The sequence below is a fragment of the Eleutherodactylus coqui genome, chromosome 1 (assembly GCF_035609145.1).
Source record: "Eleutherodactylus coqui strain aEleCoq1 chromosome 1, aEleCoq1.hap1, whole genome shotgun sequence".
NCBI classification, from domain to species: domain Eukaryota; kingdom Metazoa; phylum Chordata; class Amphibia; order Anura; family Eleutherodactylidae; genus Eleutherodactylus; species Eleutherodactylus coqui.
Window position 1 is genome coordinate 100,279,514 of NC_089837.1, and position 144,179 is coordinate 100,423,692.

Genomic DNA, 144,179 nt, shown 5'->3' on the forward strand with positions numbered 1-144,179 from the left:
CAGATCCTAAAGAATCTTTTCGCTGCAACAGGAGAAAAATGCATCATCTATCACCCCAAAAAGGGGAGAATTAGCTTTGTGTATCCCTCTCGGATATTATTACCCCTCCTCCTCCTCCTAAAACAGCATGTCATCACGCTGAACTGCCAATTTCTATGTGACCCAAAATGCTCTGTTTGAAAGTTTTTAACATTTTATCAGTTTTTAAAGCTTTAAAAGTTAAACTTAAACCAATTTTTGCGGAGGGCTGCCTCCGGGCTCTGTTACAAATTAACCAATAACGAGCTGTATCTTCAAAAAATGTTTGTGGGTTTCACCTGCCCACGTGGTTGAGCAATTTTTCAGGGGTACACTTGTACTCTTGGTACACCAATTTTTCAGGCCATTGTCAATACTGTTAGCAAACTAATTTTTCCAGGCTTCGCCTATACTCTTGGTAAACAATTTTTTACAGGTGTTCGCCTATACTCTTGGTACACCAATGTTACTGGGGTTCGCCTATACTATTGCTACAGAAATGTTACAGGGGTTCGCCTATACTTTTGCTACAGAAATGTTACTGGGGTCTGCCTATGCTTTGGCTACTGAAATATTACTGGGGTCTGCCTATACCTTTTCTACTGAATAGTTTGAGTGGTTCACCTATACTCTTGCTACAGAAATGTTACAGAAGTTTGCCTATAATTTTGCTACAGAAATGTTACAGAGGTCTGCTTATACTTTGGCTACAGAAATGTTACTGGGGTCCGCCCATACTCCAGCTACAGAAATGTTACTGAGGTCCGCCTATACTCTCGCTACAGAAATTTTACTAGGGTCCACCTTTTATTGTGCTACAGAAATGTTACTGGGGTCTGCCTATACTTTTGCTACAGAAATGTTACAGGGGTTCGCCTATACTTTTGCTACAGAAATGTTACTAGGATCTGCCTATACTTTGGCTACATAAATGTTACTGGTGTCTGCCTATACCTTTTCTACTGAATGGTTTGAGGGGTTCGCCTATACTTTTGCTACAGAAATGTTACTGGGGTCCGCCTATACAGTTTCTACTGAATGGTTTGAGGTGTTCGCCTATACTCTTGCTATAGAACTGATACAGGGGTTCGCCTATACTTTTGCTACAGAAATGTTACTGGGGTCAGTCTATACTCCTTCAACAGAAATGTTACTGGGGTCCGCCTATACTCTTGCTACAGAAATGTTACTAGGGTCTGCCTATACTTTTCCTACAGAAATGTTACTGGGGTCTGCCTATACTTTTGCTACAGAAATGTTACTGGGGTCCGCCTATACTGTTACTACAGAAATATTACTGGGGTCCACCTATACTCTTGCTACAGAAATGTTACTGGGGTCCGCCTATACTTTGGCTACAGAAATGTTACTGGGGTCTGCCTATACCTTTTCTACTGCATGGTTTGTGGGGTTCGCCTATACTTTTGCTACAGAAATGTTACTGGGGTCCGCCTATACTTCTGCTACAGGAATGTTACTGGGGTCCGCCTATACTCTTGCTACAGAAATGTTACAGGGGTTTGCCTATACAGTTTCTACTGAATGTTTTGAGGGGTTCACCTATACTCTTGCTACACAAATGTTACTGGGATCCGCCTATACTTCTCTTACAGAAATGTTACTGAGGTCAGCCTATACTCTTTCTACAGAAATGTTACTGGGATCCGCCTATACTCTTGCTACAGAAATGTTACAGGGGTCTGCCTATGCTGTGGGTGCACAAAGACTTCCCGTCGCGGTGTTTTACCTATCTGGCACAAATACACTGACTGACTAGGGCAGAAATGTGGGCTGAGGCCGAGGTCCTTGGAGGGGTGAAACTCTGCCATATTTGGGCACTCTGATTTCTTCCTGTGTAATACCATCTTTGTGCACCCACAGCATAGGCGAGCCCAAGGAACTCAAAGACTTCCCATTGCGGTGTTGAGCTATCTGACACCTACACAGAATGAATTGTGTGGGGACACATGGATTTCCCATTGCTATGTAACTCAGGGCACCTTGGGTCACACAAGGTGGAGGCTGGGACCGAGCCTGACCCAGGGACCGCTCACGTACTTCCCACACAGAGTATTGTGGGTCCTACCTCGGTCATGGTTTCTCAGCCTTATTATGCCACCTCCTCCTCCTGCTTGAGGTCTGGGGATCAGCGCTGGGCAACATGTATTTTCTCTCGTGTTACCACAGTTATCTGAGACACTGGTTTGGGCCAAACAAAAGGAGCATTACTGCATTAATGAAACGTTCACAACTGCACTAGCATCTGAGTCCGCTTTATGCCCACGATTACTGAGGGTGTGAGCCGAGGTTGAGGTCCTTGGCAGGGTGAAACTGCCTTGTTTGGGTGCTCTGATTTCTTTATGTGTAATACTTTCTTTGGGTTCCAGGGGCTCGTCTATGCTGTGGGTGCACAAAGACTTCCCATTGCGTTGTTTTACCTGTCTGGCACAAATACACTGACTGACTAGTGCAGAAATGTGGGCTGAGGCCGATGCCCTTAGCAAAGTGAAACTCTGCCATGGTTAGGGACTCTGATTTCCTCATGTGTAATACCATGTTTGAGTTTCTTGGGCTCGCCTATGCTGTGGGTGCACAAAGACTTCCCATGGCGGTATTTTACCTGTCTGGCACAAATACACTGACTGACTAGTGCAGAAATGTGGGCCGAGGCCGATGCCCTTAGCAAGGTGAAACTCTGCCATGTTTGGGCACTCCGATTTCCTCATGTGTAATACCATGTTTGAGTTCCTTGGGCTCGCTTATACTGTGGGTGCACAAAGGCTTCCCCATTGCATTGTTCAGCTATCTGACACATACAAAGAATGAATTGGGCAAAAAATGTGGGCTGAGGCCGAGGTCCTTGGAGGGTTGAAACTCTGCCATGTTTGGGAACTCTGATTTCTTCATGTGTAATACTTTTCTTGGGTTCCAGGGGCTCGCCTATGCTGCGGGTGCACAAAGACTTCCCATTGCGTTGTTTTACCTGTCTGGCACAAATACACTGACTGACTAGGGCAGAAATGGGGGCCAAGGCCGAGGTCCTTGGCGGAGTGAAACTCTGCCATGTTTGGGCAGTTATAAATCCATCTAACAGTTGCCTTGTCAATCCCATATTTGGTAATTTTTTCAATAAGTATGGTATGAGATACTTTGTCAAAATGCTTTACTAAAGTCAACATATACTATATTCACTGCATTTCCCTGATCAATCCAGTCGGTGATTCTGTCATAGAAGGTAATTACATTCGTCTGGCATGACTTGTGTGTTACAAACCCATGCTGACTCTGTTTAATTACTCCTCTTTTATCCAAGTACTTGCATACATGCTGTTTAATAATTTGATCAAAAATCTTACTTGGTATAGAAGTCAGGCTCACAGGCCTGTAGTTTCCCGGATCCACCTTCTTCCCTTTTTTGAAGATAGGGACAACATTTGCCCTTTTCCAATCTTCTAGGACCTCTTCTGATCTCTAGGAATTATCAAAGATTATGGCGAGTGGTTCAGTGGTACCTCCACTGTTTCCTTTAATATCCTAGGATGTAATCCATCTGGACCTTGAGGCTTGAATTCATTTAAGTTAGCTAAGTGTTCCTTCACCATCTCTCTGCTTATAGATAGCCTGCATTCCTTTATTCCCCCAATAGCACAGGGGAAGTCAGTTGATGTTCCATCTACTTTCTGAGAGAAAACAGATACAAAATAGGAATTTAAAAGTTCTCAACATCATTCTTAACCAATTTACCATTTTCATCTTGTAAGCATCCAATAGCATCTTTGACTTTTCTTTTGCTTTTGACATACTCCCCAAATCCTTTTTTGTTGCTTTTGGCCTCTATTGCAAGCCTCAATTTATTATTAGCTTTAGTTTTTCTGACTCTTGCCCTACTGTTTCTGCAGAATGCATTACATTCTTCTTTAATTATCCCCCCCCCCCCTTTCCATTTGCTAAACATATTTTCCTTTGTTTTTAACATGTGTGCAAGTTCTGTGTTCATCCATCCTGGTCTGAGTTTTCTCAGGTCTTCCTCCCCTTTTTATCCAAAATTCAAGGGTTGCATGACCACTCCCTTCTAATGTTCTAGCCACTCCTACTTCCTCAATCATTACCTCCCTGTTGGTAAGAATTGGGTCCAAGATAGTAGATCTTATTGTTTTCTCTTCTACCTTTTGGAAGAGAAAGTTGTCGGCAAAAGTGGATAAGAATTTGGTGGATCCATTGCTTTTACCTGAGAAAGATTCCCAACAAATGTCTGAATAGTTAAAATCTTCCATGATCACCATGTCATGCTTTTTTGAAAGCTTGGCCATCTGATGTAGAAAGAGTTCATCAATATCTTCTGATTGTCCAGGTGGCCTATAGTAAATGCCTACAATGGTGTCCTTTCTGTTGTTCTCTCCTTGTATTTTTACCCAGTATCTACAGAACTACCATGCTCTGAAGCTTGATTCTTTGTGGAGATTAATGTTTTCCTAACATACAATGCAAGACCTCCTCCCCTTTATTAGGTCTGTTTCTTATAAATAAGTTGTGCCCTTTAAGCCTTGTATTCCAATCATGTTCATCATGCCACCAAGTTTCCGTGATGCCTGTAACATCATATTTCTCTTCCTGTGTTAGGAGCTCCAATTCTCCTTGTTTGTTTCCCATGCTCTGTGCATTTGTGTAAAAACATTTTAGTCTGTGATCGGTGTCTCTTGCTCCTCTTCTTTCCTTCAGAATTTTTTGTCCTTGTTCTTTCTTTCCACTTCTAATAACAAGGTTCTCAAATGTATTGTCCTGGGTATAAACAGATCATGGGAGAGATCTCTGTATTGTCCCCTGATATATGTATACATAGTTATTAGGTCGCACCACAGCCTTCCTTTTTCTAAACTAAATAATCCCAATTTTGATAACTTCGCTGGGCATTGTAGTCCACCCTTTCCATTTATTATTTTCGTTTTCCTCTTCTGATATGACCTTCATGAGTACCAGTGTCCAAAACTGTACACAATATTCTATGTGTGGTTTGACCAGTGACTTGTAAAGAGGAAGAACAATGTTCTTGTCATGTACCTCTAGACCTCTTTTGATGTAACCAATGATCATATTTTCCTTGACAGCAGTTGCCTGACACTGGTTGCTCCAGTTATGTTTTCAATTAACTAAAATGCCTGGTGGTTTCCCATTTTGTCTATTTTAATCTTTTTAAGGCAGGCCTGCACATTTTCCTGGGTTAGACTGGTGACATTAAAGGGGTTGTCCCGCGGCAGCAAGTGGGTCTATACACTTCTGTATGGCCATATTAATGCACTTTGTAATATACATTGTGCATTAATTATGAGCCATACAGAAGTTATAAAAAGTTTTTTACTTACCTGCTCCGTTGCTGGCGTCCTCGTCTCCATGGTGCCGACTAATTTTCGCCCTCCGATGGCCAAATTAGCCGCGCTTGCGCAGTCCTGGTCTTCTGCTCTCTTCAATGGAGCCGCTCGTGCAGAATGCAGGCTCCCTGTAGCTCCGCCCCGTCACGTGCCGATTCCAGCCAATCAGGAGGCTGGAATCGGCAATGGACCGCACAGAAGAGCTGCGGTCCACGGAGGAAGAGGATTCCGGCGGCCATCTTCACAGGTAAGTAGAGAAGTCACCGGAGCGCGGGGATTAAGCTAAGCGCTCCGGTAAGCTTTCTGTACGTCCCTGCATCGGGGTTGTCTCGCGCCGAACGGGGGGGGGGGGGGGGGTTGAAAAAAAAAAAAAAAACGTTTCGGCGCGGGACAACCCCTTTAAGTTAAAAGTTTACTTTATCACTGCATCTCAATTGACATTTTATTTTCTTCTGTGAATAAACATGAGGTCATGCACACAAGGGAACTAGGATGAGGACACCCTCGACAGACCACCAGTAGAGAGGATTGTCTGATCGGCCCACAAGCATGAGCAGCTCCAAATCTTTCGTTGTCTGCCATCCAGAGACCGGGGGCACAATTATTACAGGCCCCTGTGTCTTTTGGAAGCATTTCCAGGCTGTTGGCTGAAGGCCTTTTGGTCTCATAGCACGCATTATGTGTACCACCTTTGACACTCCCCCACCATAGCTCCATTTGCAGTGGTATTGTGAATGACGAAACTGGATTGCTATGAAGTGGGACTGGGTTGTCTTCAACGACTAATCCAGGTTTAGTTTGGGAACTGATGACAGCCATGTTCATTTCTGGAGACCTAGAGTTGAGCACCTGAATCCTGCCTGCTGTGGAGCTGATCAATTAGTCAGAGGGAAGAGACAAGGTAGGACTCAAACATGGACAGCAAGCAAACAGACATAGGTCCGAACAGCATGTAGACAGAAGACAAACAAGCAGAGGTCCAAACAATATAAAAACAGGGGACAGGCAGACAGTGGTCCAAACAGCATGAAGTCTGGAGAATAACCGACGCTTATGTAAGGGCAGGACCAGACCAAATATGCATCTATGATGGCTGATTCATCATTAAGGGGATGCACCTCCCTGTCAGCCAATTAGTCTCTACACCATAGGAAATGCAGTGTAGAGAAGAAGGGAATATTAAACATTGAGGAATTTTCAACAGGCAACACCTAAGGACCTTCTGCAGTAACAGGAAAGAGGCACTGCGAGCTCTGAATGACAGGGCACATGCGCTGAAGGCACAGATACATGCATGGTAGCTAATGTCATGATGCCAGCCTATGCTGGTATGCTGCAACAGGTATAGCTTAATAAAATTTACTTTGAATTATCCAACTAGAACTCAGTATCATAACTCTTGTTTTTATCTAATTTTGGCCACAAATAGCTCAATAAACAGGTCAAGATGAGGGGGAAAAGGGGGACAACCCTGTCTGAATCCATGCAATAGGAAAAGCTATCAGTCAACACCCCATTTACTAACTCCTTTGCTTGAGGATTATTATATAATACTATTACCCAGTTAAAAATAAGTCTACAAGGGAAAGTACATTTTTCTTATCACTGCCATAGGAAGGGCCATTCCAAACTAATGCTTTAATGGCATCCAAAGACAGGATGGAACAATGCCCCTTGACATTCCCTTACGCTGCTGTTTATTTCCAAATAGGCTGACCTTCAGCAGCTAAAGAAAATATAACCTTAATCAACTTGAATGCAAGAGCTTTGCTAAAATTTTAACATCCAAGTTCACTAAAGAAATTGGATGGTAAGATTCCAAGTCAGGCCCATTCTTACCAGCCTTGAGAGTCCATATTATAACTGTCTCACCTATAAAAGGGTCTCATTAAAAATCTGTATGAGCAAATGGGTTTTAATAATACAGTTGTCCCAAAAGTCATTATGGGTTCCATATGATTATGTTATTGGAATGAAACATGACAGACACATGAAGCAGATGTCAAATCAAAAATAAGGGCACAGATTTATGAAAACTGTCTAAAAGAAAACTTGTCTTTGAGCTCTATGAGGAATAAAAGCTGAGCTGTGATTGGATGCTGTGGGCAACCAAGACCATTTTTATTTTAGACTGTTTTAAAAATCTCTCCAAAAATCACCAACGTTTCCATCTCGACATTATTGGACTGTGCATCCATGGTGATGAGAGTACACAAAATGACAAAGGTTCAAAGGAAAATGTGGTGTGCTTCGTGGCTAGCAAAACTTAACCTCAGCACCATCCTGTGTTTAATGAAAATAACATGCATCGCTAGAATAGACAGTTGAAATATACGGGAAGCCTACAGTAAAAATCATATTCAGGAAGATCATCTGCTAGTGACGAGTTGGATGAAAATACTTGAAGACGTTACAGTCCAAAGGAATTAGTGCTAATTATGTTTGACAATTAGGCCTTCCAAAAATAAACTTTTCACAGTGTTCTGGAAAAAACTACATTTTACTGGTTGTAGACTTCAGTTGTTGCATGCAATCCACCTAGATGTGTCCTTTGGGTGTCTCTGACTGGACATCTAATCTCTATATATGGTGTTTGTTGCACTTTTTTGATATCATATAGAGGCATCCCACCAAACACAACAGCAGCTCTATGTGTATTTTCTATACTTAGGATCTCCCTTAGTGGCTGAGAAGTGGGAGAGTCTAGGATAGACTCAGACCTGGACTCCTCTGGGCTCCTGATCTATGTTCTTCTCCTCTCACTGGTTATTGCTCTATGTGTCTATAGGGATACCCTCATACTGCCTGTATATTCTATAGCCCTCAATTTAAAAAAAAGCTGAACGAAATTACTATTTTTAAGTTTTCTCTATTTCTATGCAGGGCTTTTAGTTAAATTAATATTGGACCCTTCTGCCACAGTGAATTATAGCTTTACATAACAGTCAGATCACTTGTGAACCCCACACTTCCAATTTATTCTCCTTAATTAAAACACCTTTAGCCAATAAAGCTCTTGGCGAAGTCATTAACACAGAAGTTCTCTTACTTTTTCTCCCTATACTATGGATGTTTACTCACTGTGTTCAGTAAAAGACATCAACAGTACAACTGTTTGTATACTATTAGTTTAGTTAGATTGTGTTTGTCTATAACTGTAACTTGGATAACAGTCAAACCCCATTTTGTAGTAATCAACACAGAAATGCAAGTAATGCCAAAGGGTTCACTAAGTTTTTTTTCTTGCAAAGGTATGAAATACATTTGTAGAAATGCTTTTACATTGTCCCATACAACTACTTAAAGAACTGTCCCCAAGTTCATCTCCCAAAGCCCCTGACCTCTTTATGGACTGTTAGTGGCGATAAGCAATATGAGATGATACCAGCCTGAGATGTAATTTACTTCAATATCAGCAACATAGGGAAGTGGTCTGATATGGATCTTGGTTTGAAGTAGATTATTTATTTTAATGGAAAAGAACTGGCTGAATACATGGCTAAAGCTGATCTAGAAGGAGTGTCACTTGCTTAAGTAAGACAGGAAAACCTGTATCACTGACTAGATGCAAAAACTTACAATATAACTTTTATTAGCTGAAACTTAAAATTCCATATGTACTAAACTCTAGATAACATGCTCTTATCTCATGTCATAATAGAAACAAAGGTAACAGTAATCCCTTCTGAGACCCCCATTTAATAGGGCCGAATGCAAATGGCCAGGTCAGATCCCGCAGTGCAATTAGACCCTGTGCCGGGCAGTGACCCCCGTGTACCTGTCCGGATTGGTTTTCTGTGTGCTGCGGATGTACCGGCCAGCGAGCCGGTGCACATGCGCAGTGCAGGGAATGCGCCAGCAATGACGTAGACCCGCGCCGAGTTTTAAACTGACATTTCAGAATCGATGCGGGACGGACAGCTTCTATTTATTGCAATGGAAGCCATCCGTCCAAGCCCCACACGAAAATAGAGCATGCTGCGATTCTTTCTCCGCATGCGTACATTGCAAGTGATTTCCACTTGTGTGCATGGAAGAATCATTTTACATTGCATGCTATGGATGGACATTGCTGCGGAATCCACGGCCGGACGCCTGCTGCGGATTCCGCAGCAAAAATCTGCATGTGTGCATTGCGCCTAACACTGCTCTGCCCTATGGCCCCTTACTTCGTAATAGTACTCCCTTCTGTGGCCCCAGTTTATAATAGTGCCTAAATATGTGGCCTCACTTAGTAATAGTGTCCCCCCAACCAAAATCATCTGAAGAACACGCTTTCTGCAGATTATAAACTGACTCCACCGCTCTCCCTGACTCCAGCATACTCTACTATGAGGGCAAGAGCCAGGGAGTAGGAGGAGTCAGCTTATGGTCTGCAGAGTGCAGGCTGTCCAGTTACAGTCCTGATGGAGAATTTAACAAAAAAACTCTTCTACTAGAGGTGCATGATGGGGGGCCACCTGGTTATGGCTTAATCATTTATTAGCAGCAAATAATAATGCCAGTAAAAAATGATCACCACTAGCCTCTAGATGTAATCACTGGCCAAGCTGGCCGCTCACCAGCCAGGTGGCAAACCTAGTCATATTGTGGTCAGATATAGTATTATTCTTTATGTAATATAAACACATGGCAGCTTATTCCGAAAAGTCATCTGAAATGACAGGTACACACTTTGCAACCCTCTTTTAACATGCACAGTGCTCTGTAACTAAAGGGAGTCTGCAGCAGTTTTGGACATGCTATAGAGGTGTAGGGGGGCAACCAGAAGACCGCTACACCTCTCAATCAGAGCTGTAAAGCATTTCATTGGATAGAGAGGGTAAGCACTTAAAGGGGTTGTCTCGCGAAAGCAAGTGGGGTTAAGCACTTCTGTATGGCCATATTAATGCACTTTGTAATATACATCGTGCATTAAATATGAGCCATACAGAAGTTATTGACTTACCTTCCTTGCGCTGCCGTCCCCGTCTCCATGGCTCCGTCTAACTTCAGCGTCTAATTGCCCGATTAGACGCGCTTGCGCAGAAGGGTCTTCTGCCTTCGGGTCTGTCCGGCAGCAGCGGCGTTCTGGCTCCACCCCCTTCTACGCATCATCACGTAGCTCCGCCCCGTCACCTATGCCGATTCCAGCCAATCAGGAGGCTGGAATCGGCACACGGGGCGGAGCTACGCGATGATGCATAGAAGGGGGCGGAGCCAGAACGCCGCTCGTGCCAGACCGAGCCGAAGGCAGAAGACCCTTCTGCGCAAGCGCGTCTAATCGGACGATTAGACGCTGAAGTTAGACGGAGCCATGGAGACGGGGACGGCAGCGCAAGGAAGGTAAGTCAATAACTTCTGTATGGCTCATATTTAATGCACGATGTATATTACAAAGTGCATTAATATGGCCATACAGAAGTGCTGAACCTCACTTGCTTTCGCGAGACAACCCCTTTAAGAAGGAAGTCGCACCCCCAGAGCACTTGGTGTGGCCTGGGGAACTGATTGACTTTATAGTAATGCAGCTACTAATAAGCTGCACAAAGATGTGATCTAGCCCTCATCTGTCCCTATATAAGCTGTCAGCAGTTCTACTGTACATCTGCAAAACTGCTGACAGACTCCCTTTAATGTCCACTTAAACATTAATTTAAAATAATAGGCATGAAATAGTGATCTACTCTAAACTCTTGATAATAGTTGCTTTTATAAACTATTAATGTAAATTTTCGGTTTTATATAAACAAAGCAAATGACTCAATAATGAGAAATTATAAAAATTGTAAATTGTCTTGGTACATTTCCTCTGTAAATTATTTTTCCCATATTAAATCAGTGATTATTGGAATAATCAATAGAATATACAATGCTATAAGAATTTATAGAATTGCACAGAAAGTCAGTAAATGTGTATCTTAGTGTTTGTGCACTGACTGTTTATATACATCTGGTATAGCAACTGCATGTGTGTACATAATATGCCTTATGCAAAATAAAAATATTTATAGATGATGTTATGAGAATCTACAGCATTGTTATATTGTAATTTTGTGTGTTTATCAAATGTTTTATGTCATTTGGATCATTCAGTCACTTTACCAAAATGTTCTGTATACAACTGGGTTAATTCTCAGCACTCTGGATATCAAAGCGGCACAGTCCAGGAAGGATTTTCCAGCCTTCTGCAGCTGATTCTCTGCTCTCAACCATCAATGCTGGTCTGAGCCCAGCCCCCACTACTGAGTGGCAGCCCCCCTGAGAGGTGCTTGCCGCACCCCCTTTAAATCCAGCACACATAAAAAGGCAGAGCTGATTTAGCTGCCAAATGGCCACATGGTGGAGCCTTGCAGGCACTGTATACTCTCACACAGATGCCTTTAACCCATTAGAGACCAAAACTCTTAAAAAATCCCACATAGAAAAAAAAGTATATTTAGTCAGGCTGGTATTTGTATTGCATTGCATACTCCTGCCAATATATATATATGGCTTTCCCTAGTTTCAGTGCCAGCTGCAGTAATAGCAGCAGTGTCACCTGCAGAAGCAACCATCACTATGGAACAGAACAGGGAAACTTGTCCCCAACTGGCCACCTGCTGGTAGCCGTGTCCCTTGGAATCATTGGAAGTTTGGGCTTTTTCAATAACTTACTGGTACTTGTCCTCTTCTGCCAGTACAAGATCCTGCGTTCACCCATTAATTTGCTCTTGATGAACATTTCTATGAGTGATTTAATGGTCTGCATTCTGGGCACTCCATTCAGCTTTGCAGCAAGTATACAGGGACGTTGGCTTATTGGTGAGGCTGGCTGCATTTGGTATGGATTTGTCAATACACTTTTTGGTGAGTTTTATTTTCTCTTCATCTCTGTAGAATAATTGTGTTGTGCATTGCTGAGCTGTTGATTTTCTTGCATAGTTCAAGCTAGGAGTGCAATGTCATCACTAATTTGAAATAAAATGCCAAAGATAGATTAGCTCACGAAAAGGACACGTTTATTAGATTAAGGATCCATTTTGCTTTTCTTTGGATTAAAGTAACCTTGTTTTATGCTATTCCTAGTATAGCAGTTCTTTGAAACTTGAGCATCCCCAGTCAACGAGTTCATAGTTTCTATAACTTTTCAGTTGCTGCAATACCTTACACGGCCGTAACATACTAAAGCAATCAAGATAAGGATTTAAGGACACATCAAGCAAAATACTAAAATATAAAATAAAACATTAAAAAATGTGTTCTATTAGCTGGTGAACAGATGATTGGGAGTGAAGTTTTTCCAAGTTTTTGTCATTAGAAGTCAGTAGCGGTTTTTGTTTCCATCTAGCTGTTCCATCATGGTAGCAGCTAACCTGCAGTTTTTGTGCACATAGACATGCACTGAAACTAAACACCTTGGTTTCAATCCGATTGTCAATTTTCCGTCGCAGTCCACTATAAAACTGAAGCAAAAGCGTAGACTGCTGCTATTTTGTTTCCTGTTCAAAAAGCAAAACTTAAACAGATTGTATTTGTAACATTTACATTTTTTAACTTTGTTGTCAATGCAAAACGGAAGCAAATGGGAAGTTTGCTTTTTTTTTCATTTCCATCTGTTTTCCACTTAGCTGCTCCCAAAACGGAACAGATAGATGGAAACAAAAAACACTAGTGTGAACTTAGCTTAACTTGTTCTCTAAGGGCTCATGCATACACCAAGAATACTGCATGTGTACACAGCTAGTATGGCATGCGGTGGATCCATAGGCACTCAATGTTCCGCTGTATGCTATCTCGGTGAGTTTCTAGAGGGGAAGACCTGTGTAATACTGCATGCCATGGATTGATGTAAAAGTACAATATGGGCCCCAAACACAGGGGGACAATATGAGTCCTTAACAGGTAATGTGTGCTGATTCATAATATCGCTGTATACATGAGTCCTATTACTAAATATACTGTAGGCACAAGATTTATAAGCATATATAAAGTTTCGAAGTTCTGATTGACACACAAAATAAGGAATAAGCACTTAATATTGTATCTAACAGCTTGAAAAGTACTAGGCTCTTACGTGAAAAAAGGCTAAAAAGCCATCTATAAGTAAATCATAAAACAATATTTCCAGAGGGATGCATAGCACTGCGTGGACGTGTAAGTTTACCAGGACCACAGTATGGAAGCGTGAGAATGTGTCACTTATAATCATAAAGAGTGTGTGAGCAGGCAGCACTAAGAAGTGTGAGATTCAATTAGTTGCTTAGAGACTGCTGGTTAATCTGTAGTTTTACTTAAGTTTCAAAACTTTTCTAACTTATAAGCATCTAGAATCTGTGGGTGAACATCTATGAAATTAAGTAAATAGGTCTGAAATTGTGGGGTTAAAATGGCAAATGTCAGAAAATATAGTAATGTTGATAGAGAGGAGGGATTCCTTGAACGAGAACCCTTATTAAAGTGACCTAAGGATTAAGTAATAGACCAGAATCCTGTGGGATGTTTTCACACTTCTACAGTATATTGTAAGTCATTAATTTCATGGTGCCAATTCTTGTCTGTCTTAATCCTACAGAATAGCGCTGGACTATTACAGCTATTGCTAGGATTAGCTTGCATTCACTCTTGCTAAGGACTTGGAGTCCTTTTTGCCTCATTGATAATATGTGCTCTCGGGTCTCACAGCTTGTCTGTATCAGAACGTATTAAATAAAGTTCTCAGTGAAGCATGCACAGTGCCATCATGCTAGAGGTCAGGTCTTACAGGGTTTCCGAAGGGAGCTCCGCTTTGTTGGGCAACTTTAATCCATATTGTGGAACTTAAAAAGCAAAATAGTTTTGTTAAACGTGATGACTGACACCAGAAATATAGGTAATACCTTCAGTCAGTGCAATAATACTTGCTGCAAATTCCACATTCCAACAGGAACTATTGAGTTCCTACTGCCTCTGGCAACGAGGAGAAGGTAATAATTAACTATATTTCTCCCAGTTTCATGTTATATTCATTGGTTCAGCACAGGATGGTAGAATACATAGTATACATCATCATAAATCATCTTCAATAGCCATGTGCGATTCAAACCCAACTTACAGCTCCCAAAGGAGTTAACAACCAGATTTTGCAGATGCATGGCAAATCTACCTAGTGGTACAGAATATCCCAGGAGTTTAACCTCTGTATAACTAGGCTAAATTGCCAGTAAATCTGCCTATATTGAAACATAGACATCCCTTTCACATCTCATAAAGAGTTTATGCATTTCCGTATATAGCCTTACTCAAAGTTATGAGTAAGGCTATACACCGAAATGCGTAAACTGTTTGGCTCACTGCCATATGGGATTATGTTTCTTTGGATTGGAATAAAGCTCATTTTAACTTTTATTTAAGTCTGGTGCTGGATTTTCTTTAACTTCAGTGTTGTTTGGCAGTTCTTGCAAATCCTAGCACAGGAGTGGAGAAGGAAGCAGTTCGCAAGATATCTTTGTTTCTATATTGGCAGACTTACTATTCTGGAGTATGAAAGAGATGAGTGACAATCCTGTGGGAACTGTAATGGCATCCATGATGGTCATCCAGATGTAAAAAATAAGAATAAGGCTCTGTCCACAACTATGCTGTGGCTTCTGTGCATAGCCAGATCTGTTGTACGATGGATACCAACTTTTCCCACAGACCCCAATGACTCGTCTGAGTTCCATTGTGGTTTCTGTTATTTTGATGGCAGAAATAGTGAATTACTCTGAAGACACCGGAGGGCTTTATGTAAAATGTTGAATTAAAATAATAAATCAAACTTCTGGACAGGATGAGGAAGAAGAGAGGTCTTACATCACTGCATAATTGAAAATCATTTCTAGATGAGTGCCAGCACATACTGCAAGTGCTGAACATTGAGTTTACTTTTTTTAATGAGTTGCTTAGCTTTGGATTTCTAGCCTCACCGTGGAACATAAACTGTTTGCTTTTGCTAGGATATTTCCCACACTGATATAAGACATAAAGGAGAAGTAGTTTTGATAGTGTGTTCTAAAGTGGCTCAAGATAGAGAACTCCTATGCTCCATTTGTAGTGTGACATTGCACTAACCGCTAAGTGATCTAAGTTGAGTAGAACCATGGGAGGGCCACAAAACAAAAACAACAGTTTGATTGTCAGTGAGTTGGAAAAAATTCAAGGATGATACTAACAACCAAAAAAGTTGTATTACCTTTTGTCATGTGGCAAAACTTGGCTGGCACAATAAACTGAAAAATGCCTTTATCTCTGTAAAGAAAAAAACATCATTAGCATACCTAAGATGTTGCTCTAACCTGTGAATACTAATAAATGACCGTTTTTAAAGGGGTCATCTCATGAGATAATGTGGTGATCAGTAATACTCGTTGACAGGGAAATTTGTGCCTGACATAATGGCTTTGTATTTTGGCTCATAGAGGTGGGACAGTTGTCCAATAGGGGCAAATTTATTAGCTATGGGCTTCACAGCGGCTTTGACCATGAAACAGTTCATACGTCCAAAGATCGCAGTATTATAGCTTTACAACAGTGTGCATTAGTAGAAGTGAATGTGGTTGGGTTGCAGCTCGTAAGTTGTGCCAACCATGACCTGACGAAACTTGCTAGTTTCCTTGCGATCATTAGGTAAATGTGCAAACAGCCAAAGAAAAAAAAAAGTTTGGTGCTCCGTCGGCCAGTAGAACAAAAGTTAGTATTCTCAGTAAAAGAATCTAAGCAGTCTTGTAGATATAATAACTTTTAATAGCTAAACAAAACGAAATGGTGATAGGGAAAGCTTCCAAGGTTACTTAGGCATGATTTACCACAATGTCTAGGACATGGCCTGGTTAATTGACATTCCTAAAAACAGAATACCAGAGTGAGTTTGGTAGTAAAATAGTCCTTAAATAGTCCATAGATAAGAGCTTTATAGTCTCGAAAATGATGTAAGTTTACAAAGCTGCTGCCCCCACTATGTATGGCCCAGATCTCTCAGATATTGTAACCTGCCATAGATTAAACATTTCAGAAAATCTACAGTCAGGCCATCAAATATATAAGTGTCTGCTCCAGCCCAACAGACAGGGAAGAACATTTAAATCATCCTAAAAGGACATTTTGGCATTAGAGCTACCATCTTACCTCAATTGGTGATCAAATCACCAGAGCCACCAGGATACCAAGGAATCAACTTCTCCAATACAGAGAAAAAGAAGAAAACAATTCTGTACTTCCAGTAGTGACCTACAATACACAGCTAGACGTACTAAGGAAAGCTGGTGGGAAACTACTTCATACGGTACACAAGGATACCTACACCAGATCCTCCCCTGTTATATTACAGGCAAGCTCCAAATTTGAGGAACTTTATAAACAGGAGTGCATTGACCTCATACACAAAAAAAAGGAACTTATCCTTGCAATGTAAGGAGCTGCAAGACCTGCTCAGATGTATTGGCCACAGATACAGTAGGATACGGATCCCCAATATACTACAGGACTATAAGATCCCAGGGACATTCACATTCTCTACATCCCATGCTGTGTACCTGTACCTTAATATCATAAAGCCATAGAAGACTGTCACCATACCTTGCAGATTATCCACAATGTACCAAAGCCATTTTCCTGATACAATGTGGGTGATGAAATGTTCTAGTCTCGTAGAGCATGAAATTTCCATCTTTAAAACTACCCTATGGTCCAGGACAAACAAAGATGACCAAACCACTTCTCCGACTACCTGATGCACACTTTGCATAGCATACATGGCTAGTCTAGGACATTACATGCTCCTCTGTCTGGCCAGTACTGCTCATGTGGGCAGAACTGGTTAATCAAAGCAGCATATAGTGTTTTATACTAATGATGCATACTAATACACCCTGCGCACCAGGTAGTCAGAAAAGTTGATGCGGCCATCTTTACTGGTCTAGACCCGATGGGTCACTTTAACTTTTCTAAATAGTCCTTGGTTTTTTCAAGTAACATTCAACATTAATGCATATGTACTGTATATTTATCCAGTGTGATACCAAATAAAATGGATTCTTGAATAAAAATAAGTTAGTCACATTTATCACATTTCTCTTTGAGAGACATTATCCAATTAGCGACCTGCCAAGACCTTCTGATCCCCTATTCAGCTCTCACAGTGATCAGGAATCCAACATATTTTTCAGTAAACCTTATTTATAATCGACACTACTACAAGCAAATGAAGGGCTTCGGCAAAGAATGAGGAAAGCCAACATTTACTTTTCATTTTGAAGGTTTCACAACTCGTAAGACCTAAAGTACACAATGAAATTCAATTTTGAGCATTATTACAGCAAATGCATGGAATTTTTCTAAAGCTGGAAACATGGATAAAAGTAATCTAATAAAAAGAAAATGTTTTTGTGTTCCTCTTTATCATAATCAGGGAATTCCAAAAGAAAAGTAGACTCCACGCTCACCGAGTCCGGGAGAGTCAGGCAAGAATTCAAGAATAGATATATTAAAATACCTAACTTTATTGTGATGAGTTTCAGTGGACTGCAGTAGACTCTTTATGATAATGTGGAACATCTGGAAATGTCTGATTGTGGCAAATTGTCATAGTAATAATAGTATACTATTGTCACACTGGGGTACTGCTAGGAGACAAAGGGGTCACAAAAGCTAGGGGGAACCAAAGAGCACCTGCCATATACTGTTATACTGCCGTGACCCAGCTCTGGGTGATGTTCAAGTAGAGGAGGGTCGTTACCCGAGGTAGCCAATAGCCAATTCCTCATTGCAGACTTCCCTGGTGTAATCCTCCCTTCCACTGAGAGACTGCAGTTGTGATTCTTCACAACTGCAGTCTATCAGTGTACTGCCGGCCCGTGTGATTATTTAAGCCGACAGTGGCTAATAGTAAGGGGGGGGGGAGAAGCAGATCACATGGTATAACCAGGTATGTACTGTGTATGTGTATATATATATATATATATATATATATATATATATATATATATATATATATATATATATATATATGCAATGGCCCGAAGTTGTGGTCTGACTGTATGTGACTGACTGTTGTGGATGAGTCCTGTGTGAATGTACCTTTAACTGTGTGAGTGACATGATTGAAAGGCTTTGGTAGTTGAGGGGCGGAGTTGTAGAGAGGAGAGTTGAGAAAATGTAGGTGGTGGACATTCCTGTGCTAACATAGGCATAGAGTAACGGGTCTCCTGCCACTTCAAAAGGAAGTGAAGCAACTTAAGAAGCCGGAGAACCATATAGAAAATTTTAATGAATGCTGATAATGAGTCGGGAGTGCATACCCCACGGAAGGTCTATCAGATAACTGGGACTAAAGACGTCTAGAGTTCGGAGGGAAGAGTGTCTTCTAGAAAGCCTGTGATATTGAAGGTGTGGACTTGTTGGAGAATCCAAGCTGAAAAGTTTTGAGTAAAGTATAACTGTGCACCTCTGGTTGAGTTCCTGAGAAACGTATTATTGGACTGTGGACTCTTTATTTCACGCAATGTGAATAGCGGCCTAAAAGAGGTGCTTGTGTCATGTGACATTCAGATTCTTTAATACTATGTCTATGTACTGTGAGCAACTGGGCTAAGCCAAGCTGGCGCCACTGATGGGAGAGATCGCAGAGCCACCTGTGACATTCCATCTTGTTTCTCTGCGTTCGCCCTTGTCGACTACGGAGAAAACATGCTGGTATAAGTTATACAGTATAATGTATACTACTAGATATATATGTATCTGGTAGCATATGTTATACTGTATAACTTATATCAGCTGTACGTATAATTATATTCAGGAGATACCCAGGTTATACTAGTATGCTCCATATCAGTATATACAGGAATCTCCCTGTTCTGGAATTTGTTTCAAGTGCAAATTAGGCATACCATATTTGTGCCCTCCCATGCGATCATGTGTATATGTTTTTATATAAATACGTCTTTAGATCTGTTCCAATATGCCTGAGGAAAAACTCTGAGTAGGTTGGAAAGCTCCCTATAACATAATGTGTTTTTGTTAGCCATTAAAAGGTATCATATCTACAAATTTACTTGGTTTCTCTTACTGAGACCAATCACTTGGTTTAAGTATAGGTACGTCCGGAGGCATAACTTCAAGCTCCTGGGCCCCAATGCAAAATCTATAACAGGGCCCCCAACCAGAGGCGTAAATTGAAGCTCCTGGGCGCCGATGCAAAACTTGTAACAGGGCCCCCAACTATAATGCTTTACTCATAGTACTGGGTTCCCTATATGGAGAAGAGAGGCCTTATGGGCCTCCTAAGGCTCCTGGGCCCAGGTGCAACCGCAGCCATTGCATCCTCTATAGTTACGCCCCTGCCCCCAATTTATTCGTAGTACTGGGCTCCCTACAATGCATGTCTTTTGCACACGCACTTCTTGCTATGCACATGGCACAAGTATTATGTACATGACACTACTGCATAAAATAAAATTCATTACCGAACCACCATGCTTCTTCTTCCTTCTCTTCCTTCTTCTCAATAAATCTATGTGCTATATAAGAAAGGTGATTATTCTTAAGAGGAATAAAGCCACACAAACACAGAGAAAGCATGCAAACTCCATGCAGATGTAGCCCTTGCTCAGATGTGAACTTAGAATCCCAGCGCTGCAAGGCAATAGTGCTAACCAATGAGCGACCATGCTTCTTCCTCCTTCTCCTCGATAAAACTTTATAAATGAAGCTCATTATTATGATGGAAAAGCAACCCATACAAACACAGGGAGAACATACAAACTCCATGCAGATGCTGCCCTTGGTCACATTTGAACCCAGGACCACAGTACTGCAAGACAACAGTGCTAAGCGTTGAGGCACAGGAGGACCACAACCATGTGGGTTTGGCTGAACTAAACTGCCTAAGGTTGAGGTTCACTCTGAGCCGAACTTTTAGAAGGGTTTGAGTGGTTTGGTCCACTTAACACTAATGTGTTGTACAAATCACTAAATTGTGACCTGTATTTTTGATCTTTGTACATTCATTAATGGCACATTGTCAAGGTGCACTCAGGTGCTGTATATCCTTCTACTGTAGGTTTATTAGTTATTTGTTATCTAACAAGGTGGCGGGTTTACTTAGACAGAAGCTTTGATTAAAGATGCCAGAAACATCAGAAACATGTTTCTCTTTTATCCTTCTACCTTTGGACTTTAAGATGACCAAATAAAGCATGGATTATGTTTACTCCCCCTGATTTTGCTGCATCACGCAATTCGTATAGGTAGAGCATGCAGAAGAGAAAAAATCGTGAATAATACCATATGCAAGTCATATAATGGACAGAAATAGTGCTATTTCTCATGTTCTGAAAAGATAGGTACACTTTAAAGTAAAACCTCACCTTATACATTCAGGAATAAACAATGAATCAGAAGCGGCGCTCCAATGGTGTACAAAGAAATTAGAGGCAAAAACAATATGGAAAGAGAACTCACCGCAACTGAACCGGTCCTATACAGGAAACCGGTCAGTTCATGGGTCCACTGAGGTATTTCAAATAAATTGGGGTAAGATACGTTGGTGGTCCTAAGACATCCCCTGGGGGAGAGCAGCTGCGAGCGACTCCGAAACAGTAATGTCAAGGAGGAGAGAAATGTAAATTTAAAAAAGGCAGAAAAACTCACTTAATGCGCTCCATCCAACTGTATCAACAAGTGGAAATCTTACTTGATGTGGGGTGCCTGGACTCCTGGCACCCCAATATCCAAAGAAGCAGGGAAATTCCAACGATGCAGGGGTATACTTCATAAAACAATTTATTACACACACACAAAGGTAAGTGAGTAGATATCGCAACGCGTTTTGGCTTTTTGTAAGCCTTTTTCAAGCATCTTTATAAGATTTTCACTTGTTGATACAGTTGATACAGTTGGATGGAGCGCATTAAGTGAGTTTTTCTGCCTTTTTTAAATTTACCTTATACATTCAGCTCTTTTGCTCTACACACTGTATTCTATTTGCTTAATCTATAATAACTATCATCTGCCTCCTTTCCCTCTAGGGACAGTCTCTCTGGTATCTCTGGCTGTATTGTCATATGAGCGTTACAGCACCATGCTTGGGAACACAGAAGCAGATGTGACAAACTACAAGAAGGCTTGGCTGGGAATCCTAGTCTCTTGGTCCTACTCACTGTTTTGGACTTTACCTCCACTCTTTGGGTGGAGCAGCTATGGTCTGGAGGGTCCAGGTACTACTTGTTCAGTGAACTGGCACTCACGTGATGCCCTTAACACATCTTACATTGTGTGCCTTTTTGTTTTCTGCCTGGTCTTGCCTTTCTTCATAATCATATACTGCTATGGAAGACTCCTGGTTGCCATCAAACAGGTATGGAAAAGTATGGCATAAAAAGTGTGGTCAACTTGTTGGGCCACCCACTACTACAGTATATAATAAATGCATGTGATAAAATAGTTCTTCTCGTGAAAAGAATGGGACAACCCCATTTCATATATTTTTTAGGGCATATGGACATCACACAGGGCAGTATCCCTGCTCTCCTCATCTTAGTGTAAGCATATATTACATGGCGCCTCATTCTGCCTTCTGAAAGGGAAATTATTGGCTACACAGAGCGATAACAGCTGAACTCAGGAGGTTAAAGAAGCTAGATCAGCAGTAATCAATAGGATGCTGGAGAGCTTTGTTCTAAGAAAGGTCAGCCTAATTGGATAGCCATTTAGCAACATATTAACATATGAACTGAATAATAGAAGGTTATGAAGATGGAAGAGATTTAGCTTTGCATATAAAGAATAATTATCATAGAAAATCTAATAACAACTCATTGGCTACACACTGTACTCGAGATACACAGTGTATACTGCATTCCGACATTCTGCTTCATCAGAAAGTTACGTAGACTTCCTGTTCTGTAGAGAAAACTTTTCAGGAGTTATCTGATCATCACCACGGGTATGATTACAATGAAAGATAATACCTATATATAAAGAACACAAAACTTATCATTAACAATAGGTGATAATTGCAGTTTACCTCCTCCTCTTCCCTGCACAATGAACTCTGCAAAGGTCATAGAGAATGCTCATAACACTCTTCTATAGAAATCAACATGTTCCCTCCAGTCTATTGTGTCTATGGCCCATGAGGTGGCTGTAAAGCATATCTATAAATGCTGTGAACGTCCGCTCAGGCAATATGGCCATCCATCATAATAATGTACAGAAAATAGAATGAAAAAATCTACAATCAGAAAGTAAAATTTGATTAGAAAAAACAAATATGTTTTACTATTTGGTTTTAATTAGTAAAAAATATATAGGTGATACATCCTTTTAAAAGGAAAGAATTATAATTAAAATCTTCAGGTTAAAAAGTACGTGACATGTAGCCTGCGGTCCGGCTCTTGGTTTCACCTCATTCCAGCTTCACAGTCATATGTCGTGGCTGGAAACAATATATAACTGTGAAGAAAAGCTGTGCAAGTAGGGGTTATTGATTAAAAGTGACCCCTTTGCATCTCCTGCACCCCCCTCTTCCTTCCCACATACTACAGGTAGTGAGTGATCTGGATGGATTAAAATTACCCTAGCTCGATAGCAGTTTTTGCATTTGTTGAGTTCCTAGTTGGGGAGCTGTAGACTATTGCTTCTCAGTTGGTCTACTGGAACACAACCCCACAAGTACAAAATTAGTCAGTTGTGTTACTAAGGCTGCCTGTCCACAGGCGTGGGGGTATCCCGCGGTGGATCTCCGTCGCGGCAGCTGCCACCTGGGAGCAGGAGCCTGCAGACGGATTTCCGCGATCAGCGTATCTGGCAGATAGCCTGACCGCGGAGAATCATGGCAATTCGCAGCATCGCTATGATTCTCCGCTCATGGACGGGAAGGGGGGGGGGGGGTGCGCTTTCCATAGCAGCGCTATATAAAGCATGCATTGCATTCCCCATGGCCGGATTATCGCAACGGGGAATGCAATTTGAAAACGCCCATGGAAGGGCAGCCTAAAGCAGAGGTTACTGCAATCAGAGAAAGGTATGTATAGCATATAGAGTTGCAAAGCATAGGCCAGCAGCAATGTGGTGATAACAGGGGCAACATATAGGGTGGTAGCTCACCTCAAACCATGGATACATTAAAGGGTGGTTCTGGACAAACTCCCATTTGCAGGGACCTCTGATATGTTGAACGTGGAGAAAAGAGGTGATGGTCTGACTGGTCTGGACAGCACAACTCCAACAGTGTTCCTTGCCAAACCAAACTTTAATAACATCAATGTTTCCAACACAGCATACAATGACAGTGAGATGAAATGTGCAGCAAAGTTGAGAGATGCATCTTTTTTATCTGGTATGTGGAGACAGAGCTGAACAGCGAGGTCTTCAACACTTTCCTCCTAGCAATTCTTCTTCTAGAATCAGGCCTGGCGTAGCCTAGGAGCAGCAGACAGGACAAACTATCTTTTAGTCTCTCTCTCTCTCTCTCTCTCTCTCTCTCTCTCTCTCAAAAAGCATATAAAACATGACTAGAACTCCCTTTTATCCGCTCCAGAACAGATAGGAAAATCTCCCGCTACAGTTGCAAAAAAAAAAAAAAGCTAATTAAATGTGATCTGATTGTTATAAAAAAAAATCCCAATTATAAACAAACACAATCTAAGTAAACCATTATACTGCGTATCTCTTTTATTAAGAACATTGAGTAACCATCCGGAGTGTAGTGAGTAAAAAGTAGGTGAATGATCGACTTGAGCCATCTGCAGATCCCCCTTAAGCAGCAATCGCCTCCGCCAAATGTATCCTGTGGCTGCAAATCAGCTTTACATACCGTTCCTTCCTGCAAACATGTTTATCCTTTTCAACTATTCTTTATTTAATTTACTTGTGTGATTTGCGTCATTGTCTTGTTGCATTGCTGTCTCTTCAGCTTGGGGCCATTGACAGCTGCCATTACATTTTCCTTTTTAATACATCTTGGAATTCATTGTTCCCTTATCCCCTTTAGTGGCACGCCTGGAAAATCTCCGGGGCTTGCTGCACTTACCATGCAGTTAAAATTGTTATAATGTATTCTTTCATTACAAAAAAAATGTTGCAATGTGATTATTGCATTCCTTCATAAATACTTGAGAGATTAAATTGCATTGTTGACTCATTTAGAAAACTTCCCCTGTGAGACATCACATGGTAATAATAAACCTGCCACTGAAGGGGTTAATGATCACAAGGTATCCAGGCTATGAGGCAGCAAAGCAGCCCCAAACCATGATAAACATAATGGAGCGGATAACAGCTGGGATGAGGTTTTGGTGTCGGTGTGCGGGGTTCTTTTTTCTGCAGACACAGCATTGTGCACTTGTGGCATCAAGTTCTGCTTTTGTCTCATCTATCCATAGAACATTTTACCTGAAGCATTGTGGAACATCCATGTGGTTTCAGGCAATAGTTTCCTATAGAGGCGTTCACATGACACTCTGAATCAGCGCATCTTACAAACGATAAGACATGCGAGTGCAAACTCGCATGTCAGCTCTGAGGTGCGCGCAAAGATAGGACATGTCCTATCTTTGCTGCGTGCTTTTCATAGACTCCTATGGGAGCCTTGAATGCACGCAGCATGCACCTCATATCGTGTGAATGGGCTACTTCACTTAGCTTAAAGTAGCCTGTTCACGTGATCTTTTCAGGAGTATAGCAGCGCTCTTTTCTCGCTGCTTAGCGGCACAAAAACAACGCTTGTCTGAATGAGGCTAAGTGACCTTCGGCCTGCTCTGCCTCCATTCACTGAATGATCACCGCTCCTGTATAAATTCACAGAAGCAATTATCACTAAGACAACTTCTTCGGGCACTTAAGCTTGTACAAACAGACCCTTTCCCTTGAGTTCTTTCTCATCACTTTCAGGATTACCATTGTTTTCTTGGAATGATCTTATCAGAATGTCCAATCCTAGGGAGAGCAGCAACAGTCCTGAATGTCCTTCATTTGTAGACACTGTAATTTGTCGAACTATGAATTGATGTACACCAAGTCTTTAGCAGTACTTTTTTAGTTTCTTCCAGCTTCATGTGTCTCTTTAACAGGCTTTTTGAAATCTTGTTTGCATCGATATATGATTCAAACTCACCAATCTTTCAAAGAACAGATCTGTCAGTAACCAGGGTTTGTGTGTCTTTATTTATTCGGCAAAGCACTTGTGAAAGGAACAGTTCCAATCTCATTTCCTCAATTGAAACACCTTCTGTCAATTAGCTCTTTAAGAAATCATTAACACTGAGGTTCACTTACTTTTTTTCTCCCTGCACTGTGCATGTTTTCTCAATGTACTCACTATTGACATGAATCCAAATGTCTGGATGACCTTCATCAGAAGTGTATTTTCCACCTTTCATTTAATTAATGCCTGTGAGAGTTAAGCTGTAATTTTGTTTGTTTCACTCTATAGTATGAGATTTTTCACATAATATGCCATTCGATGAGTTGAGGAATCTTGGCCATGTTCCCATTGATGATGGTATTCGCTAACAAACACTTTATGGTTTTGTTCAATCTTTCATTTATTTTATTGCTTAAATCTATCATGTCTGTTGACCTTCTTAGTGATCAAGTTTACCCCTGGGTGATTTTTGTTGAAAGTCATTTCTTCTGCCAATATCATGCACTTGGATATGTCTGTGTGGTCTGTCCTTAATTCAATCCATTCCTTCATGTTAGATTGAAGGTTGTTTCACATATTAAAGGGTATTTCTCCTCGAAAGTCTGAAAACTCACCAAGCAGATGCTGAAAAGAACTGTTTCAATCATCATAGGCTGGAAATACAGCTTCTTAAATTATTGTGGGCATAAATTAGTAAAAGGCTCATGGGCCTTGGTGCAAAAGTTTGGCTTGCCGCCTCTCCTCCACAATGATTCTTCATGGCTGCTCGCTGTGATTACGCCAAAACTTTCTGCTGTCTCTTCAATGACCCATTTATGCAGCACTAGCAGCCAAGTGCATTGCTAAGGTCTGAAAAGGCATGCCCCTCCCTCCTCAAAGAAATTATGTAAGAGACAGTGTATCTAGAAGACAATCTCTATAACACGGCAGGCTAAGATACAATATATATTAGTACAAATAGTCATGCATCAGGTAGAAGCAGTGCATCCGTCTTTGTTTCTCCAGGGCTAAAAACTATTATCTTAACACAAAAACAGCCATTGAAAAAACTATTGAATAAACTGTAGCAGCTACTGTTTTTCCTGAAAATAAGCCCCAGTATTATATAAATTTTTGCCCCAAAAGAGGCACTGGGTCTTATTTTCAGGGAATGTCTTATCATACTTACCTAGCAAGCACTGTCCGTGTCACTCCCGTTGGTCTCTGGAGCTCCGGCACGCTTGCTTACAGTCCTCAGACGCCGACAGAAGATCGCTTCCTGGTAATGGGGTTCGTAAGCCCTGCTTCCAGGAAGCAATGACTCTGATTGGTTCTTGAGTGCCACGACTGGGCCAATCAATGCAGCTAGGAAATGTATTGCTAGGTAGTGTATTAATTTTTTTATGTAGTTTAGCTAGGGCTTATTTTCTAGTTAGGGCTAATATTTCAAGCACCCCTGGAAATCAGGGTAGGGCTTATTTTAGGGGTAGGTCTTATTTTCAGGGAAACAGGGTAGTTGTGAACTCATTGACAGTTAATGTATATACATTTGTATACAGTCATATCTCTCAATTGCTAGTGGCAGGTAGCTCCAGCAAGAGATGGAATCATCCAATTACTTAATTGTTTCTACATGCAGCTATCACTAGCGAGGCTCAATTCATATGAACTTGTACAGCTAGCAGTGAATTCATTGGCAGTTACCATATATACATCTATATACAGTTGCTGCTATTACAGTGCTACAGCAAGGAGGGGAATCATTCAATGACTGAAAACTGTCTTATTCTTCTATAATTTGGCATGTATTTAAAGAAATTACTATGGAGAAGAGTACGCAGTATAAAAATATGTCAAATTGAGATGTTGAGTAACAGGTGTTTAACTTTTTATCTGCATCATTTCACTTAGCTACATTGTCATGCAGTGCAAGAAATTGGCCAGTAGATTCTTCTGCATCCTTGCTTCTGTCTCGGCAGGTAATTCTAGGCTGCCTCAGTAAGAGTAGGATCATGGCTCTGTGGAGGTTACAACATCTATTGCAGAGCTAAATGTTCTATTTTTTTCTTCTGTTTGTGATCTTGACCACATGTTTTGGGGGTCATTGTCCTGCTAGTGAATAAAGTTTAGACTGATCTGATGCCTGGTGGTATTGAGTAATAGATGGGGATCTGTACCTTTTAGCACTGTCCCAATCACAGCTGCCACTGTAAAGCCCCATTTACACGGGACAAATGTCGGGCAAACAATGCCCGACACTCGTCCCTGCGTGTACTCACTCCCGTGCTGTTGCACAGGAGCGAGTATCACTGGCTCTCTGACAGGGGGCCAGGGTGGCTGGAGGAGATTTCCCTCCTCACTCTCTCCCACCCCTCTCCATTCACTTAACACAGTGGACATCCCGTACTGAATGGCTGCGGTTTACAGTAAACGATCAGCGTTCAGGATCATCGCTCATCATTTACGCTGCATAAAATCCTGAACGATGAGTGTAAACAGCAGTAGTTCAGTACTGAACGGCGGCTGTGTTAAGTGAATGGAGAGGGGCGGGGGAGCGAGGAGTGAAATCTCCTCCAGCCACCCTGCTGTGAGCCAACAGTACTCACTCCTGTGCAGCAGCACGGGAGCGAATACATGCGGAAGAAGAGTGTCAGGCATCGTTTGTCCAATATTCGTCCTGTGTAAATGGGACTTAAGGAAAGTGCATAGGTTGCTGAATCTTCCCTTAACAAAACCAGTCTCTTGCCAGGGATCTCAGTGAGACAATCACTTTTAGTGTTGTATCTAGTCCCCATATGTTGGCGTTTTTTAAGCAAAATGTCATGATAGGTAGGCAAAAAAACGCATGAGGTTAAAGCCAATTTTACTCATTTTAGGAGAAAAAAATCCTTCCCGACTCCAATCTGGCAATCAGAATAAATCCCTGGATCCAAAACCCTTCTGAAGTGGCACTGTTACTTAGGTACTGTACAGCACTGGCGTAACTATAGGGGATACAGAGGATGCGGTTGCACCCAGGCCCAGGAGTCTTAGGGGGCTCATAAGGCCTCTCCTCTCCATATAGGGAGCCCAGTACTATGAATAAAGCATAATAGTTGGGAACCTGTTACAGGTTTTGCATTGGGGCCCAGAAGCTTCAAATTACACGTCTGCTGTACAGGTTACTTTTTTTGCAGTGCATGGTGATGGAAATATGCTCTAACATTGTTATTTGGGTAACCACTTAATTAGTCAAAGTATGCAAATGGAGGATGGTTCAGCGCCACCTATTGGAAAGAAGCTTCCCTATAAGTAAGTGTCTGACATTCTATCAGGCTTTGCAATTTCAATATGTACTGTGCATGTCTGACGGCGAGCCGTCTGGACCATAAACAACACAGATAAAGAAGAAGCAAGACATCCAGAATCCGACCTGGTCATGTGCAGCTGGCCTAAGACGAACCAAAATTCTGATGTAGCCTATAGCCTTAGGGCTCTTTCACATTGGGTATATTTATGCAGGCTTTGAAGCAGCCTTTCTGTACTCTTGCGGAATGTCTGTGCGTTTCCGCTGCGGGCATTCTGTAAAATTTCCACCGGATTTCTGTCCCGTGGGAACGCAGCCTAAGAGAGAGAGCTACCTTCCAATAAGTAGAGCTGCAGGGGCATTGTGTCACCTCCCATTTGTATATCAAATTTCCCAGAGTATTGCATGGCCCATACGTCTCCCTACTCCTAGTGAATGCTCTCCACAAGATGAATCAGTACCCCTATGGACCTGAGGCTGCATTCAGACGAACGTATATCGGCTTGGTTTTCACGCCGAGCCGATATATGTCGTCCTCATGTGCAGGGGGAGGAGGATGGAAGAGCCAGGAGCAGGAACTGAGCTCGCGCCCCGTCTCTGCCTCCTCTCCACCCCTCTGCACTATTTCCAATGAGGAGAGGTGGAACAGGGGCGGGGCTAATTCCCACAACATAGCCCCGCCCCCGTCCCTCCTCCTTTCATTGCAAATAGTGCAGAGGGGCGGAGAGGAGGCAGAGAGGGGGCGGGAGCTCAGTTCCTGCTCCTGGCTCTTCCATCCTCCCCCCCCCCTGCGCATGAGTACGACGTATATCGGCTCGGCGTAAAAACCGAGCCGATATACGTTCGTGTGAATGCAGCCTTATACAGAGTGGGGCATTGTTAATTAAACAATGTAAGGTAAAGGCTCATTCACATTTGCATTAGGACTTTCTTTCTGTTCCATTTAACACCAGGGACTAATTAGGCTGCTCGGCATCACAACTGTTTGCCAACCATGTACTCATGTTTGCATGCAGATGACATATGTTTTTGCTTTTCTTCAGGTTGATCAAATCCTATGTAGCTACATCTGCTATTGTCTGCCATTATTAACCCCTTAAGGACTGTCCCCTTTTTTTTTTCATTTTACTTTTTCCTCCCCCCTTTTAAAAAAATCATAACTTTTTTATTTATTCATCAATGTCGCTGTCTGAGGGCTTGTTTTTTGCAGGACGAATTGTATTTTTCAATGGTACTATATATTGTACCATATAAGGTACTGAAAAACTTTTAAAAATTCTTAGTGGAGCGAAATGAAAAAAAAAAGGAAATTCCACCAATAGTACTACCTCATACTGCATTCTAAAAGGCATTCTGCTCAGACACCCGGGGGCTTTCAGAAGGCCCCAGCTGCCATAACATCTGCACGGCCCCCGATCTCATTGTGGGGCCCCATACGTGACCCCAGAATACCGGTCGAGGGATTTAAATGCCGCAGTCAGAATTGACCGCGACATTTAACCCCTTAGTGACCAGGCTTTTTTGCTTTTTTCCATTTTTGTTTTTTACTCCCTTTTAAAAAATCGTAGCTCCTTTATTTATCCATCGACGTCGCTGTATGAGGGCTTGGTTTTTGCGGGACGAGTTGTATTTTTCAATGGCACTATTTATTGTACCATATAATGTACTGAAAAACTTTTTAAATATTCTTAGCAAAGAGAAATGGAAAAATAAAACGACATCCCACCATCTTTCGGTGCGTCCTGTTTCTACGACGCACAAACTGCAACAAAAACGACCTGATATTTTTATTCTATGGGTCAGTACGATTACTACGATACCAAACTTATATAGATTTTTTTTTGCTGTAGTACTTGTATTTTTGTTTTTAAGATATTAAATTTTTTTCAATTATTTTCTGCGGTCATTTTGTGCGCGCGATAACTTTTTTATTTTTCCGTCGATGTAGTTGAGCAAGGGCTGATTTTTTGCGGGATATCCTGTAGTTTCCGATAGTATTAATTTGGAATACATACGACTTTTTGATCTCTTTTTATTGCGTTTTTTCTGGGAGACAGGGTAACTAAAAAAATGCATTTCTGGCATTCTTTATTTTTTTTTTCGGACGACATTCACCGTGCAGAAAAAATAATGCACTACTTTGATAGATCGGACTTTTACGGACGCGGCGATATCAAATACATATTTTTATTTTATGATTTAGATTTTTTAATAATAGATATGGCAAAAGGGGGGTGATTTAAACTTTTATAACTTTTTTTTTTTTTTACAATTTAAAAAACTTTATTGATTTTTTTTTTTACTTTACTTTGAAGTCCCCCTGGGGGACTTTAACATGCGATGCTTTGATCGCTCCTGCAGTATGACGTAATGCTAAAGCATTACGTCATACTGCTTTTTTACAGGCAGTCTTTCAAGCCACCCTGTGTGGATGGCTTGATAGGCAGTCTGCTAAGGCAGCCCTGGGGCCATTCATTAGGCCCCCGGCTGCCATGACACCTGCACGGATCCTCCGATCTCACCACGAATTGACAGCGGCATTTAAAGGGTTAATAGCCGCGATCGGCCGAACGGCCGAGCGCGGCTATTGCCCGCGGGTGTCAGCTGTAATAAACAGCTGATGCCCGTGCTGTATGGAGGGAGATAGCGGCGCTACCTCCCTCCATACACGTCCTGCAGCTGCAGGACGTAAAAACACTATGGCCCGGTCGTTAAGGGGTTAAAGGCTTAACAGCTCCGATGAGCCACGCGGTTTATCGGAGCTGTTGCATGCAGGTGTCAGCTCTGGAAAACAACCAACAGCCGCTCTGTATGGAATGAGAGCTCCCTGCAATCTCCCTGCATACACACCCCGAATGTGCAGCATGTAAGCTTACGTCCTGTGTCGTTAAGGGGTTAATGTATATGTTTCTGTCATATGCTGTTCATTTGAAAAGTTCTGCAGTTTACGCTTTTTAGCCAAGGTAATATTTGTTCTAAGTGGGGATAAGAGAGTTTGTCTTTGCCAAACACTTCTGGTGGCGCTTTATCTCAATTAAGAACAAAAAAAAAGAACATGTAGAAATCCAACAGCCAGAACCAGCATGAGAGTAGGTTCCTTGGGGCCTTCCGAATTAATTAATCTGAAGGCCCAGTCTCAGTGTATGCAGGACATGTGCCCATCCAATTTTAAGTAATTTTTCTTGTCATTACATATCTAGGATGTATCTTCAATACAGGTTAATAGGATATCTGCTAATTGGTTCCATAGTCAACCTCAAATGAGACTGTCTTCTGCTAGTCCTTTGGACCTTTATTTTATTAAGGGTGCAATATTGTGTCATAGCTTTGCTCACAGAAAATCCTTCGGTACCCTAAAGGGCCAGTCCAAACCTGGCTTGATATTTCTTTCTCCTGACATCCGCCATTAAGGGAGTTTCAAGACACCCCTATGCAGAATAAACTCACAATTGTAACAGTTTTCTAGTGCTAATTGCTCCAGAAAACTGACTTACATGATTTGCGCCGCATATACTATGTGTTTTAGTCACTTTCACACACTTTTTTTGATGAGTCCAACAAAGGGGAGGTCTTTTGTAGAAAAGCGGTGTGGGCAAAATTACACCAAGAGCTCGCCATGCACCAAAAATGCTCCAAAAATTGCCAACATTTTTGTTGTATACTGCGCCAAGGAAAAGGTCTAAAGTTAGGTGAAACTATATTCAAATTTGACAGATTTATCATTCAGCAGAGCTACTGTCATAAATCTGGTGCATTTTAAGACTGTATTAGTAGGGTGGCCCAAAAACTTCAACTTTCAACTACAAAGCAAGACACCCTCTAATTTTTTTCGTTTTAACAAACCTTTATTTGGGGCAGTTTCAGGTTCTTATGTCTACGACAAGGTTGTGCTCAAAGACCAAGAATTTTCAGACTTTTTATTAGTGATGTAGAAGAAATGCAACTGTTGCTTCAAGTTGTGGAAGCAAATCACAAGGCTGTTTCAAAACAGATGACCAAGAAGTCTGCTGTCCAGTCCTTAAGTGCTGACTGCCAAGTATTTGTGTCGTAATTGTGACTATTTTCATATATTTTAAGGGTATTTTGTAGGAACAGCACAAAAGTGTAGATTGGCAGGACAAATGCTTAATGTTTTAAAGTATAGAGGTTCTAAAGCAAATATTAATGCTGTAGCTTGTGTAACTGGAAATCTTAAGCGCCATTTCTCATGATATACATCAGTTTTGAGCTCCATCTTGCAGTTGGAATTTAAAGCTAAAACTTTACCCTAATATTACTAATAGCAGATGTAACAAATTGGGAAGGTGTCTTACTGTATAGCTGCCACTTTTTTTGCTATATTTTTTGCCACATCTCTATGGGTCACCCTACTGTCTAGTCTAAGTTTGCACTGTTAGACAGTATTAGTAAATAAGCACCACTGTTCTTTTTATGATGCATGGACTGTCCAACGACTTACAAGGCTGACAGCGAGGGAACGGAGACCCAGGTAAGTATGTAAAACACTTCCCCGGACTCCTCGGCCTCTGTTCTACATACTCATAGACTTAGTTGATGGTGCTCATAGGTTATGACCAGAGATGAGCGAGCACCAAAATGCTCGGGTGCTCGTTACTCGGGACGAAATTATCGCGATCCTCGAGGGTTCGTTTCGAGTAACGAACCCCATTGAAGTCAATGGGCGACCCGAGCATTTTTGTATATCGCTGATGCTCGCTAAGGTTTTCATTTGTGAAAATCTGGGCAATTCAAGAAAGTGATGGGAACGACACAGCAACGGATAGGGCAGGCGAGGGGCTACATGTTGGGCTGCATCTCAAGTTCCCAGGTCCCACTATTAAGCCACAATAGCGGCAAGAGTAAGCCCCCCCCCCTCCCAACAACTTTTACTTCTGAAAAGCCCTCATTAGCAATGCATACCTTAGCTAAGCACCACACTACCTCCAACAAAGCACAATCACTGCCTGCATGACACTCCGCTGCCACTTCTCCTGGGTTACATGCTGCCCAACCCCCCCTGCACGACCCAGTGTCCACAGCGCACACCAAAGTGTCCCTGCGCAGCCTTCAGCTGCACTCATGCCACACCACCCTCATGTCTATTTATAAGTGCGTCTGCCATGAGGAGGAACCGCAGGCACACACTGCAGAGGGTTGGCATGGCTAGGCAGCGACCCTCTTTAAAAGGGGCGGGGCGATAGCCCACAATGCTGTACAGAAGCAATGAGAAATCTAATCCTGTGCCACCTCCATCAGGAGCTGCACACGTGGGCATAGCAATGGGGAACCTATGTGCCACACACTATTCATTCTGTCAAGGTGTCTGCATGCCCCAGTCAGACCGCGTTTTTTTATAAATAGTCATAGGCAGGTACAACTCTGCAATGGGAATTCCGTGTGCACCCACAGCATGGGTGGCTCCCTGGAACCCACCGGCTGTACATAAATGTATCCCATTGCAGTGCCCATCACAGCTGATGTAACGTCCGATTAAATGCAGGTGGGCTTCGGCCCACACTGCATGCCCCAGTCAGACTGGGGTTCTTTAGAAGTGGACACATGCAGTTACAACTCCCTGTGGACCCACAGCATGGGTGGGTGCCAGGAAGCCACCGGCGGTACATAAATATATCCTATTGCATTGCCCATCACAGCTGATGTAACGTCAGCTTTAATGCAGGTGGGCAAAAAATTATTTGGATTACACTATAGGCGAGGGCCCCAAAAAATTGGTGTACCAACAGTACTAATGTACCTCAGAAAAATTGCCCATGCCCAACCAAGAGGGCAGGTGAAACCCATTAATCGCTTTGGTTAATGTGGCTTAATTGGTAACTAGGCCTGGAGGCAGCCCAGTTAAAATAAAAATTGGTTCAGGTGAAAGTTTCAACGCTTTAATGAGCATTGAAACGTATAAAAATTGTTTACAAAAATTATATGACTGAGCCTTGTGGGCCTAAGAAAAATTGCCCGTTCAGCGTGATTACGTGAGGTTTCAGGAGGAGGAGCAGGAGGAGGAGGATGAATAGAATACACAGATTGATGAAGCAAAAAGGTCCCCATTTTTGGCTAGAATGCGTGTAACGCGAGGGTCTCGAGAAAGGCATCCTAACATGAAGTCAGCCATGTGTGCCAGGGTACCTGTATGCAACACATGGCTGTCCTCACTAGGAAGATCACTTTCAGGATCCTCCTCCTCCGGCCATACACGCTGAAAGGATGACAGGCAAGCAGCATGGGTACCCTCAGCAGTGGGCCAAGCTGTCTCTTCCCCCTCCTCCTCATGCTCCTCCCCCTCCTCCTCAACGCGCTGAGATATAGACATGAGGGTGCTCTGACTATCCAGCGACATACTGTCTTCCCCCGCCTCCGTTTCCAAGCGCAAAGCGTCTGCCTTTATGCTTTGCAGGGAACTTCTCAAGAGGCATAGCAGAGGAATGGTGACGCTTATGATTGCAGCATCCCCGCTCACCATCTGGGTAGACTCCTCAAAGTTTCCAAGGACCTGGCAGATGGTTGCCAGGCTCACTCTTCTGTAAAGAATTGAGGAGGCTGACTCCCACTACGCTGCCCATGTTGGAGTTGGTATTCCACTATAGCTCTACGCTGCTCATAGAGTCTGACCAACATGTGGAGCGTAGAGTTCCACCGTGTGGGCACGTCGCACTGGCAGATTAAACTGATGTTGCAGGGTCCGCAGGGTGGCAGCGTCCGTCTTGGACTTGCGGAAATGTGCGCTGACCCGGCGAACCTTTCCGAGCAGGTATGACAAGTGTGGGTAGCTTTTCAGAAAGCGCTGAACCACCAAATTAAAGACATGGGCCAGGCATGGCACGTGCGTGAGGCTGCCGAGCTGCAGAGCCGCCACCAGGTTACGGCCGTTGTCACACACGACCATGCCCGGTTGGAGGCTCAGCGGCGCAAGCCAGCGGTCGGTCTGCTCTGTCAGACCCTGCAGCACTTCGTGGGCCGTGTGCCTCTTCTCTCCTAAGCTGAGTAGTTTCAGCACGGCCTGCTGACGCTTGCCCACCGCTGTGCTGCCACGCCGCGCGACACCGACTGCTGGCGAAGTGCTGCTGCTGCTGACACATCTTGATTGCGAGACAGAGGTTGCGTTGGAGGAGGAAGAGGAGGGTGGTTTAGTGGAGGAAGCATACACCGCCGCAGATACCAGCACCGAGCTGGCGCCCGCAATTCTGGGGGTGGGTAGGACGTGAGCGGTCCCAGGCTCTGACTCTGTCCCAGCCTCCACTAAATTCACCCAATGTGCCGTCAGGGAGATATAGTTGCCCTGCCCGCCTGTGCTTGTCCACGTGTCCGTTGTTAAGTGGACCTTGGCAGTAACCGCGTTGGTGAGGGCGCGTACAATGTTGCGGGAGACGTGGTTGTGCAGGGCTGGGACGGCACATCGGGAAAAGTAGTGGAGACTGGGAACCGAGTAGCGTGGCCGCCATCATGCTTTTGAAAGCCTCCGTTTACACAAGCCTATACGGTAGCATCTCCAGGCTGATCAATTTGGCTATGTGCACGTTTAATGCTTGAGCGTGCGGGTGCGTGGCGGCGTACTTGCACTTGCGCTCAAACAGTTGCGCTAGCGACGTCTGGATGCTGCGCTGAGAGACATTGCTGGATGGGGCCAAGGACAGCAGAGGTGAGGGTGTGGGTGCAGGCCGGGAGACGGTCGTGTCTGTGTCCTCAGAGGGGTTGGATCTCAGTGGCAGGTTGGGGCACAGGGGGAGAGGCAGTGGTGCAAACCGGAGGCGGTGAACGGCCTTCGTCCCACCTTGTGGGGTGCTTGGCCATCATATGCCTGCGCATGCTGGTGGTGGTGGCTCCCCAGCTGATCTTGGCGCGACAAAGGTTGCACACGACTGTTCGTCGGTCATCAGGCGTCTCTGTGAAAAACTACCACACCTTAGAGCACCTTGGCCTCTGCAGGGTGGCATGGCGCGAGGGGGCGCTTTGGGAAACAGTTGGTGGATTATTCGGTCTGGCCCTGACTCTACCCCTGGCCACCGCACTGGCTCGGCCTGTGCCCACACCCTGACCTGGGCCTCCGCGTCCTCGCCCGCGTCCACGTCTTCTAGGCCTACCCCAACCCCTCAGCATGCTGTATTACCAGTAGTGCAGAAACAGAACGCTGTAATTAAATGTGCCGCTTATTGGCCTGTGGTTGGAGGCTGACTTCGCTTACGGAACGCACAGCAGAGCCAGGAAAGAATTTTGCGCAAGCCTGCTGTAACACTTAGCTGGCTGCGTATGAATTAGGACAACTACCCCCAGCAGAGACCCTGTACACTGAGGACGGTCACAGGCAGCCCAAATAGATTTTTTTTCCAAAATGTTTTTGGAAAGGCCCACTGCCTATATACACTAAATATGTCTTCTGTCCCTGCCTCACCACTACTGGCCCTGGACAATGTAAAATTACTGCAGACTGTTTCACTGTGGACAGGAATACAGCGGTGATGTAACAGGCAACACAGAGGCAGGAAAGAATTTTGCGCAAGCCTGCTGTAACACTTAGCTGGCTGCGTATGAATTAGGACAACTACCCCCAGCAGAGACCCTGTACACTGAGGACGGTCACAGGCAGCCCAAATAGATTTTTTTTCCCAAATGTTTTTGGAAAGGCCCACTGCCTATATACACTTAATATGTCTTCTGTCCCTGCCTCACCACTACTGGCCCTGGACAATGTAAAATTACTGCAGGATGCAATGCTCTGGACGCAATGCTCTGCACGACCGATATACAAAAAAAAAAAATGTGAAAGCAGCCTCCACACTACTGCACACGGTTAGATGTGGCCCTAAGAAGGACCGTTGGGGTTCTTGAAGCCTAAAATAACTCCTAACGCTCTCCCTATAGCAGCTCCGGCACCAGCAGCACTGTCCCTGATCTCTGTCAGAATGCATCTGTGGCGAGCCGCGGGAGGGGCCGATTTATATACTCGGGTGACACCTGATCTCGGCCGCCACTCACTGCAGGGGGGTGGTATAGGGCTTGAACGTCGCAGGGGGAAGTTGTAATGCCTTCCCTGTCTTTCTATTGGCCAGAAAAGCGCGCTAACGTCTCAGAGATGAAAGTGAAAGTAACTCGAACATCGCGTGGTACTCGTCACGAGTAACGAGCATCTCGAACACGCTAATACTTGAACGAGTATCAAGCTCGGACGAGTACGTTCGCTCATCTCTAGTTATGACAGGTTCTGGACAGAAGCAGTGCACTACAATCTGCTTCTACACATCATCACTGAACGCATTAGGTGGACATTCTGAGTGAAAATCACTGGGGAGTGCCATTATAAGTATACATTTTTCTTCTTTTTCCAATGTTATGATATCCCAGGATTTTTTAAACCAAGATATAGAAGAGAAAAACTAGATAGCAGCAAGACCTAGAAGTATTTTCAAATGATTATAATTAAAAGATTGTTATGTTTTGTGAGCTCTAACAGGGAATTGTAAAAAAAAATTATGCATCAGCCCCTTTAAAGGGGTTGTCCCGAGGCAGCAAGTGGGGTTAAGCACTTCTGTATGGCCATAATAATGCACTTTGTAATATACATTGTGCATTAATTATGAGCCATACAGAAGTTATAAAAAGTTTTATACTTACCTGCTCCGTTGCTAGCGTCCTCGTCTCCATGGTGCCGACTAATTTTCGGCCTCCGATGGCCAAATTAGCCGCGCTTGCGCAGTCCGGGTCTCCTGTAGTCTTCTATGGAGCCGCTCGTGCCAGAGAGCGGCTCCGTGTAGCTCCGCCCCGTCACGTGCCGATTCCAGCCAATCAGGAGGCTGGAATCGGCAGTGGACCGCACAGAAGAGCTGCGGTCCACGAAGACAGAGGATCCCGGCGGCCATCTTCAGCGGTAAGTATTGAAGTCACCGGAGCGCGGGGATTAAGGTAAGCGCTCCGGTAAGCTTCCTTTACTTCCCTGCATCGGGGTTGTCTCGCGCCGAACGGGGGGGGGGGTTGAAAAAAAAAAAAACCCGTTTCGGCGCGGGACATCTCCTTTAAGCTAGACGCAAGCAATTGATGCCCCATGTCCAGCCGCTTTCCAGAAGTGACTCAGGAATACCTATAATTTTAACCATATCAATCCACATGTGTTTGTAATATAGAGAAGGAAAAAAAAGAAGAAAGAAAAAGAAGAAGAAAACATGTTTCCATCTTATTTTCCTTCCTCTTTCTTTTTCTTTCTTCCTTTGTTATCCTCCTTTTTAAAAAAAAATAATTTAAGCAGGTTCAGCCGAGACGAGCTTCCCGAGGTTTGGGTTCGCACTGAACTGAACTTTTAACAAAATTTGATGCAAAACAGGGTTTAAGTCTTTCAGTTCACCCAACACTAGTCAGTAACTCTGCTAACAGTCAACCTCCACTCAGCTCATAAGAAAGACAGAATAGTTTACTGACCTCACAAATGTATGGAGCAGCCTGTAATGATTGAACTGCTTCTTCATGTTCTACGTGTACGTCATAGATAAGGAGCTCATTAAGGAGAAGCATCTTTTCACGTCATCATATCTTCATTCATAAGTTGCAATTCCTAAAACTGTCACATGGTGTCACTTGTGAATAACTGTTTCATATTCGTGTTATGAGACATGACCCTCCGTAATTTTGCCTGGCTTTTCAATTAGATGCCATGTAAATAGCAATTTAATTGGTTATATGTGAAAAGGTTCAAGTGAAAAATAAGGAAATAGACAAGTAATTGTAATCTTTATGTATGGGGTTGATATAATTTTTGGTATCATTAGCAGCAACATTATATTAGAGACATGTATATTATCCTATGCAATAATATAACAGCTTATGTATAATTGTTGTGTAGTAATAGCAATGAAGTAGGCAGCCAATTGTATCTATTACTTGGGTTTTAGGAGTCACACAATTAAAAGGACATCAATACCATAAATGTTGTCAATTAATTATTTTCTTTAATTCACTATAAGCAATATTTATTGTTTGGGGACTACAGGGGCACAAAAAAGGGGACAGTACTACTATGAGGGGTACAACAGATGGCATTACTACTATCTTGCGCAATATAGAAGGAAGGATTGTGTAAAGGTGTAGATAACTTAGGTAGAGTGATAGAAAAGCAAGATCTATGTGTGTTAAATTGTGGTCAGGAGAAGTCGTTATTGCTGTCTGGGCTGGATACAGAAGAAAAGGGGAACTGAACAACTCCAATTAGAGAGGACATCACCTGTGACCACTGAATATAGCAGTACTGTAATCACATACATAGTCTGCAAACACCTATGTAGAGCTGGTATTTACCATTATGTGACCACTGTACGTGCTGCTGCAGACTTACTACTGCATATGCTTTACATACTATAAAGGGGCTTCCCACTGAGACTCTGTTGCCCAAGGACTCATATAAACTTGGAGCCGGCATTGGGGAAGGAAGGAAGGAGGGAAGGAAAGGAAGGACGAAAGGACTAGAGTAGCACTAAACATAATAAATGCCTTGGCCTTTACTAAGAAAACTGTCATGCTGAGCTCTGTATGATAACAGATGAAGGCGGTGCAATAAAAGATAAACAGGCTAACTACGGTATATATTTATGTGTCTCTTTAAGCTGATCCTTGCCTGAGTCTTGTTTAATATCAGTCTTGATTCTGTGATTACATAATCTATTTTGCCCCTGAACTCTCAGAAACTTATCAAAGTAAACATGTGGCAGATGGAGAAAACTACTGCAGGACACCGACTGTAAATCCTGAATACACTATATGATTGCATTAGCATAAGCCAGTATCATATATAGTTAACATTACTTGCAATTGCAGCAAATTACTGATTAATTACTTAATCAGTATTATATAGTTCTTTGGGAACATTAAATTATATCAATTAGTTGAGTCTAATTATTTTTGTTTAGAATTACAGAGAATGACAATATACAAGTAATTGTTCCTGTAATTCTGAACAAGCAGCCCACCAGTTTTACGATAAAATTCTCTCGAAGATGGCAGGAGGTATATTACCTGCAGTTGTTCCTCTCTGCCGGCCCACTAGTTACTTTTCCCAATTTTGGACATCGAAAATGGCCAATGCAATCTTCAGACTATCCGATTCCCACATATATTCCCTGGCCCCTCCAGTCAGAGGACAGGATTTTGTCCAAAACCAGCAGGTTGTTCTAATTATTAAAAGCCATTATGTAATACTATTACATTAATTCAATTTTTGAATAAAATACCGGTCCTTTAGTGAAGTTCCAGTAAGTCAAAAGCTAGCATAAATCTAGGGCTAGTGTGTCATGGCCAAAGTCGTGTAGTTCAAGCCTAAGACCACCATCTGGTTTTCTGTTTTCTAGTTCCTTTTTACTCCATAAAATGTAAAAAGAAGGAAATATTTGCTTTATGATGGTCAGGGCTTAAACAGATGGGCGTAATTTTGTCCCTTTGTGTGGCCGTGAAAATCATGGTGGATGAGGCGTTACTAGTAAGGCTTCTGGTCAATGTCTGCAGAACCCTATTGAGGCAGTATGCCAGACAACATTGTTGGGGAAGGTTGTGTTCTGCTCCAGTGATTCCAGTTTCTCGCCTGTTTTGCGATAGTCGATTCATACGAACAATATATGAAAGACGTTCATTGGTCCTTTGATGTGAGAGGGATAGTGCATCCAGAAATTGGAGGGGACTTTGAAGGAGACTGAAGTTTCTAAATGTACAAACAAATTAATTATTTGTAGTAAGTAAGTTCCTGTTCCTTGGGCACCCCTCGTATATGGGTTACCAGAGGATGGGCCATAAATGTCTGATTAGAGGACCTCTAGGACCCCACTTCTAGAGAATTATTGTAAGCATATCAGGGGTATCCAACATTTAAGTGCTTCCACCATCCAGTTCCCTCCACTCCTTCCTACACTCTACGATATGCAAGATATAGGAGTTTCACACGAGAGTGTGTACCTACAGCAATATAAAAGTTTCCGCTATGTGATAGGCTCATAGAAAGGGTGCCATGATGTGACATTGGTTATCTGTATATCATGCAATTTGTTTTTTGTAGTTCCTGGTATATTGTAGATCCAAATTGTGGAGTTTCAGTGTAAAACTAAAAATGACCTCCAAAGTTATATCCCTTCATCTCCTCTTAACCCCTTAATGACATGGCCTATTTTGGATTTTTGGCGGATTTTCTTCTCCATTTATCAAAAGTCATAATTTTTTATTTTCCCGTCGACGCGGCCAAATAAGGGCTTGTTTTTTGCGTGCCGAAATGTAGTTTTTGATGATGCCATTTTTGGATGCATTGACTATATTGTAAAACTTAATTTTTTTTTTATGATAGCAGAGAGAGAAAACGCATCAATTCTGCCATAGATTTTTTTTAAAATTTAAAGCGTTAATCATGCAGCATGAATAAGACAATCCATTTTTTCTGCGGGTCGGTACGGTTAAAACGATACCAAAATTCTTACATTTTTTTTTAAGTTTTTCCACTTTTCTATAAAAGCTATAAAAACACCTTTTTTGGAAATCTTTTTTTTTTCTAAATCACTGCATTCAAAGTCCTGTAACTTTTTTATTTTTTGATGTACGGAGCTCTATGAGGGCTTATTTTTTGCGAGACGAGCTGTAGTTTTTATTGGTACCATTTTGGGGTACATACAGCTTTTTTGATCACTTTTAGGCCTTAGTCACACGGGCGTTTTTTCCCGCGATTTGCAGATCGCATGACGGATGCGCATCCGCAAATCGCGTGACCAGGGCCGAAAAATCGCCCGAAAAAACTGCTCCTAGCCGCGTTTCAATAGAAACGGGCCGGAGCTGTCCAGCGCATTGAATTCAATGGAGCCGGCAATACAGCCGGCTCCATTGAAAGCAATGGGCTGCGGGCGATCTCACGATGAATTTTCGGGAAGGGCTTAAAAATATAAGCCCTTCCCAGAAATTCATCCAGAAATGTGTAAAAACAAAAAAAAAAATATACTCACCTGGTCCCGGCAGACGGAGTTCAGGGCAGCCGGCCGGCAGTTCTCCTGAACTGCTCTGAGTAGTATTCAGCAGCCGGGGATTTAAAATCCCCGCCTGCTGAATGAGCTTCCTCTGATTGGTCACAGCCTCACCAATCAGAGGCAGCTCTCACTTACCCATTCATGAATTCATAAATGGGTGAGTGAGTGCTGCCTCTGATTGGCTCAGCGCAGGGACCAATCAGGGGCAGCTCTCAGCTGAATGACAGCTGAGAGCTGCCCCTGATTGGTCCCTGCGTTGAGCCAATCAGGGGCAGCTCTCAGCTGAATGACAGCTGAGAGCTGCCACTGATTGGTCCCTGCGCTGAGCCAATCAGGGGCAGCTCTCAGCTGAATGACAGCTGAGAGCTGCCACTGATTGGTCCCTGCGCTGAGCCAATCAGAGGCAGCACTCACTTACCCATTCATGCATTCATGAATGGGTAAGTGAGAGCTGCCTCTGATTGGTGAGGCTGTGACCAATCAGTGGCAGCTCATTCAGCAGGCGGGGATTTTAAATCCCCGGCTGCTGAATACTACTCAGAGCAGTTCAGGAGAACTGCCGGCTGGCTGCGGCTGGACTCCGTCTGCCGGGACCAGGTGAGTATATATATATTTTTTGTTTTTACACATTTCTGGATGAATTTCCGGGAAGGACTTATATTTTTAAGCCCTTCCCGAAAATTCATCGTGCGATCGCCGGCAGCCCATTGCTTTCAATGGAGCCGGCTATATTGCCGGCTCCATTGAATTCAATGGGCAAACATCATTCTTCTCTGCCACAGCTGTTACAGCTGTGGCAGTGGAGAATGATTTGTCTGGTATATGTTCTCAATGGGGTCGGCGCTGCTGCCGCCGGCCCCATTGAGCGCATATAGAGAAGAGAACAGGAATCGCAGATAGGTGCGATCTGCGATTTCTGTTCTATAATTTATCGGACGAGCGCATAAAAAGCACTCATGTGTCCGATACCATTGCAAAGCAATGGTTTTATAAAATAGCCGGACGCATGCGCAAATCGCGCGAAAAAACGCCCGTCTGACTGAGCCCTTATAGCGTTTTAACCCCTTAATGACACGGCCTATTTTGGCGTTGAGGACCAAACGATTTTTGGTATTTTTCCATCTCCATTTTTCAAAAGCCATAACTGTTTTATTTTTCCGTCGACGTGGCCGTATAAGGGCTTGTTTTTTGCGTGGTGAGCTGTAGTTTTTATCGGTGCCACTTTTGGGTACATAGACTATATCGTAAAACTTTTATTATTTTTTTTATGATAACAGGGAGAGAAAACGCATCAATTCGGACATTGATTTTTTTTTTTTTTTTTTTTTTACAGCGTTAATCATGCAGCATACATGACACACTAAATTTTTTCTGCGGGTCGGTACGGTTACAACGATACCAAAATTCTTATTTTTTTTAAGCTTTTTACACTTTTTTGCAATAAAAAGCCATTTTTTTTAAATCTTTTTTTTTCTCTATAGCTGCATTCAAAGTCCTGTAACTTTTTTATTTTTCTATGAAAAGAGCTATATAAGGGCTTATTTTTTGCGAGACGAGCTGTAGTTTTATAGGTGCCATTTTGGGGAATGTACGGCTTTTTTGATCACTTTTATTGCATTTTTTGTGAGGCAAAATGCTAAAAATTAGCATTTTGCCTCTGTTTTTTAGTGTTTTTTTTTACGCTTTTTGTTTTACAAAATAAAAAGCATGCTCAACTATTTGTACACGTCGTTACGGACGTGTCAATACCCAATATGTGGGGTTGTAATTTTTTTTTACCTTTTTTTATGCTAATATTAGAAAAAGCATAAAAAATGTTTTTTTTTACATTTTTTTTTTACATTTTTCTTTTTTTTACATTTTTCTTTTCTTTTTTTTACACTATTTGAGTCCCTCTGAGGGACTTGCAGCACTGTGCCTATGATCGCTGTCATAAGGCATGGCAGGACGCCAGTGTCTGGCATCCTGTTGCCATGGTGACAGGCCGGGCTCTCGCGATGGCATCGCAAGTTCCGGACGGAGACACAGAGGGAGTCCGCTCCCTCTGTGAATTCTTTCCTTGCCGCGATCTACTTAGATCGCGGCAAGGAAGGGGTTAACAGCGGGGGGCGCATCTCCGATGTCCCCCCTCTTTTGCAGCGGGACGCCGGCTGTGACTGACAGCCGGCTCCCACTGCGGGATAGCGCGGGATCATGTGTGATCTCGCACTATTCCCAGGACGTACCGGTACATCCTGGAGCGGGAAGGGGTTAAGTGAGGCAAAATGCTAAAAATTAGCATTTTGCCTCAGTATTTAAGGGGGTTTTTTTACGCTTTTTTCCGTGCACAGTCAAAAGCATGTGCAACGTATTGTATGCATCGTTACAGACGCGACAATACCAAATATGTGGGGTTTTAATTTTTTTTAACTTTTTTTTATGCTAATCTGAGAAAAAGCATAAAAAAGGGATTTTTTAAACTTTTTTTTTTACTTTTTTTAATTCAATTTTTTAATCTTTTTTTTTTTACAACATTTGTGTCCCTCTGGGGGACTTTAACCACAGCCCTGATGATCGCTGTGATAAGGCCTGCCCTGCTATACCTTATCGCTCATACAGCGATCTCAGGCACTGGCAACACAGGACGCCAGTGTCTGGCGTCCTGTTGCCAAGGCGACAGGCCGGGCTCTCGCGATAACATCGCGAGAGATGGATGAAGACTCTTTCCCTGTCGCGATCTACTTAGATCGCGGGCAGGGAAGTGGTTAACAGCGGGGAGCGCATCTCTGATGCCCTCCCCCACCCCCGCTGTTGCAGCGGGACGCCGGCTGTGACTGACAGCCGGCTCCCGCTGCAGGATAGCGCAGGATCATATGTGATCCTGCGCTATCCCCAGGATGTAAATTTACGCCCTGTTGCGGGAAGTGCTCCGCTCCCAGGACGTAAACTTACGCCCTGGAGCAGGAAGGGGTTAACTACTTCTGCTATGCTCATACGTGGTGGATAAAACTTTTTCCTTTCAGCCAATTATGTAGTGCATGGCTTCTCATTCAGCTTCTGAACACAATGTAACCTTTCTCATTCTGCGGAATGATTTGTTCTTGTATCACTCATTTATATGTTAGCAGATCTTACATGCCATTACTTCAGTTCCAGACAGTCTGCAAATGACTGAATCAGTAGTTTTCATCAGAGTAAGATTACGCCTATAGACAGGTAATGAGAAGAACATTTACCCTGGGGCCAGCATCTCCGTTCCTGCTGTTGAGAGGTATCAGAGGTGAAACTGAAGCTCCTGGGGCCCAATGCAAAACTTGTAACAGGGCCCCCAACTATAATGCTTTATTCATAGCACTGGGCTCCCTACATGGAGAAGAGAGGCCTTATGGGCCCCCTAAGGTTCCTGGGCCCGGGTGCAGCCGCATCCCCTGCATCCCGTATTGCTACGCCAATGGCTGTACTTGATGATCTGTCATGTACTACTGAGGCTGTTTTAACCTCTGCGTCAGGATTTCTGTTTTCATGCTTTATTATGGGAGCAGGAAATGGGAGTCCCCTGGCAGAACGGATCCGTCTTATTACAGAATCAAACTGCACTGAACAGACCATATTGACTATAAGCCCACTCTCACACATGCGCTTTTTACTACGATTACCACGGCGTTTTGAATGTTGTGCTAATCGTAGTACAGCGCTCCCATTGATTTCAATGGGGCTTCGCAGACCTGCACTGGAACGCAGCGTTTCTAACACGCACATGATCAGTGTGGCCATTGATCACCGCAGGTTGGCATGATTTTACTGTAGGTCGTCATTCACTTGCAGACATCGCTTGCTACTGAGACTAAGAGTCCTCAGATTTAGAGATACTGAGAAATCAGATTTTGTTTTCCACTATATCTCATCTGCTTATTGGTGCTCAAGATTGCGCTATAAGTTCTTGTTGGGAGAGGTAGACAAAGAGCGGCTTTAGGACTTCTTTAGACAACAGTATTGGCGCGTGTTTTTGAATTGATACAATATACGCAGAGGATAGAACTCACTGATGTCAATGGGTTCGTTCTCAATAATGTGCACACAAAAAATAGAACCTGCTCTCTTTTTCTGTGCATTGCGCAGCAAAGGCCCCCATAGGAGAGTATTGTAGGTGATCAGATACGTGCACAAATGTGCAATATGCTGCGCAATTCCATGACAGGTAGAACACACCTGATCCTCATTATGCTAAATGGCCTTTTAAATCAAGGCAGGGGTGTCTTGGGTGTGCATGGGAATAGGCCCTGTATGCTCAAAAAGTACAGTACTCAAATCTACCTCTTTCACATCGCAAATGGGTTGTGCTGAAGGGTGCGCAATTGTGCATATAGTCGTCTGAATAAGCCCTTACTCATTGTGTAAAACCTTTACACAGGGTGATTACTGCCCGAATTATCACTGGAAACAGCAAATTTGTAGATAACCTTACTGTATACCTGTGGCTGCTGATAGGGCACTGAGAAATAACTCACTTATTGGAGTTTCTTGGTTTTTAGCATGACTTGGTTTTAGAATGACATCAGTGAGTGGCTGTGATTGGCTCATCGAGCGCCAGCTGTGATTGGCTGCTGGCACTTAATCAGCCAATCACAACGCTCACTTTGCTGGAGGCAGGGTATTCACAGCCCCATCACCAGAAGCTGAGATGGCAGACGGGAAGGACTTTGCGGCTTGCCGCAGCGCCGCCGGAGACTATCTGGACACCGCGGACCAGGTGAGTATTGATTTTTTGGGATGTAGGGAGGGGGCATGTTAGCTAGGTCTTATTTTTGGGGGAGGCCTTACATTTCAAGCCTCCCACAAAAACTGGGGTAGGTCTTACTATCAGGGTAGGACCTACTTTCGGGGAAACACAGTACCTGTTTATTGTGAATTGAGACGGACGGACCGAAAAGATCTCCAGCCGCTCCGCCTCCATCAAATAAACAAATATTGCTCTTGTGTAAATCACAATAGCAACAATTGGATGGTAGTCTATGGTGTGGGAGGACAGCTCGGTAGAGTGCGGGTTTTGCGGCAGGCAAAGATGGAAACAAGTTGGTAAAGTCCAAGTGCAGGCGTGGCCTGCGTTTATTTCAGTCCAGAGAAATTAACACAAATTCAGCCTTAGCTTCAGGCAAGAAAATAACAGTCCAGCAATCGGTCAATAGGCAGTCCCTGCCTGACCAGGTCACGCTCAGCAGGTGCACCACACAGCAGGGCTTTTACCTCTAGCAGGTATCACAGGCTGCCAGGGTCCAGCAGCCATCTTAATCCCCCCCTGTGTCCGTGCACACTGCTATCAGCACCTGTGCCGATTGACCTCGCCCACAAACTGGAGTGGAGGAAGTGGAATGGATGGCCCCACTACCAACCTGACATCCATTCCAAAAATCCAGGGCCAAAGACTTTTAAAGGAAAACCTCCAGCAAGTACTTGCTGGAGACTACATTGCACTCCTGGACTTTCATGTCTCAAACAGCGGGACATGAACTTCCTCCTGTCCCACTAGGCATAATAACAGAACCTAGGGGCGATGTAGCGACCATCCACTACCATGCCCCTCAGTACCTCACAATGGGTAGTCCATGGGTAGTTCTGTTTCCAGTGAGGATTCTGGCAATAATTGCCTTGTGTTTCCTTTACCTATACCAAGTGCGAACTTTCAGTCATCTTCCAGCCAAAAACTGGAAGGGATCAACAGAATGCTGGTGACTGACAAGCACTGGGGTAAGTTTATCATCTTTCTACATTTAGTTTTCCTTTAAGAAATGGAAATATACAATCTAAAGAATTATATAGAATTCAAAGGATTATAAAGGTTTTGTGTTATATAGTGTATACTTCCATTATAATTAGTGGCAGGAGTGGGAATTTGCAGTTTCTAAGGGACTTTAAAGATTTTTTTCCTAAAGTCAGTAATAAGACAGCGTATGTTTAGTTTTCTAAGTCCTATCCCTGTGCAACAAGTGTCTGAGTGTTCTCTCCTTGCCATGAACATAATGCTGATGAGCCTCATTCTGTGTACAGATCAGACTGCAGAGTCAGCCCAGCTTGGTGTATTATGAGAGAGGTTTTGTGGTATACTGCTGCTTAGATCAAACACACGTGGAAGAATAGTCACCTTAGATTATGCCGCTGCCATGCCGTGTTAATGCAGCAAGGTCCAATCTGAACATAATTTGTACCACAGAGACTTCAACACGTACCACACATAGGAATTTTCTATGCAATCATTATCATTGTCCAGGTATAATTTTACTATTTTTTCCTAATTATATATTGTTGTCTGTTTGTATTTGATTTGTGTAACATAATTTCAAGCAATAATAGAGAATAATAGCTTTCAGTATGACCGAATACTCTGCAGACTATGCCCCTTTGTAACAGCTAATTAATCCCAAATGCAACATATGTCTATGAGACATGGACATTGAGGAAAGCAGACAGAAACAAAATTGACGCTTTTAAACTGTGGAGTTGGAGAATACTTCTTTGAATCCCCAGGACAGCTAGGGTCACCAGCAAAGCTGTCCTGAACCGTATCAACCCAGAGGGGTCCCTGGTAGGCAAGATCACAAGACAGAGAGTGACTTACTTCGGACACGTGGTGAGGGCGAATTCACTGGAAAGATAGATGCTACTTGGAATGGTCAGTGGTAAGAGGACACAGGGAAGACAAAAGACACATTGGCTGGACACCATCAAGTATGACACAGGAATGGATATCAGGCAATGAAAGTAGCCATAGAGAATAGAAAAATGTGGAGAGGATTGGTCTACAGAGTGTCCAAGAGTCGGAGACGACTGAACGGATAGAATTGAAATTAATAATTGGAGTAATGCACAATGTAGACGGGATGCCAATTATCTAAAGGACTGCATGAGCGCTGACATAACCGCTAAGGTCGTTAGCACTCATTAAGAGCGTTTAGACAGGCAGAGTTCAGTGCTGAATTGCGAGCTTCTCACTGGCTTCTCTCTCAACGCTTCACATTCTAAACCCACCCGTCATTTTGGAGCTTAGTGGGTTTTCTGCTCAAAACAGAAGGATCCTGTGTTTATTCTTCCTGGTATACTCATAGTCTGTTGTAAGGGGGAAATAAAGAAATTAGGACTGGCTCTTATCTTTCCAAGTCTCCATAACAGATGCGTGGTCACTCTCTGGTATGGATGTCCTTGGAGGTAAGGAAAAGGAAATGTCTTCTGCTCAGTGCTTGACATAATAAGATGCTTTAGAAGGCCAAACATAGAAGAACCAATTTAGCATCTGTCTTATTTAACTAACTGTTGTTAGAGAGCAACTAAGCAAGCAAATATATTTGGACCCATTCCCATCATCATAAAGAACGTATATATTATGTTGTAGATTATACATATACACAGGTCAGGAAGGGTATAGTTTCACCTTGTGGAGAGCAGCTAATAGATGTGAGGAAACTTAGAAGGCCATGCATCTCTGGTAGTATAGTGCCTCTAGGGCGCCATCAATTTCCCAGAGGAACATTCATGACTTTGTAAGTCTCACACCTACAAGTGCTCACCATGTGGAGAAACTAGATTTTTCTCAACCCACATTATAGGTGTCTCATCCACTGTACACTGATTAGCGGCAAAAACACTGTAACAGCTCTTTGTATATGGTTATCTTTCCCTACTGGAGACGACTTTGGCTTATATTCCCGGTCATGTTACAAGGCCTGTTAAAAGGTCAGACATTGACTTACAGAAATGCCAACTCCTCATAGGTGCAGCCCTAGAGTCATCGGTCTATCTCCCGTTAGGCATACTTGTACACAGCACTCGTCATGTGGTCAATTCAGGCATAGGTCATCATTAACTGCCAATCAGCTGTTCCCAGGGCTGCTGTAGAGTGTATTGAGCATGGTAACACAGAAGCTCCATGCTCGAGCACCCCAACCCAGCGAACAGCTAATCGGTTGGGCATCTAGGTGGTGGACCCCAATAATCAACTGTTGACCTATCTAACGATAGGTCATCATTAACTTAAAGGTAGACAACCCCTGCATAAAGTTCTAGAAAGTTTCTAACTACTGACTGCTAATTTATTAATCTGCCCCTAGAGAGTGACTTTTCTGCATTCTAAAGAAAATTGTTAACAATAGAAGCCAAACATTTTGTTTTTCCTAAATAATTTAGCCATACAACAAGGCTGATGTTACAAGGAGTATATCTTTATCTTGATTGTAAAAGCATATGGTGACATATTTCCTGTACCCCCAGTGAATATCTTCATTGAGTGATACATAATACATTTTTCAGTTCTGGTGCTCAGCTTATACTGTGTTCAGGATTGAACTGAGAATTCACAGGGAAGCAGGTGCATAGTGTATGTATTATGTCCTGTATATGTTAGAATAAATTTACAGATGAAATGCCTTTTATCTGATTAGTATTCTTATCTTTAACAGTACCGCATAATATGGAGTCAATTAATAAATAAACATCATGATAAACGCATCTACTCTCCACTGCTGTTTTATTGCAGATCTATTGTGGCCAAGGACGGACGATGTTGCTACTATTATGTACTGCATTTGTTATAAGGATGATTAAATCTTCCTGACCTTTCCTGCACAAAGATGACATTGTACATCATCTATTGTTGACAAGCTCTCCCGTGTACGTCTTTATCATTCACTTTCAAATATATTTACATTAAATGTCCAAAGAGCAGAGCCTTATCCATATCCTGAATACAAATTTACCAACTAGCTGCCCATTACTTTTCTGCCCCAGTTCAGTTTCAAGTCATTGAAGTTGACTTAAAGAGGTTTTCACAAAACAGTGATTGAGGACTGGAGTTGGAACAAAATAACAAACTATGCGGTACTCACCAGTTAGATGTGTCCCATGTGTTCCTGTAGCGGTCATATGCCATTCAATATTCGCATAACTGCTATAGCCAATCACAGGTCTCAGTGGTCATGTGCTGTTTATGCCCACGTGACTGCTGAGGCTTATGACGAGCTGGAGTCATCACAGTATAATAATTAGAGATGAGCGAGCACCAAAATGCTCGGGTGCTCGTTACTCGGGACGAAATTATTGCGATGCTCGAGGGTTCGTTTCGAGTAACGAACCCCATTGAAGTCAATGGGCGACCCGAGCATTTTTGTATATTGCCGATGCTCGCTAAGGTTTTCATTTGTGAAAATCTGGGCAATTCAAGAAAGTGATGGGAACGACACAGAAACGGATAGGGCAGGCGAGGGGCTACATGTTGGGCTGCATCTCAAGTTCCCAGGTCCCACTATTAAGCCACAATAGCGGCAAGAGTGGGCCCCCCCCCCCCCCGCACTGTCAGCATAAAGATCGTTCTCCTCTGCCACAGCAGTAACAGCTGTGGCAGAGAAGAACGATGTTAGCCCATTGAATTCAATGGAGCCGGCAATACAGCAGGTTCCACTGAAAGCAATGGGCTGCCGGCGTGCGCGGGATGAATTGTCGGGAAGGGCTTAAATATAGAAGCCCTTTCCTGCAATTCATCCAGAAATGTGTAAAAATAAAAAAAATATACCGTATATACTTACCTTGTCCCGGCAGACGGAGTTCAGCGCGGCCGGCCTACAGTGGGTGTGAAGGGGGTGTGAGTCAGACCTGCCCCCTGATTGGCTCAGCGCTGAGTCTGACTCACACCCCCTTCACACCCACTGCCGGCCGCCGCGGCTGAACTCCGTCTGCCGGGACAAGGTAAGTATATATATATATATATTTTTTTTTATTTTAACACATTTCTGGATGAATTGCAGGGAAGGGCTTATATATTTAAGCCCTTCCCTGCAATTCATCCCGCGCACACCGGCAGTCCATTGCTTTCAGTGGAACCTGCTGTATTGCCGGCTCCATTGAATTCAATGGGCAAACATCGTTCTGTAACAGCTGTGGCAGAGAAGAATGATTTGTCTTCTATATGTTCTCAATGGGGTCGGCGCTGCTGCCGTCGGCCCCATTGAGCGCATATAGAGAAGAGAACAGGAATCGCAGATCGCAGATAGGTGCGATCTGCGATTTCTATGGCCTAAGAAGGACCGTTGGGGTTCTTGAAGCCTAAAATCACTCCTAACGCTCTCCCTATAGCAGCTCCGGCATCAACAGCACTTTCCCTGAACTATGTCAGAATGCATCTGTGGCGAGCCGCGGGCGGGCAGATTTTAATACTCGGGTGACACCTGATCTCGCCAGCCACTCACTGCAGGGGGTGGTATAGGGCTTGAACGTCGCAGGGGGAAGTTGTAATGCCTTCCCTGTCTTTCTATTGGCCAGAAAAGCGCGCTAACGTCTCAGAGATGAAAGTGAAAGTAACTCGAACATCGCGTGGTGCTCGTCTCGAGTAACGAGCAACTTGAACATGCTAATACTCGAATGAGTATCAAGCTCGGACGAGTACGCTCGCGCATCTCTAATAATAATCTTTATTTGTATAGCACCAACTTATTCTGCAGCACTTTCAAAACATAGGGGAACATCAACGATGCAACAGTTACATGTAGTATTCCATTATTAGGAACCTAAAGGGTGGGGGGGGGGGGGGCTGCACCAACGAGCTTACACACAACAAGGAGAAGGTGATGCAGGAGGCACAGGGGTGGGAGATGTACACACTAGGTGAAGTGAAGAATTGTGGGGATAAGATATATATTTCCATCTGTTTACTTCATTTTGGGAGCACATTTGAAAAGCTTTCGTTTTTTTTTTTTTAACGATTTAGGAGACATGCAAATTTAACATTGATTATCAACATTTTGAGGAACACTTTTTTTCCTACACCAAGCCAACATTGCAAAGGCTCATAGGTGTCAGAATAATAGATACACTTACAAATGACCCCATTTTAAAAACTACACCCCTTAATGTATTCACTGAGGGGGGTCAGGAGTATTTTGACACCACAGGTTTTTTTTTGTAGTTAATGCAATTTAGAGGAGAAAAACAAATTCAGATTTCTGCATATATGTCATTTAAAAGGCAGTTTTTTTCTAGAGTACAAATGAAAATGAGGATTTGCACCCCAAAATGGATACCCCCATTTGTCCAGTGTTCAGAAACATACCCATTGTGGCCCTAATATTATGTCCGTATGCACAAAGGGGCCCAAACCAAAAGGAGCAGCCAGTGCCTTTCAAAACAGAGATTTTGCTTGAAGGTGTTTTAGGCCCCATTACCCACTTGTAGAGCCCTTGAGCGGCCAAAACGATATAGAACCCCCACAAATGACCCCATTTTGAAAACTAGACCCCTTAACGAATTCATCTAATCATGTACTGCTTATTTTTACCCCACAGTTTTTGAATGAATCTAAGCAAAGCAGAATGAAAAAATTATGATTTTCATTTTTTTGGCAATTATGTCATTTTAAAAACATTTTTTTTGTACAGCACACATATGAATGAAGACTTGCACCCCAAAATGGATACCCCTGTTTGTCTCGTGTTCAGAAATATACCTAGTGTGGCCCTAATATTATGTCCATAGGCCCAAAATGAAAGGAGCAACCGGAGGCTTTCAGAACAGACATTTTGCTTGAAGGTGATTTAGGCCCCATTGCCGACTTGTAGAGCCCCCACAAGTGACCCCATTTAAAAAACTAGACCCCTTAACGAATTCATCAAAATTATTCAAAAACTGTGGGGTCAAAATAAGCAGTACAACCCTTGATGAGGACCAGGATGACGGGGAGCAGTGCGGTGGACGGGGGTAAGTATTCTCAGCTGCCCCCATGGATCCGATCCATGAGGGCAGCTGAATCTTTAACTTTTTAAAAACTTTTTTGAACTTTTATGCAATCGTTGCAATTCATTGGATAGTGTTGATCGCATTGCCGGGGGGGGACTGACCGCAGCCCGGGATGACAGCTCTATGCTGTAGGCTACTTGCAGGCACTAACAGCATGGAGCTGTCACATCCAGAGCCCACGTGGCATTAATCCCTACAGGACACATGTTTTTACGTTCTCAGGGATTAAGGCCCACTTGGGCATGACGTAAAAACACTATGGGCTGGTCACTAAGGGGTTAAATAATAGAATTCTAGCAGTATTTAGTTTCGTTTAGTGAATGTTTAAAAAATTACTTTATACTCTGTTATCTTTGACATCAAACTATAAATGTATGCAGGAAACTCCTAAGCTCCCTCTAGTGGCAGGGTCAGGCAGTCAGAATCTTATTTTTTATTCCATCTATGTATTTGGCTTGCACAAAATACATCTGTGATATTCACTGTACTAACCTAAAACTTATGTACTGTTGGTACTCTGTACATCATTCCATGTTGTTTTCCATTTGTGGCATAGGTTAGGCATCCTGACAAATAAAGAGTATTAATTAGGTTCTGTAAGTTTGCAGCATTCTATTTTTTTTGACACAGAGAGAGCTCACAGCCATATAATTGATTAATGTTCATGAATCATTCCATGGCTTCCTCCATATATCTTACGGACCATGTGTACTGCCTAAAAAATAATGCAATTTCTGTGTTGTATATTTGCAGCATTGCAGGTTTCTTTTTATTTTTGACATGAGCAGAGAACATTATTTAAAAGTATCTTTGATATATTGTTTTTGTAGTATTTATAGTTATTTGATTTGTGCCATCAACTTGTTAAGGGATGCTGCTTTTGGAAAAGGATTCTCCAAATCAGATAACCCCCTTTAAATTATTATAGATTTTTTCTTAAAGTGACCCCCTGGTCTCAGGATCAAATTCTGCCCCAGGGCAAGAGGGAAAGGGGGTAAATTACTTGCAGATGTTGTTCTCTGCTGCCTCTCCAATTCACTGGTTCCAGGCCCCATTTTCAGCTGTCCAAGATGGTTGCAGCAATTTTTTTTTAACTAGTGCTGATCACATGAGCAACTTTGGCTAATCAGAGAGCAGGTATAGTGTATTGGTAGTCTAGCACTGCAGTGTCCCATAGGGAGACCGTGGACACCTGACATACATGGGGAGCTGGGAGGGTAAAGTGCTGACTTGTCACGGTGGCACTTACTATGCTCTTTCCCGGAAGGACACACGCAGCCAAGGCAAGAGTAGCACTGCAGTACACTTCGGACACCCCTAGTATAGGGAATGCCTGACAAACTGGATAACAGGGGGTAATTGTAATGCTTGATGCCACCGTTCCAACACTCACACCGGTATGACCCTCAGCAGATAAGTAATTCAGCCACAGACAGTACTTTAATAGCACGGGTCTCTGGGAATGGTCAGAGCCTTGCATAAACTTTACTTAAATAAAAGATGAACAATACAAGACAGTTCAAATGTAGATATCACCGTGCAGGCAAATGAATAAACTTCCGAGATCGGTACCTCCACACGGCTCTTACAGACTTAAAAACCCACATGTGTGAACAGAGATTATTGACTTATAGTACCTCCACCCAGCCTTGGAAACACGTGGGTGTGACAGACAAAGGGTGTACCTCTATGCGGTGATCCAGACTTCAGACGGCCGAGTAGAAAAAGACTAAATCAGATAGTACCTCTGCACTGGACCTTGTAGGAAACAAAGTCAAACTTACAGGTGCTCTCTCTCTCTTTCTCTCTACAGGGCTCACTCCATTAGCATCCAATCACATGCAGAACGGGGATCCCACCTTCTCTTCCATGCTTCAGCACACAGGGGCTGAAGGTGCCCTCATGTGCCCGGTCCTCTTGAACCATCAAACTCCTTAAAACATGGACCCCTTCCTGCTCTCAATCACTCACACTTATAAACTCTCTTATACCACATGACATAACAAACTTGATACATTTACATGCAGGCTTTGGATTTTATTAAAGGTTAACCTCTAAAGCGCTGCAGACCGTGCAACACACATACTAGAAATGACAAGACAGGCTTTGCACAGTGCAGCAACATAAGACATACATGTATGACATTTATGGAGGGGACCAGTATGAAGTACTGGGTCACTACAGCACTACCCATGCATTGTGGAGGATTAAGTATCCTAAAGATTGTGTCAGCCATCTAGTGTGTCCAAACACAGGACCCGGAACCGTGGATCAGATGGATGGCAGAAAAGAATGGCAGGCAATATAACCTCTTCCTCCTCCAGTCCTGGGACAGAATTTTGTTTTGAAACCAGACGGTCACTTTAAACCTATTTCCATCCAATAAATCAGAGACGCTCCTCTGCTATTTTCCCTTACATAATGGAGCATAAGGTTAGGTGGGGTACATTGCTACTGTTGCCAAAACAGCCAGAATGTGTTCAGCACAGGGTTATTGTTCTCCTCCATAAAGGAAAGCTTCTCTACACACGTCATTTGCTTTCATGAGATAAACGTCAAACAAATAAAGTATGTTTTGTACACTCAAGTAGCTTTCAGTCTTTTAAATATGCATAGCAAATGGAAAATCTACAATAAAGTCATTTAAAACCACTATATATAAATATTTTTCCAAATGTTTTCAAACACAACTTTTTTTTCCTCTTTTTGTAAAAACTGCCACTTTTCACTTATATAGTGCATACATATTTTGCAATGCTGTACAGAGAATGTCATCATGTATATCAATTCCTGTCCAATTTATATAGTACACATATTCCACAGCACTGTTGTTACAGGGTGCATCTGCAACGTGGGTACATTTCTACATCTGCCTGATCTATGCGGCCATGCTTTTGAGTTCAGCTGTTTGTCTCTTACCTGTCACTGCAGAAGAAGCTTTATGTGTTCTTAGTTGGAAATGCCTTTAGGATTCCTGTCACTGCAAAAGGTCCTTTTGGTGTAATCTGTTGGAATTTCCTTAATGGGGCCTTTCTCTCTAACTTGCTTCTACCTCTCCCATTATGTGTGGAGTGATTGGTCATCAAGAAGGTGTGTTCCCTAGCTAACCAATCAGTCATGATGTAAGTGTATTTAATCTGGCCGCGCCCCCATACCTGGGCACTGGTCATTTTCCTTTGCTCATGTTTGCTGAAATGTATGCTGTGCAGCCCTATCTGTTTGTCTGGATTCAGTTTGGAACTCTGAGTAGTATTAGTGTTTGAATCTAGACTCCATTGATCAAGATGGGTGATATCTGATAGTTGGTGTTTGAGTCTAGACTCTGTTTCCAGCCATGCTTCCTGTTTGTGTTTGTCTGGATCCATTTTAGAACCTTGAATATTGTCTGTGGTTTGAGTCTAGTCTCTGTTTTAGGTAGATGAGTGATGTTTGACAGTTGGTGTTTGAGGGAGGCTAAGCTCGGTGTCCAATCATGGGAATGTTGCCTGGCTATTTGTGTTGGTGTGTAGTCAAAGGTGATGCATTGCTGTTTGTGCTTGGGTGTAGTCAGATGGATGATGTTTGGTTGTTGGTCTCTGGATCTAGACTCTGTTGAATTAGACAGGTGATGTCTGACTGCTGGTGTTTGAGTCTAGTCCCTGTATCCAGCCACAGCAGTATGCTAAACTGCTTGTGTATATGTTTAGATTGCTTACTCCTTTCCTGAAGATGGTCTGGACACCTGATTCTCCTCATCCATATGGTTAAGACATCCCTGAACGTTTACCTTTTTGTTAGCTGTGGTTGCGGACATCTGATTTCCTTTTGACCCCATGATAGCAGAAAACCTGATTCCTTACCCCTCTGTCTGATGCAGTTCCAGACGCCTGGATTCTTTTCCCTCCATCTGATGAGGGGTTAGATGCCTGCATTTAGTTTGGTTGTGACACCCATGATAGCAGAAAACCTGATTCCTTACCCCTCTGTCTGATGCAGTTCCAGACGCCTGGATTCTTTTCCCTCCATCTGATGAGGGGTTAGATGCCTGCATTTAGTTTGGTTGTGACACCCATCCATTGATGTCGGATGCCTCAGTCTTGTTTCATCTTTTCCCTTCCTCAAATGATGGTTCAGATGTTGAAGGTCTGTTGTCCTGTGTTGTGTGTTATCCTACTTGTTGTGTTTGATATGATTGCGGACATCAGTGTGTATGTGCCTTTGGGGCTTCTTCACCTCTATTTTGTTCTGTCCTCTTTTCAACTCTCCATCTAGGGGCAGACTAGGCCCTTAGGTATGAGACACAAGGCCACCCTTATTGTGGCTATTGCCTTGCTTTTAGACAGGGGCTGTCATGCCAAAATAGGTTAGGAATAACATTCTTTTTTCATATTCCTGTGTGGTATTGATGTATGTTGGCGTGGCCCATTTTGGACTTTATTACTTCTTGGTGACATTAGTGCAGGCCAGGTGAATAAGCCCTGCATGAATGTAACAACTTTACAGAGCTTGCCATCACGTATATCAGTCCCAGTCCCATTTATATAGTTCATGCATGATCTGTAGTGCTGTACAGAGATTCTCATCATGCATATCAGCCCCTGTCATTGTTGGGGCTCATAGTCTAAATTATTTATGGAGTATGGGATGAAACACATGGGGAGAACATATAATTGTCCATACAGATGTTTGCCTTGGTCAGATTGAAACCCAGGAATCCAATGCTGCAAGACAGCAGGACTAGCTATATAGCCACTGTGCTGGCCATTCTTTAAAACTGTTGAGCCATTTCATATTTTTACCTATTTCTGGGAACAGTGGATGAAAGCCATCATTGTTACTTTATTAAAGGGCCACTCCGGTGAACTTTAGTTTTCATTCATTTTGGAGCTAGTCCATCAATATATATGAATTCTGACAACATTCAGTTGACTATATGATTGGAATGTAGTGGTTTGTTTTTAATATGTATCAATTTTCTAATAAGAGCTGTGGTTTGCCTTCAACTAAGCAGAAAACATTTTTGAGAAGTATAGACTTTTGCCAGGTGGGCACTATTGGGTATTGACAGGCGCTGCTTGTCTGTTAGGCTCCCTGCAGTCTTGCATTGTGAAATGATTATTATAATAATCCATCATGGGAAACTTGGCTGCACAAATTTCAGTTGGTCTTGTGCTCAGTTTGCCAAAGCATAAGTAGGTCACAGTAATATGCCTGAATAAGGAGAGCTAAGCTAAGTTTTATATATGGAAACTTCAAAACTTGTAAGAAGACTCTGCATCCTGAATTTAATCATGGGTTTTGAAAAAGTTACCTATACCACCGGAATAACAGATGTGTGATTCATGGTAGTAGTAGTAATTGTTAAACTTGCTTTAAATATAGCAATATTTGCTTTTTACCACCTGTTATAGAGTTCGGAAGTGATGGCAAAGATTATAGGGTTGCTCGGTTATTGGACAACCCCTTTTCAATAGGACACCCTGTGTAAAAATAATTAACAGAGATATACTTACTCCTCCACGGACGCTGGGATCCAGCTCTGCAGCCCGCTGCCATCCCGGGGTTTGTTGTGACAGATGCTGTCACAGTAAATCATGTGACTACGGCAGCCAATAAGAGGCTGCAGCGTCACATTCTTGAACTCCTGGCACCACAGCGCTCAGTATGTGAGCGTCAATTCCAGTTCCTCTCATTGGCTGAAGTGGTCACCTGACTTCCTGTGACATCATCTGTTCCAGGAATTAACAGGACTGCTGCACTGGATCCTGGTCACCGCAAAGGGGTAGGTAACATAGTATGTTAGGCTAAATGAAATCAATGTCCATCTAGTTCAGCCTGTCTTAACCTCCCCCTTGTTGGTCCAGAGCAAGGCAAAAAAAAAAAAAACATCAAGCCAATTAGCTCCTATGAAGGAAAAAATATTCCTTCCTGACTCCATAATGGCAGTGAGAGTAATCACCTAATGTCTATGTCCTGTAATATCGTAGCGCTCTAGAAAGACGTCTAGTCTCCTCCTAAACTCCTCTATGGATTTTGCCATCACCACGTCCTCAGGCAGAGAGTTCCACAGTCTCACTGCTCTTACAGTAAAAAACCTCCTCCTATGTTGGTGATGAAACCTGCTTTCTTCTAGACGTAGCGGATGCCATCTTGCTACCATCGCAGTCCTGGGTATAAACAGATCCTGGGAGAGATCCTTGTATTGTCCCCTCATGTATTTATACATAGTTATTTGATCGCCCCTTAGCCGTCTTTCTTCCAGGGTAAATAATCCTAATTTTGATAGCCGCTCTGGGTATTCCAGTATACTTCTGTTTATTATTTTCTCAGAGGCGGTCCTATTGAAAAGAGGTTGTCCAGTAACCGGACAACTCATATAATATTCGCCATCACTTTGGAACTCTATAACAGCTGGTAAAAAGCAAATTCTCCTATGTTTAACCGGATGACCTCTTTAAGGTAAGAATTTTTGGCAGGTAGGGAACTAGCATTAGGCACACAAAGGCACATAGAGTAGTATTAGTTTTAACCATAGAGAAACAGAACTGAATGTCTTAAGGGGAAGTATATGTTTATTAAAATTTTGCAATTTGTCTTCATAAGAAAGTGCATGGAGGACAGATAAAATAGATGGACTTTTAAAACAGTCTGCTTCAATTTTATAAAGCCGCTTGCATAAATCTTCTTATAAGTGAGATGCCTTTCTCCCCTCTGCGGTTCACGATTCTTTCCAATCAAGCTGATGTACTGCACTCAAGGCCAAGCCTATATAGCCCACCAGAAGCATTAGCTCTGATATTCGCACTGTGAAATTCCATTAATGTGTCATTTCAGTAAAAGTCAAGTTTTAAGCTTTTTTTTCTTGGACACAAATACGGCATTCATATATTTCTATAATAGTGCTTTATAAATATAATTCTTATGCCTTCCCAATGCCACACTTGAATATTTGTATTTTCCCGAAGGTAATTTGTTGCTGTGACACAGTTGCAAATCAGAGAGCAGATTGGCTGTTATGTCTCTTCCCTAATGCCTCTTGCTGGCACACAAAGTGTGAAGGCTAGGAATATCATCTGCCTCAATTTTAGAAGGATATTACCATTGCTTTCTTCATATTTAGAATGTAAGTCCCTATGACTATTCATAAATAAGCAATAATTGTGGTAAACAAAAGGGAAAGTTAACATGTGGCAAATAAGTTGCAAAAAGTTAGGTATAGTTCTGTTACGTCGATGCAGGGCTTGTCCTACATAGCCTGTACAGATGTAAATATGGTGTCCTAAATGGACAAATATGTATAGAGACTTGTACAAATATAACAAACTCTGGTAGACAACATGTATACACTTTGTAAAGAACAAAAGGGGATAACACAGTATAGTAAATAAGGAAACATAAATGCAGGGAAACTAGTCCTGAACTCTTAGACATGGGAAATCCTACCTAGTTCTCGCTCTGATGAGGTGGCTCTTTGTCAGGAACCTGTGGCAAGCATGACTATCCCTAGATGACAGCAGAGAACAATGGCAAAGATAACACAATATACAGTTATACCACAGAGTACAGGGAAAATAATGTTATAACACTCCAGCATATAAGTAAAACAGCAGGAAGACTTATCTTAAGAAAGGTTCAGGGCTGAACCAGGTGCCAGTGTGACTAGAAACACCTTCAGACAAAGTATCTTCGGATAGGAATCAGACAAGACTCATACAGGAAGCTGGGTTCAGACAGAACTCAAGAGTCAAACATGACATCTGATTGGGTTCAGACAGGGCACAGACAGGACTCAGACAAAAAACAGAGGTCGATCAGATCAGCATGCATGCTTAAACCAGACTGAATAGAGAGTAAGTGGTGCCCTCAGAGAGGAGGGGCCACAATAAATGTGCACAGACCATTGGTGATTGGCTGTTCTACCCCTCAGTCAACCAATCATCCTAAATACCTGTAGAGAATATTATATTGTCAGGGCCCATCACTAGAATGAGAGAGAGCATATGCCGACAAGCCATGACAAGTTCTGATTGTAGCTATTTCTGTTTCTTTTTTAGAACCTCATATATGTTTCTTCTCCACCCTTGCAATTTACAAAGTTGCTACAGAATTATGTTAGAATTAAACTTTTCTGCTGCAAACATTTGTTTAAAAAAAAGAAAGACCCATCATGTTGTCTAAAGCATCACTTTTGATATTAGATATAGGTAGCTCAAAAAAGCATTCTGATAATTAAATTAAACCGAAGGACTTTTATTTTGATACATTTTACGAACGTTTTAAGGGGTTTGTACAAGCTGAGGTAGGGTTTCATTTTGTTTGCCGTTTCCGACTGAAAACTTTCAGATCTTCCCCTTCCACTATTGTACTTATTTTGTAAACCTGCTTCAGCTGACCTGCTCTTGTTAAGCTCAAGAGTTGGTAAAACATTCACAGCATAGTGTAGGCCTGGACATTGTAGGGTTTGTAGGGATAGGCAGTTAAAGAAAGTTAATTAGAAAAGGAGGGGGAATAGGGCAAGGCAGGTAATGGGTAAATCCTATTGATTAGGTGAATCAGTAGCAGGGGTTAGGGTAGGTACCTTTTTACTGCAAAGATGGAGCAAGCACGTTCCTTCAAGGAATCTTGGATGATGGTATGAGGTTTGTCAGATGACGATTATTAGTTGCAAGAGCTTACAGAGAGGAAGTCATGGATGGTGGTTGGGATCCATCAGAGGTATGGTGGTCCTTTTTCAATTAAGTGCCATGGTCAATGGATGTGTTATTCTCACTGGGATGATCCTGGGAAACATATATTTTAAAATGAACTTGGAAGCAGTACCTTGGACAGATTTGTCATTCCCTGAGATGACATGGCGCAACTGAAGACTCGGGTATTATGGTGCTGCAGGACTAAGGGCCATCAAAAACTTCTTCAGTTTGATAGCAGGTCTTGATTGGTTGCTATGCTATTAGTAATATTCATTATGTTAATGTCATTTTCTTGAGTGATGGAATATTTCTACACAGCACCACTTATTGGAAGGTGGATACTCTATGAGTCAATATCCAAACTTTTAACAGGCCCTTGTAACATGATTCGTGATATCAGAGTACCTATGCATTTGTTTTAGAGGTCTTTCCCCTCATCAGTGTTACAGTAGGATTCTGGTTAGCCGGGTGAAAGACCATCAATGTGTGTCCAGGGGCTAATATTTCTCCTTGTGGAGAGTATCACAAGAAAGAGCACCACAAGGGAGTCTTATAGTCTATTCAATGCCCTCTGGGAATAAAGCTGTGCAAATGAGTAATAGAATAATCTCCCAAAGCACCACCTATTGGAAGGTCAACAACTGTGGATAAAAACTACTGTCTCCTTGGAGTGACGGATTCCCTCTATAACTGCAACAGGCAGTCCAGTATTTTACATTTTCCGCCTGATATTCTAATTAAGTTCCATAGCTCCTCTGAGCCATCCCAAACTCAACCCTTCAAACTGCATTCGATACCACACCGTTTTTTCTTTCCTTCCGATGTAAATTCAAGCCTTCTGCCCAGCGTAATAGCATGACCATGAGTTTGTCCACTTACTTACATTTGCAGCATGAAAGCTGCTTATAACAGGGAGGGGAGAGAATGAAGAGGCCGGACTGCATGTCACGTAATACACTATTGGCCTATGCAGCACATGCATACGGCTGTAGAGGACGTCAGCGAGGGTACACAAGAGGGCTAATATGCAGCGGCTGCGAGATTTCAGCAGAAGACAAAAATTAGCATACTTGTCCATCAAACCAGGAGAGCTGAGAAAATCTGACTCTTTTCATGTAAATTGTATACAGGGAATGAAAACTTTGAAAGAAGATTATAAAAGGTACCAATGAACCTATGATTGTTTTATAGCGCTACTGCATGCGCTCTATTGGCACCATTGCATCATTAGCATAGATAGGTTTATAAAAAACGCACTGACAGGTTCCCGTTAATAAAGAGGCTGTTGTTGCCATTAATTTTCTCACGTCACACAGTATCATGTGATGTATATTTAATACGTGGGGAGGTAAAAAACGTAGGTGGTGGAGTTTGTCGAGCCTAGCACAAGAGTACCCTAGTCAGGTCTAATATCTATGCAGCCTGAGGGCTCCCACCCACTGGCGTTTTTTTCTCCACTGCGCTGCGAGAGTAAGTGAAAAATCTCGCAGAGCAGTGTGAGAAAATCGCTGGGATATCTCTCCGACATCGCCAGTCTGTTCAATGGGGCCAGCGGCAGCAGCGCTAGCCCCATTGAAGAGATATGGAGAATGCCGCGGACTTCTGCCACAACTGTGACAGCTCTCACAGCTGTGACAGAGGATTCCTTCATCCCCACGGGGACCGTGGGGATGAAGGAATCCTCTTTCACAGCTGTGACAGCTGTGGCAGCTGTGGCAGAAGTCCGCGGCATGCTATCCCATTGCTTTCAATGGGATCGGCACTGCTGCCAATACCAATGAAAGCAGTGGTTTCTGACAAGCCCCGCAGAATGATTATCGGAGAAGGGCTTGAAATATAAGATATTGCTATTCATGAATGAATAGCTAAGAGCTATCTGCCATTGGCTGAGCGCTCAGCCAATAGCTAAGCACTAGCTGCTATTGGCTGAGCCCTCAGACAATCCACACAGCCCTTTCAGGAGGCGAGGATTTTTAAATGCCTGTTTGCTGAAAGTGCTGGACAGCAGTGCCAGGGGGCCAGCCGGAGGATGCGTCTGAGCGCCGGAGAGGTGAGTAATTTTTTTATTATTTGTTTAACCACTTTTTGATGATTATTGGCGAAGGGCTTATATTTCAAGCCCTTCTCCGATAATCATTCTGCGGGGCTTGTCAGAAACCACTGCTTTCAATGAGATCGGCAGCAGTGCCGATCTCATGGAAAGCAACGGGATAGCATGCTGCAGACTTCTGCCACAGCTGTGACAGCTGTTGCAGAAGTCCGCGTCATTCTCCATATCTTTTCAATGGGGCTAGCGCTGCTGCCGCTGGCCCCATTGGAAAGACTGGCGATGTTGCAGCGATATCCCAGCGATTTTTGGGTATCTGCCGGCGTTTTTCTCGCACCTCGATGCGAGACTAACTTTAGATTCGCAGTGGAGAAAAAAACGCCAGTGGGTAGGAGCCCTTAGAACTACGTGCTGTTGCCAACAGATTAATCCTAGGGTTCTTGTACTTACAGTGGTCTCTCCTTTCTGTCCTTGAGGCTGCAGTGAGTGCTCACACCCCATACTTAACCCTTTCCAATCCACTGTGTGACGTCTAAAGACATTCTGATTGAAGGCTGTACAGCTCCGATGTCGGAAGATGTCCAGCAGGGTATTCTTACTGTAAATTACCGGCCGCTCTGTTGTCAGGGGCCTCTTCAGCATGTCCCACACTGCAGTACTGGCTCTAGCCAGCAGATGGTGCCATTGTATAATGACAGAAAGAGAAAGCCTCCTAGGAAACCCTGAATTCAAAATTGGATTGCAAAGGGTTAAAAGCAAGTACATTCCCTTAGTGTTCCAATGTCACAGAAGATCTGCTTCCAATGCTAATCCCCCTCTTGTTTTTGGCGCCCCACTGATGACCATTATTCTCCCAGGTCCTTGTGATTTAGCACAACGCCATTCCAGTACAATAAATCAGAACATGTTCTTATAGCTGGTATGCTTCCGTTCAGCCCCAAAGTATTTTGGCTAAATTTTGCTAAAAAGAATGTATCCTGTGGACATGGTGGATGTCTGAATTATCAAACAGGCTCTGATCACATCTACGCTACAGAATCTGTTTTCCTACTCCCTTATGGGAGCAGAAAATGGAATCCCCTTGATGAACAGATCCGTCTCATAACGGAACCAAACTGTGCCAAATGGACTCCATCAATTATAATGGGTTCTATTCAGTTCCTGCAACTGTCCAGCATTTTTACTGGATGAAAAAGTCAATGCACAACTTTTTTTGTCTAGCATTTCATGCTGGATCTGTGTGGGAGGCTTTGAACGCTGTGGATGTGAACGAAGCTTTAGATGCATAAAGGATTCTCTCTGTAATATATCATATAAGTTTCCATACTTCTGTATTTATTTCATTCATTTCATTCTTTTCATTCTTCTTGGGGCTCGTGTGGTGCAAAGTGTTAAGGCAGCTGAATGCAGTCCTAAGCCCTCACTCACAACCTGAAGGTTGCAAGTTCAATCCCTGCATGGTTCAGGTAGCCAGTTCAAGGTTGACTCAGCCTTCCATCCTTCCAAATTACCTGAAAGCGCTGTGGAATAAATTGGTGCTCTACAAACACCAAGCCCCTTCTTCTGATCAGGATTTCCCTGTGTCTCTTACAATCTCTGTTTTTCACATTATATTAGCTTTGCCTTTTGCATTCCACATTTTCTCTTCCTCATTGTTCGGCTTACCACAACATATGCAAGTGCAATAGCCTATGTACTACTAAGTCCACAGGTTGGTGTTAGGATAAGTACATACAGTACATAGACTGTTGTTAGCACAAACCATAAAAGCATGCCTTGACAATAGGCATCCTAAATGGATGACCTTATGATCCTTCAATTGACCCTGGACAGTCTAACCATAAAAGCTATGGGTATAGATGGTGTCACAGGGGACCCCTGTAATCCAATCAAAGAAGATCCCTTTCATGATTTTCTCCTTGTATGTAATGAGCCGGTTTGATTGTGGCATATGGGGGGGTTAAATGATGGGATCTACAGTTTCTTGCTAAAGCAGGACTGAAGTTGTGAATGACAACTGTGTTTCTGCTCTTGAGCACACAGGTACTCTGATACTACCTACATGATTAAAGCACCCTAATAGTATGGTGCAAGTCCTCAGACCACAATGGTAATGGTTGTTAAAGGGGTTGTCAGGGACTTTTATTACTGATGAACAATCCTCAGGATACGTCACCAATAGTTGATCTGTGGGGGGTTATCACTTGGCATCTCCACTGATCAGCTGATCACTGAGCGTGGTCAGTGCAGACAGCGCTGGGGTTGTCTGATATTGGAAAAGCATGGCTCCTTTCTGCCAGAAACAGCAGTACTCTTATCAATGGACTGTGTGATAGTCGCCCTATTATATATATATATATAATTTTTTTTTTTCAATCCTATACAATGACCTACATAGTACATGTACTAAAGTCTTGGCAATATAGTAATAGTCAGAAATGTTTTCTGAAAAGTCAAGAAATGGGCCGGGTGAAATTAATTCTAATAAAAAAGTGTCTGAAATAATTCAGTAGCAAAGATTCACACTTTCCATGTGTTTTTGAGAGATTTATTATACTGTTTTGTGTCCTGCAGATCAGTGGTGTCACAAATGCAACAGCTCGTTCCCGGGAAAATAGAGTCCTTATCATGGTCATCGTGATGGTTATCTGCTTTCTTCTCTGCTGGTTGCCCTATGGAATAATGGCTTTGATTGCTACATTTGGGAGACCCGGACTCATAACCCCTGCTGCTAGTATCATTCCTTCAGTTCTTGCAAAGAGCAGTACGGTGTACAACCCCATCATCTACATCTTCCTCAATAAGCAGGTAGGTAATGCAAATTAACAGAATTTTAACAGTGCTGCATGATATTATTGTGTGGAGTTACTAAAAGGCATAAAATATAACAGGTGAAACAAAAATATTTATGTTTTTGTTCTTGCCTGAAAGGCCATGTATTTATATGCCGACTAAACCTCCTAGTCCTAATGTTCTATTAATTTCCTAATAGCTGGTAGTAGTAGTCAGTTGAAAGTGATGTTTCCCTCCAAGTTAACTACTAATTCATTAAACTGATCATATTTAGGAAGAGAAGCTGTTGACTGAGCTTTTAGCTAATTGTTAATGGAAATAAAATTGTAATTGAACAAAACACTTCAGTACTTTCGGGCTTTCCTTACCCAAAACTTAGATCTATATTACAGTCAAGTGAATGAGAACTATGTTGTATGAATCTGAAGTATGACATTCATAGCCACAAGCCAGAAGATAATCTACACCACAGTACAGACCTATGTGAACACCATGTATCATCATTCTGGGTGCATTGACCTGTAAGCCAATTATAAAGTCCGACCCAAGTGTAAGACATAGCTCTGAAAGTATTAAAAAAATTAGGGGTAACCACAACCAGGCCAAGAGGACCCCAAAAATCTCAGGTTTTCTCAGCTTGAAAATAAACATCATTGGTGGGGCACTTTATAGAATATTACAGTAAATACCGGTTTTCCCCGAAAATAAGCCTCACTCTGACAATAAGTTCTACCCCTATTTTTGGAGGGGAGGGTAGGGGGATATAAGCCCTCCTCTGAAAATAAGCCCTAGCAAATTGATATAAAAAAAAAAAATCAATACTCACCCAGTCTCTTGCGCTGGTCCCCGGGGCTGCGGCAGGCTGCCGTGTCCTCTGCACTGACACAGAGCTTTCCTTCTGGTGATGGGGCTTTGAATACCCCGCCTCCAGCAAGCGAGTGCTGTGATTGGATCGAGCGCCAGCGAATCAGAGCCAGCGCATGATCATTCACAACCATTCAGTGAATGACATCACTGAATGGCTGTGATCGACTCATCGAGCGCCGACTCTGATTGGCTGAGCCACAGCGCTCTTGAGCCAATGACAGCACTCGCTTGCTGGAGGCAGGGTATTCAAAACCCCATCACTAGAAGAAGAGTTCTGTGTGAACGCCGAGGACTCTGCAGCCTGCCGCATCGCCGCCTGAGATTAGCAGCGCCAGGGACCCAGACACTGCGGATCAGGTAGGAATATGCCCCCACCTCCCCCCCTCCCCCCCAAAAAAATAAGACACTGTGCCTCTTTTGGGCAGAAATTTATATAAAATAGTGTCTTATCTTCGGGGAAAACACGGTAGCAACCCCATGACAGAAATGCTATAATTATAGTAAGGTATGTACCTCCTGTAAGGTGTTTGTAAGAATACATGGGCAGCAGTATAAAAATGTTCCTGTTCTTACATTTGCTTATTTTTGGAAAAACTTAGTTCTTAATGCCTTTTAATTAAAACTCATTATTTTGATGAATAAATATTACATATTTTGATGGAAAATATTAGTGATGAGTGATTAGTGAAATAATTGGTTTGTGTTGGTATCGGGCTAATTTCACTAGAATCATTGTGAATTGGAATGGTCGATTCTGACTCCCATTAAAGTCAATGGGAGTAAAAATTGGATACATGCATTTACAATCCAGAAGGTCCCCAATGCAGCCAAATTGGATTGGAATACAGCCTTGCTTCTGGGCGACACTGTACTCTTCCCTGGTGTAGGGGTCAACACATATTGCACTTTGCAGGATAGACATGTAATGAGATAAACCACATAAGGGCTCAGGCACATGAGCGGCGATCCGAGAGTATTCCCGCACGGAAAAACGCCTGCACCACCAGAGAAAGGACATATGGCTGGCAATGGACCTGGTCATGCGAACTTTCATCTGCACGCCGTGTGGGCGTTTTTCCTTGCGGAAATACGCGCGGATTGCCGCTTGTGTAACTGAGCCCTAAGTAGTATTACAGTTTATATATAGTATAAATAAATATATATAAGTATATATACGTTTTTCTCGTGACACATGACACAAAGTTTTTTGTAGTGTGAATTACAGAACAACAAATACATCTGTTCTGTCCACATTTCACAGCATGAATAGTGAATCCAGGAGGACGATTCAATTCGATGGTCGATTATCATGCTGGGTGATAATGAATGTTGCAAGGTGCATACTCATTTAGCTACAAATTTACAGCCTGAGGGTGCATTCCCATGAACGTATATCGGCTCGGTTTTCACGCCGAGCCGATATACGTTGTCCTCGTGTGCAGGGGGGGAGGATGGAAGAGCCAGGAGCAGGAACTGAGCTCCCGCCCCCTCTCTGCCTCCTCTCCGCCCCTCTGCACTATTTGCAATGGAGAGAGGCGGGACATGGGCGGGGCTAATTATCAGAACTTAGCCCTGTCCTGCCTCCTTTCATTGCAAATAGTGCAGAGGGGCGGAGAGGAGGCAGAGAGAGGGCGGGAGCTCAGTTCCTGCTCCTGGCTCTTCCATCCTCCCCCCCTGCACATGAGGACGACGTATATCGGCTCGGCGTGAAAACCGAGCCGATATACGTCCGTGGAAATGCAGCCCACATCAAGAATTCCAACAAATTCTCTGTCAGCACGCAAAAAAGGAAGATATTTCTGTGTAGTCTGACAGATAGAGGGATATTCTACAATATGCGGTTGAAAAAATTATCATGTCCTCCCATTATTGCATGGGTGTGGTTTAACTCTCAACAAGTCAGTATGATTTTTTTCAGCACAAACTTCTTTGCCCCCCTAGACAACATCCATTTTGGGTAATTACGATGTAGTAATCTCCATAACTTTGTGTTCCTCTATTTGGCAAGAGGAACAATTTCGTTTGGCATGTAGCAGTTCTCCCATTAGGACACTTGTAAATACACAAATACTATTACAAGAAGCAGCAGGGCTTTTTGGGCAAAGATATGGCAGCTGGTACTGTGGGTTAGCATGTTGGATCACTTTGCAGAAGGTGTCTGTGTCCACTATCCTGAAGGTCAGCATTTCCATTGCAAGCAGCTGTGCAATGCTTGTCTTCCAGCTCTGTGTTCAAGAATGGTTGGGGTGGCATTTTTTTTTATCTTTACGTTCCCATAGCTGGGGAATATGGGGTAGATGTTAATATTGATGAAAGTGGTAGTGATGATGGCGGCTCAACCTCTGCTCTCTGTTTCCCACTTTTGGCTCTGAAGCCTGTAGCCCGATCGTCAATTGTGGAGGAGAGGCCTGAAGTAGGAATGCTACTGCCCCTACACAAAACTGCCTCTTGGTGCTCAGAAGCTACTGCATGACCAGGGAGAGAGATGGAGGTAGAGGCACTGGAAGAGGGAACAGGATGATGCTGAATCCTTTCTTTTTTAGCCCAGGTGGGCTCTCCAAGGCAGTTGGTGGTGGGAGTTCATGTGACTGTTCATACATGTTGTGTTGAGGTAGTTTACGTTCTTGCCGCATTGTAAACAATTACCGCAGATCTTACAGATGATCACTCTTCTCTTATCACCTGCAATTTCAAAGAATGCCCAGGCTGCATAAGTCCTCTGAGCAGACATAGCTGTGGGCCTAATGTTGGTGCTGCAACTAGTAGTAGCTAATAGTGACGACCTTATATTTGTCTGTGACACCCTACTCACTGCCTTATCATGCTGCTGCCCTGCAATGTCTTCCTCTTTCTTCCCCCCCTGTGAGGTGCTATCATGACTCTCCCTGTCTGTTCATGTTGCATCAAGCACCTCATCATCTTCCACCTCCTCTTCATCGTCCTTCTCCTCCTGAGTGCACTCTACGTTACACTGAGCAGCAGAAGTTGGCACCTCCATTTCACCTCCCCCTGAGTACATATTAACTGTGGAGGGCTGACTTTGCGCACTGACCCACCCACATCTTCCTCTTTGGAGAAAAAATAGTTGGGCATGAGTGGATCCGATGTCTTGGTCTTCTCCCTCTGGTTGTTTGGACTGACCGATTGACATCCATGACACTGGATAATCAAACAGCTCCTCAGACTGATCCATGTGGACTGCTTCAGAGGCTGTGGGGGATTTGGCACAGAGTGAAGTAGAGGGGGGATGCTTATGGCCGACTGGTGCAGACTAACTGCTGTGGGCCTGTGACTGGGACGTAGAGGAGGTGGTACTTGAGCTATGTTATGTCATCCGCTCTATGACCTGTTTTGCATGCTGCAGATGTAACACATGGGCAGGACAACTTCTAAGCAATGGCAGCGGTTTGCCTCCCCTCCTATAGAATGTAGAGCTGTTGAGTTCAGTAAGAGCTGCTTGAGGTGCCAACGTGGTCTGTCCTCCACCCAGACATGTACCCTACCCCATGCTTTCTTCATGTTTCCTTTTTATTTATTGTGTTTTTGTTTTTTTTTTGTCTTCACTTTTTAGTGTAGTTTTATGTAACTTACCCGCTAACTTTGTAGTTTTCAGAAAACCACTGCCAGCTGCATAGGGCTTGTAGATAATTTGCAGTAGCCAAACTGGCAACTTTGAATGATGTCTGAGGCCACTGACACGCACTGTGTGTATTTGCTGTTTCCCTATTTGTTTGTGTTTTGGCTTATGTTAATAAAATCAAATCATCACCAACTAAATAAGCCGCAATCGCTGGGACACGTGATATGTGACAACACAAGGCCACAGAGTATAGCTTGTGTGTTTGTGAGCTGTCCCTGTTTAGCGCATCGTAATTGAGTTCCCTAAACCCCACTGTTAACTGCGTAGGTTCTGCAAAAAATCCGTAATGGCCGGACTGGCAACTTCGAACGACGTCTGAGGCCAAAAAACTAATATTTGCAATATTTCCCAGGCCAAAGTGTATTTTGTCTGTCTGCTTGGCTGATATTTACGTTGACAGCAGCAGAAATATACAGATCAGGTTTAGTATAGGCATATAAACGTGATGCAGTTTCTTTATTTTGTCCCTCGAATAGAGCCCCTTTTAAGTTCTCTACTGGTATACAAACTTTCATACCCAGCAACAATATATCCTCTCTAGAATATCTGTCCCTAACAACATACCACGTGTTATATAAGCATATAAATGTCATGCAGCTTCTCTGTCTTGTACTCAACTGTAAAATGACCGCTGGTTACACTGTTCCTATATTATACATCATATGGAAAAAAGTATTTGGACACTGCATGTTTTTCAGAAAAAATGCTTTATTCTTCCATTTAGTAAGGTGTCGGCCCTCCTTTTGCTTGTATTATAGCGGCAACACGTCGAGGCATAATTCCCATAAGCTCTCTATAAGTCTGGGCAGGAATAGCTGCAAGGCTGTGAGAAGAGATTGTTGTGAAGATGGGCGTGGGTGGCGGTGTCATACCCGTTGCTCCAGTTCATCCCACAAGCGCTCCGTCGGATGAATAAATAGTTATTACAAAATGAGCTGCTTTTTATTTTACCCATGCCCTTCCCAGTATACCATTCGACAAACTCAGTATTTGCATTTTGGCTGATTTTCTGCAGTGTCCAAATACTTTTGTCATATAGTGTATATGGCTAGGTCATGTGATGCAGGTACCCAATGAAACAGCTGCCCATACGCAATATAGAGGAAACAGTTGGTAACATCAGCAAGGCACCTTGGCTGCTGATTGGCTGTAGGCTGACCTATACAGCAGTCAATATGAGAAATTTGATTTCCCTGTGATTTTTACCAAAAACTGTTTTGGACTAACTTAAAAATCGAGATGATTTTATTGTCCGGTCAATCCAGATGAGCTACACTAGTAAACATAATTTATTTTCTAAATTAGCTGTAATAGACTGTTAAGATAGTGAATTGATGCTCTACACTAAGCATCAGTGAGTTGTCTGACTTGGGACTTACCTTGACGGATTTTCTATTTTCCCTTTCTATCAGGAATGATTAGTTTTTTCATTAAATCTGTGTTCCTATTTGAAAGGAACCATATTCCCTTCTGCACTGTGTACTAAACACATTAAAACAACACTGCAGCCCTTCTCAGAATAATAATGTATAAAGTTTGTAGTGTAAATTCAAAGATTTATTCCTTATTTTTGTTATCGGTCCATTTAAAAGATACTTTTCTTTTTAAGCGTGTTACATAAACCTTATAGATAGAATGATTATTCTTAAAAATATCGTATACCACATAAAGAGAACCACCAGCTTGTCTGTTTTAGGCCCCCTGTCCACGAACGTGAATTCGCCGGTGGTAAATCGCCGGTGAATCACGCCATCTGAAGCTTTCCATAGCATTGCTATGGAAAGCGCCGGCCCCCTGTCCACGAGCGGAGAATCATTGTAATTCTCCGCTCGTGGCTGGCAATTCATGGCATGCTGCGAATTGCCGCAATTCTCTGTGGTCAGCCTGTCTGTCAGATAGGCTGACCGACGGAGATTCGTCTGCCGACTCCTGCTCCCGGCGACGACTCCGCCGCAGGATACCGCAACGCCCGTGGATAGGGGGCCTTAGTAAATAATTGAAATGTAACCTTCTTTTGTTATTCTTCCTGGAAATGTATAATTAAATGGAAAGCTAGGTGTAATGTCAAAAAAGACAAGTCCCTCATACTGTGTCAGAATGTGCAGGATACATCCTATTGACAAGGGAAATTGTAATAACTAGTTGACAATTTATTACTACTTTTCCAGGAAGAATAACAGAGGAATGAAAAAATGTAGAGGGGTAAGAAAAGATGCTACAGTTTATCCTATTATTAGTAGAGATGAGCGAGATAAAGCAGTTACTCAAGCGAGCATCGCTCTTCTCGAGTAACTGCTTACTGGTCCGAGCAGGCTCGAGGGGGCGGCGGGCGGTGTGGGGTAGCGGGGGGAGAGAGAGATCTCTCACTCTCCCCCCCGCTACCCCCCGCCGCACACCCCTGCCCTCCCAAGCACGCTCAGACAAGTAAGCAGTTACCCGAGAAGAGCAATGCTCGCTCGAGTAACTGCTTTATCCAAGCGTGCTCGCTCATCTTTAATTATTAGGCTTGGAGGGACCCTGAGAGGTGAATCCCCAGTGAGCCAGGAGTGGGCATCCAGGCCCCATCCACCGCAGGAGAAGTGCGTAGCATAGTACACTCCATGTATAGCTGGTTTCAGACAAGCACATTATGGGCACATTTCTGCATACATACTATGATTGTGTATCCTGAACTGACCATGGGCTTTACTGACCCAAACTCAGAGTATTCAGAAACGACAGGGAGCAAATTCCCAAAAACAGTCAAAATCTGTAGCATTGGTGCGGGTTTTGACTGCAAATACTGTGCAGCGCTCCCCCTTACCTTCTCCAAAGGCTTCCCGCTGTCAGTGCTTCCCTGCGTCCGGTTACCAGTGGCTTGTAATAGTCTCACCTGACCAGGATCAACTGTACAGCGAGCGCTGACAGCAGGACGCCTTCGGAGGGGGCAAGAGGGAGCGCCGCATAGTATGAAATCAGCTGTAGATACATGGCTGATTTCCAGTAAAAATTTGCACCAGTGGTGTGGATTTTGACAGTTTTTTGGATGCGGGATTGTTGTGTAATTTGCTGCTGACATTCCGCACCACTTTTGCCACATGTAAACATAGCCTAAGTCAGTTTGAGGTAGGTTGCCACGTTCAGAGTGGCCACAGTAGTAATAGTGTCCCCCCACAGTGGCCTCAGTAGTAATAGTGGACCCTATATTGGCCCCAGTAGTAACAGTGACCCCCACAGTGGACTCAGTAGTAATAGTATCCCTTATATAGGCCCCAGTAATAATAATGACACCCACAGTGGCTTCATAGAATAGAACCCATTAATATTAATGAGTTTGCTCACATATGCATAGTTTTCCTGTATATTTGGTCACACAAAAAATATTCTATTTTCTTGTGCATTTACGCACCAAAGATCTCCATAGAAGTCAATGGGGGTGCAACAGTGCGCATGCGATATGCTAGAAGATGCATGATATGCTGCGTAATTCCATTGGAAAAAGAACACATATGGAACTAATCAAACTACTTGGCCCTCATATTGGTGTGTTCTTTGATTGTCGCATGCAAATGAACATACCTTGTAGGCACGAAAAGTACAGTAAAATACCCTGATGCATGTGCAAAAAAACATCACTGATTCTGTAAAAACGCTACAGTCGTGTAGAAGTAAATTTGCATATGCTTGTGTGAGGGGCGCCTTACTATATCAAAAAATTTTTTAAAAAAATCACAAATCTGGTATTACCATGTTTGTAATGACCCAGAGAAAAAAGTGCATTATTTAACCTGCATGGTGCATGCCATGAAAAAAACAAATAGAAAAAACATGGCAAAACTGTTACCAAAAAAGAAAAATGTTAGGGGTCTTTCAATGCAATGATAAAAAATTGTGACAGAGTAACTGTACTGACCTGCAGAATTAATTTAACGTATTATTTATACTGCACGGTGAACGCCATTAAAAATGTAAAAAAAAACAGATTTTGTTAATTTTGCCACAAGAGAAAAAATAAATCAAATAAAAAGCAATCAAAATGTTATATGTTCCCAAAAATTGGATAAATGAAGGCTGGAGTTCATCCTGCAAAAAACAAGCTCTTTTATAGCTACATCAATGGAAAAATACAAATGATCTGGCTCTCGGAATGCGGCTAGAAAAGACGAATCTCTAAATAAAAGTGTTGTTAGTGTACAAAAATAGCAAAACATTAACAATAAACTTGATGTGGCCGGCTGACCTGGAGAATAATGTTATCATATTTATTTTGCACACTGAATGCCTTAAAAATGGAATCCAAAAAACTAATTGTGCTGTCTTTTTCCCCCCAATCCTCTAAACAAATGTAATAAATGTTATACAATATGCAAAAAACAAGTCCTCATACAGCTATGTTGGCTTAAAAATTAAAAGGTTATGGCTTTATGCTCCTCTGGAAGTTTATGCAAATAAGAAAGTTGGGAAAAATGCCTCTACAGCGCCATCTATTGGATGGCAGCATTCCTTCATATTATAACAAATCAATGATTGGGAATATAAAACCAAGCCAGAAACCACGCGCAGGCAGACTGTTTTGGGGTGTTTGCCCCTCATCAGTGTGCAGCAGGCTTCTGGCTTAGTCTGTGAGGGGCTTATAACATGGATCAGAAGCAATGTTATGTCTCCTTAAGGAGAGCACCCAAAAAGTGGAGACACCTATGGGGTGAGTGGGTCAGGGGATAGTATAGTCTCTCCCCAAGGAAGGCACCCAGAAGGGGCGTGGGGACACCTAAAAGCAGAAGAGAATTGCCTTATAAGACTCCTTACTTAGCTTTTAGGTGTCCCAACACCCCTCCTTGGGGAGAGATTATACCATCCCCTGATTCACTCACCCCCTAGGTGTCTCCACACACTTTTTGGGTGCTCTCCTTAAGGAGACATGACACCGCTTCTGACCCATATGGATGGAAGGTATGGTCGCCTCTCTTATGTTTGTGACATGTTACTTCTTGTGCTGCAGGTATCAATTGTGTCTCCTTTCAAAGTAAGTGGAGCATGTACTCATGTATCAGACCATTGTATTAATGATGTACAGTATGTCCTGAGCACTCATAGTGTCACAGATGTACAGGTTCTACAACCAGCTTCTTACACAGTTTTATGGCAGTAATATTAGTACTTCCGTAAATTGATATGACAGAATACAGACACGGATCGCTTTAAAATGACAACTTACATGACTTTACACCACGTGAAGCTTTACAAAGAGGTTATCCTGAAGTTCCTTACACCATTACAATTGACTAAGCAATGGAACTACATATCTTGAAAGGATATGTAAACTATTGTAACCATTTTTTTTCCTATTGCTTTTCTTTTGCTTTCATTGGAATACATTTATTACTGATGCTGCTCCAGAATTCTTCCCTTAATTGTGCCTTTTATTTGGTGCAAAATACATTTGTTACTGATTTGCAGCAAAAAGAACAGATTTTACGCATCTCTACTTTTTAAGCGTGTCTAGAAAAGGGGGCAGGGATTTAGTGGAATAAGGTTTTTAAAGAGATTTATAACACATAACTTTTTAAAAAGTCACAACATTTGTCACAATCTCACTTCAATAGCTGATTCCACATCTCTACCTGTAGACATATTTAAAGTAGTTGTCCAAATTAAGGGAAACCCCTGTCACTGGGTCAACCATGCATTAAAATAACAAATTAGCAGTTACTGACCTTTCCTCACTCCCCCATTTGTCCTCTGCCTCTGGCTCCGCTCCTCGCTGTTGTCTACAGGCAGCTGTGACGTCCTGTAAACCCGCTGTAGCAGCCAATAACACAGCTCAGTCATGATCCCTGTCATTGGCTGTTGTAGCTTGTTTGTAGACGGGCATAGCATGCAAAGCATTGTCACAAGGAGACTGGAGCCATCGGTGGAAGATGAATGGGGAGCTGGCAGTGGTGAGTAACTGCTGATTTGTTATTCTAGGGCATAGGAGACCCATTGACAGGGGTTTTCCTTTACTCACACAACACCTTTAAGGATGTGACAGTTTTATTAACATTGTGCAACATTTATTGGATTTTTAAACTACAGAAGGAAAGAAAAGCTGTCAGAAAACCACCATTAAAAATGTTCCTGATGATGAATACTTCCCATTGACTACTGCACACATTAGGGCCTATTTAACTAGACTGGTGTTTCATACGCTGGCCTAAGTAAACAGTGCATCCAGTTAAAAATGACAAATTTATTAAAAGGCATAAGATTCTTAATATGTGTCTCATCTGGCAGTACTTTCATGCACCAAATGAGCTGCAGTAGGTTTTTCTGCCATTTTCTGGTGTAGATTATAGTAGTTAGCCCTAAATAGTCACGGCAGATGCAGAGACAGAAGAAGGGGCTGGCTTAGCTATTAAAATAAGCCAAACAACCAGCCCCCTGAGATGACTTCACGGACAAGGGCCATACTACATAACCTGGTGGCACATGATCAGGTGATGCATTCTTTAGATATGGGTTATTCTTCATTATGGTTCCTCCGCTGTTTCCATCCAAATTGTCAGATGACTCAATATTGATATAACATAGTGAAGCCAAAGACAACAGCAGGGGGGCTAAAAACAAAAGTAGTGTATCATTTATAAATTGCAATTTTTTATATATAATTTTACATTTTACTCTTTTTTTATATATGATTTTATTTGACTGCTGTTCATCTATTAATTTAGAAATATAACTTTCCTTTGCTTCAGAAATAGAACATTACAGATTTTCATTTTCTTAGAAATTGAACTACATTGAGTTTGATTTTAAGCATATCTGAAAGTCATGCCTCCTTCTGAAAGAGTTACAAAGTAATAGAAGGCAGTACAGTATGTATTTCTTGTTCTTATTATACTTGTTCCGGTCGATAAATGTATGAGAGTTTTGTCAAATGTTCACATTCAAGTATAATAGAAGGATTTCCAAGAACATGGCATGTCCATCAGACGGAAACACATAAAACCATTTTTGTATAGATTACAATATGTCTGAAGAGTTATCAAGGACTCATCTATCTAACACAAAGCTCCAAACTTCCTGCATAGACAGAGTTAAAGGGAACCTGTCACTAGAATCTCATTCCTAAAAAATTACTTCACTGGCCAGCAATGGATAAAAAATCAGTCACTTCTACTGCCCTCTCTTTCTTCTAATGAACTCATGTACCTCCCCATTTAGGTATCAAAGTTAAACAGTGCCATACTCAAATCAGCAGAGAAGAGTCATCTGTCCACGAAGAGTCACGCTGATTCATGAGCTGCTGAGATAACCATGGCCTAGACATAGACAGAGGAATGGGCTGGTTTAGCTTTTAAAACGAGCAAAACAACTAGCCCCCTTGAAGGACGTCACAGACATAGAGAAGTGCCCTATCATGTGACCTGGTGTCAAAACCAGGCTGGAACTGAAGGTTCTGATGCCATTGGTTCAGATAAGTATTTTCCCTCCATGGAAAACCATATACTAGTTAGGTCTGCCACAGCAAGAGATGTTGATACTTGGCAGCAGTCTGCTATGGCTCATAGAGTAGTGGATTCTGAGTAGGTAACACCCCCTTATGATATCTACACTGCCTCACAGAGAAAATCCCATGTCATAAAGAAATGCTGAAAATGAGATGAAACTCAACACAGAAATAGAGAATTAGTTCTAAACAATCAGTTTTAATTTCAATGAAGTACATGCCTCCTGTGGCCCAATAAACTAGATGCTCAGTAAGTATTGGGGTCACCATGATGTGACATTGATTCAGTGAGTGCCTGAAGATTGGTTGGGGTATTAATGACCATGTGATGTTGACCATAGTCTATAGTTCTTCTTTATTAGGAGGCTGTGGGAGAACATTCACTCAAAATCCAATTGTATCCCACAGGTTATTATCAATTGGAGAAAATTTGGGGACTTATATTTGCTAAGGAATCACCTGGATATCTTGCAATGCATGCCTACTGATGTTTGCTGTGTGGGGCCATGTGTTATTCTGATGTAAAATTGCATTGGGTATTCCCTGAAGGCTTGGTAGTGCAACAGGCAGCAGCAGCTCTTCTTCATAATGGTGGAAGAATTAGCCCTCTTGTCCCTTCCAGACCCTTACTGAACACCACACAGTGCCATTCATCATGCCAGGTAGCTTTGGAGCGACACCACCGCAAGCGTTCACAAACCTGCCTCAGTTAATCTTCAAGAAACTCTTATCATCAATTTGGAGCATCCAAATCTGTCCACGCTCTACAGAATGTGTGGATTGTGACATTCATCTAAGCGCTCCAGTTTCATTATAACAATGAACATTTCAATCTGCTGATCACGGTCTCCAAATTTGACTCACGATTGTGGCATGTCATTGAGTTTCTGCTGGATTATGATGCCCAGCCCAATCGGTGGTACCTTTAGCAAACATGTGTGTTTGATAAAATGCTTCTCAGTGGCATCTTACAGATATCTTCACTACTTAATCTTTATTCAGACACAGGTAACTTATTTTTGTAAAATTGCATAATACTGTGACAAAACCTCCACGGTGTGCCATTTTTTTTGTGAGGCAGTGTATATGCTCTTAAAGAAAAATGGGATTGTTCTCAGTAAGATAAATCAAGTAATCTTGTAGATATGATACCTTTTAATGGTTCACAAAAATACATGATGTTATAGCGAGCTTTCGGACCTCACAGGGTCCTTCCTCAGGCATAATGGAATAGATCTACAGACATCTATAAGCTGAAAGCCCTCACTGACTCACTCACTGACTCACTCACTGACTGACTCGCCAAAAGTTCTCCAACTTCCCGATGTCGTAGAAACATAAATTTTGGCACAAGCATAGATTATCTCCAAAATAGGAAAAGTAATTGCGTCCCAACTTGATTATTCAATTCTAGCGCAAAAGGATTGGCGTCGAAATTTTACGTACGGAATCTAAATCTCTCACTTCCCAATGTCATAGAAACTTAAAATTTGGCACGGGCATTGATTATGTCATAAATAGGAAAAGCTAATGGGTCCCAACTTGATTATTCAATTCTATGCGCAAAAGAATTAGCGTCCAAATTTTACGTACGGAATCTAAATCTCTCACTTCCCGGTGTCATAGAAACTCGAAATTTGGCAGGAGCATTAATTATGTCATAAATAGGAAAAGCTAATGGGCCCCAACTCGATTATTCAATTCTATGCGCAAAAGAATTAGCGTCCAAATTTTACATACGGAATGTAATTTTCTCACTTTCCGGTGTCAAAGAAACGTGAAATTTGGCACGAGCATTGATTATGTCATAAATAGGAAAAGCTAATGGGTCCCAACTCGATTATTCAATTCTATGCGCAAAAGAATTAGCGTCCAAATTTTACGGACGGAATGTAATTTTCTCACTTTCCGGTGTCATAGAAACTCGAAATTTGGCAGAAGAACTTGACAAAGACTCTTTGAAGCATGGTCGAAACGTTGTTCATGTTTTATGGGCACAATAAAGATACCAATGTGATTTTACTCCCTGGAGTGCTGCTCTTCTCTTCTTCATTAGCTAGTATTTAATAAATACACATGCTCACATAGGAGGGCACGAACATTGTAAACTTAATTTGCCCTAGATATATACCAGAGACAGAGGGTAAGTGGGCAGACATGTTCGGATTAATTGCATTTAGAGACTTCTGAGTGACAAGTCAAAAGTTTTGTCCAGTTGTTTTCCCGCTGCTGAGATCCTGTTGATCCCTGAAATTGGGGTGCTGCCGTGCTCACCTGAGCGCTGTGCTCCTTTCGCTACTTGTCAGCTCCTCGTGGCAGTTGAAGACAAATTCATAGAGGCCCTGCTGAGAGGAGCTGACAGGCAGTGAAGACAGCCGAAACGGCACAGCGCTGCAGCCCACTCATTTCAGCAATCAAGGGGATCTCAGCGGCGGGACACCCACTGATCAAAACTTTTGACATCTCGCTCTAATATGTCAAACAATTTGTAATAAAGTGCATTGCTGATGCATGCTGGTCTGAAAAATGAAGCCACTCTTCTGAAACTAAGTTTTGTTTGTCTTGTAATTATTTCTCACTTGGGAATAACCCAGACCTCTCTGAAAGTTATTTTCTTACAATAAATATCCTACGTTAGCGATGATAAGTGAACGTATCTTTCATCTCCTATCTTTGAAATTGCATTGAAAGCAATGCAATAATAGTTTGAGTGCAAACCTTTCTCTACGCTTTCAAGTCTGACCTCTTTTCTGAAAAATCCAAGTCACCAAAATACAGTGGATTAATAGCAGTCATTAGTCTTACTGGAGCTGCTTTATGGGGTAGTTGGGGTTATAGTGGTAAGATAAACATTATTGTGCTGCGGAGTTATGATGAGCTTTACTGTATAACTTCATCGGAAATCAGGGTGTGCTCAATCTCAGACAATGTTTGAACTGACGGATTCTACATTATGAGATGCAACACATTTCGATGACAGCTAATGTTTTCTTATAGATCCAGAGCTCATGTCCTATTTATTCGAAATTACTCTATTTAATGACAGCAAAGGACAATACAAAGCAAAGCAACTAAATTGCAGCTCATCCTCCCACTTTGTTTGTTATGAAAAGTGTCTGGAGCGCTCAGCAGGGGGGCGCACAGCAAGATTCTATATGTACAGGGCACATGCATTGGAAGAGAGGGATTCTGGCGCCTGCTATTCACTCACCTTTCCCCATACAATCTCACTTGATTATCGCTTGCTACTATTCACAGATGACCTTTAATCAATAGGTCTTATTCGTCACACATACTATTATTCTAATTCAGCCATATTGTATCTCGGTAGGAGAAAGCTGCATTAGTTTTATTAAAAGTAATTTCAGAAATACAATAAGTGAAATGTTTTCTATTGAATGGAGTCTTTTGCACTCGTAAAGCATACATGAACACTTTTTCTCTGGTGCCCTATGTCTGTCATTTATTTTTGTAGAGTTTATATATTATACTGAATGATCACTGCATTAGAAGCACCTACTCAATTATGGGTTGGTGCAACTTCTTCGGCGATCATGGCTTCCAGGCTGCAAGGAACACATTCTACAAGGTGGTGAATATACTCCCTACTCAACTTGACCCATGCCCACTTTAGCAGCTCCATCAGTTTATGAACATTTTGTGGAGCAGATCTCACAGTCCTTTCCAGCACATCCTAAACATTTTCAATGAGGCTATAGTCCGGGGATGGTCGAAGCAGTGTGGAGAATTCATTGTTGTGTTCCTCCAACTGCTCTCCAGTGATCCGAGTTCGATGACACAAAGCATTGTCCTGTTGTGCTACCCGATGTTTGCCTCTAGGATCAACCACATGTGGCCTGCCATTGTGTGATCTTCTGTTGGATGTCCATGGTTCAACCAGGCTTGGCACACTCTTATTACCTTGGTTCAGGAACTGCCTCCACGTGTGAATGTTTCAGAGATCCTGGCACTACTCCTTTGGGCACCAACAGTCTGCCCAAAGTCAAGTCATTCAAGTCAACTCGTTTACCGATAACTGCAAAATCTTGCCTTCTTCTACACAAAGGAGAGGTAAGCACATTATTTGAGAGTACATCGTGATGCGGCCATTACGTGGTACCACGTTACTGATCATAAGATGTCACTCGCAGCTGTGCCTAATGTAGTAATTGTTCAATGTAGAAGTGAGTTATTGTTGTTTTTTCTTCCTTATACATTATTGATCTGCTGTATTAAGTTTGAGATGAAGGATTAAGGCTGGGTTCCCATTTTTTTTTCTCTCCAGCATTGTAGTGAAATGCTAGAAGAAGTCTGGTACCAGAACTGCACTTGTGGTTGTCTATGGGACAATTTAAAGCAAGGCACATCAGTGTTGATGTTGGATGCCTTTCTGCACTGTACAAAAAAGTGTTGCATGCAGCATTTTTCCGCCCAGCTATGGACGCCGGACCGGAGCCTGAAGTACATCAAAATAGCATCAGCTGTGTCTAGCTCTGGTGTGAAAGCACTGGCCAAACACAACCGATGTATGTGAACCCAACTTCACTGTCTTGCTAACATTTAAAGGATTGTTATTTTACATGGAAACTGATAGGGAATGTGCCCGTGTGTAGAATTTAAGGAGAGTTGGACCACGCCAATTTGCCTTAGCCAGGGTATTTCGATGCTCAACTAGGGAAGCAGATTGAATTTTTGCTCCTGTTGAAAGAAAGCCTAGCTATGACTACACAATGGCACCATTTTTAGGTGGCCTCTATCAGCACCTCTTGGTACGGATGTGAACAGAGCCATACTATGAGATCATAACCATTCAGTTCTTCTGCTTCTTTTTTTTTTTGAACATTCAATTTTTTTTTTTAAAGTTTTTCAGATGCTTACAAAATAAAAACTTGTGGATCAGGTCATTGAACCAAAATACAAAATTGCATGAGCTTTCCTCCAGAGCTTCATCCAAAATCAGAAAATGTAATTGAAATCAATCAGTTATGTGATATAATATGTTCATGTGCGATAGAAAATTGGATTCTTCATCATCGTTATTAACAATGATAAACACTCATTATACTTTGATGAGCATATAATAATTCCACATTAATTAGGCGTCCCTTAAACAAGGCAATTATTCACTACAATGTGCACAATTTCATACACATCTGATTTTCTCATTGCAATTATTCCTCAAAGAGACCTTAGGAACAATCAATGATTTTTAGCTAAACTGCATCTTTGCATAAATATATTCAAGTCACTCACTACTTAGCAGGAATGGGCAATAAAAAATGTCTGGTGGTGCACCCTCATATGCATCAGAGGTCTAATGCAACCACAGAGCTGCTCTGGCAATTTGCTTTTTGGCAGCAAAAGCGTGGTAGGATGCTCTGAAAATTGACTGTTTTTTCTTTACTAAAGTAAACTAATTAATACTGTTCTGTGCCTATGTCGTGGCACAGTACATGCTTTCCTGGCCCCCTCCATAATGTCATACATGTATGTCTTATCTAGATGCTCTGTGCAAAACTCTCTTGACATTTTCTTATGTGTATTGCACAGCTGCAGCAAATGAGAGGTTAATGTCTGCAAAGTGTGAGCTGACTGTGTTAATGTATCAATTCATGTCCTGTCATGTGGTATGAGTGAAGCTATAAGGCCTCCTGCACACAGGGCGGAAATTCCGCAGCGGGATTTCCCGCAGAATTTCCGCCCGTGCACGCCTGCATAGGATTGCATTAAAATACTCAATCCTATGCAGACGGCCACAAATTGTCCGCGCGAAATCAGGCACAGAAAACAAATCGCGGCATGCTCTATTTCTGTGCGGGGCTCGCTCCCCGGACGCCAGCTCTGGTCTGCGCATGCTCCGGCTGCCTGGCAGCCGGCACGTGAAAGATCCGGAGCCGCGAGACTAGGTGAGTGCGGCGCTGCTATCTGCAGGGGCTCGGGTCGGGTCCCACTGCGAGAATTCTCGCAGCCAGATCCGACCCGGCCTTCTGCAGGTGGCCTAAGGCCCTCTGTCCATGGGCGTGATTTTGCCAGCGGTAAATCGCCAACAAATCACACCATCTGAAGCTTTTCATAGCATTGGAAAGCGCCGGCCCCGTGTTCACGAGCAGAGAATCATTGCGATTCTCCGCTTGCGGACGGCAATTTGCAGCATGCTGCGAATTACTGTGATTCTCTGCAGTCAGACTATCTGTCAGATAGGCTGACCGCAGAGATTCATCTACTGGCTCCTGCTCCCGGGCGACAGAGATTCGCCGTGGGACTTCGCAACGCCCATGGACAGGGGGCCTAAATGCGAGTGCTTGAAAGTGGGAAAGGAGTTCCATCTTGGCTTCCATCTTGTAGAGCTGCAAGAGAAAGCACAGAGACACATGAGGGCACCTTCAGCCCTTGTGTGTTGAAGATGGAAGAGGAGGAGAGGTTTCCCGGAGTTCTTGTTTCTGTGATGAGGATGGGGTGAACTCCAAGAGAGAGAGCAAGCAACTAACGAGTAAGATTTTCTCAAGGCCCAGTGCAGAGGTACTCTTTCTTTCCTTCAATTGTTCACGCCCAAGCATCCTGAAGTCTTGGACCGCTGGTTGGAGGTACTCGTCTTCAAGTTTGTATATATCCATAACTTCACCTGCACTTGGAATACTGTCTATTTTTGCCATGTATTGTTGGAGTTGTTACCCAGCAAAGTTATTCCAGGCCCTGACTGTTTCCAGGAACCTGAGGTACTCTATTCCTGTCTGTGGCTCATTTATTCTTCGCCGAGGTTCATGCCAGGGAATACCGGAATGGTGGCGTCACCCATGACAACTGCAATCCCTGTTCAACTATCTATTGGACATCCCTATCCAAGGGGTGTCCGGAAGAGGCACAGCACTGTCCTGGCCTTGGCTGCGTGCGTTCCTCCGGGAGGGAGCATGGTAAGTGCCGCCGTGACAAGCCAGCATCTTGCCTTCCCAGCTCCTCAGGGTATGCCATGTGTCCGGGGTCACCCTACGGGACGCTCCCCCAAAAGTTTATGGCATGATCTTTGCCCACTTTCTGTGCATTCTTGGTGATCAGCTGCAATCTCTGATTGTTAGAGGAAACTAGGGTAGGGTGCATTAGGGCTGATCTCTGCTTCCTGGTATAGATGGTGTTAGTGCAAGTGCGTTACCCCAAATAAAGTCCAGAGAGTAAGGAGGGGAAATATTAACACTCAAGTTTACTTTCAACAAAGCGCACTGATACATCATCCTTTAAAGTCATCATATTCACAGTTCCAATACTAGTGGTGGCTGTAATCCCTCTCAGGCTATCTTTTAACTCCGTACTGCACTATTGCGATTTCAAGCCTTTGAATTGCACAATTGTCAGGTGTTTCCCTAAAGAGCCTTGTCATCAATGTAGGCATTCCTGAAGTATCCTATATCCTTCGAGTGGTGATATTAGGTATCAGGATATGTACTTGTTATGTACTCAATAGTAGGCCTCCATATCTTCTTTTCATGCTGAGAGTAAAGCAGGTAGTTTCCTGTTGTGAGATAACTCAACCAGCGATTAAAGACTGACTAAGCTAGGTGTGTACCTTGCTTATCAAAATATTAACGACCAACTGTCTACGAGTGATGAGTGACGTCATCACAGGTCATTCATCCCTGTGCACTGAATGAGGGATTATGGGCGGACTACATCACCCACAAACCCCCAAGGCTTCTGTTGCTATGGATACAGCAGTACTCAGTCTGGCAGTTTGTAGCTGGCCATATACTTAATTAGGGCAAATGGATACCATAGAGGTCAACCACTATGAGCCAAAGCAGAGAGTCAGTACAAAGAACAACTTCAGATCTGGTGGACTCAAAACAACCATGTGTGGTATCTTGAGATGTTCTGGCACCGCAAAATACTTGTTTGTATGTGATAATGGGTATACCATGTACTTAGCTTTTAAAGAGTTACGTTTTGAATGTATTTTTTCCACTGCATTATGTTTTATAGGTGGTGGCTATAAAGCAAAAAAAGGTTAATCAGCTTAGGTTTTAGTCCCACACATTTAGTCAATGAGTGCTAGTTAGGAGAAGCTTAGTTTATACTAGTACCAGTGTTTCTGGTGGCATGATGCGCCACTTAGTAATATAATATAGTGAAAGGGTTGGAGTTGGTCAAAATATTGCCATGCAAATAGTAAGCTAATGCCATTATTTGCAATTTTGCGGAACAGTGCAAACACCTATGAATAAGAAAATGTCAGTAAATGTGGAAAACAGCAATACCGATGCTGCAACATATAATCCTGTGAATATTCCGAAGGGATACTACCATTGTTTCTGGTGGCACGATGCGCCACTTACTAATATACACTATAAAGAATTGGAGTTCGTACAAATATTTCAGTGCAAATAGTAAGCCATTGGCATTATTTACAATTTTCCAGAAAATTGCAAACACCTATGAAGAAGAAAATGTCAGTAAATGTACAAAATAGCAATATTCATACTGCAACATTTAAACCTGTGAAGCTTGTTGCTTTCGCATGAGCTGTATGTGATTTAAGAACTTCAATTACTCGCTAAGGAGACATGTTAGCTTGTTGCTTTCACATATAAGCTGCACGAGCTTTATGAACTCGTGGCTTGTTGCTGTGTCATGTAAGCTGCATTAGCTTCACGGCGGTGTTGAACCCTTTGTGGTGACATGTTTGCAGGACAGCAATGCTTTGTTTCAACACTGGGCAACTATTGATGATTAGATGAAGGCTGGACTGGTGTTGGCAGCATTAGCACTTGAGATGACATGATATCACGTTCAGGAGATGTGAAGATAGTGGGGAAGGACTATGCTTCCATGTTGTTGGTTAATATGCACTGCCACCTATGTATGTGGTCCTTTATTGGTGTCTCCACAAGCGGTGTGCAACAGTCTCATAACCAGCTACGAGTTCCGTGTGGCAGGCACCAGGGCTGCAGCGCTAAATGAAGAGCCAGCAGGATAGGTAAGTATTCACTTGTTCTACATTTTACATGATTTTAAGATGCTAGAATTTTTTATTCTTTTTAGTGTCCCTAAAAAAAATCCCTCTAATAGTATCTGTAGAGTTTTTGATGCTTTGTTTCCTGAGGCTATGCTGCTTTCACAATCACTAATAAATTGCTTCATCAAGAATTCAGGTTCTATTAGTCATTTGCACAAAGTGGTTTACAAATGTTTCTTGGAGTCTCTAAAGTTTGACTTCATCATTACAATAGCCTCTAAAGCTGTTTTCATATGGCGCTTTACTGTATCACCACTGGTTCTGTTCTATATTCTGAGCTCCATGCAGAAAACTGAACCCAAAATGGAACCATAGTAGATAATATATGAGAAAGAGACCCATTTGGTCTCCATCTCACACAGTTTCCATCCCTATCAGTCTTTCACATGGAAAAGCACCATGCTTGGAAGTGATTATGGATGGCACTTTTCTGTCCAGTGTAAAGCACTGATAGAAACCAGGACAAAACCAGTGCTAGGTCCGAAAATTGTCCTGTAAAAAGAGCCTAATTTAAGCAAAAGGCCAAGACTCAACTCTACAGATATGTTCAGACTATACATGTAACATTTAGCATTGGAATTAAGAAACATAATTATTGAATAGATTCAAATTAAAAAAAGACGTGAAAATAATTAAAAGATTGGGAAATCAATTTATATACAGTTCCATGTTTTCAGTAAAACAGTTAAGTGATCAAAATATCAGGGAAGGGAATGGAATCCTAATAGAGATGAGCGAGCATACTCGCTAAGGACAATTGCTCGATCGAGCATTGTCCTTAGCGAGTATCTCCCCACTCGGAAGAAAAGGTTCGGGTGCCGGCACGGGTGACAGGTGAGTTGCAGCCATGAGCAGGGGGGAGCAGGAGAGAGAGATCTCCCCTCCATTCCTCCCTGCTCTCCCCCGCCGGTCCCTGCCCGCTGCCGGCAGCCGAATCTTTGCTCGCTAAGGGCAATGATCGATCGAGCAATTGCCCTTAGCGAGTATGCTCGCTGAGCTCTAAATTCTAATCCTTAATCTCTTCAACTATTTATATTTTTCTACTAGGGATATCCTAAAGGCTGGTTTACATGGGCCGATGATCGCTCAAAGATCGCTCAAACGACAGTTTGAGTGACAGCTTTGAGCGATCACTTTGCATAAAGTATTAAGTAGCTACTCAGCTACTTAAATACCAATTAGGTGTGCAAATGAAGCCTTCACTGAATGCAGTTAATAGCCCAAGGCTATTATCTGCACTCAGATCCTTTGTTCTCTATGGGAAACAATGCTATCAGCACTTCCCGTGGAGAACTACTGATAAGAGTGAACAACAATTTTTAGGTTGGACTGAATTTAACGATCAGCTAGCAGTGCCGGAAAAGCGCACCGATTATCGCTAAAATGATTGCCTATTATTGTTGCTTCATTGTCGATCTGAACCTCTTGGCATTCAGATTTCTTTATAGTGTAAAATATTGTTTTCCTGCTGGAAACTTTGCAGTGTAGCCCGGCGTGTTGCAGGCCAACCTTCAGGGATTGTCATAGTGTTTTATTGGGGCTTCAGTTTAAATGCAAACCACGAAGCAACAGAGAAGACAATTTACCAATAATACTTCATTTTATATTCTTTGCCTCCTATAACCCAATGACTCCTTTCTATTATTCATAAATTCACTGACTGCAGATGAGAGAATTATATATGATCCCAAGAGACAATGAGCAAAATGAACTAGACATTTCAAGATTTCCTAATGAAGTGCAACTGACTGGTGCATACTAAATGCCGGGAGGAGGCCCATTCTCTAAGGCGTAGGATTAATGCACATTGGCAGAGCTACATGCTTCTTCACATAGTCTATAGTCCTGTAGTATGCAGCTGTATGCGCACCATGTGCTGCCAGATCATGCCTATGTAAGGTACTAAGTACAGCTTGCATAATGCAACCGTGTGCATGAGAGGCTTAACTCTTAGACTTGACAAGCAAGCATTGCATTCTTTAACACCTTAAAGGGGTTGTCCCGCGGCAGCAAGTGGGGTTATACACTTCTGTATGGCCATATTAATGCACTTTGTAATGTACATTGTGCATTAATTATGAGCCATACAGAAGTTATAAAAAGTTTTTTACTTACCTGCTCCGTTGCTAGCGTCCTCGTTCCCATGGAGCCGACTAATTTTCGCCCTCCGATGGCCAAATTAGCCGCGCTTGCGCAGTCCGGGTCTTCTGCTCTCTTCAATGGAGCCGCTCGTGCAGAATGCCGGCTCCGTGTAGCTCCGCCCCGTCATGTGCCGATTCCAGCCAATCAGGAGGCTGGAATCGGCAATGGACCGCACAGAAGAGCTGCGGTCCACGGAGGAAGAGGATCCCGGCGGCCATCTTCACCGGTAAGTATAGAAGTCACCGGAGCGCGGGGATTCAGGTAAGCTTTCTTTAGGTCCCTGCATCGGGGTTGTCTCGCGCCGACCGGGGGGGGTTGAAAAAAAAAAAAAAAAACGTTTCGGCGCGGGACAACCCCTTTAAGGACCAGTGTGCATTGGTTCTACAGGACTTGCCCCATTTTAGAGATTTAACCCATGTGGTGGTTTTACTGCCTTATTTTTTTTTTTCAGCTAACAAAATTATTTATTTTAGCTGCGCTTTTTTTTACATGACATATAGAGCTATTGTTTATATCTTTTTTCACTGATGTTTTTCTGTTTTTTGATTGGAGGTAAAAAGCTAAAAAAAATATTTTTTTAAGTTTATAGTTGTTTATTTTTTGAAATAGTATATTTATTCTACAATAAAGTAATAGAATGAGTTCCTCATTTTTTTTCTGGATGTTTTGATATATAATATGTATAGTTTTGGACTACAAGGCACATACGGCGATGGTTTTAGTTGGTCTCAGCGGTGGGTCATTTTCTTTTATATATATATATATATTTTTTTAGTTTAATCTGTAAATTTTTTCTACTGATTTTTGTAACTATTTCTTTTTACCATTTATGTCCCCTACAATGACCTCTGGAGGTCATTCACATTGTATTTTTTTTATTTCATAGGAGCCCCAGTTACAGAAAAAAACATCCTCCTGTAGTGACAATAGTCACTGGTAAAGCTGATCAGAGTCTACTAGAACCATGCGGCTCTTCAGTGACAAAGGGCACCCAGCAGTCATATGAAAGCTGGGTCGCATAATGGAATTAATACTTCTACTTTTACTCATTAATGCATAGCACTCATTAACCGCTATGTAGCTTTGAAAGGAGAAGCAATTAAAAAACACTCCTCCGGGTCCTCTGCTGTGCCTGACAGCTGAGGACCCGACCTGTTCCTGCTTTATTGCAGGAGCAGGAGCTTTAATCCTCTGTGCTTCTGCTATCAGATGGGATGAAAGCCCAGGACCAAGCATCGTATATTTACCGCGCTGGGTCCTTAACGGGGTAAGAAATTGGAAATTTCATTGCCAGAGGATGCCAGAGATTGAAATAAACTACACTTTCCATACAAGGGGTTAAGTGATGTTTAGCAATTACACAAACATACATTTTTTAAAATGTACTTCTTTTGGTCTTGATTTTTTTGTGCAGTTTTATTCTGTAGTAAAAGAACACATTGAAGCATGAAGCCTTTCTTCAACAGTACTGCCAAACACAGAGGATCCAAGCTATGGGATATATATCTAAAGTGCCTACTGGCACTATATGTGATATCCAAATGCCCAATGGCACTATATTTTTTCACTTTGATAATGTTATATGTAACACTGGTTTACTATTCCCTGAGAAGCTCCAGATAGAAACACAAAGAATATTTGGTTTGCTTTGATAGACAATTCCCTTTATGTTCTTTGTTAGGGATCCCTCATTCATCTAGAGTCAGTCCTCGGACAGGATTATCTTTTCAGGGTAGCAACAATTGGGTAAATAGTACAACAGGGTGGGTGCAATAGAGAGAGAGCATTTTTTCTGCAACCATGAATATTTTCATCTGCTGTTTTCTCCTAGCCTATCATCGAGGGAATCAGTAAAATATAACTTTTATTAGGTAAAGATAAAAATAAAAATGTATAAAAGGCGTGGACTCTTATTCCAGTTACACTCCTACTGGACAAGTAGATATTCTAACAGTAGTAAGTCCATATAAGTATATACCAGATGATGCGCTAAGTTCTAACTCCACAACCACAATGACCCAATCTATATTGTTGGTGCATGGGTCGAGATATATATTATGGTTGTGTACAGCTCCACGTGTATAAATGGCCACAAGGGCTAACAAAGCACAATGTAGGTTATATTTTTTGTATTTATACGTTGGAGCCGATAAATGGGTAAAGGCCAGAATAATAAATGTAACCCCCGTCTGGCAGAGTATTAAGGCATATATTAATGTATGCCTTAATACTCTGCCAGACGGGGGTTACATTTATTATTCTGGCCTTTACCCATTTATCGGCTCCAACGTATAAATACAAAAAATATAACCTACATTGTGCTTTTGATAGCCCTTGTGGCCATTTATACACGTGGAGCTGTACACAACCATAATATATATCTCGACCCATGCACCAACAATATAGATTGGGTCATTGTGGTTGTGGAACTTAGCGCATCATCTGGTATATACTTATATGGACTTACTACTGTTAGAATATCTACTTGTCCAGTAGGAGTGTAACTGGAATAAGAGTCCACGCCTTTTATACATTTTTATTTTTATCTTTACCTAATAAAAGTTATATTTTACTGATTCCCTCGGTGATAGGCTTGTTGACACACAGGGTTTTCCTTTCTGTCACGGTGACAAATGCTGTTTTCTCCTATATGCAATTTCTTTGGATGGATGATGATTCTGTGGGCATAATAACCTTGATGCAGTAAAATGAATAGAAATGCAAACTGCCATATAACTACAGTATTATAGCTATTGCTATATGACAGTGGATGTAGATACCAGCATGTGATGGTTCTATGTGACCATTCTATATGTAGTAACATCGTAAGATCATTCGGTTCAATTATTCACATTTTTGCATTCGGTTGGCCATGCTTCTTTTGCGCTATTTTCTGCTTTCTGCTTACCATGAAAGACTGAGCTTTGTGTGGATATAGCCATATCCTATGTTTTGTTGTTCATATAGACAATTTATTTTAATGCATATATATACTAAAAGTTGTATTTTAATTGATACATAGCCCCCACCCAGTTATTGTTCTTAGTTTTGCTTTATGTGTCATTTATGTTTTCTTCTTGCTTTTGCCTAATGCAAATGGTTTTTCTTTGCCAAAGCATCCCTCTCCCTTTATCATTAATGTATGTGTATGACATCTGGAACCAAACATCATCAATCGCACTATTAGGGCTCATGCTCACGGCCATGACGGCTCCGCAAGCAAAATACCGCAGCGGAGTCCGTCATGGTGCCTCCACAAAGACCCCATACTCACCCCTGGATCTGCTGCTTAGCTCCCGCAATGACGTGCCAGCACAGTACAGCTCATGACGTGTCGGCAGTGTCATATGACACAGACGGCGGTGGACGGGGCGCGTATTCACACTATACTTCTGCTGTGCTACAGCAGAAGTATAGTGTGAAAGCCGGCTTCCATTGACTACAGTGGAAGCCATCTGCGCGTATTCCAGCGGAAAATAGGGCATGCTGCAGGTTATCTCACGTCGCGGAATTCCGCGGTGGAATTCCACAGCGTGAGCATTGAACTATTAGGTTCAAAAGAACCTAATAGCTGCTGAAATGCTGTGGATTTCAGTGGGCATTAGCCCTTAGGGTAGTAAATTATCACAGTGACCATAATGAGTCAAAAAAGCACAAGGTGAGAGATTCAGTATTTCTGCCATAGAATGCATTCATTTAGAAGATGGCAAAATGGTTCAAATTGCACCAAAACAGTCAGCATATCCAAAACAAAGTGAAATAAATAGGTGTACATTACCTTAGCTGTACTACAAAGGCAGACAACCCAAAAGATGCCACAGCACTTTGCAAGTGCCAAGAATAATGCCAACATTAAATATATGAATTTTGAATTAAATTACTGCTATATTTACTATACAAATGTGGGATTCTTAATGCTGATTTTAATTGCTTTACAAATGTAGGGTTTTTAGAGATGATTTTAATTAGAGCTGAGTATGGCTGAATCCTACCTGCCCTGAGTTGATTTTGGAGGCCTATAGGCCCATTTAGACACAATGATTATCGCTCAAAATTCCCTCAAAAACCATCTTTTGAGCGATAATCGTTGCATCTAAACACGTGGCCAACGTGCCCTGTTTCTGCACACTGATTTTCTCAGTGGGCGGCGCTGATAGTGTTATTTCAGCTGGTATCTTACTGGCAGTTCTCAGCGGGACACTAGCTGAAAGTTTTAAGAACAATGCAGCTGTTTGCATATACAGAACAGCTGCTTTGTTCTCTGAGCTATCGCGGCGGTGTCCCACTCCGCCTGCATTAACTCTTAAGTAGCTTATTAGCTACTAAGACTTATGCAAAGATGATCGCTCAAAACTGTCACTCAACTGTCACTCAAGAGCATGCCGCGATTTGTTTGCCGTGCGATATTTTACGCGGCCAAATCGTGGCCGTCTGCATTGCGTTATGAAACGCAATCCTATGCAGGCTTCCAGCAGCGGAAATTCCGCGGGAAATCGCGGAATTTCCGCTCGTGTGCAGGTGGCCTAAAGGGGCCTTAAGTATAAAGAGAGGTAAGTCTGCTAGTGTAGCGTACCATTTGAAGAGTTTGCCTTGTTAGGGCAGATGGGCTCTACTTTTTGGCACAACCTGTGACAACAATCTTGTGCATTTTGCTTGCTATATCTTCCCTATAGGGTGTTTTGATATTAAGAATAGATTATTCTTCATTGTACTTTATTCACTGTTTCCCGCTGAATCAGAAGAGGTTTCAGCTGAAATCACAGCTGGTGAGCAGTACTAGATCTGCTGTGATATAACACAGGGAAGTCTCGTAAAAGTATTGTAACAATGTAGCAAATTTTTCCTTGCCTTTTTTAATAGCTTTTGATGGATTCTGTTGTGATAAGATAACTTGTTGCAGCGAGTTACCAGCATTGGGTTAAATTACCATTCATTTTATTTAGATTTATATACTTTTACATCACTCCATGCTTTTTCCAATACCATTTTATTTAACTATTTATTAATCTAGTCCTTTTCTTCAGAGCTTGAAATTGATAGATTTTTAATCTTCTTTAAAATTGAAGTAAGGTACGCTGAGTTTGCTTTTAAGAATATTTGAAAGTCATGTTATCATGTTTCCTTCTGCCAAGGCTACAAAGTAATAGAAGACAAGACATCTGCTATATTCAAAGGTTTATGCTTCCCACAGGCTCAACTACCTACTGCCAAAAACTATGGCCAGCAATACATTATGTTCTTCTTGTTTTTACCATACTTGTTCAGGACTGGGGTCAGAAACGCTCTTTTCTCCTTAGGGAGAGCAACTATATACTATAAATAAGTGAGGAGACTCAAATGGCCATGCACGCTCCTCTGGGTAATATGCAAATAAGGGAGATGGAATAAATCCTCCACAGTGCCACCTACTGAAAGGCAGCATTCCTTCGAGTCAAAGTGGGACTTTTTATACAAGTCTTGCTACAATGACTGGGAATCAAAAGCAAAGCCAGTGGAGGATTTATTCCATCTCCCTTATTTGTTCAGGACTGTAAACGTAGTAGAGTTCTGACAACCCTTTACATCCAAGTTATAACAGAAAGACTTCTAGAAACATAGCATGTCTAGTAGATGGAAACATATAACCATCCTAGTTTTTAAAAGTTTCCTAGTTTATATAAATAAAACTTAAAAGCACTGTGCAGTTGGGAACTATTGATGATCTAATTGCAGAATAGGCCATCAATAGTAGATTGGCCGAGATCCATAATCAGGGACCTCCACCGATCAGCTGCTCTCTGGGCCGCTGTTCTCCTGGACTATGCTGATCTCTGCAGTAAGTGAACATCTCTGTTTCCATTGAAAAGGTCAGCTTTGTATTTTTGGCCAAGTTCCCATTGAAATAAATTGGACCAATCATAAGAATAGACAATCCATACTTTACAACTGGACAACCCTGTTATGAGGGAAATTGACTATTTTACACTATGTTGATTTGCTGATACTGCAGGTCCAATATTTTATACTGGTAGCTTTCTTAACCCTTTGCAATCCAATTTTGGATTCAGGGTTTCCTAGGGAGCTTTCTCTTTCTGCCATTATATAATGGTGCTGTCTGCTGGATAGAGCCAGTACTACGGTATGGGACATGCTGGAGAGGCCCTCAACAACAGAGCGGCCAGTAATATACAGTAAGAATACCCTGCCGGATGTCTTCCGACATCGGAGCTGTACAGCCTTCAATCAGAATGTCTTCAGACGTCAGACAGTGGATTGGAAAGGGTTAATTAATATCTCTTTATAGTGGAGTTTCTTTATCGGGCACAGAGCTCCAAATTCCCTGCATAGATATAGAGTTAAATACTAACATTCTGGTAGCTGTTACTAGATGGGTCATACTGCATACTGTTTTGTTATTAAGCTTAGTGTCCTGTATAGTTGTATGCCCTAAGCACTTACATTTTAGTATTTAACTCTATTACAAGCGATTTGGAGCTCTGTATCAGAAAAGAATATAACATTAATCAGTGCAGAATTTTGCCCCCATCTATATAGTATAAAAAACTTAAAAGGTGGAAAGTGGACATTCACCTCAATTATTATAATTAAAAGTTCTGCTACTCTTAAAGATACTATATAATTCCCTATCTCTTTCAATATGCATCCTTGTTGTCAGTGAATGAGAACACTTGTGGGCATGAAGGCTCTAGTACCCTGTTGTACCGCCTCTAGTTTGGATGCAAGATGTTATATGGGCGGACATGGAGGCTCTAGTACCCTGTTGTACCGCCTCTAGCTTGGATACAAGATGTGATATGGCCAGGCGTGGAGGCTTTAGTACCCTGTTGTACCGCCTCTAGTTTGGATACAAGATGTGATCCGGACAGGCATGGAGGCTCTAGTACCCTGTTTTACCGCCTCTAGCTTGGATACAAGATGTGATATGGCCAGGCGTGGTGACTCTAGTATCCTGTTGTACTGCAACTAGCTTGGATACAAGATGTGATACGGGCAGGCATGGAGGCTCTAGTACCCTGTTGTATTGCCTCTAGCTTGTATACAAAATGTGATACGGGCAGGCCTGGAGGCTCTAGTATCCTGTTGCACCGCCTCTAGCTTGGATGCAAGATGTGATATGGCTGGGCATGGAGGCTCTAGTACCCTGTTGTACCGCCTCTAGCTTGGATACAACAGGTGATACGGGCAGGCAGGAAGGGTCTAGTACCCTGTTGTACCACCTCTAGCTTGGATGCAAGATGTGATATGGGCAGGCATGGAGGCTCTAGTACCCTGTTGTACTGCTTCTAGCTTGGATACAAAATGTGATGCTGATGGGTATGGAGGCTCTAGTACCCTGTTGTACCACCTCTAGCTTGGATACAAGATGTGATACAGTTGGGCATGGAAGTATACAGGTTCTGTTTGGTATTCTGCCACATATTGCTCAACATTTGCTGTTACTGAGCCTCAAGATGTTCCAAACTCTTTGGCTGTCGAAGTTGGTGTCCCAGATAGTCCCATATATTAATCTGGTGATTAGGCAGCCACAGAAGTGTGACAGTGTTGTGGAGTCTTCCTGTGACCCTATTGTGTGTGCAACCAATCATTACCTGCTGGAAAATATACAAGTGATGTATAACTCTAAAGGTCCTCTTGCATGCAAAGATAATCTTTCAAACTGCTGAAAGATTTGAAGATTTTGCGATGTATTTGCATGAAGTGTTAATGGCTTAAATGGCCATTAGCACCTTATCTTCTTCATTTGCATGTAAAAGGACCTCCAGGAGTTGTTCACAGAGCTCCTATTTAAACACATGCCCAGTTGCTCAAACAGTGCCAGGACATTCCATTATTCTCGTGGAGGCTAGTATAAACATGCCGCAGGGAGAACATCCTGCTATTTTTTTTAAACAGGAGCGAAATACAAATGGAATGTATTTGCTCAGTCTTTCAGAGGTGTGAACAATGGATTTTATGTAAGGAGAAATCCAATGTCCAAACAAAAAGTTCATCATCCCATGTTTACATGTAACAATTAGCGCTCCTTTTCGGCCATTTGGACGAATTCTGAGCTATAATTGTAGCGTGTAAAAGGGCCTTTTTTTAACCAGATATACATATCTAATTGTACACAGGAGATATGAGGTCTCTATCTTTGGGCATGCCCTCGCATCGCATCTCCCATTGCTTTCAATGGGGCCCATGGTAGCATCATACGACAGGCTAGGTGCATGCCATGCGATGCATGGTTTCCCCAGAGTGATGTGAGACATTTTTGATACAAAAATGCTGTGCATCTGCGGCGAACTCGCATATTGGCGAGCTTGATATTGGGCAATGACTCATGGCCCGATATCGCACTTGTTCGTGTGAAATTAGCCTAAGGGGCTACCAACAAATTTTCATGTGGTCCAGGAAATAAGTCATGCTTGGAAAGCTTATGCCAAGGGGCTAGATCATGTATGTAAATTCATTTGCAGCTGAATGCAGCACGGTTTAGGTGTGGGTATGAGTACAAATACAGGTGGGGCAGGGAAGGGGGTGAACGTTTCAACCCCGGCTCCTGAAACTTTAGTTACACCCCTGTTTCTAACAGTATGCAGGACAGCAATCCGATCTTGGAGGCTATTCTGCATATGTATGCTACAGTATACAGGACAGCTCTGGAGCTGTCTATAGCTGACTATAATGGGGTCCATACGGTTTCCTCCCAGCTGCTGGGCTAAATACCAAGAGAAAAGGCACGACATCCCGTATTTTGTGCCGGATTTGCGATGTAAACTCTGAACGGAGGTTCCAGTGCAGATGTGAACTTGGCCTTACTCAATATCTTGTACGCACTAATTTTTCTCAATTTTTCCCACATCAGCAAGCTTTTTCACAGTAATCAAATCAACAGTCACATTTAAGAACAATAGTTATGCTGGGAATTAATGCATTTTAGTCCAAATAGGGTGATAGACAGTAACCAACACGCACAGTTATGATGCTTCTCTTTGAAGAAGTAGCATTGGCTAATCCCCAATATAATTATTATTCACTCTTGCATTTTGTTGTTAGCCTTCTTTTCTTCATATGCGGCAGCCTGTATTATATCTGTGTCATAATGTAAGAGGAACTATATTTGAAACAAAAGTCCTACTAGTGTAAAATCAGCCCCAATGAATGAAAATTCAACATAGAATGTAAAAGTTAACTTTCTATACATAATCAGCAAGTGGGGGATGAAGACCACATAGAAAGCTGAATACTACAACATGAAAAATGGAAAAATAGGTAGAAGGCCATATATTACGATGCAAGTACTATAATAAAAACAAACTTTTATGATATATACAATGTATCAGACAGTAAGCTGATTTACATCAAGCACAAAGATACATGGAAGTTCACCCTTACATCTTCATATTCACAGTAGATTTACCGGTAAGCCAAAGGGTGAACGTTACATGAAAACCGGGTCCTACATCTCTGTTAAAGAAATGATATGGTGATCTTTGTAGCAAAATACAGTATATTCTATCAAAGATATGTAGCCGTTGGGACCATCTCTATGATCTCTGCTTCTATTTGATTGTGGTACCTCCAAGCAGCACATTTCAAGTCCAGCTCCATGAGGTCTTTCTCATTTAGATTTTACATTATTACATTCTGTCCTAGATAGATCAAAGTGTACCAGAATTTGCTATTTCACAAATTTGAGTTTTTTTAAAGACTGTGGACACCTTTGGTGGTGATTTTTTTTCACTTAAATGCATGTACTTTGGGCTGGTAATCATTTTTGCAATAGGGTTTAATTTAAAATATTGCACCGTATCTCATCTGCAGCTTCTACATATCACTGTATATACAAACTACAGTCAAAGTCTTAATCGTAGAACTGTCAGTGAGGTTGGAGTGACTGCTTAAGGCCGCCTGCAGGCGGGCAGAGATTCCGTGGCGGGATTTTCCGCAGAATTTCCGTCCGTGGAAGCTGCCATAGGATTGCATTAGCAAACGCAATCCTGGGCAGACGGCCGCGATTTGGCCGCGCAACATCTCGTGCGGCAAACAAATCACGGCATGCTCTATTTCTGCGAGCCCCGCATAGAAATCTCACTCCCCGGCCGCCAGCTCCGGTCTGTGCATGCGCGGCTGTCCGGCAGCCGACACATCAAAGAGCCGGAGCCGTGGAAGGAGGTGAGTGCCATGCTGCTCTCTGCAGACGCTCGGGTTGGGTCCCGCTGCGAGAATTCTCGCAGTGGGCCGATGATCGCTCAAATGACAGTTTGACTGACAGCTGTGAGCGATCATTTTGCACAAATCATTGGTATGTGATCATTGGTATTTAAGTAGCTACTCAGCTACTTAAATACCAATTAGGTGTGTTAATGAAAATTTCACTGAACACAGTTAGTAGCCTGAGGGCTATTATCTGTGCTCAGATCCTTTGTTCTCCATTGGGAAACAATGCTATCAGCACTCCACCATGGAGAACTGCTGATAAGAGTGAATGAGGATTTTTAGGTTAGCTGGAATTTAACGATCAGCTAAGAGTGCCCAAAAAGCTTATATGTACTTATATTTTTTGCTTTATAAGACGCATCGGTTGATAAGATGCACCTAGGGTTTAGAGGAGGAAAATAGGAAAAATATATTTTGAACTCCCCCAGACCAGGCAGGGAGGTATTACAGGAGAAATAAAGAGCAGTAGTGTCACCTCAGAATCAAGTATCTACCACTTGTCAACCTGTCATTCAGGATTCAGGAAAGGTGAGTGTAAATGTAATGGTGATCTTGTCGCCCAGCTTTCCAGGAGTCCTGAATGCCATGTTTGCCTAGTTACAGCAATGCATGTGGTATACATACTTGCATAACTCTGTAGCTGGCATTCAGGATCCTGGAAGAGCTGAGTGACAATGTAGTGAGAATTTCATTAGTTGTCAACCAACTTTCCAGGAACCCTGCATGGCATGTCTCATTATGGTTATGTATGGTATATACATTTGTGCATAACTAGGCATATATACTTCATACAGGCAGATCTTTTTCCCCTTCCTTCTCCCTCTCCTTATCCTTCCCCCTCACTCTTCCTCTCCCCTTCCTCTGTGCTATGTAGCCAGCAGACATGAGAGCCCTCTCACTAATCAGCTGTTTTCTGGGCGCTGCTGTGGACCTGCTATCTTTAACATATTATCGGCTCCATAGCAGGAGCCACCATCTCTCCGTCCATCAGCTGATTACTGAGCTCCCTGCTGCTCCCCCACCCCCAGCAAGCAGCTGTTGTACGGGCTGCTCTGCTCTCCTGCTGCTCCCCCACCGCCAGCAAGCAGCTGTTGGGCAGGCCGCTCTGCTCTCCTGCTGCTCCCCCGCTCTCAGCAACCAGCTGTTGGGCGGGCCGCTCTGCTCTCCTGCTACTCCCCTGCTCCTAGCAATCAGCTGTTGGGCAGGCCGCTCTGCTCTCCTGCTGCTCCCCCGCCTCCAACAATCAGTTGTGGGGCAGGCCGCTCTGCTCTCCTGCTGCTCCCCCGCCTCCAACAATCAGTTGTGGGGCAGGCCGCTCTGCTCTCCTGCTGTGCCGGCTTTGTATGAAAATGGCTGGCAGTTGTGAGAAGGATTTTCAATTCTTTTTAGCTGCCGGTCGGGTCCAATTTCGGCATGTTCGTTCTATAGGACGCACTGACTCCCCCCCCCCCCACACACACACACTTTGGAGGGGAAAAAAAGTGCGTCTTATAGAGAAAAAATATGGTAGGTTTCTTCTCCCTCTGGGAAGCAGTGTAGCAGCCCTGGTAAATCTTCTGCTGTCAGCGCTGGCCATAAATTAGCTAAATTAGCGGGGCGCTGTAGCCTCTACTTGGCTGCAGTGATCATTTGACTTACAGACAGCACTGGCAGCTGGAGATTCACTGCTTCCCCGGGAAGAGGATAAGTTAGTACATATTATTTTGTTTTTTATCCTCATCCTTGGTGATTTCAACATTCCTACTAACGACCCCAGCTCCTCATCTTCCTCCCGGCTTTTAACACTTAGAAATAGGAAAATCCCGCAGCACACCTAACACATGCACTTCAGTGCAGAGGTTCCAGTCTGTATATGCCAAGCCACCTGTGGGGTCATGAACCAAACCCCAAATAAATGCAATGGTATCCAAGGAGGCGGCAGCATCAACGGTGTAAAGATAGTAAAAAAAGGGTTTTATTGCTCCATAAAATGGCGACATTTCGACTTAATCTAAGGGGGGCTTGAAAAAGACTTAGATTAAGTCGAAACGTCGCCATTTTATGGAGCAATAAAACCCTTTTTTTACTATCTTTACACCGTTGATGCTGCCGCCTCCTTGGATACCATTGGCTTTTAACACTTACCGCCTCCCTTGGCCTATCGCTAATCTCTGACTCCCCCACTCATAGAGATGGTAACACTCTCGATTTAGTTTTCCTCCGTCTCTGCTCTGCCTCTCACTTTACTAACTCCCCACTTCCACTCTCAGATCACAACCTTCTCTCTTTCTCAATCAGGCACCCTAGCATCTCTCCTGACCCTCCTATCTATCGCACTTCTAGGAACCTCCAGTCTGTCCGCACTAAACAGTTTGCCGAAACTATTCAGTCCTCCCTATCGCCTATCTCTCGCCTCCCCTGCCCTAACCTGGCAGCCGAATATTACCACACCACCCTCAGCCGTGCCCTGGATGAAGTGGCACCGCCCGTGACGCGAGCCGTCAAACGCAGACCACGGCAACCCTGGCTCACGTCCCAAACGCGCTTCATCCGGCGGTGCTCTAGGTGCGCCGAGCGGCTGTGGAGAAAGTCAAAGCTGCCAGCAGACTTCCTCCACTTCAAATTCATGCTTAAAACGTATAACCTAGCCCTTCACCATGCCAAACAAGTTTATTTCACCTCCCTTGTCTCCTCACTATCCCACAACCCCAAACAACTCTTTGAGACCTTTCACTCCCTCCTCAACCCCAAGGAACAGGCCCCTGCGACAGACCTGACTGCTGGAGAACTAGCTGCCTATTTCAAAGAAAAAATTGACCACATTCGAAAAAAAATCTCTGAAAGCTGCATGGTTAGCCCTGATCCCAGTTTCATCAGCACTGCACCCAGCACCTACTCACTATCCACGCTAGAACCAACGACAGAGGAAGAAGTCTCCAGGCTCCTTTCCGCTGCCCGCCCCACCACCTGCGCTAGCGACCCTCTCACCTCCTCCGCTCCCTTTCCCCAGCTCTCATTACTCACCTTACCACAATCTGCAACCTCTCCCTAACCTCTGGCACTTTTCCCTCCTCATTCAAACACTCCATTATATCCCCTCTGCTAAAAAAACCAACCCTGGACCCGACTTATGCTGCCAACTACCGACCCGTCTCAAACCTCTCCTTTATCTCCAAATTACTGGAACGCCTGGTCTACTCCCGCCTTACTCGCTTTCTCTTTGACAACTTGCTCCTCGACCCCCTCCAGTCTGGTTTCCGCTCTCTACACTCGACCGAAACTGCCCTTACAAAAGTAACAAATGACCTGATGATTGCAAAGTCGAGAGGTGATTACTCCCTACTAATCCTCCTTGACCCGTCTGCTGCATTTGACACTGTCGACCATAATCTCCTTCTCACTATGCTCCACTCTATTGGTCTAAAGGATACTGCTCTCTCCTGGTTCTCTTCCTACCTCTCTGACCGCTCTTTCAGTGTCTCCTTTGCTGGTTCTATCTCTGCTCCACTTTCTCTCGCTGTCGGGGTACCCCAGGGCTCGGTCCTTTGTCCCCTTCTTTTCTCAATCTATACTGCCCCAATTGGACAAACCATCCACAGATTTGGCCTCCAATACCATCTCTGATGGCACCCAACTATACACCTCCTCTCGTGAGATCTCTGGACCATTCCTCCAAAATATCACCGACTGTCTGTCCGCTGTCTCTAACACTATGTCCTCCCTTTTTCTCAAACTAAACCTCTCTAAAACTGACCTCCTTGTCTTTCCACCTTCTAACCGACCTCCCCTCAACATCTCCATTCCAGTGTCTGGCACCATCATAACCCCCAGACAGCATGCCCGATGCCTTGGGGTCACACTGGACTCTGACCTCTCCTTTGCCCCCCATATCCAATCTCTGGCCCAAACATGCCACATGCACCTCAGAAATATTGCTAAAATACGTCCGTTCCTAACCACGGACACGCTAAAGACGCTCGTGGTTGCGCTCATCCACTCCCGGCTTGACTACTGCAACTTGCTACTCATTGGCCTCCCCCGCACTAGACTCGCTCCACTCCAATCCATACTAAATGCAGCAGCTGGACTCATTTTTCTATCCAGTCGTTATTCAGACGCCTCTGCATTATGCCAGTCGCTGCATTGGCTGCCCATCCACTGCAGAACTAAATTTAAACTCCTCTACCTCACTCACAAAGCTCTGCATGGCGCTGCGCCACCATACATCGCCTCCCTACTGTCAGTATACCACCCAGCGCGCTCACTCCGATCGGCTAACACCCTCAGACTAAACACCCCTGTAATACGAACCTCTCATGCTCGCCTACAGGACTTCACTAAAGCAGCACCCATCCTCTGGAATGCTCTACCCCAAGGCATCCGGACAATTCCCGATGCACGAAATTTCAGACGTGCCTTAAAAACGCACCTCTTCAGGGAAGCATACCAAATCTCCTGACCTAGTCCCTCGCCCCTCCCTATGGTGCTCCACCCTGTTTGCCTTCTGATAAATGATCTGTACATGAAATTTCCTATTGCCTGTGTTCCCCAACCCCTGCACCTCCTGTACCACCCTCAACCCATTTGTGTCTAACCCAATGTATCTCACATTGTAATTGTTGCAATTGTTGTATTGTTTTGCATTTATCCATGCCTGAAAGCGCTGCGGAATAAGTTGGCGCTATACAAATACAGATTATTATTATTATTATTATTTTATACAACTTCAGCCATTAAAAGAAACTGAACCAAAAATATTTTATACTCAAAAAAACCCTTTAAATAAAAATAGTTGACTGTATGTAGGAAGGGGTTAAGGTTTAGTTTTAACTCTGAAGCCTCCTGTTGCACAGAGTGCTACGGCAGCAGAAATGCAGTCCTAAGCTCTCACTCACAGCCTGAAGGTCACAAGTTCAATCCTCACATGCTTCTGATAGCAGCCTCAAGGTTTACCCATCCTCCTGAGGTCAGTAAAATGAGTACCCGGCTTGGTGTGGGGGGCAATAAATAAATTACCTGTGGAATAACTTGACGCTGTACAAATAATAACACTTCAGTGATTAAACAGATGTCAAAATTGTATCAAATGTAACCACCAGTTTTATGCATAAAAATGATCAAATACAGACAATTAGATGCATTATGCTGCCAGGGCTCCATTCAGGGTTTCCATTTCTCTGCTCAGTTTTTGGTGGAGAGAAACTGAAATAAAAGTGAAAAAAAAGATTCATTTTTTTCAGTCTGTAGGGTTATTTTTTCTATCCAAAGAAACGTTAACTTGACGGGATGTAAGCAAACAGACACCTTCCTTTTTTTAAAGCCCCATTGAAATTAATGAGGAAAAAAAACAAATTAGTTTTTTCAGCTTTTTTCAGTTTCTCCCCTCCAAAAGTGGAGCAAAGAGACAGAAACTGTGAACTGAGCCCCAACGCAGGTGTGCAAGCCGCCTTAGATCTTTTTTATGTTATTAATCATTCTATAAAACACTAACAATTCTATTTTTCTTCCTTCAGTTCTACAGATGCTTTATTGCCCTTCTTCATTGTACCAGCACACCACAAGACTCCAGTTATAAATTTTCCTCAAAATCTACTAAGATTTACTTGGCTACACGTAAAGTACAAGAGAACATCACATGCAACCCTGCTTCCTCCAAACCTCCTACCTTGGAAGAGGAGAAGAATCCAGTCAAGGATACAGAAACAAAGGAGGTCACACACTGCCAAAGAGAGATCAATAACCAAATGAGTACCTTGCAACGAAGTCCAGCAGTGACTCTGGTAGTTCAGTATACAGAATGATGTTCATCTTTCATGTGAATGCCGGGAGGATACTGCTGTAGATCAGACGACGCTGTCTGCATCAAGGTTTCCAGACAAAAGAACCACATGTGGCATTAGAAAAAAACTGTCAGGAAAAATATTAGGATGAACAAACAAAGCAAGAATAACAAAAAATAGTTCCTCCCTATCTGAAGTTCAGTATGATAACCATACATTTAATATATAATAGTAAGCCTCCTCATACATCATAACGAATATGTTTTCAGGACTATGAGCCAAACATATACAGAGTGTCTCAAAAGTGTGGAAACACCCATATAGAGTGAAAATGGGTTGGCAGACAGTGATTTAATTTTGCATACAAGCTATGGGTGAAAGGGGAAACCTGTTAGGCCATATCAACCACATGACGGCCATTTTGAATGCTGCCATCTTTGATTCAACTCTAATTTTTCCAGTAGGAAGGTAGGTATATAATATGTCAAACGGACAGAGAATTTCACCAGAAATAGCATGGTGTGCTTCATTTTAACATAGTTTTATTCATTCTCATGTTGATACATTAATATTTCTTCATGACAGGCAATGTGAATGATGGCATTATTTCAAGGAGAACATGTTGAGATTGTCCGTATGTCAGGTGAGCAAAGCACACGTGTCATCGTAGAAGACTTCAATCACCGCCACCCAACCAGACCTCTAATTATACACAGTGCAGTTGCCAAACTTCTTTCCTAATTCAATTTGTCTTCTGTCTCAAGACTGTAGGGTTATCAGTGATATTGTTTGTTGACCTCACCATTCATAAAAAAAAATTGCTTCAGTACTTAACAGCACCTAATAGGGAAGATGAGGGTTTATTTGAAGTTGCTGTGTCACCCATTCTTCAAATTCTGCCTGGGTCGTCCTCTATCAAGTGTTGCATCATCTGGAATTTGTAAGGATGCCATTTATGTGTTGACAAAATCCACTGTATAGAGGCAGGGCTAACCCCACATTCAAAATGGCTGTCATGTTGGTCACATGGTCTAACAGGTTTCCCCCACAGCTTTTATGCAAAATTGGATCATAGTCTGCCAAACTGTTTTCATTCTATATGGATGTTTCCACACTTTTGAGACACCCTGTAGATTTATGTAGGTACAAAGAGTGAATGTGGGTCTTGTATAACCTTGTATATTAGATTGGAGAGTATTTGTATGTGTCTGTTTGTTTTACTGTATACAAAGTCCTAGGCAGTGTACAATGCTAAGAACACAATACAATGCTTTGCTTGTAGAAGCTTAACAGATTTAGTATGTTAGGAATTAAAACTAATATAAAAAATAATGGCAGTCTAGTTTTTGTAGGCTGTGCTTCATAGAATGGTTACCAGAGCAGCAAAATGTGTTGGTGTGCCTAAAAGTCTACATGTGATATGTAATTCATTCTTATAACATGTAACTGTGTGTGTACGTTATCAGAAATAATAGGCAACATGATTCCTTGTCATTGTATGTGAAGAACTGACATGGAAATTAAGGTAGTTCTATGTCTATAATGGAATGTTGCTGTGTCTGATTTCTTGTGATCTCAAGGCCTTTTTACATGGGCCAATTGCTTGCCTGATCAGCAATCAGCAGTTAACAAATAGATTGTTCATCGGGACTCATTACTGCTTTTATATGAAGCAGAGGAGGAATGGTTGATACCATCATTTGTTCCTATTTCATCCCCATACAGATAGTATTTGTCAGCAGCGCCTTCCACTGTTGACACGGTGGATGTGCTGCCGAGGGGCGGACACTTTTATGCCTGCATGAAAGATGTTCTCAGCCAAAGAACAAGTGTCTGTGAGCTGATCACCAGCATATTCAGATAAGCCAACAATCAGGCAAACACATGTGACTGCCTAATTATGACAAGCCAAAGTCAAGTGGAAATGCTTAAAAATTTTGAAGACTTGCCAAAACTCATCCACGTAATTCGGTAAGAGTGGTTTTACAGTGTTTTCCCAGAAAAATGAAATATTTTTAATGGTGGTTTTCCTAGCATTTCTGCATCAAAACAACACAGCAACTATATATTACTGTAAGCCAAAAGGGAACTATGTAAGACATTACAAACAGTGTTTGGTGTTTTTTCTATTCAGCATTTTTTTATTTGTCGTGTGCTTTTTTATGCAGTTCAGCTTCGCAACAGGCTGTACGTTTGGCATTTTTTCTGCTATTTCTGCATAGACTATAAGGGAAAAAATTGGCAGAAAAACTCCACAAAAAAGCCATCCAAAAATGCCTCTAAAAACATGTGTACTAGTTTAAAAAATTGCTGTGGAGGGTTTTTTTTGGATAAAAAATGCCACCAAAGAGGTAGTGTGAAGAAAGCCAAGTTACTGAAAAAAAATATTTTTATGCATTTTTCTGTACTATAAGCAGGGTCTTGGCAGGATCACAATCTCCTTGGGTTATTTAGGCTCTTTAATACCCAACAACTATAGCCCGCTTCTGCAAATGTGGTGTAAGTGGCCTCCTCAAGTTGTAATTGTTGTCACAGTGACATATCAGAAGTTTTAATCAGGTGTGATCTGGGCACTGAGACCCCAAAGATTACTCAGACAAAGAGGCAAGAAACGTTCCTCAGAGCGCTGTACATGTTAGGCTGTTTCCATTACTGCTCTGAGCAGTGCATGGGCTCCATAGAAAGTCTATGGAGCACATGTACTACTCGCAAAGACAGCCAAATGTGCACAGCACTCAGCTGAGTGCTTCTGCCTATTCATTTTATTGATTGGTGGGGGTCTTAGTATACGGATCACCACAGGTCAAAATTTCTGACATGTCACAATTACATATCAAAAGTTTTTTAGAAGGTTAGTTATACTTTAACATGAAACGAAATACTAGGCCATCTGGCTACTTATTAAACACTGAATCAGCACTTATCAGATACGTAACATGCATATACAGCCTTTTACAACTTTTCTCAAAGTCCTTACCACCTTGGTGACTGACTTAGAAGTCTTTTCACTATAAAAATACATTGTATATTCGGATATGCCATAAATTCCTGAACATGGAGGTTGCAGTTCCTGGAAGACTCTCTCTTTAATTAAGGAAATGAGAGATACTGAAACAGCCAATTAACAACGCTTGCAAGGCCAAGTCTCTCAAAATTGGGACCCACTGAGCCTACTGAAATGTGGAAGAAAAAATCTTTCAAGGTTATTGAGCTTCCATTAAAGATATTAACGCTTGTAAAATTTCCTTCTACTTGGACTGAAAAACCAATTTGGGTCAATAAAGGTGCCCACAGACTTTTAACAGCTGTTGGACAATCGTTCATCCAATGGCTGTTGCTCCTGACTTCTCCATACACATGAAAATTCAGCTGAGGCAAGCATTCATGTGTTTAGGGAGCTAAACGGTTTGTCGGGGACTATGGGCATTTTTTTCTATTGATAACTTATTCTTAGAATAGGTCATCAATAGATGATTGGTGTGGGTCCACTGCTTGATATCCTTGCTGATCAGCTGATTTCCAGTGGTGCTGACAATGTGGCCAGCACTGGAAACAGATAGCAATGACAACAGTACAGTGGCCTGGTTTAGTACTGCAGACACAGCTTTCACTGAGTTCAATGCCAATACCAACCCAGGCCAATGCACTACGGACAGCGCAATGTGTGTCCTGCGCTGTTAATGCTGTCAGCGGGAATTGGGAATCAGCTGATTGACAGGAATCTCGAGAGATGGACCTCCACGAATTATAAATTGATGACCTATCTTGAGGATAAGTTTTAGCCAGACAGCTTTGGTGGTGGCTTATCTCCCTGGGAACAAAAGGATCAGGCAATGAACTTCAATGTCCCTCGTCCTTCTTTCCCATAAGATAACCTGTCAGGGGAAGATTGAGAGTCCCCAATACACAGTGGAAAGCCATCCAGCTCCGCTGTTATTGGCAGGCTTGGATGCTGATGTGTATGGGGACCTTTAATGTCTTTGAGATTTGTAAGCAAGTTCAGTGATTTTTAACTCACTACTATCAGAATATTACATAACAGCAAATAAGGCTCTTTTCACACTATTTTGGTCTCATTTGTCCACAAAACATTGTTCCAATAGCCTTCTGGCTTGTCCATGTGATCTTTAGCAAACTGCAGATGGGCAGCAATGTTCTTTTTGGAGAGCAGCAGCTTTCTCCTTACAATCATGCCATGCACATCATTGTTGTTCATTGCTGATGGACACATTAGCTAATGTGAGAAAGGCCTTTAGTTGCTTAAAGGTTGTGTTAGGCTCCTTTGTGAGCTTGAGGACTATTATGTGCCTTGCTCTTGGAGTGATCTTTGTTGGTCAACTGGGGAGGGTAATAATGGTCTTGAATTACCTCTATTTGTAAAACAACCCGTCTGACTGTGGATTGGTGAAGTTCAAACTCTTTAGAGATGGTTTTGTAATCTTTTCCAACTTGATGAGCATCAACAACTCTTCTTCTGAGGTCCTCAGACATGCCCTTTGTCTGTGCCATGATACACTTCCACAAACATGTGTTGTGAAGATCAGACTTTAATCGATCCCTGTTCTTTAAATAAAACAGATCGCCCGCTCACACCCGAGTGTTATCCCATTTGAATAGAAAAAATGTCAACAGGAATCACTCACACACATCCAAAGAATGGCAGGACTATGGTATCAAGGCACGCCAAGTGAACCGGGATCTTGGCTCCACCAGAAACACTAAGTGAGAAGTAAAGTCCAAGGAGCATACCGGGATGCAATAAAAAAATAATGCGGTTATTCCTCCATAAAAATAGGCGCTATTTTTATGGAGGAATAAAAGCATTATTTGTTTATTGCATCCCGGTATGCTCCTTGGACTTTACTTCTCACTGATTGTCATCCCATTAATTCCAAACACTGTAATTTCACCTTCAATTATATCTGCTAATCCTAAAGGTTCACATACTTTTACCATGCACAGACATGTGATATTGGATCATTTTCCTCAATAAATAAAGGACCAAGTTTAATATTTTGGACTTATTTCTTTGATTTGCTCCTCTTTACCTGTATTTCATTTGTGCAAGATGTGATTTAGTTTTAGGTCAAATATAAGCAGAAATTTGGAAAATTCTGAAGGGTTCATAAACTTTCAAGCACTACTATAGTAGTAACTGTTACTACAATGTCTAGTGAGTTTATTTTGCTCTTAAGGTCAACTTTAATACTCTGCCCTCATACGCAAAAGAATGGTTGTGACAGCATCCAAGGTGCATGTATAAAATATCCTTTATTCCTCCCAAACGAATGACTTTTCGACTATTTGCAGTCTTTATCAAATCTGATATTTGATAAAGACTGCAAATAGTCAAAACAATGGTATAAATCAGGAAAGCGCTCCTCCAGTGTGGGTTTAAACAAATAGAAAAGTAACTGGGTACTCACCCGGTGTGTAGTGGAGCCTAAGGATGAGACTCCACCACCACCTCCAAATCCACAAAAACCTGTAACATAACCTTAGGCCAATTCCTAGGTTCCTGGACATTGTCCTTTTCCTGGATTGCGATCTCCCAAGGAGTGCAGGATCATTTTTGCTTTTTTTTTTTTTTTGCACACTTTGATCCAAATAGTCGAAACGTCATTCGTTTGGGAGGAATAAAGGATATTTTATACATGCACCTCGGATGCTGTCACAACCATTCTTTTGCGTATGAAGACTATATGGATCTAAGGATCAGATCTGGATAAGTGACTTGCATACTTGCATCCAGCTGAATACAGTGTAAGGTTGTGCTGTTGATACACTTCTTTCTTAATACTCTGCCCTCCATTTAGACAGATACTGCTAGTTTTACCAATATGCCCTATTTATTCCTTTGTGTTTGCTCCAGCAAAGTTACTCAAGTCTCAGTGAAAGAGGATGTTATTCCTTACACTGACATACCAAAACTCATGGGACAGGAACTAATATCTTGTAGTAACCCCTCTAGCACAGTGATGTGCAGCACCTTGACGTGGCATTGATTCCACAAGTGGACAAGCAACTTGATGTAGCATTGATTCCACAAGTGGATGGAAGATGTCTGGAGGAATGTTGAGTCATGCCATGAAGCAAAGATGTTCTTGAGATATTATTTGTGCAGAGACTGGTACAGTGTTGGCCCTCAGATTACAGAACTAAATTCTTTCATGGACTAGTGCTAAAAATAATTAAACAGAACTCCTGTTTGTTTCATATATAAAATACTGTGCAAAATAAGGTTACTGGCAATTAATCTTTTCTGAGATGAATTTCAAACATACTGTACCAAGGGTACTGGTAGAGTTTATAACATTAATTGCTAGAAGAATTATTCTCTTTGGGTTGAAATAGCAGAGTGACTGGTATATTACAGAGTATATGCTATCTGAAAATTCCATTAATAGACTCTGTGTGTAAGCATAGTAGCTGAGTCGCTGCGTAATCTTTGTTGATGATTAATGTCAAAGGGCTAATGATAGACCGTAAATTAGCTGAATAAACCATTTACACATAATTGTGTTACCATTAGCTTTGTGTTAAAAAATAGTTGGATATTTTGTACAATCAAAATTTGACACATTTATAATCAAAGAATTTAAGGTGAACCCACACAAAGAAATCCAAAGGGGTCAAGTCTGGGGAACGGGGTAGCCAAAGGAATCGGGTTTCTGTCCCAAGAAATTTCCATCCAGGTGCAAAAGAGATCTTTCCTTTTTAATGCACTGATTGCATTAATTCATTTGTGTATTTTTCAATTGCATCAATGTGTAGATTCTTTGTTATGGTAATTCGTCTTACAAAAAAACATTCTCTTTGGTTATTTTAGTGCTGGAACAAGCATTGTCCACATACATTCTGACTGCCATTATGGAGTTGGGAAGGAATTTGTTCCCCCAAATGAGATTTGACTTTTGCCTCCTGGTATTTTTTGCCTTCCTCTGGATCAACAAGAGGGTTCACACAGGCTGGAGATTGTCTTTATTCAGCCTAACATATTATGTTACTATGTATATCACTATGTTACATACTCTCATGCAATGCTGGAAATATCTCATTTTGCCCCTGGATAGGTATTTCTGTAGACACCCTGTATACTGAGCAATATGGCTGTCATGAGTAACCAGAGCACTATGTATCAGTGTACAGCTATAGCTCAAGCAGCAGGTGTGTATCATGAATATACAGAGCAATGTGTATCTCTAATAAAAAGTAACACGCAGGAAAGTGACTCTCTCACAGTATGCCTCTCTGTGAATTGTTCTAGGCGTAACGGTGAAGACTCCAAGGTCAGATTATCTTAATAGAGCTATCTAAATTATTTCTAACTCCAGAGGCATTTGACGTGGAGATGAAAATAATTGGCTCTTCCCTGCTGTGCTTTAAAGATTTGCCAAAAGCATTTAGACAGCTTTGAAAATATTTGCAAGCGCCTGATAATTATGTGTGATTTTGACTTCTGAAATATAACACCAACCAATACATTGTATTTCTGCAGAGCAATGCGTCTTCAGATGAGACAATGTTCTGATCTTTTAATCTAATAGATGAAATAAACCTCTCATGTATTATCTGGGTAACAAAATAGCCACCCCAGTGTAATTATTCATATGGCACAAGCGGGTGCAGGACTTGTAACTCCATGCGCTTGACAGCTGTTCATCACATGTGGTCACAAGGGTTGCTCTTTAGATGTTCTCCTGCTGGTTTGTTTCTATGCCCACGTGCTCTTGTTATATCCTGCTTTCCGATGAAGATGATACAGTCTCATGTTGTGATATTGACATACACAGCTGTCTCCTCTCTTACTCAACCAAGGTGGAAATGGCAATACAGTATTGGAACATAAGAAGGACTGTGTAGTTCATGTCATTATACAGATTTGGTGGCACTGCAGTGGTTCACTTTTCATAACGCAGTGCAGAATGTTTGCAGACAACATGCTATGCTTTTATTGACTGTAGTTATTTTGTGTGCTAACATTTTATTTTTACGATCCAGATACAAGAGTGGTACAAAATAACTTAAAATTTAGAGTTGAGTGAACGTACACTGCCGAGCGGGATGCTCGTTCGAGTATTAGCGTACTCGACGGTGCTCGTTACTCGAACAAGCATTGAGGTGTGTGCGACCCCACCCAAGGTTTTGGCTCCTCCCTGCTGTGACGGGCCTGTTTTGGCCCCTCCATGCCACAATGCAGCGGTCGTCAATGGCAAATTTTTTGTCTGGCAAGCAGGGGAGAGAGAGAAAGAGGAGGACAGAGACGAACCAAGAATAAAAAAAAATAAAAAACAAAAAAAAGCTCGAGTCTCCCATTGTAGTCTATGGGGTCCATTACTCGAGTAGAGCTCTCGAATTTTATGAAAAGCCTGACTCGAATAACGCGGACCCGAGCATTTGGGTGCTCGCTCATATCTACTAAAATTCTACCCTTCCTACTCATCATCTCTGCTTTCCACTTCCGACCATATCTGGTGTCCTTGGAAAACCCTGCAGGTGGAAGATGTTACAAGCCTATACAAAATTACCTATACCTCCCGGCCTTCTCTGAACCACACTTTAGCTTTGTATTGCATATACCTGTTGTGCTCACTGTTACCTATAGCAAGCATTTTTATTTTCTATTTCTTTTTCTAAGTTTCCTAGACTAATACACATCATATTTTGGTGTTTATATAAGTATAAGAAAATGATTCCAATGTCATCTAGCCAGTCAATTTACAAGACTTATCGCATCATTTTATCCGTGATGGATGCAAAAGAAATCTTGTTATTTTTAATTTATCCAAACAACTAGAGAAATAAAAAGGAACTGTTAATATCAAAATGAATGTCCTGTCGGTTGCTGTTCTGCAACATTAACTCTTTTTATAGTTTAATTCAATGAAATGAAAACAAATTAGGTCAATGCACTGGAGAACAAAGTATCTAATGTGACCTAACGCTAAAAGCTGAAACATGTTTTTGTTTAGGTAAAAATATAATAATTAGAGATGAGCGAGCCTACTCGGCCACACCCCTTTTTCGCTCGAGCGCCGCGATTTTCGAGTACTTCCGTACTCGGGTGAAAAGATTCGGGGGGCGCCGTGGGTGAGTGGGGGGTTGCAGCGGGGAGTGGAGGGGAGAGGGCTCCCCCCTGTTCCCCGCTGCTACCCCCCCACTCCGCCACGCCTCCCCCCGCCCCCCCCGGCGCCCCCCGAAGTGTATGGGGGCATAGAAGTGACTACTATTAGAATAAGAGGGCACAAAGGGATGGCAATAAGAATATGGGGGCATGAAGGGGGCAACTCTTGGTTTGTGGGGGCACAGAGGAGGCACTACAGGTTTGTAGGGACACTGAGCATCATCATCTTGTGGTCGTGGGTTACAAAGGAGAATAGTTAAAATGCTAGGATTACAAAGGAGGCATCACTATGGAGTTACACTGAGAAGATGGCTGGATGCAGAGAATGTGCATGCGCAAAGACAAGTTGTGGGTGAAAGTCTTTTTGGCAGTCTGGGCCCAACTAGCGAAGACAACTGAATACAAACATCACAGAGGAGACGTCACCTGTGATCACTGGAAGTAAATGCCATGTAATCACTATCAGGCTGTAGAATTGGTATTTGACCATTATATGGTAACTACATTATTTAGAGGTTTACTGTAGCTGAGCTGCTGCTTCTAAGCCCATCATATAATAAAAGCTGTCTTATAGGCCTGCTGTGTTTGTGTCTAATTTATTTTTATTTTCACTTGAGAGAGAAAAGGCGCTAAAACATATGTCTTAGGTTTTGAGACCCAGCGACACAGTGGAAAGTTCCAGCGGGGCCATAACCAGGAACCATAAAGTGTTGGGGGAGGGGCAAGTAGCTGAACTTTTGCACTAGGACTCATGAGCTTTTATCTATGTCCCTAGATCTGGTATTCCGTTTTCCTGCTCCCATGTTATAGAAAACAGAATGCAAAAGTGAACTCAGCCAGTTGACAAGGACAGAGAAATGTACATTTTCTACAGAAGAAATAAAAAGGCTTAAAGTATTCAGTTAATTTTAAACATTTAACCGCCATTCAGTGCTAAGTGCCCTTCCCTAAGCGTGTTGACCACTAGAGAGCTGGAGAGAGAGAAGGAGAGTGGCCGGGAACAGAAGCCCACAGATAACTTGGACCGTGGACTCATCTGTCATTTTGTGATTCCTCCCTGTCACACCACTAATTTGTTTGCACAGTGTCCTGATTTATGTCAGGTCAAATGCCGAGTGATAAAGAAAGCTCTTCAATAAATATCCCCAGTCTAACCCAAGAAGAAATGCGGAGCTGCCATAAAAAGATTAAAATAGACAAATTGCCATGTTACAATAGCATACACCCCTGAGTTCTAAGGGAATTAAGTAATGTGATAGACCATTGTTTCTGATATTTAAGGACTGTATTGTAATGGGATCTGTTCCATTGGATTGTTGTATAAGAAATCTGGTGCAAGTATTCAAAAAGGGTCAAAAATTGAACCTGGAAACTATACGTCAGTAAGTCTTACTTCCATTGTGGGTAAAATGTTTGAAGGGCTTCTAAAGATGCTATCCAGCAGTACCTCAATGAAAATAGCTGTAAAACTCCATATCAGCATGGGTTTGTGAGGTGTCGCTCCACCAAACCAATGTTAAAGCTTGTATGAGAACGATAAGACCTAGACTGGACCGGGAACAGTCATTGGATCTTGAATGTCTTAATTTTTACAAAGCGTTCAATACTGTGCCACATAAAAGATAGGTATATAAAATGATAATGCTTGGTCTGGTTGGGAATAAGTGGATAAGTAACTGACTCAGTGATAGAAAGCAGAGGTTTCTATATCCTTTGGTTATAAATGGTGCATACTTTGATTGGGTCACCATTACTAGTGGGGTACCACAGGGGTCAGTATTGGACCCTATTCTTTTTAATATATTTGTAAATGACCTAATAGAAAGTTTGCACATTAACATATCCATATTTGCAGATGATACAAAACTATGAAAAGTAGTTAACACAAGAGCGGACAGTATACAGTAGCAAATGGAACTAGATAACTTGGGGCTTGGGCAGAAAAGTGGCACATGAGAGTTAACACTGATAAATGTAAGCTTATTCATATGGGCAGGGAAATATATGTCACCATTACAAACTGAATAGGAAACCACTAGGTAAAACTGACATGGAAAAGGACTTGGGGATTTTAGTAGACTGTAAACTTTACTGCAGCAACCAATGCCACTCAGCTGCTGCCAAGGCAAATAGTATCATGGGGTGCATCAAAAGGTATAGGGGCACATGACAAGAACATTTTCTTCCTCTTTACAAGTCACTGTTCAGACCACACATGGAATATTGTGTACCGTTTTGGTCACCATTACTGAAAAAGGATATATGTTATGCTGATCAGTAGCACCACTCCAGGGGGCAGGAAGCCTGGCCCTAACTTAGCAGGGATGTCCCTGCCTAAAAGCGGAGTCATCACCTCGATAAAGGCAGCCACACTGTCTTCTTCCTGGGTCCTAATTATCCTTATAGGAATCCCTGGAGAGATCAACAGACACAGCAAAGCAATACAAAAATGAAAACAGAAATAAAACTGGTAGAAAATTGCAGCACTTTTCTGGATAAATAGCAATACACCCAGCACAGAGGAAGATGACTCTCTACACATAGTGCATTAACCCTTGACCTGCACAACAAGGCAACAGGTCTTGGCCTGTGTCGAGGCCACCATGCCATGACGCTGTCGTGACTGAGAAGCAGCAACAAGTGCATTCAAAGGCGGGCAACCAAATTAATAAATTAAATGGGTGGACTACAATGCCCAGAGAGGTTATCGAAATTGGCCTTATTTAGTTTAGAAAAAAAAATAGCTGAGGGGCAATCTAATAACTTATATGAATAAATATATCAGGGAAAAATACAGAGATCTCTCCCATCATTTATTAATACTCAGGACTGTGACTGTAACAAGTGGGCATCTTATATGTCTAGAGGAAAGAAGGTTTCTACAACAACATAGAAGGGGGTTCTTTACTGTAAGAGCAGTCAAACTATGGAGCTCTCTGCCTGAGGATGGGGTGTTGGCGAATTCACTAAAAGAATACAAGAGGGGCCTGGACGCCATTCTTGTGAGTAATAATATTACATGTTACAGGTTAAAATGTGATTGCTCTTAACAAGAGAAATGAAGTAATCTTGTAGATATAATACTTTTTAATTGCCTAAGAAAAATATATGTTATAGCGAGCTTTCAAACCTACTTAGGGTTCTTCCTCAGGCATAATGAAATAGATTTAAGGAGGGATGCATATATCTACACACATACATATGACAATGCACAGACATGGTGGGATTAATTTGTACTTAAAAACAATAACATAATAGGATGAGTAGGGAAATAAATAAATACTTAAATAGTCCACTGATAAAGATGTGAAAGTTTTATGGTCTCTCATTTAGTGTTGGGGGTCACCAGGCCGAAGTGTTATCCTTGCTAAAGATTTCTCATACTTCCAATTCACACATGAATCTCCTGAAGAATTCAGGCCTTTGTTAAAAGTGTCAAAAGTTGTTATAAATTTGTACTCCAAAATTCTGAAGCAACCCCATTGGCCTCAGGGTGTGCAAACTTCCTGATTACGCCATCCTGGCCATCATGGATGTGGAATCTTCGTATTCCAACATCCCACACAAAGATGGACTAACCGCTTGCCAGGCACACCTTGAGGCCAATGGGGTTGTCTCTGTATCCATGTTACAACTCACCAGATTCATCTTCACACACAATTATTTCTCCTTTGGGAGATATTCCTGCAACTCATCGGAACCACCATGGGCAGTAAAATAGGGCCACAGTATGCCAACCTTTTTATAGCAAAACTGGAGAGTAACTTTCTGGGCTCCTGCTCCAGCAAACCACTGGCCTACTTCTTCTACAATGATGACATCATAATCATCTGGACCAACAACGAACAATAACTAATAAAATTTCATGAGAGGTTCAATGCATTCCACCCCATCATAAACCTGACATTAAGCTACTCATATACTGAAAGCAATGTTTTGGAAACCACCATAAAAATTAAAAAAAACTCACTTCAGACATTCCTTTGCCGAAAACTGATTGATTATCCGACATACCTCAGGTGGGACAGTTTCCATCCTAATCACATTAAAAAGTCCATTGTCTACAGCCAGGCCATCAGATACAGCCAGATCTATACCATCTTAAAAGGACATTTATAAATCAGGGCTACCATCTCACCTCAGTTGATTACCAAATCACCAGAGCACCAGGATACCCAAAAATTACCTACTCCAATGCACAGAGAAGGAAGGAAATGATTGTGTATCTCTAGTAGTGATCTACAGTTCACAGCTAGAGGTACTAAGGAAAACTGCAAGGAAACTCTATCATACCCTACACAAGGATGACTGTCTGAAAACCATATTCCCAGACCCTCCCCTTCTGTGTTACAGGCAACCTCCAAATTTGAGGAACTTTATAATCATTGCCCTCTGACACACAAAAAGGAACTTATTCCTGCAATGTACAATATACAAATCCCCAACACACAGCTGGACTTCAAGATCCCTGGGACATTCACATGTTCGACATCCAATGTTGAGTACCGGATCCTGTGCAGTGAATGTCCTGTTGGCGGCCTTTAAGTTGGAGGTACAAGACAAAAACTGAAAGCGAGGATGAGGCCTCACCTCCACACAATTAAAGAAAGGAAGACAGAATTACCTGTGGCTAAGCATTTATCCAGTCAAGGACACAACATAGAGCACATGAAATTCAACATATTAAAAGGCAATTTCAAATCACAGAGCCATAGAATTTGGGAGTACAAATTTATAACAACTTTTGACACTTTCACAGAGGCCTAAATTCTTCAAGAGGATTCATGCGTGACTGGTAACTATGAGAAATTAATAGCAAAGATAACACTCTGGCCTGGTGACCTCCTAACACTAATTCAGAGACCATAAAACCGTCACATCTTTACCAGTGGATTATTTAAGTATTTATTTATTTCTCTACTCATCATAATATGGTATTGCAAATTATAGTGCAAATTAATCACATCATGTCTGTGCCTTGTCATATGTATGTGTGTATATACAGGGTGGAGTGCGGTAATTTGCTAATTTGGGAGTGAAATAAAAAAATAATGAACTTGTAAAAACTTTATTTTATATTTTATTTACATTGAACAGTAGTGGAATTTACAAATTATTTGGTTTTAAATATTGTATCTGGCAAATGTTGACCTTCGCTATCCACACACTGCTGCATACGTTGCATTGCAATGATCGAGTGGTTATTTGAAAAATACGCTTCAACACAAAATGAACGCTTCTCACGTGTCCACTGCATGATGGCAACTGAAAAGCAGCTGCAGACAAACTTCCCGTCAGCCACTATAAGCAACGCCCACTCTCCCCTCTCTTCGACCAACAGCGCTGCCACAACCTGCAACTCAAAAAAGCAACACCCTGGAAGACCTAAGGAACAATATTGACGCTGAGATTGCCAGAATACCAGTCGACATGCTTGAAAGAGTGCATGAGAACTTCAGAAAACGTATGCAGCAGTGTGTGGATAGCGAAGGTCAACATTTGCCAGATACAATATTTAAAACCAAATAATTTGTAAATTCCACTACTGTTCAATGTAAATAAAATATAAAATAAAGTTTTTACAAGTTCATTATTTTTTTATTTCACTCCCAAATTAGCAAATTACCGCGCTCCACCCTGTATATGCATGGCTCTTCGGATCTATTTCATTATGCCTAAGGAAAAACCTTGAGTAGGCTCGAAGCTAGCTATAATATCATGTACTTTTGTTAGCCATTAAAAAGTATTATATCTACAAGATTACTTGGTTTCTCTTGCTGATACAGTACCAAACTTATTCCAAGTTCTAGTCACTAATTACTTCGGAAAAGTTTGTGATCCAGAGATTATTCTGACTCAGGAAGGTTTTTTTTCCTAAAATGAGTTTTTGCCTTTCTCTGGATCAGCATTTGGTGGTAATAGGCTGAACTTCATGGACATATGTCTTTTTTCAATCTTACACACTATGTTACTATATGACTGTCGAAGGAAAGTAATATTGCATTTGGCTTCTTTTCTTTTGTTATAAAAGGGTACACTTGAAAAACAGAAGATACAAACAATGACAAGTTAACTCCTCTTCTTTGCTTCCGTTCTGTTGGAACTCTTTGAAAATCTCTGTTATAGTGTATAAGGAGTGTATTAGTGTAAATGGCCTACACTAATGTGATAAATGATTTCTCTACAATACAAATGATAAAAACTACTGGTGTATAACTCTATATTGATGCCAGCATGTGTGAAATGAAGGTTTGCTGAAAATACATTATTCTGATTACATTTACATTAATGAATTTTATGCTTTCATGTTCAATACTTGTAAATTGATGTCACATTGTGAAAATAGGTATACAATGTGCTCAATAAATTGTCCTTTACTGTTTATCTGAAGAATAGAAACAATGATCTGTGTACGTGCCTACAAACAAATCAATTCATGTTATTCTATGCATTAAGCAGACAGCAGGTGGTTAAACCCAGATGCATAAGTGGAGTCGAATATGTATATGAGTATAAAGTATACCAAACCACATTTTACATTATATGTACAGTATTTTACAATGCAGAAAAGATATGTATATTTTTTCAATACATATGTAGTGGCCTACAGTTAATAGGGCCCCTCCATAATGTTCAATGTGTGTCCTGTGCAATGGTATTGTAGGTGTCTTCTATGTTGTATGCATTTGATGTGTATTGCACTTATGCTGCACTGGATGGGTTAACATCTGGGTTATACTTGGGAAATGTATCTTGTTTCATATCATGTGACTGTGTTTTATATATATATATATATATATATATATATATATATATATATATATATATATATATATATATATTGGTAAGGATTCGAGAGAGAGAGAGAGAGAGAGAGAGAGAGAGGGAAAGAGTGCAAGACATTCCAGTTAGCAAGAGAGAAGTCGATGAGTGAGCCTCTCAGACATTGTCTGGTCTGTGTGGTCCAAAATGGAAATTATCCTCCAGCTTGTCCTGAGCCTATACTACTCAAGATGTGCCAGTGCTGCTATCCGCACTGAGAGTGAGAGAGAAGGAGAAGGACACTAAAAGAGTGAGTGATGACTGGTAGAGAGTAAGAAAGGAAGATAGAGTTTGCCGGGAGCATGATCTCACAGATAACTCGGACTGTGGATTGTCTGGATTACCCAGAGAAATCCTCCCTGTTGCACCACCTTCTGAGAGTGTAAATTTTGGGGAACTGTTACTGTTGTTTTTTGGAACTTTATTGGAGTTAAGTAAGCGGGCTTTACTGACCATTCCCAGATTGTCCAGAAAGTTATCCCTGTCCGTGGACTACTTTATTCTCATTTCAAGATTCACTGCAGAGGAAGGAACAGTGGCATCACGAGTGACAACGGACCGCTAGTTACCCTTTCCCTGTGACCTCCCCCAGCAGTAACTTGGATAGGTCTGGAGCTACCCCCAGGGGAGGAGATGGTAGAGCCACCAGGACAGAAACCTTTATCTACCCTGACCTCTCCTTGGCTGTGGACCAGCTCCTCAGATGTGGCACATATATACAACTTCAAATCTCTGATGGTATAGTGTTGTATTAGTGCCTATGGGATGGGCAGCTTTCACATCTTGAAGGGTACTATCATGTAGAAAACATCTCTTTCAGGGTAGGCCTTGTATATTTCAGCAAAATAATGCTAAACATCATACTGCATCAATCACAACAGCATGGCTGCACAGAAGAAGAGTCTGAGGGCTGAACTGGCTGCCTGCAGTCCAGACCTTTAACCAATAGAAAACAGTTGACACAGTATAATAATAATAATCATAATTTGTATAGCACCAACATATTATGAAGCAATTTGGAAATTGGGGGAGACATACACAAAATGAGTTGAGGTAGCATGGCCTTATAATTGTCCTCACTCACCTTCTAGGTATCCACACACCCCTTGTGGGCGCTCTTCTTGGTAAGAGACTTTGCCATCCACCAACCCACTCACCCCTTAGGTGTCTATACACACTTTTTGGGTGCTCTCCTTAAGGAGACACAACACCCCTCCTGACCCACAAAATGAATTATAACATACAACATTAAGCTGATGCAAAGCTTGAACAACAGGGGTAAGGGCTCTGCTTACAATAGTTCACAGACTATAAGGAAGTATACACATTAAGTACTATGCATATATACATACATAAAGCTGCCTGAGTGGTTCACCAGCCGTGTTTGTGACTTAGCAGATAAGAGAAGCAATGCGGTGTATGGTGGATGCCCTAGGAAGAAGGGGGTCAGGTTTCCAAAGGGGAGTGTAAATGTAGGGTAAATAGAGAAGGCTTTAGATTAGGAAATATGATAGGCCTCCCTAAAAGATGTGTCTTTAAGAGATGCTTAAAGCTGTCGGCATTTGGAATTAACCTGATTGCCTGGGGTAGTGCATTCCAGAGAACTAGTGTGGTTTGGGAAAAATCTTGGAGGCGGAAGTGGGAGTTCTGGATTAGAGAGGTATTTAAACTAAGGTCATGGGCACGAGCAGAGCGGAGGGAGTGGGCAGGGTGGTATACAGAAATCAGGGAGAAGATATAGGGTAGTGCAGCACCATGGTGGGCCTTATGGATAAGTTTAATTTGTATTCTATATTTTATGGGCAGCCAGTGTAGTGACCGATACAGGATGGAAGAGTCAGTATAGCAGATGACAAGAAGATAAGCCTGGCTGCTGCATTCAGGATTAATTGCAGAGAGGAAAGTTTAGAAAGGGGAAGCCCAATCAGTAGCTTGTTACAGTAATCAAGCTTAAAATTCGTTAAAAGCAGCAGTAAGAATTTTCAATGCCTCTAAGGACGTATTCAGGAGATTTTTTAAAAGTGCAGGTGACATGAGCAACAAATTACTGAATATGCAGAGTAAAGGAAAGGTCGGTGTCACATACAGGAGTGAGAGGAGAGGGGACAATACCTATCGGTCCCGCCTCTGTCGACGATTACTCACGGATCGACTATTCTGAGTGCACTCGCGCTACCAACCATCACGGCCAAGCATTTATCAATCACTCTAGCAGCATTGCAAGCTTGGAGTCAGTAAACTATAGGCTGATTTGTACTCAGCTTTCCTGGGCTTCTGCACACAATCGAAGCAAAAGCTCAAATCACCACCTGATCTGTTCTACTGGCTCCTGCACTCTATAATACTCACACAAATACACCCTGCCACCAACAGTTTGTTACAGGTATACTGGAACCCAGACTTATGACTTATGAACACAATCTTTATTGCTATGATTTGTTTAAAATGGACAAGGCTGACTTATAAATTTCAGATTTCTTCTAGAAAAAGACTAGCAGTGCAAAATATAGATGTATACAAAAGATATACAAAAAGGTGTTACACAGGAGTATAAGGAAATACTGTATTAATACACATCAGGACAGTACTTTAAAATAAACAGGAAGAATTTAAAATAACGTTACCATATATTGGTATACACGACCCAAAACGGTCTGTTCGGCTGAGTTCCTAGAAACAAAACGATACAGTCCATATGCAGCAGCATATCTCTGTGGTCTGACAATTTGGATAACTAACCCACTCAGTTTTAAGGCCTCTGCAGAAACATACCCCCACGGCCTTTTCCTGACGTCACCAAGGCGGGTTAAATATATTGATTTAATATTTCAGCCATATTTTCCCAGGAGGTGTTTCAATGGGGAAGATATGGCCATCATGTTTAATATCAGGAATTTACCCATCCAAGGAAACGAAGCATGATGTGTTAATTATGGGCTGGTACGCACATATGCCCTTTAGGGTGTTCTGGACTTCGGGTCTTAATGTGCGAGGATGCGTTTTATTCGGCTGCGCTGCCCGATTCTAAAAAATATATTTCATATCGGGCAAGATTCTTTTAATAAAAATCTTGGCACAGATTTATCTGTATGAACCAGCATAGGTGACAATTCCTTGGTAAGGGTCATTTAGCATTTCCTTGTTGCTGCCTAATTTTATTGCCATTGGAGCAAAGGGATTTTGGCCTCTTGTACATCAAAAAACCTGACAGATGCAAGGGAGGAAGGAGAGTTTAGAACATTGAATTCATTCAGCTTTCCCAGGGTCCTGACAAAATTACAAATCTTTCACACAATAGCAGTCATACAGCCAGCATACTGAATGAGCTAACATAAAATGGACACAGAGACATAGCTAGGGCCGGGCACACACAAAATGCCTGACAGCTTAAAGTCTCAACATCACACCTCCCCTTTTTAGATGCGTGATGGTGGCAGATCACTTCCAAAGCCCTTCCCTGTTGCCTAGTAAGGGGGTAATTCAAGGGAGGAGGATGTCAGCTCAACTTTTCTAGTGTCCTGAATGACAGCTGATTGATACTGGACAGCTGCGGGAACACTTTATCAATCTCTTTATATCATAGTCTGAATCAAATATAACCCCAAGACAGAGGACATGTTGCCTAGGAGTTATAGTGGTACCGCAAACTGAGATTAAGATATCAGGTTTAGGTATGTAAGTAGATGGCAGCAGCACAAGAAGTTACATTTTTGAGAGGTTAAGTTTTAGAGAGATGACATAGTGTTTAAGACAGCAGATAGACAATCACTGGTATTTTGTAGTAGCAAAGGTGTGATGTCACAGGAAGAAGCTTATAATTGGGTGTTGTCAGAATAGAGATGGTTTCAAACCCAAATCTACTAATAGTTTGTCCAATGGAGACTGTGTAGATGGAAAGTGGAGAGGGCCAAGTACCAAACCGTGAGGAATGCCAACAGCAAGTGAAAGAGGAGTAGAAGTAGAGTCACAAATGAGTCACTGAACAAGCAGTCAAAGTGATGGGAGGAAAACCAGGAGAGTGCAGTATTCTTAAGTCCATAGTGTGAATCATATTGAGGAGGAGTTGGTGATCTACAGTGTTAAACGCTGCAGCCAAGAGGATCAGCACAGAGGGATCACCATTCAATTAGCCATCAGGAGATCGTTTGACACTTTACTAAGAGCAGTTTCTGTGGAATGTAGAGAGTGAAATCTTGACTGTAAAGGATCAAGAAAAAAGTTATCTGAGAGATAGCTTATTAGGGGAGAACAGACCAGACTTCCCAGGAGTTTGGAGTTGAAGGGGAGATTAGAGATGGGTCAGTAAAGTTTCACACTCTAAAAAACATATTGATAGTGTTTTTATTGGATGCAGCAAAGGCTCTGATCCCCCTAAACTAGCTTCAGAAAACCCCTCCTAAGTTGTCTCAGTGGAATTGGAGGGAGGCAGCAACCCCCCCCCCCCCCCCCCCCGCCCACCCCTCCCCTACCTTTTCCTTTCCCCTCCTTCCTTCCTTCCTTCCTTCCCTTCTTTCTTTGTTTTTTTTAAACTTTGTCTTCCTTTTTTCTGTTTAGCAGGATGCACTAGACTGCATTCTCTCTTGGTTTGGGTCTAGAGCTTGAGTAAATGCTCCAAAACAGAATGTAATATTTTGTTGGTCCCAGATATCCTATAACTTGTATGTAAAAACTGAAAAATCTTTAATAAAAACTAATTTAAAAAAAGAGATGGGTCAGTAATTAGCAGCACAGGATGAATCAAGTGCTGTTTTCTTTACTAATGGGGATATGACAACATGTTTAAAGGAGGTGGAAAAGATACCAGAAGAAAAACAGATCTGAGGATAGCTGGGGAGCCAGACTTAGGCCGCCTGCACATGGGCGGAAATCCCGCGGCGGGATTTCCCGCGGGATTTCCGCCGCTCAAAGCCTGCATAGGAGTGCATTACAATACGCACTCCTATGCAGACGGCCGCGGTTTGGCCGTGCGAAATCTCGCGCGGCAAACAAACCGCGGCATGTCCTATTTTTGTGCGGGGTTCGCAGAGCCTCGCACAGATACGTCACTTACCCGGCCGCCGGCTCTGGTCTGCGCATGTGCCGGCTGCCCGGCAGCCGGCACATGAAAGAGCCGGGGCCGCCGGGCGCGGGTGAGTACGCGCTCGTCTCTGCAGGCGCTCGGGTCGGGTCTCGCGGCGAGAATTCTCGCCGCCGGATCTGACCCGCTCGTCTGCAGGCGGCCTTAAGGAGGTGAGAGAGCCCAGGGTCATTAATGCAGGTAGTAGAGTGAGAAGAAGAGAAAAGCATGGAGACTTCTGTTGTTGAGTCAAATGCTGAGATTAACCAAGAGGAGGTGCAAGAGAGAAGGTGATTAAAGCTAATTAGTGACTGGGAAGTTATTTTCTGATGCATGTTGTCAATTTTCTTTTTGAAATAGGCTGCCAGATCTTCAGCACTGAGATCCATTATAGGGTTCTGTATTTTAGGACAGAGCAGGGAGTGTAAAGTATCAAAGAATATTTTGGGGTTATGGAAAATTGAGGAGATGAGATAGGTGAAGTAGGCTTGTTTGGCATGGGGAAGGGCAAACTTGTATGTTCTGAACAAGAATTTGAAATGGATGAAATATTCAGATGTTTGTGATTTTCTTCACATATGTTCGACATATCTAGAGCACCACCATAGGATACGCGTTTGAGGTGTGAGCCAGGGTTGCCGTGTTTCTGCATTGGAAGAGTCGGAGCCTAAGAGGCACCGCTTAATCCAGTAAAATTTTAAGAGTTTCCAAGAGAGGGAAGAGATCGGGAATAGCAATTACTCTAATAAGTCTAAGAATTGCTGGGTGTAAATGGCCTAAAAATTTCTGTGTGTGATAGATAGGAGCCCTTAGAAAGACAAGAATACTTGAGAGTCAAAGAGAGGAAGTTGTGATCGGAGAGCGGGACAGAGGAGTTAGTAAACTCAGAAACAGAACAAAGACAGGAGAAAGTAAAATCAAACATATTGCCATCTTTCTGAGTTGGGGAAGCAGTAAGCTGTGAGAGATTTACGGAGGAAGTGACTGATAAAAGCTGAGAGGCAGATCGGGTTGTCAATAGGGTTGTTGAAGTTGCCTAAGATGAAAGATGGAATTGCACAGGATAAGTAGTGGGGGAGCCAGGTAGTAAAATTGATAAAGAAACAGAAGGGGAGGGCGAGGGGGGTGGTAGACAACAGCTACTTACATGGACAGAGGATGGAAGAGTCTGAGGGTGTGGACCTCAAAGGAGGGGAATGGCAGCGAGGGTAGAAGGAGGATGAACTGGAAGATGCATGATGAAGAGAGAAGAATGCCTACTCCTCTACCACACCTGTTCTCTGGTCTGGGGGTATGGGAGAAGTGTTGGCCACCAAAAGATAGAGCAGCGAGAAAAGGGGTGTCAGACTATTGGATGCATGTCTCTGAGAGTTAGCAGGTAGAGAGATTTTGTACTGAAGTCTTCATCAATGGTGGGGAGTTTGTTGCAAACTGACTGACAGTTCCAGAATGCAGATTTACAGGAGACATGAGAGGGTATACAGGGAATAGTGACCAGATTGGGGGAGTTTCTTAGTGGGGAAGAAAAGAATTTAAAGCTAGGGGAAACAGAAGGCAGATTAGCGTTGAGCAATAGTAAGACTAATGGTGTTGAGATACGATTTGGCAAAGTAGAGTATGTAGCGTATCTGTCTCATGACTTGTATAACTGCACACACTTAGCCAAAAATGACACTTTGACAACTAATGACACATGGCACCTATAATACTCAGTCTACATTTAGGGCTCCTTCACACAAGTGTCCTATGAATTTTTTTTCAGATGAAGGATTTTTGGACACGCCAAAAAAATTGCAGTCAAAAGAAAGGACATAGGCGTGATTTTTTGACATCAAGATTTCTCTTCATCAAAGAATAGGTATTGTCCTATATTATGACGGCACAATGTCGGCGGCTCAATAATCCCCAATGGGAGTCTATGTGAGCCATTCGGCAAAGGGAGGAGGTTTGATATCCCTGCGGAGATGAAGGGAGTCCCCTGCTGCAGGGTTGAAGGAAATTCCCCGCAGTGGGGATGAAGAGATTTCCCGCGGGGACTCTCTTCATCCCCACCGGGGACACCCCTCATCTCGGGCTGCGGTGTCAGTGCACTGCAAAACGCCCCAGCCAGCCATGTTAAAATCATGAAGAATAGCCATGACTTGGTAGCAGCTATGCTTCGTTAATACGATTTAACGCTCTGATAGTTGTGATTTTTTAGCATGGATATCAAAACGTTAAATTGACATTCATGTGAACAAGGCCTTATGGAACCTAGTTGCCTGGATCCAGGGCTAATTGAACTAATAAAGCAATTAGCACTTAATTCCTTAACGCTCCACAGCCCTTTAAATGCGCCTATCAGATTGTGAGGTGCTGTTTGGTTGCCATGGTATGTTTCACTTTAACACAAGGTTTTACAGATCCAAGTAATCCTGACATGGTTTTTTTCATTACATATTGGGCGGTAACAGTATACAGATACATTTGCATATGTTTATTTAAAAAAAACACAAACATTTTGGAACATTTTTGCAAATCGTATTTTTTTTTCATATTTTCAACTCCGGTATGTTAAATATGGGCATTCATACTGTATTGATCTTTCATCAGATATGTATTTAAATTTGTTTACTTTATTTTGAAAACACATTTGAAAAATGTTGCATTTGCCCAGCAATTTAGGAGACGTACTAATTTAATAATATTTGAAATTGTTTTTAAATTTATATTTAATTTATCATTTTCAATGTACGTAAGTGGTATTGATACTTAAATTAATTTATGTAATAAGTAATGGCCAATCAGAGCAACATGCAGTGTCTTAGACTACCAATGCATACTAATTCACCGTGTTCATCAGGTAGTCAGAGAAGCGGTGCAGCCATCTTTGTTTGTCCAGGACAGCAGGGTCACTATAACTTGACGTATCACAATTCAGCAAATCTTAACATTACATTTCCAATGGCATGTGATGTGTTAAATGTGAATTTTAAGTCTGCTGCATCTGTTCCTCCTAGAGGAGGTTAAAGTGACTGTCTCGTTTCAAGACAAAATTGTGTCTTGGTACAGTATTCTACTCTGCTGGGCGTCCGATCCTTTAGTTCCAGTTCCTATTTTCTGCCATCCAAGATGATCAACAGTGTTAGACTACTGGTAGTGTTAGACTACCAATGCACTGTACGTGCTCTCTGATTGCCCAGAGTTGCTCACATGATCAGCACTGGCCGATCAGTGAACAGTGCACAGCGTGCATTGGGTAGAACAATAGCAGGTAATATAACACCCTCCAGTCCCAGCACAGAATTTTCTTCCAAAACCAGACGGTAATTTTAAGGGAACCTTGCAAGCCACTAGGTTCTGCACCCCAGTTTAGCACAAGGATGAGACAAGCTTTGCTGGAACCCAAGATGTTATTTCAGAATTTGTCCTACCACATTTGGTCTTTAAAGTTTAACATGATAATTGTCAGATGGACAATTATTTATTTGGAATCACAGAATCCTAGAATGGTAGAGTTGGAAGAGACCTCCAGGGTCATTGGGTCCAACCCCCTGCTCAGCTCAGGATTTACTAAATCATCCCAGACAGATATTTGTCCATCCTTTGTTTGAAAACTTTCACTGAAGGAGAACTCACCACCTCCTGTGGTAACCTGTTCCACTCATTGGTCACCCTCACTGTCAGAAAGTTTTCTCTAATATTCTGTGTCTCCTCCCTTTCAGCTTCATCCCATTGCTTCAAGAGGAGCCAGGGTGTGCCAAGAAAACATTCCCCATACCATTACTCCACCTCCACCAGCCTGAAATGTTGCCGCCTGACAGGAAGGGTTCATCGATTCATGTTGCATGTGGCAAATTCTGACCCTCCATATGCATAGTGAAACAGAAATCTAGATTTATATTACCAGTATGATGTTTTTCCCCTGCTCAGTGATTCAAATTTGTGCTCTTTTGCCCTCTGGAGTCTTGTCTTTCCCTTTCTCTTAGACAGCAATGTCGCTGGAACTGGTCATCTGTTATTATAACTCATCGGTGCTAAGGAACAATGAGCTGTGCATCTAGACACATTAGTTGGTGCACCAGCATTCATTCAGCTTTAATTTGCTTGCCTGTGCACGTCTGTTCATCAGAACGATTCATGATATCCTCCTTTTCCCGCTTTTGTTAAAAAGTGGTTTACATCCACAGTATCCCTTTTTGCTTGACGTTTTTCCTCAGTTACACCATTCTCAGTATACTCCCAATTTCATTACATAAGAAAACCCTACAATGTTGTCATTTTGTGAAAAACTGGTTCCACCTAGTCTAGAACCAATGACCAGGCCTCATTGGAAGTCTAATTTCCAAACAGGGAAGCTCCAATCATGAAAGAGCCAGGGGGGCTCTAATAAAGTGGACATTCAGTGTATATCACAGAAATAACCACTCAAGATACCTGTCCAATAAAAATGTTTAAAAAAACAGGAAACATGAAAAGAATGTTCCTGTAAGAGCACAATTTATCACTGGAAATTAAAAAAAATTTACATTACATATTTACTTCTTTTCACAAAACAATTAAAACAATAATAACTTTTCCAGATTCTCCACATCACCCATCATTTCATTCAACACTGAGATAATTAAAGTTTGTACAAATTGCCAATGACTCATTTTCATGAGACAAGTTACATTGTTAATTAGAAAGCTGTCTCATAATAAAAAATAAAATATCCACCTTAATGAAAGTGATGGTGGGAAATGAATGAACCATATGGCATTGCATCATTTATCATCATGTCAAAACTTCTTAGAGATTAGTTACTTCATATTACACTGCATCAAGGGACAGGTATAAAAATCAATGTTTAATGCTCTGTATGTAGAAAATGCAAACTTCCTTCTATCCATATAAAACAAAAAAGTTTGCTTATAAATATTATAACCCCTTAGTGACCAAGCTTGTTTGTGCCTTAGTGACCATGCTAAATTTTGGAAATCTGACATGTCACTTTAAGATAGAATAACTCCGTAAAGGTTTTGCATATCCAAGTGATTCTGACATTGTTTTTTTTGCCACATGCTGTACTTCATTTAGGTGGTAAAATAGACCAATAGAATTTGGGTATATTTATTAAAAGTGCCAAAATAGGGAAACATTTTGAAAAAATTTGTCATTTTTTTCACATTTTCAACTGCAATATCTCACATATGTGCAAAAATACTTTACACATTTTTGATGAGATATATATTTCCATCTGTTTACTTTATTCTGGAAGAAGATTGGAAATGGTTAAAAAAGTTTTTTTTAACCATTTAGGAGATGTACAAATTTAACATTGATTAACATTTTGAGGAACATATTGTTTTCCTAGCCAAGCCATGATTGCAAAGGCTCATAGGTATCAGACTGATAGATACCCCCACAAATGACCCCATTTTAAAAAATACACATATTAATTTAATCACTGAGGGTTGTCATGAGTATTTTGACCCCACAATTTCTTTTCAAGAATTATCGCAATTCAGAGGAGGAAAAAAAAAAATTCAGATTTTTTTCTACAGTGCACATGAAAATGAGGATTTGCACCCCAAAATGGATACCCCTGTTTGTCCTGTGTTCAGAAACATATCCTTTGTATGCATAATGGGGCCAAAACCGAATGGAGCAACTGGTGGCTTACAGAACAGACATTTTGCTTAAAGGTGTTTTAGGCCCCATTGCCCACTTGTAGAGCCTGGTCAAATGACCGCATCTTGAAAACTAGAACCCTTAACAAATTCATCTAGGGGTGTACTGCATATTTTAACCTCACAGTTTTTGAATGATTGTAAGCAAAGGAGAAGGAAAAAAAATATGATTTTCATTTTTTGGGCAATGATGTCATTTTAAAAACTGTTTTTGTTTGTACAGCACACATATGTATGAAGACTTCACCAAAATTGATACCCCTTTTGTCCCATGTTCAGAAACATACTCATTGCCGGCCTATTATTATGCCCGTATGCACAACGGGGCGCAAACCAAAAGGAGCATTAGACTTTAACTGTTTTTTAACTTTTTTGTGATCGCCATTATTTGTTGGATAACGGTGATCATGCGACCAGGGAACGCTCACTGCAGCCCTCGGTCACTGCCCCAGGCTTTCAGCTACCTTTAGTAGCCATGAGCAAGGAGATTTTAAATTTCCCCAGCTTCTGCGTTTCCATCCGCCATTCCAGCGACAGGCGCATGCACCGAAGCTGGGGAAAGGTCTGTGGATAAGGATCCCATTGGAAGGCCTTAGGTAAGTAATTTAACCTCCCCTCATGGTTCAGATCCATGACAGGAGGTGAAACATGAGTTCTTTTTTTTACTGTTTTACTTTTACATGATCGCCATTATCAATGGATAATGGCGATCAAATGACCAAGAACCGCATACTGCGGCCCCCTTGAGATCTCCAGGCCGTCAGCTAGGTTTAGTAGCCAGGAGCAGGAAGGTGCCTCATTGACCTCAGTTGGTACCACGCAGTGTTCTGGATTCCCTACAGTGTTAAACAGGAAATTAAAATAGTCCCACCCATACTGTTTTTAGAAAAATGCCACAGGCTTTTTGCCAGTTGTGGTTTTGCACATTTTTTATTTATAATGAAGTGGGCAGATATAAACTTTAAAAAATATCTGACACAGGATAGAATCAGTGGGCATGGATGCATAGCTCTGCAGCTGCAGCCCTGCTGACTCAATCCCTGCAAGTTTTTTCCTACTCCCCTCAGTTCACCTGGATGGGCTATATTTAGGCCCGTCTCTCAGGACTATTAGTGTGCCATGTGTGCGGTCTTTATCTCTCACACTCAGTGGGTGATGTCATATTGTCAATCAAGGATGATGTCACCTATTGGGAGTGAGTGGTGAGGACCGCTTACTTTACACACTGAGAGTGTTGAGAGCTGGACATACAAGGATCCCATAGACTAATAGACAGGACTGTGAAAAAAAATTGGGATAGAATCAGCAGGGCCGCGGGTGTAAAGTTATACATCCAGTCTGCTGATTGTATTTCCTGTCCTGTCCTTGTTAAGGCAATAGTGACATATGGAACTCAATTTAACATTTTTCAGCATTTTTGTGTTGGTTTTCTCTCAGTGTACAAGCATAGCGGCTGGCGAAGATAGGACATTGCAGTCAAATACGCAGGACAAGTTTTGATGCAGCTGTAAAAGATAAGTCTTGCCCTTTCTTCTAGCCGCGATCAGCTGTTAGCTCCCATAGGTGTCTATGGGAGCTGCGGCAAAGGGGGGAGGAGGAGGGAGTTTAGCAACAGCTAGCGCTGCTAAACCATGTCAACTGGCTCTATTGAGTCAGTTGAAGGATTCCTCCCGGCGAAAGGAATTCCGGGCTGAGGGGTATATATGCCACACCTGGCCTTGTGAATGGACGAAAGCACGCGAGACTTAGCCACGACTTTGCCGCGGCTCCCTCTCGCTCATGCATTTTTTCCCACAATGCGGCCGGCCGAAAAGTGCATTGCCCATGTGAAAGAGGCCTAATTGTGATAATTTTGCATCTATTGCAGATTGAGGCCGGTTTCATACAGGCAACAAAGTCATGCAATTTTCTCGCGCTGCAACAATGCTACAAATCGCATGTATGTGAAGCCCATGCTTTCCTATGGGTTCCTTCACATTCCCGATGTTTTGTAGTCTGCTACATTCCGAGTCAAAAACCTTGCGGGTTTCGCGATATGCCTGTGACTTGTGAAGTTTGGTAGCCCATGTTTCCCTATTGTGCCTTTTCCTCTCTTTTGCATCAAATCGCATGAAAACGCGGTTTTCATGCAGTGCGATGCAACTTTAACAGTTGGAAATCCTACTATCAAAGCCCTAAACTAAACCCAAGCTGCAGAAAAAAAAAATTAAAAAACCACATACATCACTTCCACAGTCCATCTCCGGCCTGTCTTTTCCTCAGTCCCCGGATGTTATTTTCAGCATCTCTTCTGGCTCGGGATTAGACTCAAGCAATTAGAGCCAGCGCAATGAATGGCTGTGATTGGTTCATCAAGCGCTGTCTCTGATTGGCAGCCAGTCAGAGGCAGCGCTTCCTGGAGACAAGGATTTTCCAATCCCCGGCTAGAAGAGATGCTGAAGACCAGTGTTGGGGAGCGGCGAGAAGATGCAGTGGAGTTGACAGCACTTCTTAGGTGATGCATTCTATTTTTTCTGTAGTTAGAGCTTATTTTCTGGGTAGTGCTTATATTTCAAGCTCACCCCCCACCGAAAATCCTCGCAAGTGTTGCAACAAAGTCACGCGACTTTGTAGCACCACTTGCAACTTTGTAGCACCACAAAATCGTGATATTGCACGAGAAACCTGTAACAGGGTGAGAGGTGTGGTCTTGAATGGAAGGTATATGTCACAGAGGTTGTTAGCTTCTGTGATGTAGATCGGTCCAATTTTACTCCTGGCCAGATCTTACACCTAAACCAGCAAGCTATGTAAGGAGACAGTTGGAAGTGAGGGGTAGGTGTGTGTGTCTGGAGAAACTAGACTTCAGTGGTAACCTAACTTTTCCGGTGAGCAGAGAGATGCTGTGGACAAGGAGCTACGTTGTTCCAGCAGGACCCTTGGGTAACGCCTGCCCTAGGACTGGGGTCTGGAGACACTATGACTTAAAGACCAGCTGCGCTCTGGACAACCACAGGTCTGTGAAAACAAACAGACTTATTACTGTTTCCCTCAGCTGTGGACTTACCTGCTACTCCTGTGGACTACGGAGGGTTAAATTGTAAGGACTTTTTGCAGACCTTTTTATTTCTCTGGAGACCCAGTCATTTATGCTCTGCTAAAACTTGTATGAATAAACCAGCAAATAAGTAAAAGTTACCATTTGGCGTACTCATTAACCCCTGTGTTGCTACAAACCACAGCGATATCGCACGGACCACTGATGCAATATCGCTGTCATTTTCTCGTGTCCATATCGTGTTGCCCGTGTGAAGGAGGCCTTATATCCAGTGGTCCTACTTGTCTTTCTTTCTGGCACAGAACACTGGAAATGAATGGAAACCTGATGAAATGGAGACCTATTGGTTTCCATTTAGGCATCTTCCTACAATGCCACAGATAGGCTACGTCCTGATCCCATTTTCAGGATTTCAAACATTAACTGAGACGGAAGCCCTAAACGGAACCTGAAAACGTAATGTGAACATACATTAATATATTCTGCAAGGGAATTGCATAAATAGCATTAATTCATTAATATACTTCATTATATATTAATTAATATACATGTGTATTTAATATAAGTACTTACATTATTAATGAAACCCCAGTGCAGAATGCATACAAAACGTATATTATCCATATGGAGTGGTATAATTCCCCATAACAGTGTGTTCCATTCTCTTTTATCATGTAGGTTTTGCTTTGCTATGAATATATATATATATATATATATATATATATATATATATATATATATATATATATATATATATATATATTAGAGAATTGCTGTAGTTTAATATGATAGTATAGTGCTTTAGAAAAAATACAATAGAAATGCCTTTATATTCCCGACATCAATCCATTCTCTTAGGCAATTTGGGGAACTTACAGCAGGAATGCCATATCCCGGTGGATATTATCAAAGAGCGTCATAGTTCCAGCTGCTAGCAGGAATTATCAAGATTCTCTTGACACAGCAACTAGCCAATAATTGATTACAGATTGCTCCCCACTGCCTGTCATCTAGATGCATCAAATGCTGAATTCACAGAGCCAGCTGAGAACTGCAGTCCCACACCAACTGTGCAGAGATATAGCACTGGTGCTTTGACTAATTCAAGCTGACTTCTTTCTTGCTTGTAATAGAGCCCCTTGGTGCTGTTCTTTAACTATTCTACAAGATGGTTCAAGAGGAATGGTGCAAAAGTAAAGCTGATTTCTTCATACTTATCACTGCAAAAAGGGTACCCCTTTAAAAATATTAGGGTGACTACCCACTACAGTTTTTTTTCACTGCGAAATTCGCAGCGTTTTTTTCTGCAGGGGTCTATAGGACTTGTAATGTTAAAATTGTGATCGTGCAAAATCTCAATTTCGTGGTAAATTTTAATTTTGCGCAATCGCGATTTTAACATTACAAGTCTTATAGACCCCTGCAGAAAAAAAAAACGCTGCGAATTTCGCAGTGAAAAAAAAAACTGTAGTGGGTAGTCACTCTTAGGCTGCATTCACACGAACGTATATCGGCTCGGTTTTCACGTCCTCATCTGCAGGGGAGGGGGATGGAAGAGCCAGGAGCAGGAACTGAGCTCCCGCCCCCTCTCTGCCTCCTCTCCACCCCTCTACACTATTTGCAATGAAAGGAGGCGGGACGGGGGTGGGGCTAAGTTCCAAGAATTAGCCCCGTCCCACCTCTCCCCATTGCAAATAGTGCAGAGGGGCGGAGAGAGGGTGGGAGCTCAGTGCCTGCTCCTGGCTCTTCCATCCTCCCACCCCCCCCCCCTGCAGATGAGGACGACGTATATCCGCTCGGCGTGAAAACCGAGCCGATATACGTTCGTGTGAATGCAGCCTTAGGCTGGGTTCCCACGGGGTGGATTCCCGATGCAAATCCCGCGGTTTGGCCGCAGCAAAAAACGCGAGATTTCCGCTGGGAGAACTGCCGCGGCGGCTTTGAAGCGGCCTGGCCGCTCGCTCTTTCGCTGCGGCCAGCACTCCCATAGAGGAGAGCGTGGCCGCAGTGGAAAGAAAAAAAGAATGGACATGCTGCGGTCGGCAAAGCTGCACCGCAGCGGCGATTTCTGCCGGATTAGCCGCAGCGGATTTGCCGTCCCGTGTGGACGAGATTTCTGAGAAATCTCGTCCACTTGGCTGGCTTATCCTGGGATTAGCGGCCGCATGCGGATTTGCCGCGGCAAAATTCCGCACGGAATTTCCGCGGCAAATCCGCTCCGTGTGAAACCAGCCTTAAGCTTTATTTAAAACATTATTTACCCCAATATATACACACAAAATAATAATAAACAAACAATAACAAAAATATATATGTATGTAGACTTTGGCCTCATGTCCATGGGCACGCACGGATTCTGAGTGTTGAATCCCGCAGCGGTTTCCACCCATCCCCGCAGCCATGAGGCTAAAAATGACATCTAATCACCTGTCCGGAAGCGGCAGGGCTCTCCTTTGTCGCAGCTGGATCTTCTTTCTTCTGCCCGGCCACGTGCATGCGCTGTACTTGCTTGTTGTTTTTTTAAAATCTCCTGCTGTCCTTCCGATCCGCGGCACAGTGACATAGTGACAGCTGTGGCTGTGCCGCAGATATGACAGCTTCCATTGACTTCAATGGAAGCCATCCCTGCGGGATCCGCAGAAAAATGGAGCATATTGCGATTGCTCCCTGCGTGTGCAATCCGCATGCCGGGGAAAAAAAATCACATCCGCATGCATTAAATTGCCCTGTGGATGCTAATGCATACCAATGGGCTTCTAGATCTGCAGTTCTCCCGCACGGAAGACACGTGTGGGTTTTAAAATTAAAATCTGCCCTTGGACATTGGGCCTTAGAATCAAGGGTTATAGAGCAGGTATTACTGCAGTACTTACAGTTTGTTGACTCAATTGATGTTAGGGCTACTGCATAAATAGATTATTTTCCATAGACAAGCAGCCTAAACTGGAGGTGATATACTGATAGAAAGCCCTACAATCACCCTCCTTGATTGTGGGGCGATTGTCCTGACAAGAGCGCCCCCACTCAACGGAGGCTAACCCTGCTGTAACCCTACAAAACCATAAGACTAACACTGCATCCAAAATCCAATGCTTTTCTCCTGTATAAATAGTTGAGGAGGTCATCAGGGGATATTTATATGGAGGATAATGGAGAGCAAAAATATACACTATCGCCCACTGATTTGGACATCATGATGAGGATGCTATATAGAAGAAACACATTGTGATTGGATGTGGTGTTGGTCTTAGGGTTTTATCAGGGTTATCCTCAAGTGAGTGGGACTATTATGGTCAGGTAGGGTGATCGCAGGGCTTTGTATCAGTACAGGGCAGCTATCAATACATTGCCCCCAGTCTAGGCCGGTTGTCCCTGGAAAATCATCTACTCATGCGGTACTACTAATATCAAAGTTTGAGTCAACAAACTGTAAGTACTACGGATTGCTGCCTACTGTAGGATCTTTGATCCCAAGTCTATATGCATATATGTACTGTACATATATATATTTTTTTATTATTATTTTGGGTGTGTATTGGGGTGAGAGCCCCGTGAGGTGCAGAGTGTTAGGGCAGCAGAAATGCAGTCATAAGCACTTGCTCACAACCTGAAGGTTGTGGGTTTAATCCCTGCTTGGGTAAGGTAGCCGGCTCAAGGTTACCAGACTTACATCCTTCCGAGGTTGGTAAAATGAGTACCCAGTTTGCTGGGGGGTAAAAGATGACTGGGGAAGGCGATGTCAAACCACTCCGCAAAAAAAGTCTGCCAAGAAAACATCACAATGGGATGTCACCCTTTATGTCAGTCATGGCTTGGTATTTGAAACAGGGGTAAATAATGTTTTTAAATATCTCCAAATAAAGGTTTATATTTTAAAAAGGTTACCCTTTGTGCAGCAATAAGTGCCTTGTTATTGGTCCCTGGCACTATATATGATTATTGAAGTGATACTGATTTCCTCATACAGGAATTGATATACAACAGCTAGAATGACATGTAAACACAACACTCAAGGTAGCATTACAAAGATAAAGTCAGTAGTCCAGTTCTGCACAAACACGTCCCGACACATCCTCTATATCAATTTCACTTTAGTGGGAGCACTAAACGGTCTCCGTGATGAGCCTATATTAATGATAGGCTTACCACGGAGAATCATGCCAAATCGCAGCATGTCACGATTTTAATCACGCAAGCGGAAAATGCTATGATTTTCCGCTCGTGTGCAGTAGTCTGCACTTTCCATAGTTATTCTATGGAAAACATGTCATGCGAGCTCCACGTGTGATTCATCGCCGAGGATCTTGCAATGACACCTCACCCGTGGACAGCCAGCCTTACTTTTGAAAGATTGGAGTGCGCAAGAAGCGGTGGGCTCTGAGCAGAAACCACCCACTGGAAGCCAGGAGCTAGGCAGAGCGTGGACTATGTCTAACGGTGTGAACATGTTTAGGAGAATTCCGACAAAACAGAGGACTTGTTAACACAGTTGCCCTATGGGCATGAAGTGGGAGACGGGAATTGCACTTGCAAACAGCACAGTCTTAGAGTTTGCCACTTCCCTTTCATCTCTACTGGGATCCCTGAGTCTGTGAGTTCATGAACCTGGTTACCGGGTAAGCCTTGTTTAAAACCCATTGACTGTTGCATCTACCCGATATATGGACTTTCCATCAACTGTGCACAGACCCAATGTATGAGCTCAAGGACTCAAAAAAAAAACAACGATATGGCTTATTATGAACTTGCTCAGAGACAGAAGGAAAAGTTTATTGTTTTTCAACAGTTACTAAGATTTTCAAGTTTCTAGCATCATATCCAGATCCTTTATTATATACCCAAGAAGTCTCTACAATACTGCAACAACCTCGGCCTACTTCCAGTTGAGAACCACCATAGAACTGCTGTGCCTGGAACCCAGCCATGAGGCTCTGCTGGCACCCCCTCCCATATACATGGACCAGGAAACAATGGTGACCATACAGAAGCTGAGTCTTTCACTTCTGGAGGTGCCCTTGAATAATCAGCCAGTTCACCATATTCTTCCATGAGGCAAGGGTGAACCCCAACCTGAACTCTCTGATGATCTACATACATATATATACAATAGATCATAGCTGCTAATTTCAGTGCTGTATAATCTTATGAATCCTCACTTACTGCTAATTCACACAGACACCATGAGAGGTGCTGTGTTGTTAGGTGACCAAGGTGATCAGTACAGGACAAACAAGTGGTGGTGTTCTTGTGAAAACAGCAACTAGATGTTTACCGAACATCTAACTGCAGGTTACAACCATTTTTTACTATAGGAACAGCAATGACAGTACTTCTAAAAATCACAGTATCTCCAGGAACCTTTTCTGTATCCCTGCCAGCAACCAAATCAGAGTGACTTACTTTAGGTGGTCACAGCTTATCTCCTGTACTTTTACAAGCCTGTATCCCCTCACAATAGTGCTTGTACCTTATCCAAACCTTGTGGTTCACTTTGGGTTCAGTCCAGGCTTACTTTACTCCTGCTGGTCTCAACACACAAAGACTGAGGCTCCTTTGTGAGCTGGTAACAATCCTGCAGCTTTGGGTGCTGAACGCTACATGAGCAGATAATTCACTATACTCTCTGCTACTCCAATTCTACACTGTACTGAATTCATTACTTTACTAACCCAATCATGAAGTGTAGGGTCTTATATTACATCTCCTTCCAGATGTTTCTAGCATGTTCTGGTTCAACCTCTCCTCTGCCAGTTATGGCCAAGGTAACACAGAGGGGCTGACTAACAGTAGGGGATTTCCCATGTGGTAAAACCATGCTGATATATAGGAGATACAGCCATGTAATCAAATATAGTACAATGCATGTATATGTTGACACTGTCTCCCTTAGATGTTAACATTACTCAATAGTCAGCACTGGTTCAGTACATAACCAGTGAAGAGTAAGAAATGTAAATTACATCTGATCACATAGTGACAAAGGACCTTGGTTGTTAATTCATGAAGTAAAGAGATAAAGACTGTGTCGCTGAGCACTATATTCACTGGAGATGCTGCATTAGTCAAATCCAGCAAATGTAGCTGCTTTAGGATACTACTACAAAAAAAACAGCGGTATGCAGGCTTTTGTCTGGAGATATGAAAAATGCTGTATGCTATCATTTTCTCATTTTCTTAACTTAGAGGAGTCAATTACACTTTAACTGCAAACGATTAGGGAAAACTTTCCATCCCTGCAGTGTGAGAGCTACTGGTATTGTCAATACTGTGGCTCACATCACTTTAAAATGCCTGAAGTATTATGATATAAAACTGTATTTTTCATGTTTCGTGACCTTGCTCCAAAGTTTCCCTTGGGGTTGAACTAATGAAAGCTTGTCAGAGGCTGGTAAAGTACTAAAGAGGAATGTTATCAGCACTTAGATCCAATCTTCTCAACTCCCAAACACTAGAACTCCCCAGAGATCTATATGGTGCAAGAGGATAAATCATCTTTTCTCTTTGCTACAATCAGCAGCAGCCAGAAGCTTGTGTTAAAATGTTTCAATCTGATGATTTTTATAGGTTTCAATATGACTTTATTCTTGACAGTGAGAGGCACCGGGATCCCATGCCACTCACATTTCCTAGTGCTAAAAGCTGAATTGTGTCATTATTGACCCTATGTGCACTATCTAGAATACTGGTGTGAAATCTTGTAACCTTGCACGTCCTCTACATCACACCCAGGCACGTGTACCTTACAGTATGTTCCTAATGTCTATATATAATGTGAAGGGTCTGCCAACTCCAGTGATAACACAAAAGTAATGCCTTATAAGACTGAGTTGACCATCCTGCAGCAGTCCCTTAGCATCTTATTATCCATTATTGAATATTTCTATGATTTAGTGTTTAAAATTAAACATTTAAAAGTATGAATGGTGGTGTTACGATCGTGTGGGCAAACTGAGCACGGGGCCCACACGATCGCGCCCAAAGCGGACTGGGTACGCACACAGGTTTCTGGTAACCTGACCCTGTGCTACAAGGAAGTTGACCTGGCCCTACCTAAGCGGGGACATTGCCCCAATAAGGGCAGCCCAGTGGTCTTCTGATCTGGGCCCTAGCTGATCCTAGGAGCCATGCACCAGAACAGGACACATTCACATGCCACATGACAGGGACTGAACAACAGGACACAGAGCCAGAATACACTGAATACAACAGCCAAAATGTAACCACTAGTAACAGATAAGGAAGCTGAATATAAATACCAGGCATTAGTGGTGAGCAAGGTTCTATGTAAACCGAAACGCGTACTCTCTTATTTGTTATGAGCACAAATTTATATAAATAAAGCAGGAATTATCTCACGGAAGCCGTCTCCTGTATATGGAATTTATGTGTTTAA

At 42.3% G+C, this 144,179-nt stretch overlaps 1 protein-coding gene across 1 annotated transcript; it reads left to right on the forward strand.

The window, feature by feature from the left end:
- Positions 1–11,810: 11,810 nt before the first annotated feature.
- LOC136610195 (vertebrate ancient opsin-like) lies at positions 11,811–107,356 on the forward strand. The gene is made up of 4 exons (XM_066589438.1): positions 11,811–12,212; positions 21,386–21,714; positions 67,795–68,028; positions 106,830–107,356. Exons 1-4 carry the CDS (start codon positions 11,855–11,857, stop codon positions 107,115–107,117), a joined length of 1,209 nt encoding a protein of 402 aa, XP_066445535.1. The 5' UTR covers positions 11,811–11,854; the 3' UTR covers positions 107,118–107,356.
- Positions 107,357–144,179: the final 36,823 nt, after the last annotated feature.

Excerpts from the sequence above, each read along its gene's own strand:
- LOC136610195 (XM_066589438.1), top strand. The coding sequence starts at position 11,855 with ATGGCTTTCCCTAGTTTCAGTGCCAGCTGCAGTAATAGCAGCAGTGTC. Across the intron at positions 12,213-21,385 it reads ATTTGTCAATACACTTTTTG|GGACAGTCTCTCTGGTATCT; the intron begins GTGAGTTTTATT and ends CTTTCCCTCTAG. Across the intron at positions 21,715-67,794 it reads TCCTGGTTGCCATCAAACAG|ATCAGTGGTGTCACAAATGC; the intron begins GTATGGAAAAGT and ends TGTGTCCTGCAG.